At 44.8% G+C, this 131,027-nt stretch overlaps 1 protein-coding gene across 2 annotated transcripts; it reads right to left on the bottom strand.

Moving 5' to 3' along the window:
* Positions 1–10,985: 10,985 nt before the first annotated feature.
* Positions 10,986–103,147, bottom strand: crispld1b (cysteine-rich secretory protein LCCL domain containing 1b). Of its 2 annotated transcripts, XM_084327902.1 has the most exons (15): positions 102,880–103,147; positions 101,968–102,368; positions 75,034–75,152; positions 71,103–71,235; positions 65,380–65,495; positions 64,616–64,716; positions 63,153–63,308; positions 61,505–61,565; positions 54,851–54,917; positions 39,850–39,980; positions 37,979–38,022; positions 37,789–37,861; positions 23,868–23,937; positions 23,218–23,351; positions 10,986–13,801 (listed from the first exon to the last, which is right to left on the bottom strand). In XM_084327902.1, exons 2-15 carry the CDS (start codon positions 102,220–102,222, stop codon positions 13,750–13,752), a joined length of 1,512 nt encoding a protein of 503 aa, XP_084184028.1. In that variant the 5' UTR covers positions 102,223–102,368; positions 102,880–103,147; the 3' UTR covers positions 10,986–13,749. The 2 variants fall into 2 exon arrangements, with proteins under 2 accessions (XP_084184028.1, XP_084184027.1); XM_084327901.1 differs by having other exon boundaries at positions 37,789–38,022.
* Positions 103,148–131,027: the final 27,880 nt, after the last annotated feature.

The raw sequence follows: 131,027 nt of genomic DNA, 5'->3' as shown, positions 1-131,027 counted from the left end.
TAGGACTATTTATTCATGCCCTCTGGAAGGACTCCAGGCCTGTAACTATGGTGAGATAATAGGAGGGTCTTCAGAGGACAGTTTATACATATAGATGCTACGAGGGAGACAAGGTAGGAGACAAGAAGGAGACGAGAAGGAGACAAGGGGGGACACTAATTTCTTTTTATAAAATCAAATCAAATGTATTTGTACAGCCCAAAATCACAACAAATTGCCCCCATGGGCTTCACAGATCAAGAAGAAACATCACAATAGATCCACAATTTTGCAACACCATAAAATCCACAATTTTGCAACACCCCCAGACTTTCCCCAATGAAGATGAGGAACGACTCCTTAAAACGCTCAGATCCAGTTTGAGGTAGAACAGCTGCTGCAATCGACACTGTGGGCCACATTGAGGACGGTGCAGGGAAGATAACACCACCATGACAGGCCCAACGGGGGCAGGACCAGGGCTGGCTGTGTACCTGTAGTATATCAACACACCCGAGACATCCACTCACAGAGAGACAGTGACAGGGGTTAGAGAAGCTGCCATGTCCACAATAGGCAGAAAAGGGAGCAATAAACACATGTAATATAAACACATATAAATGCATACATAGTAGCAATAGTATTTAAAGTATATAAGTGAAATGAAAGTAATAATCAAATCGAATCAAATGTACAGCCCGAGATCACATGGAATGGCCCCCATGGGCTTTTACAAGTCAAGAAGAAACATCACATTAGATCCAGAACAAAAACCACCATAAAAAGCAACCACAGGCGGCGTGGAGGAGAGAAACCTCAGAGGGGCTGTTCAAAGGGGGATCCCCCAACAGGATGTCGGTGATAATATAGTGTTGCTGTGGATGATAGATGGATGGAGAATAGAACAGGCGAATAATTGGTATGTATGTATACTTGTAATGAAACACAAATACATACATACATACATGGTAGCGATAGTATCTAAAGTACATAAGAACATTAAGAGCTAAGAACAAAAACAAAAACAAAAAAAGCATAGGAATACGAGCGCTGGTGTGAAAATATAAGATAAAGGCTAAAAGTCAAGACTCGGAGCTCAAGGTCTCAGAGTCATATTCCCCAGAGGGGCAGGAGAACCGCTTGGATCCGGTTGAAGTAGGAGCGGTCGTGGTTAGATGCCGGTCAACTGAGGGCGACGTAGAGAGGTGGAATAGCCGCTGCAGTCGACACTGTTTGCCACATCAAGGATGGCACAAGGGAAGATCACACCACCTTGACCATCACACCACCTTGACAAGCAACGGGGGCAGGACCAGGGCTGGCTGTGTACCTGTGTATAGCAACACACTATCACTCGAGACATCCACTCACAGAGAGACAGGGACAGGGGTTAGAGAGCTCCTGTGTTCGCAATAGGCAGACATGGGAGCAATAATTACATGTAATATACGCATACATAGTAGCAATAGTATCAAAGAAAATAATAGAACTAAGAACAAAAAAACATAGGAATACAAGCGCTGGTATGAAAAATAAGATGATGGCTCAAGGTCACTCCCCCCAGGGGGCAGGAGAACCACTCAGATCCAGTTGAAGTAGAGCGGGCACGGTTAGAAGCTGTAGGTCAAACTGAGGACGGCGTTGAGCAGAGCCACTGCGCCTGTGGTGCTCAGGTCCAGTTTGAGTTAGAACAGCCACTGCTATCGACACTGTAGGCCACATCGAGGATGGAGCAGGGAAGATCACACCACCATGACAGGCTCAACGGGGGCAGGACCAGGGCTGTATATAGAATGTGTACCTGTATATCATCACACTATCACTCACACAAGAAGGAGACAATGGATGGAGACAAGGGATGGAGACAAGGGATGGAGACAAGGGATGGAAACAAGGGATGGAGACAAGGGATGGAGACAAGGGATGAAGACAAGGGAGGAGACAGGGGAGGAGACAAGGAGGAGACAATGGATGGAGACAGGAGAGGAGACAAGGAGGAGACAATGGATGGAGACAAGGGATGAAGACACGGATGGAGAAGAGGCGGCGACAAGGGAGGGAGACAAGGAGGAGACAAGGAGGAGACAATGGAGGAAACAAGGGGTGGAGACAAGGGATGGAGACAAGGGCTGAAGACAAGGAGGAGACAAGGGATGGAGACAAGGGATGTAGACAATGGAGGAAACAAGGGATGAAGACAAGGGACAAAGACAATGGAGGAAACAAGGGGTGGAGACAAGGGAGGGAGACAAGGGATGGAGACAAGGGATGAAGACAATGGAGGAAACAAGGGGTGAAGACAAGGGATGGAGACAATGGATGAAGACAATGGAGGAAACAAGGGGTGGAGACAAGGGATGGAGACAATGGAGGAAACAAGGGGTGGAGACAAGGGATGAAGACAAGGAGGAGACAATGAGGAGACAAGGGATGGAGACAAGGGATGGAGACAAGGAGGAGACAAGGGATGGAGACAATGAGGAGACAAGGGATGGAGACAAGGAGGAGACATGGGATGGAGACAAGGAGGAGACAAGGGATGGAGACACGGATGGAGAAGAGGAGGAGACAAGGGATGGAGACACAGATGGAGAAGAGGAGGAGACAATGGAGGGAGACAAGGGAGGGAGACAAGGAGGAGACAAGGAATGGAGACAAGAGACGAAGACAATGAGGAGACAATGAGGAGACAAGGGATGGAGACAAGGAGGAGACAAGGGATGGAGACAATGAGGAGACAAGGGATGAAGACAAGGAGGAGACAAGGGATGGAGACAAGGAGGAGACAAGGGATGGAGACAAGGAGGAGACAAGGAGGAGACAAGGGATGGAGACAAGGAGGAGACAAGGGATGGAGACAAGGAGGAGACAAGGGATGGACACAATGGATGAAGACAAGGGATGGAGAAGAGGAGGAGACACTGGAGGGAGACAAGGAGGAGACAAGGGAGGAGACAATGGAGGAAACAAGAGGGGGAGATTTGACATACAGCCAGGGCTGGATTGAGCCAGTGAGGACAAGGAAGTGTCCCTCTGGGGACAGACAGAACTGTACCAGACACTGTACTATATATACCTACTATACACCTGCATACAACTCTGCATGATAGCATGTACAATATTGCAGTATATTATATATTCACATCTGTCTGTACATACCTGCATATAATCCTTGTTACATATCTGTAGATACTATATCTATATCTGTACATATCCCTGACCTACTCTTACTAGTTACACTGCTGGCCAGTATGACTTACTACCATAGTGTCTTTATACCTGTATCACTGTACATATGAATACTACAACATCTGATTAGCACTACACTCAGTAGTACTAATTTATGTCTGGCTAGCTAACAGATATCTTACATGCTGTCTAGCTACCTAACAGATATCTTACATACTGCCTGGCTGACTGGCTAGCTAACAGATATCTTACATACTCCCTGGCTGACTGCCTTGCTAAGAAATACCGTACATAGACTACTGCCTGGCTAGCTAATAGATATCTTACATGCTGTCTGGCTACCTAACAGATATCTTACATACTGCCTGGCTGACTGGCTAGCTAACAGATATCTTACATACTCCCTGGCTGACTGCCTTGCTAAGAAATACCGTACATAGACTACTGCCTGGCTAGCTAACAGATATCTTGAATGAATGAATGAATGGATGAATGAATGGATGAATGAATGAATGAATGAATGAATGAATGAATGAATGAATGAATGAATGAATGAATGAATGAATGAATGAATGAATGAATGAATGAATGAAAACTTTATTTAACAGATTGCAGAATGGGTACAATACAGTACGGCTCAATACACACAATTGTTAAGGGGATGCAGACCTGAGAAAGACGTTTGTCTTGTTTCCATCAGGGTCCCCCATTTTCAATTCATATAGACATTTATGACATACACAACATACATGACATATAGGTATTTAGTACTGATACATTTGTGACATAAACGGTATTCAAATATACAGTACTGTTACCCCTAGATCCTGACAGAGTATATACATATGATGGGGATGGGACTGTACATTAGGAGGGGGTGGGTGGGTGGGAGAGAAATATACATACGGCGGGGAGGGAATATATACATGCGGTGGGGAGGAGACTGTCTATAAGGAGGTGGTGGGGGTTTTGGGCATTTACGGTGGCCAGTTTCGAATTGCAGCCTCCCGTAGGTGCGTAAGAGCGGTTTTGAATGTGGGTAGGGATTCACATTCCTTTACAGCTTTGGGTAGGGCATTCCACATTGATGTGGCATAATTGCGAAACGTGTTTAGTCCCTTGTTTGAGCCGAATCTGGGTTTAACATGATTTGTTGAGCTTCCTCTGGTGTAGTGGTTGTGGTATTCACTGACCTTTGGGAAGTATTTTGACATGTACATGGGTACCTTAGTCGTATAGTGTATCTTGTAGACCAGGCCCATTGCAAGTTGCTGTACTCTGTCGTCTACTCTAAGCCATCCTAGGTTGTCAAAGTGGGCAGGGGTGAGGTGGGTTCTGGGGGTAAAGTCATGTAGTAGTCTGACCAGTTTGTTTTGTGATGTTTGTAATCTTGTTTTAAGCGCCTTTGAGGTGCTTTGGTACCATGAGGTGCACGCATAGTTGTAGTACCCTTGAATGAGTGCTCCTGCCAGAGTCTTCAGGGTATTCTTGTTTACCAGAGAGGAGATCCGGTACAAGAATCTAGTTAGTTGGTTGACTTTTTTTTATTACATTGGATGCCATTTTGTCACAGGAAAGATTTGCCTCTAGGATGGAACCCAGGTAGGTAATTTCATCTTTCCTTGTGACAATATTGTCACCCACTGTAACTGAGAAGCCGTCGGTCTTGCTGAGTTTGTTATTTGAACCGAAGAGAATGGACTCTGTTTTGCCCATGTGTAATGATAGTTTGTTATCAGCGAGCCATATGCAGATTTTGCCTAGTTCCGAGCTGAGGTTTTTTTCAACCTGCAACTTGTTCTTGTCAGAGACCAGCAGGGCTGAGTCGTCCGCAAACAGGAACAAGTTGCAGTCACAGGCTGACGACATGTCATTTGCATAAATTAGGAAGAGTAGCGGTCCTAGTATGCTTCCTTGTGGAACACCACAGCTCACTGTGAGGGGGGGGGATAGAGTACCGTTTACCTCTACCATCTGTTCTCTCCCCTCCAGGTAGGATTGCATCCAGCTCACTGATAAACTATCAAAACCATCTTACATGCTGTCTGGCTACCTAACAGATATCTTACATACTGCCTGGCTGACTGGCTAGCTAACAGATATCTTACAATCTTACATACTCCCTGGCTGACTGCCTTGCTAAGAAATATCGTACATAGGCTACTGCCTGGCTAGCTAACAGATATCTTACATATTGTCTGGCTAGCTAACAGGACACTAGACCTCTATGCCAGTGCACTCCTCTGCAGCATGTGAGTGTGAATTTTGACAGAGCAGCGTTATATGCCTCTCTTCTCTTAGGAACTCGGGCCAAACTGAGCTGTGTTACCCAGGGTGGGTCATATACCCTCTGGTCGCCTGCCGTATGCTGGTCTGTCACACAGCCCTCAGGTCAATACTTTGACCCCTACCTTCACATAATGGAGCATGTCTGTTCCCCGGGTCCTATGTTCCCCGGGTCCTATGTTCCCCGGGTCCTATGTTCCCCGATTGATTGATTGATTGATTGATTGATTGAAAATTTTAGACCACCAGCCCTGATTCCAAACTCTAACCTTAACCAACTTCGAAAGAGGGCCTAAGCTTAACCAGTTCGAAACAAGGTGGACATTAATAATTAATAAAATAATAATAAAAAAAAAAGTTCAATCAATTAATCAATCAATTGGGGAACATAGGGCCCGGGGAACATAGGGATGATCCCAATGGATCAAGTGAGATTGTTTTGAAACGGCCTCTGAAATACTCTTTGACAGTGGATTGCATTTTCAGTTCAAACTGTGTGTGTCTGTGTGTGCGTGTGTGTGTGTGTGTGTGCGTGCGTGTGTGTGTGTGTGTGTGTGTGTGTGTGTGTGTGTGTGTGTGTGTGTGTGTGTGTGTGTGTGTGCGTGCGTGTGTGTGTGTGTGTGTTGAGTGTGAGTGCATGTATGCGTGCGAGCGAGCGTTTGTGCATGTGTGTGTGTGTGTGTGTGTGTGTGTGTGTGTGTGTGTGTGTGTGTGTGCGTGCGTGCGTGCGTGTGTGTGTGTGTGTGTGTGTGTGTGTGTGTGTGTGTGTTGAGTGTGAGTGCATGTATGCGTGCGAGCGAGCGTTTGTGCATGTGTGTGTGTGTGTGTGTGTGTGTATATGTGCATGCATGCATGTGAGTGAGCGTGCGTGTGAGTGAGCGTGCGTGTGCGTGCGTGTGACAGGCTTAGTGACAGGGACCTTTCAGCTGGAGTCTGACCACATCTGTGCCCTCCGGAGGAAGGAGGGGAAATGCATCCTGGGAAGAAGTGAGATTGAGATCAAACCAAACACAAAGTTAGTCTTTGTCTGCAGGGCGGCTGGCAGCAGCCAGCGAGCTCTGAGTACTTTAACATCACTGCCTCCCCTCAGCAGAGCCTCAGCCTTCTGCACTGTAGAAAACTACAGCTATCTCGGTGTCTTCACTGTTGACCTGGAGGTTCAGTATTTTAACTGTTGTCCTGGAGGTTCAGTATTTTAACTGTTGTCCTGGAGGTTCAGTATTTTAACTGTTGTCCTGGAGGTTCAGTATCTTAACTGTTGTCCTGGAGGTTCAGTATTTTAACTGTTGTCCTGGAGGTTCAGTATTTTAACTGTTGTCCTGGAGGTTCAGTATTTTAACTGTTGTCCTGGAGGTTCAGTATTTTAACTGTTGTCCTGGAGGTTCAGTGTCTTAACTGTTGTCCTGGAGGTTCAGTATTTTAACTGTTGTCCTGGAGGTTCAGTATTTTAACTGTTGTCCTGGAGGTTCAGTATTTTAACTGTTGTCCTGGAGGTTCAGTATCTTAACTGTTGACCTGGAGGTTCAGTATCTTAACTGTTGTCCTGGAGGTTCAGTATCTTAACTGTTGTCCTGGAGGTTCAGTATCTTAACTGTTGTCCTGGAGGTTCAGTATTTTAACTGTTGTCCTGGAGGTTCAGTATTTTAACTGTTGTCCTGGAGGTTCAGTATTTTAACTGTTGTCCTGGAGGTTCAGTATTTTAACTGTTGTCCTGGAGGTTCAGTGTCTTAACTGTTGTCCTGGAGGTTCAGTATTTTAACTGTTGTCCTGGAGGTTCAGTATTTTAACTGTTGTCCTGGAGGTTCAGTATTTTAACTGTTGTCCTGGAGGTTCAGTGTCTTAACTGTTGTCCTGGAGGTTCAGTATCTTAACTGTTGTCCTGGAGGTTCAGTATCTTAACTGTTGTCCTGGAGGTTCAGTATTTTAACTGTTGTCCTGGAGGTTCAGTATTTTAACTGTTGTCCTGGAGGTTCAGTATTTTAACTGTTGTCCTGGAGGTTCAGTATCTTAACTGTTGTCCAAGAGGTTCAGTATTTTAACTGTTGTCCTGGAGGTTCAGTATTTTAACTGTTGTCCTGGAGGTTCAGTATTTTAACTGTTGTCCTGGAGGGTCAGTATTTTAACTTAATAAGTATCTACATATATGTAAAAAAGGATTATATGCAGGTATTGTGGCAGATATCATCCCTCGTCATGTGGTTACGTGGAGGAAGGGGGATACTATTGTCACAAGCAGAGGAGAGCTAATTGAGGAGTTGATTAGGACTGTGCAGTGGTTTGTAGACTTCTTTTTTTTGTACTGTACTTGTGCTGCATGATGACAATCCATTTTAATCTAATATAATAGAATAATTTCTGAATACAATCCATGCTGTTCCTGACACTAGCAGTATATAGTCGGCCACAAACTACTGCAAAGTCAACGGGCTCCTTCCTGTACAGGCTGACTGAGTAGATTTCATAGTGATATTTGGTCAGCCTGTCTCACAGATTATACTGAAGAGGTTGTCAGGAGGGCGAGTGAGACTGACCCTGAATCTGCTGTCGGAGGCCTGAGCTTTCCTCACCCACTACAATAACAGCTTACAGTCAAAGTATAAATACTGTACATGTAGAAAAATACTGGGTTCTTCCAGGAGAGTTCTTTGTGTTTCCACTAAAAACACACTTCTTCAATCACTATCTGAAATGAAGAAAAATCCATGCACTTTGCTACTAAGTAATCTACCTTGCTTATACTACTACCTATGCTAATTCATCTATACTACTATGCTACTATACCTATACTACCACCTACTATGCTAATATATCTATACTACTATCTACTGTACCATGCTACTATACCTATACTCAGTGGCGGCTCTGCCACTAGGGGCGCAAGGACGCCGCCCCCCCTTCAGGCCCTGCCTGGTTATATGAGAGTAGAACAAGAAAAAGTATCTTTTTGTTTTTTGTTTTATAGCCCTATAAATAATATAAACATGTTTAAAATGAATAATATTTACTCATTTTAAGTATGTTTGTATTTCCAATACACAATATAACGTTATTATCTAAAATAAAAAAACACTCGTTTTCCTGAGCAGGAAGTGACGTTTTTTTTATTTTTTTTATTTTTTCGTATTTCTCGGCCCGGACTAGACGCGATAGCGCTCTGAGTGCGCGTCACAGTTTGATCGCTGTATCCGTCACAGCCAATCAGTGCATAACGCGTTGTGCGTTGAAATATGACTATTATGTTGGAATCCGGGCACGATTTGAAGCGGTCTAGCCAGTAGCGTCAAGAATTTCTGTAGCCGCATTTCGCGGAGACGCTCTCTGATTGGCCGACGCCAGTATTTTTTTCCGTAGCAGAATTTCACAGAGACGATCTCTGATTGGCCGAATCCAATTTCTAATGTTCCAATTCTAGCTTATTCCAATTCTAGCTTATTCCTAGGTTGGTGATGCAGGCAGCTGTTTGTCTTAGAGCGTGCCGTGACTGCAAGTTCTTTAGACTGTTAAGCTTAGGCACTCTTTCAAAGTTGGTTAAGGTTAGAGTTTGTCTTAGAGCATGGCGATAGAACGCCAGGTAGTTTGCAGTCTGTTCGAGCGGAAATGGACAAAGGAATGAAGTACTTGTGTTGTGTGGTGCTTCTGCTAACAAGCTAACACTTGGCTAACAAGCTATATGGCGGATGCAGTCTGGACACAGTGGACAGTGGTCTGGAATACATCAACAGTGGATTATACACTTTATCAAGGCAAGCCCTGAGTCCTGCCCTGGACGTGTCAACTAAACAGTGAGTCTCTCTCTCTCTCTCGCTCTCTCTCTCTCTCTCTTCTTTTGGATTGAAAATACGTGGATTATGGCTTGTTCAATATCGTCTATGTTTGAATGAATGAATGAATGAGAACTTTATTAACAGATTGCAGAATGGGTACAATACAGTACGGCTCAATACACACAATTGTTAAGGGGATGCAGACCAGAGAAAGACGTTTGTCTTGTTTACATCAGGGTCCCAGATTTTCGATTCATATCGATAGTTTAATAGCTAGCCTTGGCTCGTTTAACAATATGCAAAATATGTGTACAGCCCTGTACTCATACTGAAGTTATTCTTGGTATATAATAGGTCTGATTGTGTAACGAATCGATTCCACGTCGCGCTGTGTGTGAGAGAGAGAAGGAGAGAGGGAGAGATCTGCGTGTTTGGAGACAGAGCGAGTTTTGTTTCTAACTTTTCTATTTATATATTGTGTTTCAAGTTGTGATTGTGAATTAGACTATACTTTATTTGACTGGTTGTGTGTTGTTGTAGTAACAGCTGAGCGACTTGTTCATAAGAGCCGATTCATTGCCGTGAGCGTGAGTCGAATCGCTCACGTCTTGCCATGAGTCGGTTGCGTGGTACTGTACATGTTTGCAAAATGTTTGGTATAGCGCCCCTAGTGGCGAAGCATCGACGGGCCGCCACTGCCTATACTACTACCTACTATGCTAATTGTGTCTATACTACTATCTACTGTACCTATACTACTACTAATACTACTAAATATATTTGTATCGCCCGAAATCACATGGAATAGCCCCCATGGGCTGTACAAGTCTTCTTGTATAAGTAAAAAAGAAACATCACAAAAGATTAAAAAAATTCTAATAAATAGACTACTATTACCTACTATGTCTATACTACTATATATATTGCTACTATGCTTATATTACTACCTACTATGCTAATATGTCTATATTACTTTGCACTCAAGTTCAACACTGTTTGATGAACACTGTTACTGACCCTTAGCTGCCAGAGTTGTGCCCTTCCTGCCGACTTGTTGTACACAACTTGTAAGTTGCTTTGGATAAAAGCGTCAGTTAATTGACTACATGTAAAATGTATATAAAAAATTATATATAAAGGAATGCAATTTTAGTGAATGTGAATGTTAAGGCGTTGGTGTGTTTTGGTACGAAGCAACACGGGACGCTCAGGACAGAAAGACTAGGACAAAGTACATTTTCACTTAACAGTGTTTTAATTTGTGGGCAGGAGGACTTTAGGAATAAGTGAGGTAGTGTTTTCTGAACTACTAACAACACTAGACGAAAACACATCACATTAAATGAAACATGAGTGTGAATATATATATAATATAATTCCCCCCATGCATGTGCCCGGCCAGCCAGGCTTGACCTGTAGAAACCTACTGGTACAAACTGAACCCTGTAGAGTGAAACACAACATCATTGTTACAGACATGATATTTACAGATGAATATACTAACAGATTTCCTCATTTAAAGGTGCTATAGATAACATTCAGCCACTAGATGGTGCTATATATAACATTCAAACACTAGATGTCGCACTAGAGCACCAGCATGTCATTTATCCAATCAGGTGCATTCCATGTGGGGAAATGGGAAGTAGGGAGGGGATACATGCATGCAACATGTAAACAACAACATTCATTTTGGACCCGCAAACATTTCTTACATGATAAATGTAAGAATATAATAGATAATTTTTTTTGGGGGGGGGGGGGGGGGGCAATACTTTTATTCTGCACCTTTCTAAAAGCTCTGTGGATGTATATCTATAGCACTTTTAAAGCCCCAATCTGTGATTTCTAGTGCTCAAATTTAACAACAACGCACACTCCAGAATGTCAACAAGTGCTGTGACACCCGTATGGCAGGAGAGGGCTCTGTAGAGCTGTTTATTGTCAATACTCTGTAGTCGCGTAGAGTCAGCTCTACTGGCCGCGTTCACCTCGCTAGCATGTTGTCTCACCGCCAGGAACAGATCTCAGACCAGCTCCTCCAGCCCTGAACCTGTACAATAACAAATAAGTGTTTCCCCACTGATCAGAGATCGGGCTTCAAGAAGAAGAGTTTTTTTTGTATATTATATATATATTTCTCCCATCCCCCAATTTAGTTGTTATGCCAATTCCCTTCCTGGCCGTTGCACTCATTGCCCTACTGTCGGTCTGGTGAGGGTGTGACTATCACATGCTGCCCTACTGTCAGTCTGGGGAGGGTGTAGACTATCACATGCCTCCTCCGATAGATGTCGCCAGCCGCTTCTTTTCACCTGACAGTGAGGAGTTTCACTGGGAGAACGTAACTATCGGAGGTTCACACTATCTCCCCCAGATCCCCTCCCTGCTGAACAGGTTCCCCGACCGACCAGTAGGAGTCGCTGTTTGCAACGACCAGGACTCGCAGCGACTTCGCAGGGACGACTGACCAAGCCGGAGGTACCGCTGACAGCTGGATTTGAACCCAGTCTCTGCGGTGGTAGGCGAGTGCTTAGACCTCTACGCTACCCAGCCGCACCTTCAAGAAAAAGTTTGAGTGAAAAAGATTTACCACGCACGCAAAAGTACTTCTGCCGCCACCCACTCAGTACTATATTAGACATCAAAGCATGAAGCCAATGAGGAAATAACAGCAATATAGCATTCAACAGCGATTATTCAATATTATTTACATCAACATTATATACAAAATATACAACCTACTGTATGTTGAGACAATGTGCGCTATCTATATTTATATATATAATATATATATATATTACTATTGTGTAATAAGTACATTTGTGTGGCCCTTGTGTTCTGGAATCACAGTACGAGGACGGGTCACGGGTCAGGGTTGCCATAGAAACATATAATGGCTTCCCTGTTACCACAGAGACCGGACGGATGGAATCGCTGTTGGTTTGTTTTATGAATTAGAACCCGACGTAACCGTGTGCTTGCAGACGCAAAAGCTTTGAGTTCCAAAAGCAAACCCTTCTCTCGAGACCTTTCCCCCTCGTCAAGACAGACACAAATCTACCGGAGACGGACTGGACCTGGGCCCTGTCCAACAAGCGTACGCTCCCGTCCAACGACTGGACGCTCCCCTGTCCAACAAGCGTACGTAGGGCACAGGTTCTCAAACTTTTCCCCATCAAGGACTCACATTGATACACATTAGGACCCCCACATTGATACACATTAGGACCCCCACATTGATACACATTAGGACCCCCACATTGATACACATTATGACTCCCCACATTGATACACATTATGACCCCCATATTGATACACATTATGACTCCCCACATTGATACACATTATGACTCCCCACATTGATACACATTATGACCCCCACATTGATACACATTAGGACCCCCACATTGATACACATTATGACTCCCCACATTGATACACATTATGACCCCCACATTGATACACATTAGGACCCCCATATTGATACACATTATGACCCCCACATTGATACGCATTATGACCCCCACATTGATACACATTAGGACCCCCACATTGATACACATTATGACTCCCCACATTGATACACATTAGGACCCCCACATTGATACACATTAGGACCCCCACATTGATACACATTAGGACCCCCACATTGATACACATTAGGACCCCCACATTGATACACATTAGGACTCCCCACATTGATACACATTATGACCCCCACATTGATACACATTAGGACTCCCCACATTGATACCCATTAGGCCGTGGACCCCCTTGGATGAGATTTAGTCTCGGGGGTGTTTGTTGTTAGATATGAATTATTTCAGAATTCCATAATTGTCTATAGACGGGTTTCTTGTTTGTAAACACAACAACTGACTAAAAGTATAATGGAGCTCTATGGAGAAACCATGACACTCCCCTGACTAAAAGTATAATGGAGCTCGATGGAGAAACTAAAAGTTGTATTTTTTCAAACAAAAACAGCTGGATGTAATTTTGCCAAACCAGCATGGCTGTGAGTGTGAGTCTCTCACCTTTTACATATCTATCTGTAGCATGGACTGATTGTTTAGATCGCTAGCATGGCTAACAAATGTAAATCTATTATAGTCTGCCCCGTTGTTCTGACCAGGATTACGTTCTTTTTTGCCTCCTTGATGCGCAGCTCACTGAGTCTGACGTAGACCAGAAACCCGTCTATATACTGTAGGTGGGGAGATATCATTGGAGAAAGTGAAACCCATGATTAGAGTACTAGTACACTCGTTAGAGTACCAGTACACTCATTAGAATACTAGTACACTCTCTCTTTGTCTGGGGACCCCCTGGGACCTCCTCGTCGACTCCTGGGGGTCCCTGGGCCCCTCGTTGAGAAGTGCTGCCATGAGCGGAAATGGGCAGTCGGTCTTGAATGAGTCCAGGCTGCAGCGCTGTGCTGTAATTACTGCTTGTTGAGATGATGAGTGGGTTCTGCTGCACGTCAAGTGGCCTCGTCTGATAGGCAGCCTGTCCTTGCAGTGCGGTTTCAGATGACTGCAAACACTCGGAAGGCCTTGCCACCTGTTGGGTTCACTAAGCTGGAGAGAGAGAGAGGGGGGGGGGGGGAGGGAGAGGGAGAGAGAGGGGGGGGGAGAGAGAGACGTAGGAAGATAGAGGGAGATAGAGAGAGGAATAGAGGGATATAGAGAGAGATTTAAGAGAGACAGAGGGGGGGAGAGAGGAAGAGAGAGATAGACAGAGACAGGTTGGTATTATTCTAGAAGGAGGGACATACTGTATCTATTAGCATAAAAATAGCATTAGTGAGAGTCAGTTCTGTCTCAGGCTTGTTTGTTGTGAAACCTTTGTGAAGCAGGAATAAAAGTTTTAGCCACAGATTCTGTTTGACTCAAGAGTCTTCTTCAAAATAACTATTATGTACCCTACTACTATGCTACTATTCTTGTACTACTACCTACTGTATCTTGCTAATATGACTACTGCTATGCACTCAAGCTCAATACTATTTGACAAACAATACCACTGACCCTTAGCTGCCAGAGATGTACCCCTCCTGGTGAGTCTCCTTAGTTTATAGTTTCCTTGGTTCTGACGTGATGACCCTTCCTTTGTTTATAGTTATCCACTTTTTTCTCCTTATTTTTTCTATTTTTCTCCCATCCCGATTTCAAATTGCCAATTCTCCCCTCCCCTGTCTTGAACGTTGCTAGACTATGCCTCCCACTGGTCGACTGTAGTGAGGATAGAAGCCTTGCATCACGTGTTCCCTCCGGTACACGAAGAGGCAGCCTGTCGCATCTGTTCACCAGACAGCGCAGACTCTCAGTGGCGTGGAGTAACGCGTGGGAAGCTCATGCTGCCCCCGATACTTCCTGTCTCTGTTGTACAGGCGTCACCCAACCGACCTGTAGGAGTCGCTGTCCACAACGTCCAATCCCCACCCATCGACTTTCCACCCGCTGACTCTGCCAATTGAGATAGTATGACGACTGGCTCAAGCCAGAGGCAATGCTGACTCGGGGACTCGAGACCGGAGTCTCTTACATTAGTGACGAGCGCAATCTCCGCTTCGCCACCCAGCCGCAAGTGATGCTGTTCTGATAGCACGGGTACCTCTCTGAAGAGATGCTGTTCTGATAGCACGGGTACCTCTCTGAAGAGATGCTGTTCTGATAGCACGGGTACCTCTCTGAAGTGATGCTGTTCTGATAGCAGGTACCTCTCTGAAGAGATGCTGTTCTGATAGCACGGGTACCTCTCTGAAGAGATGCTGTTCTGATAGCACGGGTACCTCTCTGAAGAGATGCTGTTCTGATAGCATGGGTACCTCTCTGAAGAGATGCTGTTCTGATAGCATGGGTACCTCTCTGAAGTGATGCTGTTCTGATAGCAGGTACCTCTCTGAAGAGATGCTGTTCTGATAGCACGGGTACCTCTCTGAAGAGATGCTGTTCTGATAGCACGGGTACCTCTCTGAAGTGATGCTGTTCTGATAGCACGGGTACCTCTCTGAAGAGATGCTGTTCTGATAGGTACCTCTCTGAAGAGATGCTGTTCTGATAGCACGGGTACCTCTCTGAAGAGATGCTGTTCTGATAGCACAGGTACCTCTCTGAAGAGATGCTGTTCTGATAGCATGGGTACCTCTCTGAATTGATGCTGTTCTGATAGCAGGTACCTCTCTGAAGTGATGCTGTTCTGATAGGTACCTCTCTGAAGAGATGCTGTTCTGATAGGTACATCTCTGAAGAGATGCTGTTCTGATAGCATGGGTACCTCTCTGAAGTGATGCTGTTCTGATAGCACGGGTACCTCTCTGAAGAGATGCTGTTCTGATAGCATGGGTACCTCTCTGAAGTGATGCTGTTCTGATAGGTACCTCTCTGAAGAGATGCTGTTCTGATAGCATGGGTACCTCTCTGAAGAGATGCTGTTCTGATAGGTACCTCTCTGAAGTGATGCTGTTCTGATAGCACGGGTACCTCTCTGAAGAGATGCTGTTCTGATAGGTACCTCTCTGAAGTGATGCTGTTCTGATAGCACGGGTACCTCTCTGAAGAGATGCTGTTCTGATAGCATGGGTACCTCTCTGAAGAGATGCTGTTCTGATAGCACGGGTACCTCTCTGAAGAGATGCTGTTCTGATAGCATGGGTACCTCTCTGAAGAGATGCTGTTCTGATAGCATGGGTACCTCTCTGAAGTGATGCTGTTCTGATAGCAGGTACCTCTCTGAAGAGATGCTGTTCTGATAGCACGGGTACCTCTCTGAAGAGATGCTGTTCTGATAGCACGGGTACCTCTCTGAAGTGATGCTGTTCTGATAGCACGGGTACCTCTCTGAAGAGATGCTGTTCTGATAGGTACCTCTCTGAAGAGATGCTGTTCTGATAGCACGGGTACCTCTCTGAAGAGATGCTGTTCTGATAGCACAGGTACCTCTCTGAAGAGATGCTGTTCTGATAGCATGGGTACCTCTCTGAATTGATGCTGTTCTGATAGCAGGTACCTCTCTGAAGTGATGCTGTTCTGATAGGTACCTCTCTGAAGAGATGCTGTTCTGATAGGTACCTCTCTGAAGAGATGCTGTTCTGATAGGTACCTCTCTGAAGAGATGCTGTTCTGATAGCATGGGTACCTCTCTGAAGTGATGCTGTTCTGATAGCACGGGTACCTCTCTGAAGAGATGCTGTTCTGATAGCATGGGTACCTCTCTGAAGTGATGCTGTTCTGGTAGGTACCTCTCTGAAGAGATGCTGTTCTGATAGCATGGGTACCTCTCTGAAGAGATGCTGTTCTGATAGGTACCTCTCTGAAGTGATGCTGTTCTGATAGGTACCTCTCTGAAGAGATGCTGTTCTGATAGCACGGGTACCTCTCTGAAGAGATGCTGTTCTGATAGCACAGGTACCTCTCTGAAGAGATGCTGTTCTGATAGCATGGGTACCTCTCTGAATTGATGCTGTTCTGATAGCAGGTACCTCTCTGAAGTGATGCTGTTCTGATAGGTACCTCTCTGAAGAGATGCTGTTCTGATAGGTACCTCTCTGAAGAGATGCTGTTCTGATAGCATGGGTACCTCTCTGAAGTGATGCTGTTCTGATAGCACGGGTACCTCTCTGAAGAGATGCTGTTCTGATAGCATGGGTACCTCTCTGAAGTGATGCTGTTCTGATAGGTACCTCTCTGAAGAGATGCTGTTCTGATAGCATGGGTACCTCTCTGAAGAGATGCTGTTCTGATAGGTACCTCTCTGAAGTGATGCTGTTCTGATAGCACGGGTACCTCTCTGAAGAGATGCTGTTCTGATAGGTACCTCTCTGAAGTGATGCTGTTCTGATAGCACGGGTACCTCTCTGAAGAGATGCTGTTCTGATAGCATGGGTACCTCTCTGAAGAGATGCTGTTCTGATAGCACGGGTACCTCTCTGAAGAGATGCTGTTCTGATAGCATGGGTACCTCTCTGAAGAGATGCTGTTCTGATAGCATGGGTACCTCTCTGAAGTGATGCTGTTCTGATAGCAGGTACCTCTCTGAAGAGATGCTGTTCTGATAGCACGGGTACCTCTCTGAAGAGATGCTGTTCTGATAGCACGGGTACCTCTCTGAAGTGATGCTGTTCTGATAGCACGGGTACCTCTCTGAAGAGATGCTGTTCTGATAGGTACCTCTCTGAAGAGATGCTGTTCTGATAGCACGGGTACCTCTCTGAAGAGATGCTGTTCTGATAGCACAGGTACCTCTCTGAAGAGATGCTGTTCTGATAGCATGGGTACCTCTCTGAATTGATGCTGTTCTGATAGCAGGTACCTCTCTGAAGTGATGCTGTTCTGATAGGTACCTCTCTGAAGAGATGCTGTTCTGATAGGTACCTCTCTGAAGAGATGCTGTTCTGATAGCATGGGTACCTCTCTGAAGTGATGCTGTTCTGATAGCACGGGTACCTCTCTGAAGAGATGCTGTTCTGATAGCATGGGTACCTCTCTGAAGTGATGCTGTTCTGATAGGTACCTCTCTGAAGAGATGCTGTTCTGATAGCATGGGTACCTCTCTGAAGAGATGCTGTTCTGATAGGTACCTCTCTGAAGTGATGCTGTTCTGATAGCACGGGTACCTCTCTGAAGAGATGCTGTTCTGATAGGTACCTCTCTGAAGTGATGCTGTTCTGATAGCACGGGTACCTCTCTGAAGAGATGCTGTTCTGATAGCATGGGTACCTCTCTGAAGAGATGCTGTTCTGATAGGTACCTCTCTGAAGTGATGCTGTTCTGATAGCACAGGTACCTCTCTGAGGAGATGCTGTTCTGATAGCAGGTACCTCTCTGAAGATATGCTGTTCTGATAGCATGGGTACCTCTCTGAAGAGATGCTGTTCTGATAGCACAGGTACCTCTCTGAAGAGATGCTGTTCTGATAGGTACCTCTCTGAAGTGATGCTGTTCTGATAGCACAGGTACCTCTCTGAAGTGATGCTGTTCTGATAGCACGGGTACCTCTCTGAAGAGATGCTGTTCTGATAGCATAGGTACCTCTCTGAATTGATGCTGTTCTGATAGCAGGTACCTCTCTGAAGTGATGCTGTTCTGATAGGTACCTCTCTGAAGAGATGCTGTTCTGATAGGTACCTCTCTGAAGAGATGCTGTTCTGATAGCATGGGTACCTCTCTGAAGTGATGCTGTTCTGATAGCACGGGTACCTCTCTGAAGAGATGCTGTTCTGATAGCATGGGTACCTCTCTGAAGTGATGCTGTTCTGATAGGTACCTCTCTGAAGAGATGCTGTTCTGATAGCATGGGTACCTCTCTGAAGAGATGCTGTTCTGATAGGTACCTCTCTGAAGTGATGCTGTTCTGATAGCACAGGTACCTCTCTGAAGTGATGCTGTTCTGATAGCACGGGTACCTCTCTGAAGAGATGCTGTTCTGATAGCACAGGTACCTCTCTGAAGAGATGCTGTTCTGATAGCATGGGTACCTCTCTGAAGAGATGCTGTTCTGATAGCACGGGTACCTCTCTGAAGAGATGCTGTTCTGATAGCACGGGTACCTCTCTGAAGAGATTCTGTTCTGATAGCACGGGTACCTCTCTGAAGAGATGCTGTTCTGATAGCACGGGTACCTCTCTGAAGTGATGCTGTTCTGATAGCATGGGTACCTCTCTGAAGAGATGCTGTTCTGATAGCATGGGTACCTCTCTGAAGAGATGCTGTTCTGATAGCACAGGTACCTCTCTGAAGTGATGCTGTTCTGATAGGTACCTCTCTGAAGTGATGCTGTTCTGATAGTATGGGTACCTCTCTGAAGAGATGCTGTTCTGATAGCATGGGTACCTCTCTGAAGAGATGCTGTTCTGATAGGTACCTCTCTGAAGTGATGCTGTTCTGATAGCATGGGTACCTCTCTGAAGTGATGCTGTTCTGATAGGTACCTCTCTGAAGTGATGCTGTTCTGATAGCATGGGTACCTCTCTGAAGTGATGCTGTTCTGATAGCAGGTACCTCTCTGAAGTGATGCTGTTCTGATAGGTACCTCTCTGAAGAGATGCTGTTCTGATAGGTACCTCTCTGAATAGATGCTGTTCTGATAGCATGGGTACCTCTCTGAAGTGATGCTGTTCTGATAGCACGGGTACCTCTCTGAAGAGATGCTGTTCTGATAGCATGGGTACCTCTCTGAAGTGATGCTGTTCTGATAGGTACCTCTCTGAAGAGATGCTGTTCTGATAGCATGGGTACCTCTCTGAAGAGATGCTGTTCTGATAGGTACCTCTCTGAAGTGATGCTGTTCTGATAGCACGGGTACCTCTCTGAAGAGATGCTGTTCTGATAGGTACCTCTCTGAAGTGATGCTGTTCTGATAGCACGGGTACCTCTCTGAAGAGATGCTGTTCTGATAGCATGGGTACCTCTCTGAAGAGATGCTGTTCTGATAGCACGGGTACCTCTCTGAAGAGATGCTGTTCTGATAGCATGGGTACCTCTCTGAAGAGATGCTGTTCTGATAGCATGGGTACCTCTCTGAAGTGATGCTGTTCTGATAGCAGGTACCTCTCTGAAGAGATGCTGTTCTGATAGCACGGGTACCTCTCTGAAGAGATGCTGTTCTGATAGCACGGGTACCTCTCTGAAGTGATGCTGTTCTGATAGCACGGGTACCTCTCTGAAGAGATGCTGTTCTGATAGGTACCTCTCTGAAGAGATGCTGTTCTGATAGCACGGGTACCTCTCTGAAGAGATGCTGTTCTGATAGCACAGGTACCTCTCTGAAGAGATGCTGTTCTGATAGCATGGGTACCTCTCTGAATTGATGCTGTTCTGATAGCAGGTACCTCTCTGAAGTGATGCTGTTCTGATAGGTACCTCTCTGAAGAGATGCTGTTCTGATAGCACGGGTACCTCTCTGAAGAGATGCTGTTCTGATAGCATGGGTACCTCTCTGAAGTGATGCTGTTCTGATAGGTACCTCTCTGAAGAGATGCTGTTCTGATAGCATGGGTACCTCTCTGAAGAGATGCTGTTCTGATAGGTACCTCTCTGAAGTGATGCTGTTCTGATAGCACGGGTACCTCTCTGAAGAGATGCTGTTCTGATAGGTACCTCTCTGAAGTGATGCTGTTCTGATAGCACGGGTACCTCTCTGAAGAGATGCTGTTCTGATAGCATGGGTACCTCTCTGAAGAGATGCTGTTCTGATAGGTACCTCTCTGAAGTGATGCTGTTCTGATAGCACAGGTACCTCTCTGAGGAGATGCTGTTCTGATAGCAGGTACCTCTCTGAAGATATGCTGTTCTGATAGCATGGGTACCTCTCTGAAGAGATGCTGTTCTGATAGCACAGGTACCTCTCTGAAGAGATGCTGTTCTGATAGGTACCTCTCTGAAGTGATGCTGTTCTGATAGCACAGGTACCTCTCTGAAGTGATGCTGTTCTGATAGCACGGGTACCTCTCTGAAGAGATGCTGTTCTGATAGCATAGGTACCTCTCTGAATTGATGCTGTTCTGATAGCAGGTACCTCTCTGAAGTGATGCTGTTCTGATAGGTACCTCTCTGAAGAGATGCTGTTCTGATAGGTACCTCTCTGAAGAGATGCTGTTCTGATAGCATGGGTACCTCTCTGAAGTGATGCTGTTCTGATAGCACGGGTACCTCTCTGAAGAGATGCTGTTCTGATAGCATGGGTACCTCTCTGAAGTGATACTGTTCTGATAGGTACCTCTCTGAAGAGATGCTGTTCTGATAGCATGGGTACCTCTCTGAAGAGATGCTGTTCTGATAGGTACCTCTCTGAAGTGATGCTGTTCTGATAGCACGGGTACCTCTCTGAAGAGATGCTGTTCTGATAGGTACCTCTCTGAAGTGATGCTGTTCTGATAGCACGGGTACCTCTCTGAAGAGATGCTGTTCTGATAGCATGGGTACCTCTCTGAAGAGATGCTGTTCTGATAGCACGGGTACCTCTCTGAAGAGATGCTGTTCTGATAGCATGGGTACCTCTCTGAAGAGATGCTGTTCTGATAGCATGGGTACCTCTCTGAAGTGATGCTGTTCTGATAGCAGGTACCTCTCTGAAGAGATGCTGTTCTGATAGCACGGGTACCTCTCTGAAGAGATGCTGTTCTGATAGCACGGGTACCTCTCTGAAGTGATGCTGTTCTGATAGCACGGGTACCTCTCTGAAGAGATGCTGTTCTGATAGGTACCTCTCTGAAGAGATGCTGTTCTGATAGCACGGGTACCTCTCTGAAGAGATGCTGTTCTGATAGCACAGGTACCTCTCTGAAGAGATGCTGTTCTGATAGCATGGGTACCTCTCTGAATTGATGCTGTTCTGATAGCAGGTACCTCTCTGAAGTGATGCTGTTCTGATAGGTACCTCTCTGAAGAGATGCTGTTCTGATAGGTACCTCTCTGAAGAGATGCTGTTCTGATAGCATGGGTACCTCTCTGAAGTGATGCTGTTCTGATAGCACGGGTACCTCTCTGAAGAGATGCTGTTCTGATAGCATGGGTACCTCTCTGAAGTGATGCTGTTCTGATAGGTACCTCTCTGAAGAGATGCTGTTCTGATAGCATGGGTACCTCTCTGAAGAGATGCTGTTCTGATAGGTACCTCTCTGAAGTGATGCTGTTCTGATAGCACGGGTACCTCTCTGAAGAGATGCTGTTCTGATAGGTACCTCTCTGAAGTGATGCTGTTCTGATAGCACGGGTACCTCTCTGAAGAGATGCTGTTCTGATAGCATGGGTACCTCTCTGAAGAGATGCTGTTCTGATAGGTACCTCTCTGAAGTGATGCTGTTCTGATAGCACAGGTACCTCTCTGAGGAGATGCTGTTCTGATAGCAGGTACCTCTCTGAAGATATGCTGTTCTGATAGCATGGGTACCTCTCTGAAGAGATGCTGTTCTGATAGCACAGGTACCTCTCTGAAGAGATGCTGTTCTGATAGGTACCTCTCTGAAGTGATGCTGTTCTGATAGCACAGGTACCTCTCTGAAGTGATGCTGTTCTGATAGCACGGGTACCTCTCTGAAGAGATGCTGTTCTGATAGCATAGGTACCTCTCTGAATTGATGCTGTTCTGATAGCAGGTACCTCTCTGAAGTGATGCTGTTCTGATAGGTACCTCTCTGAAGAGATGCTGTTCTGATAGGTACCTCTCTGAAGAGATGCTGTTCTGATAGCATGGGTACCTCTCTGAAGAGATGCTGTTCTGATAGCACGGGTACCTCTCTGAAGAGATGCTGTTCTGATAGCATGGGTACCTCTCTGAAGTGATACTGTTCTGATAGGTACCTCTCTGAAGAGATGCTGTTCTGATAGCATGGGTACCTCTCTGAAGAGATGCTGTTCTGATAGGTACCTCTCTGAAGTGATGCTGTTCTGATAGCACAGGTACCTCTCTGAAGTGATGCTGTTCTGATAGCACGGGTACCTCTCTGAAGAGATGCTGTTCTGATAGCACAGGTACCTCTCTGAAGAGATGCTGTTCTGATAGCATGGGTACCTCTCTGAAGAGATGCTGTTCTGATAGCACGGGTACCTCTCTGAAGAGATGCTGTTCTGATAGCACGGGTACCTCTCTGAAGTGATGCTGTTCTGATAGCATGGGTACCTCTCTGAAGAGATGCTGTTCTGATAGCATGGGTACCTCTCTGAAGAGATGCTGTTCTGATAGCACAGGTACCTCTCTGAAGTGATGCTGTTCTGATAGGTACCTCTCTGAAGTGATGCTGTTCTGATAGTATGGGTACCTCTCTGAAGAGATGCTGTTCTGATAGCATGGGTACCTCTCTGAAGAGATGCTGTTCTGATAGGTACCTCTCTGAAGTGATGCTGTTCTGATAGCATGGGTACCTCTCTGAAGTGATGCTGTTCTGATAGGTACCTCTCTGAAGTGATGCTGTTCTGATAGCATGGGTACCTCTCTGAAGTGATGCTGTTCTGATAGGTACCTCTCTGAAGTGATGCTGTTCTGATAGCATGGGTACCTCTCTGAAGTGATGCTGTTCTGATAGCTGCCATTGTACTGCTTCCTCTTGTCCGCCGGCATCACGTCCAGGTAGCCTCCCGACTCGTTCTGGATCACGCCGGCGTGGATGGCTGCTCCACAGATACCCGACTTCTGAGGGCCGACGGGCAAACAGCGATCAAACGATCAGAGTTTATTTCACAATATTAGATTAGATTAGATTAGATTTAAATGTATTGTCATATAGCCGTATGAAACAGATACTGATACAGATATGGGTAGCCTCATGAAACAGATACTGGTAGCCTCATGAAACAGATACTGGTAGCCTCATGAAACAGATACTGGTAGCCTTATGAAACAGATACTGATACAGATACTGGTAGCCTTATGAAACAGATACTGATACAGATACTGGTAGCCTCATGAAACAGATACTGGTAGCCTTATGAAACAGATACTGGTAGCCTGATGAAACAGATACTGGTAGCCTTATGAAACCGATACTGATACAGATACTAGTAGCCTCATGAAACAGATACTGATACAGATACTGGTAGCCTTATGAAACAGATACTGATACAGATACTGGTAGATTTATGAAACAGATACTGATAGAGATACTGGTAGCCTTATGAAACAACATAAAACAACTTTCCTTCAACTTACATCCGAGTAATAATTTGTTCCAATGACTCTGGCTCGACTGTCGTGCAGGCAGTTCCTGGGACAATATATCCTAAAGAAAGTAGTGCATACAGAGCATACAGCTGCTGTCAGATCAGATTGAAACCATGTACAGTATCTCCACTAAGTGAGCTTTGAAGGAATTAAGAAAACAACTCTCAGTTTGCACTTGACGCCCATGTACCTTTGGAATGACAGACTGGGGTTTAAATGTTTTCTTTGGGCCAAAGGCTTGGGAAACGGACCCAAGATGAACATAAATACGGTTAGCTCAATTACCCTTTCAGCTGTATGATCCCACCTGATAACAACATGAATACGGTTAGCTCAATTACCCTTTCAGCTGTATGCTCTCACTTACAACATTTTAAATGGACTCGCACCGCTCTATCTTTCCGATCTCACCTCATGATAGTCGCTCGCTCGTGCGCTCACAAAATGTGGGGCTTCTATCGATTCCTAGGGTTAAAAAGTAATCCGCCTTTGCCTACCATGCTCCCTGCCTGTGGAACAAATTACCTGCCGGCGTCAGGGGCGCTTATAGCTTATCCGCAACAGTAAGTTACTTCCGGGGTAGGCCTGATTGGCCCCGACAGGCACGTGACGCGCAACTTTCTCTGCCGCGCGGCACGCTCCGCGGAGCCGAGCGGCAGAGCTTGCGGAATTACGTAACCGTCCAAATACGCTATGACTTTCATTCGGCGCTTCAGCTCACCTGGCAGAGCAGCGGTCCTGCGATCCTGCGGTCCGTTGTTGGTGAGTTCGAATCCCATCAAATTTAACATGATTTTTTTTTAACGTGTATTCTTTCGCCGGTTAAGGTTAGGCATGGTTAAGGTTAAGGTTAAGGTTAGGCATTGTTTCGGAGTTGGTTAAGGTTAGAACGGTTAAGTTTAGGCGCTGTTAAGGAGCTGGTTAAGGTTAGAGTTTGTCTTAGAGAATGGCAATATTCTTTCTATGGTTAAGGTTAGGCATGGTTAAGGTTAAGGTTAAGGTTAGGCATTGTTTCGGAGTTGGTTAAGGTTAGAACGGTTAAGTTTAGGCGCTGTTAAGGAGCTGGTTAAGGTTAGAGTTTGTGTTAGTGAATGGCAATAGACAGCCTATTTCCGCGCGACAGCTCTCAGCAGCCTCGTTGCGCGTCCTGAGTTTGCCGCGTCACGTGCCTGTCGGGGCCAATCAGGCCTACCCCGGAAGTCACTTACTGTTGCGGAACAGTTACATGCGTCAGGGGCGCCTGCTCTGTCGAAGCTTTTAAATCCTCGCTTAAGACCCATCTTTTCTCTCTCTCCTTCAACCTACCCTGATCTCACCTGGTCGGGGACTGACCCTTAGTTTAATCTGTCTAGTTTAGTTAGGATGTCTGTTATCTGCTCCCATGTCTGCTTTTTTCCAGACATGGGAGATTTTTTAACCCCTGTCCCTGTCTCTCTGAGTGTATATATCGATATAGACATTCCAGTGACCTTCTACCTCATACTGGACATGAGCACAAACGGTCCCATGGATCAGCTTCATATCGCCTTCTGTCTGACCTGCAGCGTCGAACCATACCTGCTCTGCCTCTACCTATTCTGAGTGGTTCTCCTGCCCCCCCGGGGCAAATGGCCCTGAGTCATCGTCTTGTATATCATCCTGTATACCAGGGGTGGCCAACCAGTCAGAGACTAAGAGCCACAAAAATTACTGTGGTACCACAAAGAGCCACACCATATACCAGCGTTTCTCAACCTTTTTTTTTCAGTCACGGCACCCTTCATGTGTTTATAGGTCTCACCCTCTGGCCTCTGAAGTTGCTAATGTCTTTTTTATTTGGGCCTCACAGGGTTAAAAGTACCCTGTGAGACCCACGGTTGCAAAATTACAAAATCACTTTTAGCCATTTAAAAAAATTATGTTTATTTAAAAAATGTTAAGCACATGTATAGTCAATTGGTCCTGTTGTTCAGCCTCACAATGCTATTTGATAGTAAATGTGTTTATATGTCCCACCCTCTGGCCTCTGAAGTCGCTAATGTCTTTTTAATTTGGGCCTCACAGGGTTAACCTCTTAAGCCCGAGATATACAGTAAAAGTGTATATTTTCAGCATTACGTTTGTTTACCAATTATTTTAACTGTTATTAGTGAAATATAAGATTATAGAAATCTCAGGGCATTGAGTCAGAAACCGGCGCATATTGACAGGAGGAAGTGGCACATCCAAAAGTGAGTGTAGTCTTTTGAAGGAAGAGACTCATGGCTTTCAAATTTCGAAAAACTACCCTACCCAGCTCACACCAGCCCCTGTCAATCATCTGACTTCTGGATTTACTTTTTTATTTCTCTTATTTTTTGGGATTATCTCCCACAAACCTGAACGTTATTGCCATAAAACAGAACGCAGTTAGTTTCTCTACCTTTCTGTGAATGTCTTGCAAAAAATGGTGTTGCAATATGATGAAAAATGGTGGAGAAATTTACATTATAAAAAAGATGGCAGAATTCAGTACTGTATCTATAAAACCTTCTGTTTAATCATCTTCCCTTTATTCATTTGCTTAGATTTTTCAGGTCTGGTCAATTTTAGCATGGTGTTATTCACAGTCAAAGATACAATTTTTTTTAAATAGAATTGATATTCTCCTTTGGTTCATTACAATTTACTCAAGCCTAGTAACAGACTATTTCGGACACTGATCCATATATGCCCCTAGATTCAGATACCAAGAACATGCAAATGGACCATTAAAAAAAAAATTTAAATATTTATTCTACGTCCTTATGGAATGAGTGAAGTGACATAAAATAAAATAAAAGTAAAAAAAAAAAAAAAAAATCTTTTTTTTGGAAGAGCCGCACATTGACGGGCAAAGAGCCGCATGCAGCTCGCGAGCCGTGGGTTGGCCACCCCTGCTGTATACCAACGCTTGCAGTAGTTCTTAGTTCCATTTACTACTTAAATTCACAATTTTCTTATATGATTTGATTCTACTGTCACCATGTATGCATATATATATGCTTATTACATGTATTTATTGCTCCTATGTCCGCCCACTACAAACACAGGAACTCTCTAACCCCTGTCCCCATCTCCCTATCTCGCTGAGTGGTTGTCTCGTAGTGTTGGCCAAGGTAGTGGATGTGTCTGGGTGATGGCCAAGGTTGCAGTGACTGTTCTACCCCCACAATAGTTATGAGCACCATTGAGGTCATGGATCAGCTTCATACCGTCTCGCGTCCTACCTACAAGAGCAGGCATGGTCTAAAGTAAACCATGCCTGCTCTATTTTATTGTTGGGTTAAGTACTTCTATTATATTCACATATACAGTATGCTTACTACATGTATCTATTCTATTCACATATACAGTATGCTTACTACATGTATCTATTCTATTCACATATATGCTTACTACATGTATCTATTCTATTCACATATATGCTTACTACATGTATCTATTCTATTGCTATATCCGACCATCACAAACACGCAAACTGTCTAACGCCTGTCCCCGTCTCCCTGTCTCTCTGTGAGTGGATGTCTTGTGGTGACGACCAAGGTGGTGGATGTCCCGTGGTGATGGCCAAGATTATGCGATCCTCTCTACGTCTCCCCCAAACTTCAAATGGATCCGAACGGATTACATATTCATCTGCAAACGGAATATGACTCTGATATTTTGAGCTCCGAGCCTTGACATCTAGCCTTTATCCTATTTTCAGACTAGGGCTCGTTTCCCTATGCTTTCTCTTTTGTTGTTGTTTTTCTTAGCTCTATTCAATTTTAAATCTTTCATCTTCAATCTTTCTTATGTACCCCAGTTGCTATTGCATGTACATATTTGTGTTTCATTACACGTATATATGTACATACATACCAACTCCACCCATCGATCATCCATAGCAACACTACTATCACCGACATCCAAGAAGGGGGATCCCCCCTTGAACGGCCCTTCTAAGGTTTCTCTCCTCCATGTTGCATGTGGTGATTTTTTCCTTACCTTCGCTGGGGTATGTCTGGGAGTGTTGCATTTATTTATTTTACATTTATTTTTGATTTCATGGTGGGTCTTTTGTTCTTGATTTATTGTGATGTTTCTTCTTGACTTGTTTAATAGCCCTAGCCCTTTTTTCTGAAAATTCGCCTAAAAATACATACCTAATTAAATGGAAGATTGCTCTACTTCTACAATCCATTAGCATGTTCTTGGTATCTAGGGACATCTGTGGATCTCAGGGAATGTATTATAGCTATATAGCCTTTCAGCTATATGATCTTACCTGATAACAACATCAGTCTTCCGCCATTTAGACATTTAGCAGAGTGGTTGCCAAGCAACATACAGACGCAGTGGGAAGCATAGTTACCGGCGTTACTGGCGCTAGCGTTGCATACGATTTGCAAACACGCACAGACTTTAGGGTCTTGTTGAGCAATTTTCAAACAAGACATAAAAGTACAGGTTCATACCTTCAATCTATGTCTTATAAACCATGATGATATTTTATGAGCTTTTTTGAGCCAGAGACCTTCAAAAGCTTGGAGCTGTTTCTGTTAATGATACATACTGCACTACATTAACCAAGGGCCATTGCAATATACATAACCCCTCCCTCATATAACACCTTCCAGGTGAAGAGAGCAGCCATGGGGCTTTGTTATTATGATGTGATGATGTGAGAGACAGTCTTACAGTTGAACTTTGAGTTAAATCCCCACTAGGGTTGCAAATTGTAAGCATGTTCCTTACTCGATCATTGATCATGTTTTGAAATATGAATATAGAATATCAGGCCAATAAATTACTTCATTATGGCCAAGTCATACATCTATGGATCGGGCCAAAGCTGCTGGCGGTTGTGGCTGCCTTGGAGGAGTGGCGTCATTGGCTAGAGGGGGCCGAGGAGCCATTTACCATTTGGACGGACCACAAGAACCTGACATACATCCGTGCTTCCAAGCGCCTCAATGGCCGGCAGGCAAGATGGGCCAGCTTCCTCAGCTCTGGTTCCCCCGCCGGTGGGCGGTCGGCCGACAGGTTGACGGCTCCTCTGGTAGCGGAGGATCTGAGACACAAGCTCTCCGCTTCTGCTCGTTCCCGTCGTAAGATGGTGAGCTGCAGGGGCAAACGGCCTGGCTTTGGAGAGCTGCTGGAGCCAGACGAGGGTGCTTCTGCTCGGTCTCCTTGTCCGATGGATACAGAGGATTTTATGGAGGGAGTGGAGGCGCTCTTGTTTGACGCCCCGGTGGAGATGTATCACTCTTCTCCTCGGGGTGTGGCAGGGGGTGGTATGTCTCCTTGGGGTCCCTCGTCCTCCGGTGTTGGGTTAGAACCTCCGACTCGGAGACGGGATGCCCTGCTATCAACCGCATTGGATGGTGAGGGACGCGGGCTGCGTGGAGGAAGGTGCACATGGGGAATTGCGTGCCTTGTTCCCGGAGCTCATGGGGGCTGCCGCAGCCGCTAATGGCGTGCCGTTGCCGCAGCCACTGCCTGCACCTGTCCCTGATGACTTGATAGGTCATCTCTGGCAACGTCGTCCTGTGAGGGAGACGGGCGTTGTCTGCCCATTCTTCCCCTCAATCGAGGCCTATGTGCGTCAGGGACAGGTAATTTCCCGCATCACCGGCCTTACCCCCACCTACGTGCAAGTCACGCGGGTGGTGGGTTTGATCGAGGGATTGAAGGAAGGGGTGCCTCGGCTTGATAGCCCGATGGCATCTCTTCTTTGTCCTGAGGTGGTGTGGGAGCCGTTGCGGAAGCCGGTTCCCCAAGGGAAATTGGCTAGGCAGTTGGCCAACTGGAGTGACAAGTCATTCATCGCCACGACACAGAGCCTGGCTGCAACATCCAACATCGCGCAGCTGGTGTGCTTCATGTCGGGGATGATGGCGGGTGGGGCGGTGTTGGACGATCACCATCAGTTCCTACACGCCCAGGCGGCTGGAGCCATCCTGCACCTGGTACAGCTGCAGGCAATCACCGCCGGGAAAGTACGCACCCTGGCCACTCTAACCCAGCGAGCAAGCGCAGGTGCCGGAGCGGAAGAGGCTTCCCCTGCTCACGGCCCCCCTCTCCGATGCTGGGCTCTTCGGGTCTGCTATGCAGCTGATGACGACTGCATGCAGGGACATGGAGGAGCGTGCAGTGCTCCAGCCCCATTTTCCCCCACCCGATGCTGCCGGTGAGGTTCGACGGAGGTCACGTCGTCGGGGATCCGCGACCGTCGCCACCGCCACCGCTGCTGGGCCCTCGGCCAAGAAGGCCAGGAGCAGAGAGGGTGCCTCGACCGCCACAGCCAGCCAACCCACGCCTGGAGGTGACGGTAGGGATCGTCGTGTCCAGGCACCCCAGTACCGTCCCTCCGGGCCTGCTCCCCGTGGGGGCAAACACCGAGCTGTTCGCGGCAGGCGCCGCTAGTGACTTTCTCCCCCTGTTACCCCTGTTCCCTTCCCCGCCCCAAACATAATTTTTGTTGCATTAATAAAGTGTTCCTCCTAGTAGAGGGACTATTTTTTGTTACAAACTGTGTGTTTATTCACTGAATATGTTGGGGATACGATGTGTAGAACCCTCGCCTAAGTTGTGGGGTTGAGCAGGAATTTTTTGTCACTAGCTGGTCGCTACATATATATGTGCTTAGCAAGGCCTGTAGCTAACACTCGGTCGAAAGGCTTTTTCTTTCCTCATCCTGAAGAAATATGTTTCTTCCTATAGTGGTAAATGTTTACCGTTGTCTGAGGGGGTTGTGTGTTCTGTTACATTGGAAACAGTGGCATTGAGTCCACAACTTTGGAGTGTTGGCCTGCAGAAGTGCTCGTGTGTGTAGCTTGTACCACGGTCTTATAGACCCTCTCTCGATCTTCTGTGTTTTTTTCTTGAAACATGAAACACGGGTGTCGTGTTCACACATAAGCCTCGGCCTTGTTTATAAACCCTGTTCGCAGACGTGTTGTCGTCTGTGGCTAGGTTAGCTTATCCTGATAGAATTTACGCTGCTCCATTAGCATGCTGGCTACATAGGTATCATCGCTAAAATGGCTTGTTTAAGACGTATCCGGGGTATGGGATCATGAGGGGGTGAACGGTTAAACCCCTCCTTCCCTCTTTTCTGATTGGTCGGGGGGTTGGGCCTTCTATCATTCAGCCCTGCCGCGCTGATTGGTCGGCGCGGCATAGGGTAGGGGGGGGGGGGGGGGGGGTAGGGAGTTCCCTGACTCCTCGCCTGTAATGGTCGGTTGAGTCATGGGATTCCCCCGCCATAGAGTACGTCACATTTCTATTGGTTGCCGACTTCCGTGAGTTCTTTACAGGCTCCATGTGTGGATCTCTGTTGTTGTCAAGTTGGTGTTGCGGTGCATAGGAACTCAAGAGTTCTGCTACGCTCGGTATATATGTATCTTGAGCCTTTGGTCACGTGGCTCAATGTTACATAAACTTTACAATTTATTGCTCACGTGGGAAGTCTCTCTGGGGGTTCCCCGTCCCCTCTTTTATGGAGCAGGTTGATGGGGTGTTGTTTTCCCTCAGCCGCGTCGTATGGGACCCATGTCCGTATTTCTTTCTGTGAAAAAAACGGCTTCTTGTCGTTCTCCCAGGCGGCTTGGAGGAACGGTATCTGGGTTCTTGTTAGAATGTCCATTGATATGTTTTGGGTCTCGACGTGTGTATAGTGCTGGCCCTGGGTGCTTCTGATAGGAACCATGCATGGGCTTGCGCACCTTGGTTGCTCATCATTGAAACAGCGTTTTTATGGGGCAACTGGGATGGAGTTTGTCTCTTCCGAGCGCCAGTGTACTAGGCTTGTCTCGACAAATTCTTGTTCATCTCTGGGGGATGTTAACAGAATAGATCAAAGCATTGGTAGAGGGGTCTCACACCCCTCTTGTGTTCTGACCGTCTGGGTGGCGCCCTCTATAATGTTTTGGATCGTCACTACCCCCCTCCTGGGACTGGGGATGGCGGCGTGATTAGGGCACGGGACTGGTTCTGGTCGCGCCGGACCAGGTCAGTTAACCCGTTGTCAGCCGGGGCGCAGATCTGCTGTTATGGAGATGTTTGTGGTTATGTTACTACGTGTTATCCCTCACTGTTGCTTGGTCCATGTTGTGTTGTACCTTGCGCTGTGCTGAAGGAGCCTGGTCCTTCTCCATTCTTTTTCACCCCTCTCTTCTCCTGCTTGGCGGGGCTGGGAGGGGGCTGTTGAGGTGGTTCTTGTAAAACTCCTCTGGCATCCCTGTGTACGTCCCGGTCCGACTTTGTTTTCGTCTACCTGTTGGCCTGGGTTAACCCCTTCTTGAAAACTGAAACACTTGTACTGCTGTATAGCCAGTGTATACCCGCAGTTGTGTTTTGGAGTTTTTTCTTGGGGGGTTATAGGAACAACCGCCTCATGTTAGAACCAAGGGGGTGGTTGGTTCCCTGGTGTGTTGGTAGCGGAGTCAACTCTCGGGGTAGGCCGGGCTTGGCCCCGTCTGCCTGTGAGTGTGCCCCCGCACCTTTCATGACGTCTGCCAATCATGTCAGCCTTCTCTGCCTCTGCCCCTCTAGAGGGTCGGTTTTTTTTTGTGTGGAGGCTGTGACATGGTGCACGGCATACCAGCGTACGCCCCTTCCGCCGGGGTGCTGTTTCAGCAGACCCCTTTGGCGCCTGTCTAGTCCGCAGTGCTCCAGGCTCAGGTCGAGTGGCCTGTTGCCTGGATTGAGGGATCAACTTATTTGAGGGTTGTCTCCCCGGTGCGCTGCCTGGTCCCGCTGTGGGTGTAGCCTTTTGAGTGCTTCGGGGCGGCGTGCTGTTGGGGGGAAGGGCCTGCTCTTGGATGGGCCCTGTCCGAATACGCTGGCGATGTGGGGGGTGGTGTCACTAGTGACCGCCTGGTGGGGTCTCGATGCTGCGGCGTCGTTGGCCTCTCCAGGCCCCCTTTTCCGGGGGGGTCCAGTCCCTTCCTGGGTCTGGGTCCTCCTTCGTGCTCCGCTGCTACGGCCTTGCCACAGGGTTGGGTTTTTGCTCTTGACCCTGTGATGTTAGGGGTTGTAACGGGGGTTTTGTTCCTTCCCGTTCGTTCCCTAGTGGCATGTGGGTTGCACGTTTGTGTAGTCGTGGTTCTTCTGTGGAAGGTAAGTCCCACAGTCTGCTCACCCTGTGCGTTTGAGTTGCTAAACTCCTCTTCGCACAGTCGGATCAGATACCCTCCCGTCCTCCACTAGGGGGGTTCGGGGGCTCGGGTCCTCCCTCAATGCTAGATTATCACTATTATGTCTCCTCGTCCATACATGAAATGACCGTCGTAGCGGGGCGCTCCCCCCCCCCTCCTCCTACCCAACGGTAAACAGTCATACACGGTCCACACAGATAGCTGTGATCGGGGTAGAAATAAATGTCAGATCAACGATCAAATATATATATGATGTTCTTACCTTGTATCTGATGTAATGCAAAAGAGATAATCCAAATATCTGATCGCAATTCCAAATAATGCTTGTGGAGGTCCACACCACAGTACCAACCGTTTCACAATGACGGGCGGGCGGAGTTACTGTTCGATGCCATCGTTGTATAGAAGTGGCGCGCCTGAATATTTAAACCCTGCCCGCCCGGCTCAGATCGCCTCCTAAAACACACCATCCCATCTTGAATGAGATGCAATAGCTCCGCCTGGCAGTAGAGGGCGGTGTTGACCGTCTGCCAGCTCAGACAGGCTCTGAAGGGGATACCATAGGCTGCAGCTATGAATTATGAATAGATAGAGAGAATAAACGAAATAACGATCCCAAAAACGAGTTAACGCGTTTCTGGCACAGAATGTGTTAAGCAAGAGTGCAATAAATGATTTTATTGAAAAAATCAGAATCATGCGAGAGAATCGTGATCTCAATTCTTAGAGAGAAAAATCGTGATTCACATTTGAGCAAGAATCGCCCAGCCCTAACTGTGAGTACAGTTACTTTTTTATAATGTAAATAGCTCCGGCATTCTTCATCAGATTGAGACAAGTTTTCTTTCTAGACGTTCACAGAAAGGTAAAGAAACAAACTACGTTCTATTTTATGGCAATAACGTTCAGGTTTGTTCGACCCATGAGATATAATCACAAAAATAACGTCCGAGTTTTTCGCTAATAATATTTTCAACAGCTTTGACAAAGGCTGGTGTGAGCTGGGTAGTGTAGTTTTATGAAATGTCGATGTCCATCGAAAGCCCTGGGTCTCATCTCTCTTGGGACTACAACGTTTTCATGACGCGTTACTTCCTCGCATCTAATTCATCCGGTTTCCGCCGGGATGCGCCAAGATGGAAATTAGCTTCTGCTAAATCTGGTGCAAACATATTTTCATGTAACAATGATTAATGTAAATGCACATTGTCTATAAAAAAAGAAATTTAAAATAAAAAAATATATTTATAAACTCATATTTCGCTAATAACACTTCAAATCAACAACAAACGTAGTGCTGAAAATATACACTTTGACTGCTGTTTTGACAGGGTTAGGGTCTTTACTCTTGGCTACATTTTAAAAACGCAACATTAATTAATACAGACTGTATTGATCTATTTATGAACCGATACCAATACTGTGGATTAGTCAACAAGGTCTGTGGATTAGTCAACGAGGTCTGTGGATTAGTCAACGAGGTCTGTGGATTCGTCAAATGGATTTTCTTTGGAGCGCTTTGAGCATCACAAACCCAATGCTATTCAGCTCCATTGCATTAGAGTGACAGCAGACATCTCTACAGGAGATATCTCAAGAACTCTCACACAGCAGAACTGTCTGGATGGATACATTAGGCAGCACAAGGTACATTAGGCAGCACAAGGTACATTAGGTAGCAATGGGTATATTAGGCAGCACTAGGTACATTAGGCAGCACTGGGTATATTAGGCAGCACTAGGTACATTAGGTAGCACTGGGTATATTAGGCAGCACTGTGTACATTTGGTAGCACTAGGTATATTAGGCAGCATTAGGTACATTAGGTAGCACTAGGTACATTAGGTAGCACTAGGTACATTAGGCAGCACTGGGTACATTAGGCAGCACTGGGTACATTAGGTAGCACTAGGTACATTATGTAGCACTGGGTACATTGGGTAGCACAAGGTACATTAGGCAGCACTGTGTACATTAGGTAGCACCAGGTACATTAGGCAGCACTGTGTACATTAGGTAGCACAAGGTACATTAGGTAGCACTGTGTACATTAGGTAGCACCAGGTACATTAGGCAGCACTGTGTACATTAGGTAGCACCAGGTACATTAGGTAGCACTAGGTACATTAGGCAGCACTGTGTACATTAGGTAGCACTAGGTACATTAGGCAGCACTAGGTACATTAGGTAGCACTAGGTACGTTAGGCAGCACTAGGTACATTAGGTAGCACTAGGTACATTAGGTAGCACAAGGTACATTAGGCAGCACTGTGTACATTAGGTAGCACTAAGTACATTAGGTAGCACTAGGTACTGTACATTAGGTAGCACTGGGTACATTAGGTAGCACTAGGTACATTGGGTAGCACTAGGTACATTTGGTAGCACCAGGGTTAGAAATTAAAAAAAAAATTCAAGGGCTTTTTTTGCCCCCCTTAATTGATTTTCGGGGGCTTTTTTTTTTATTTCGGGGGCACTGAATTTTTATGATAAACGGTAGGGGTGAGACGGTTCACAAAATGGATGGTTTGGTTCGTATCACGATTTTGGGGTCACGGTTTTCAGTTCGATATACGTTTATTTTTATAAAAAAAAAATGTAACACTCAAATCTAAACATGCTTCTCATTTATTAACACTTTGATCGCCATGGGTTAAATTCATAATTTACCATCCCTCGCCATCTATATTTGTCTATGGAGAAGTTCCCCTTCTTTGCAGGGCTATAACTTTTTAAATTCTATTGCTAAATTTCCATTATTATGGCCCATTCAATGTCCTATATGTATTGTTCAGGGTGTAGCAACGTTAAACTTTTTCATTCACATATTCATACTAAAATATGGTCTAAAGTATAAGTATGTTTTTATCGTTTTCTGCAGCTTTCTTCAGAACGTGATTTATAGCCCTAAATGCATTATATTGATGATCAAATACAGTTTGGTAGAAATCTGTGCGAGATAAAACATTTCAACTGGATGTGCTTCTAGGAGGTACTACGTATCATCTGATGATGACCGGATGGGCGGGGGATCGTTTATAATTCCGTGCGTTAGATGATTCATCATGAGTGGGTCATATGTTCAGTTTATATGGAACACGTTAGAATATAACGCTGAATCTTACCGTGGCTTCCTCGCGCCGCTGGCAGATGAGCGTGGAACAGCATTTTTTCTATTATGGGATGGAGAAATGCCTGATCCATTTCCAGGTTGTATAATAGTATATACGTCCAAATCATGTTGTTTTTTCGAGTTATTTGCACCGATCGATGTTCACTGTATCAAGACGGAGTCTCTCTAACGATAGCGAGTGCCCGGACCACATATGGATGAGCACTACCGGTTCAAAGGGTCATTTCCTTTTGGCGATCTGCCGATCGGCCACCAGATGGCGCTCTTGAACCGCTAGAGAGTTGAGTGGAGCTTTGCAGTGTGTCTCAGGGCTCCGGAGGGGAAATATGATTTCGATCACAGTTTTTTGAAATATTGATATCAAAGACGAGTTACGGCGTCCTCGGCAGAATGAGCATGGCTAGGAATGACGTCTTAACTCGTCATCGGCGATCATAGTGTTAAAAATAAAATAAAAGGTTTACAGTGTTTACAGCCTTAAATAATGTTTGGCACACAAAGACCGAACTGACTGAAAAATATAGGCTACATTTGTTAAAGTATTAACTTAGTGCAAACAAACAATATGCTCAGCCAGCACTAGACTTTCCTTTATTTAATTAATATAAACACACAAAAACAATGTCAACCATGTTTAAATTCCCTGATTGTCAGTTCTTAATGGAAAGATTCGTTTTCTGCTTGAAATTATTATGTTTCTGTCTACATTTATTTAGACTAACATTATTTAAATATTGAGTGCAACTGTGGTGGATTACGTAATTCGGTGAGTTGGAACTATCTATGGGTTGGCGCGGGGTCCCCACGGACATGCGTGTGGCACCTTCAGCTCCGGTCACGTTAGGAGGAGTTCATAACATCAACAAGCAGCGCGAAATCGGCAATAGTCCCGGTTGGAGTTAGTAAAACACAGTTGTATGTACAACTGTCTTTAAACACCCCGCCTCTCAGACTCCCATTTCCTCCTCTGCTACAGTAGCTAGTAGCTACGGTGACATTTCATTGACTGTACAGTATTAGCTTGCGGGCTGCGTCGGGCTACCATAGTTAAAACGTGCGTTGTGTTTACAAACTGCTAACGCTATGGCAAGATGTGTGTAGGCCTATGTAATGTTAATGGCTATGTTTTTAAAGTCGTAATGAAGATTGATTTATATTGTGCGTGCTATTTTTACACAAACTGACTAGCACCTGGCTGCAGTGCTGCTGCTGCTGCTGCCTGCAGCCAGTGCAGAACACCGGCTCCGCCAAATGAATTTTTTTATTTGCGCGTCATCCGAACCGTACGATACACAGACGCTCCATTACCGGATAAATATATATATATAATTAGTAAACTGTCGGGGGCATTAAGTGCCCCCCTTAACTGATTTTCGAGGGCATTTTGTCCATTTTCAAGGGCATTATGCCCCAAGCCCCCGTTAATTTCGAACCCTGGGTAGCACTAGGTACATTAGGCAGCACTACAGTATGTAGATTAGGTAGCACTAGGTACATTAGGCAGCACTACAGTATGTAGATTAGGTAGCACTAGGTACATTAGGTAGCACAAGGTACATTAGGTAGCACAAGGTACATTAGGTAGCACAAGGTACATTAGGCAGCACTGGGTACATTAGGTGAGATCTTACCTGGGACAGTGCCGTACAGGCTTCTTAAAGGGGCAGAAAACTGCCACGGTAGTCTCACATGTTATTGCTTTGACTGGGAAGAGAAGAGACATGTTTATTAATAGACATTTGACTAATGACATGATGGTGTCTTTCTTGTCAAAACTACTTTTGTTTGATTGAGTGTTTTTTTTTTTTTTTTTTTTTTTACCAGGGACTGTTGATACTTTGAAGGAATTTGCACTTCTGTTTTTCCTGTAAATGTAAACAAAACAAAATCAGACACATTTTCTGTCTAAACATACTGGGTTGTTTAAGCTTGATAGATAAGATAAGATAAGATACGATATGATAAGGGTGGCGACAGTGGCTCAGGAAGTAGAGCTGTTTGGTAATTTGAAGATATAATCCATCTATATACCTACTTGGTCTGCATATAACCCATTATAACTCTGTATGACAGCATGTTCCATCCTAGAGGCAAATCTTTCCTGTGACAATATGGCATCCAATGTAATAAAAAAAAGTCAACCAACGAACTCGATTCTTGTACCGGATCTCCTCACTGGTAAACAAGAATACCCTGAAGACTCTGGCAGGAGCACCCATTCAAGGGTACTACGACTATGCTTGCACCTCATGGTACCAAAGCACCTCAAAGGCGCTAAAAACAAAATTACAAACATCTCAAAACAAACTGGTCAGACTACTGCTTGACCTTACTCCTAGAACCCACCTCACCCCTGCCCACTTTGACAACCTAGGATGGCTTAGAGTAGACGACAGAGTACAGCAACTTGCAATGGGCCTGGTCTACAAGATACACTACACGACCAAGGTACCCATGTACATGTCAAAATACTTCCCAAAGGTCAGTGAATACCACGATCACAACACCAGAGGGAGCTCCACAAATCATGTTAAACCCAGATTCGGCTCAAACAAGGGACTAAACACGTTTCGCAATTATGCCACATCAATGTGGAACGCCCTACCCAAAGCTGTAAAGGAATGTGAATCACTATCCACTTTCAAAAACACTCTCAAAAAACACCTACGGGAGACTGCAATTCGAAACTGGCCCCTGTAAATGTCCTAACACAACCCCCTCCAATGTACAGTAAATGACCATGTATGGTCTTGTCAATATTCCAATGTACAGTTTTGCTTGTACAGTGTCCCCCACCCACCCCTCCTACCCAACACCCCCCCCCCCCCCACCCACCCAACCACCTCCAATGTACAGTCCCCCCCCCCCCCCCCCCCCCCCCCACCCCCACCTACCCGACCTCCTCCAATGTACAGTTTCTACGTCAAATGTATATACTCTCTTTTCTGGACTCTTTTCGTATCACAAACAGTACTGTATTTGCAAATCTGGTATGTCATAATTGTATAGATGTAGCAGTATTGTCTATCTGTATGTCATGTATGTCATATATGTTATGATGAATTGAAAATGGGGGACCATGATGTAAACAAGACGAAAGTCTTTCTCTGGTCTGCATCCCCTTAACAATTGTATGTATTGAGCTGTACTGTACTGTACCCATTCTGCAATCTGTTAATAAAGTTTTCAATCAATCAATGTACAATAATGCTGTATATACCGCATAGATATATAACCCTTTTACATATCTGTAGATACTATATCTATATCTGTACATATCCCTTACCTACTCGTACTAGTTCTGCTGCTGGCCAGTATGATTTACTACCATAGTGTCTTTATACCTGTAATACTGTACATATTAATACTACAACTCTGTACATACATCTGATTAGCACTATTACATTATTTTATACCCAGTTTAATCACCTGTAGATTGTATATTACTACTGCACTTTACTGTTATATTTGCACTTTGGTTGGATGCCAAACTTATTTTGGTTGTACTATATCATACTGCTGCATGATGACAATACATTTGAATGTAATGTAATCGAATGTAATGTAATCGAATGTAATGTAATCGAATGTAATCTAATTTAATGTAATCTAATGTAATGTAATCTAATCAAATGTAATCTAATCTAATGTAATGTTAAAAGACCCCCCAGAGAGAGAGGTTGATGAATCACCCAATGGACTGGATGTCGTTCTTGTACGACTTGTTGAACTTCTGCCTCCTGCCCACTCTGGTGACGTCCAGCCAGCCTCCGTCGTTGTCTATGATGCCGACGTGAAGCCCGGCACCACAGACACTGGATTGCTGGAACAAAGCAGACAGACAGACAGGTGTGAAGTTTTTATTTAGTTTTTATTGTTTAGTTTTAGTTTTAATTCTATTTATTTATTTTGCCCATCGCACTAACCACTAAACCCAGGACCTTCTAGCTGTGAGGTAACAGTACTAACCACTGAACCCAGAATCTTCTAGCTGTGAGGTAACACACGGTTATCCTATAACCATAGTTATATGAGTATAGCGAGTGCTCTGCGCTCTAGTGGAACTATCCCTTTATCCAATCTAGCACTGAATAATTTTTCTCCACATGTACACACCCATCCGCCTGGCCACACCCACATCCGCTCCTCTACATAAGCGGGGTCGTGGCCATACTAACAACTCCTTCCCAAGTCTTTCACCACCGAAGGCGAAGACCACAGGGTCCTCAGTGAGTCAGCGCAGATCGCTCGCTATACTCATATAACTATGGTCATAGGATAACCGTATGTTATATATCGTATAGCTTAAGTTCTGCGCTCTAGTGGAACACAGGAGCTGAGCAGAGCGGAAGCTCGACAAATGTACCCGCTGAGGCCCCCCACAACCATCAGAACCGGGGAGGACCCGAGCCCCCGGACCCCCCTAGAGGGGGACGGGAGGGAATCGGATCCGACTGTGCGAAGAGGGTTTAGCAACTCAACGCACAGGGTGAGCAGATCGTGGGACTTACCTTCACACAGAAGGACCCGTGACTACTCAGGCGCGCATCCCACATGCCACTAGGGAACGAACGGGAAGAAAAAAAAACGTTACAGCCCCTAACATCACAGGGTCAAAGGTCAAGAACCCAACCCCGTGGCAAGGCCGTAGCAGCGGAGCGCGAAGGAGGACCCAGCCCCAGGAACAGCCTGAGGGCCAGGACCCCCCGGAAAAGGGGGCCTGGTGAGGCCAACGATGCCGCAGCATCGAGACCCCACCAGACGGTCACTAGTGACACCACCCCCCACATCGCCAGCGTATCGGACAGGGCCCAATCCAAGAGCAGGCCCTTCCCCCCTACAGCACGCCGCCCTGAAGCACTCCACAGAGGCTACACCCCCACAACACCGTGGGGCCAGTCGGCGCACCGGGGAGACAACCCCCAAAGAGGTTGATCCCTCAATCCTGGCAACAGGTCAAAAGCGTAACTCGACCTGTGTCCGGAGCACTGCGGACTAGACAGGCGCCTAAGGGGTCTACTGAGAACAGCACCCCGGCGGAAGGGGCGTTCGGTATGCTGTGCACCATGTCGCAGCCTCCACAAAAACTCGACCCCCTAGAGAGGCCGAGGCAGACATGATTGGCAGACGTCATGAAAAGTGCGGGGGCACACTCGCAGGCAGACGGGGTCAAGCCCGGCCTAACCCGAGAGTCGACTCTGCTATCAACAGACCAACCACCCCCCTATGTTTAGTTTAACAGGAGGCGGTTGTTCCCTTAACCCACCAAGAAAAACCTAGAAACAGAGTGTTTCAGTTTTCAAAGGGTTAACCCAGGCCAACAGGTCGATGGGAATGAGTCCGGACCTGGGCCTGGCGGACCGGGACCTACACAGGGATGCCTAGAGGGGTTGACAGCAACCACCTCGACAGCCCCCTCCCATACCTGCCCAGCAGGGGGAGGGAGGAGTGACACAATGGAGAAGGACCAGGCCCCCTAACACAGCGCAAGGTACAACACAGTAATGGGCAAGCCGTAGTGGCATACACATGACACACATATCCATGACATCAAGCCCCGCGAAACCCAGACCGACCCGGCATTTCCCCCCCGGAAAAGCACAAAGTCCTTCGGGGTACCAGAACAGCAGATCTGCGCCCCGGCGGACAACGGGTTAACTGACTTGGTCCGGCGTGACCAGAACCAGTTCCGCGTCCTAGTCACGCCGCCATCCCCAGTCCTAAGAGGGGGGTAGGTACGCGTGTCGATCTAAAACATCACAGAGGGCGCCACCAAGATGGACAGAACGTGAATGCGCTGCACCTGGCGGCCGACCTCATGTGTGTGAGACCCCTCCGCCAATGTAATGATCTACGCCGTCATCTCCCCCCGGAGATGCACGCGAGTCATCGAGTCTTGCACTGGCGCTCGGTAGTGACAAAAAATCTCCTTCCTAGTCGCCCGCATAAAAACGCTGTTTCTATGAATTGGGCAACCAAGGCGCGCCGGCCCAAAACAGTGGTTCCACATAGGAAGCACTCAGGGCCAGCGCTATATGCACGTCAAGAACCCGAAACACATCAATGGTGAATTCTAACAAGAAAACACCAGACAGGCGGTCAGGTGGCGTAACGGAGATTGCGTTCGTCACCAACCCCGGAGACGCTGGATTCGCCTGTTCAAATCCAGCTCACAGCTCCGGGGTTGTCACCAGCTTGGCTGGCCGTTCACACTAATACAATTGGCAGTATTAGAGGGTGGGAGAAGCTGGCGGGGTGGGTCCGGGTCGTTGTAAACAGCGACTCCTACAGTTCGGTCGGGGCGCCTGCTAAGCACGGATAGGATCTAAGGGCGGTAGTGTGATCCTTCCACACGTTACACGCTCTCAGTGAGAGTCCGCGCTGCCAGGTGAAAAGAAGCGGTTGATTGGCTAGACGTGTGTCGGAGGAAGCACGTGATAGCCTCCACTCTCCCAGACCGACTGTGGGGGGTAAGTGCGCAGCGACCAGGAAGGGGATTGGGAATTGGCATAACGACTAACATTGGGATGGGAGAAAATCGGAGGAAAAAGGAGGGGGAAAAAGATTAAAAAAAACAAAAACAAAAAAGAGAAAAAAAAAAACAGATGACGTCCCCTCCATGCTGTCTGGGACGAGCAGCAGGAAGCCGGTCAATAAGACACAGACACGGGCCTTATATGACGCGACTGAGGGCAACCCCGTCAATTCCGCTCCTCACATAAGAGGGGAAGACAGAAGTTCCCCCAGAGAGACCTCCACGTGAGTACAATTGAAAAAGATACATGCAATAATAATTGGGCCAAGTGACCAACAGCCAATACACACTGTAATAGAGAGCAGAGCAGAAAACGAACAGTTTTCGAATGCAACGCATCATCCAACTTTGACAAAGACAGCGGTCTGCAGCACAGAGCCTGTAACCTCACGGACGTCTCCTGGCCAATAGGAAACGCACCCAGTGACGTATCCCATGGCTGGGGGGAAAATCCTGTGACCCACCCATCCTAACAGGGAGTGGAACCAGGGAACCCCCCCCCCTTCCCCCTCCCTGTGACGCGCTGCCCCTCAAAAAGTACACTCTCACTACTGTAAGAGGAACGCCGTTTTTTATGATGAGAGAAGACAAGTCTTCGATTAAGTGCTGGTCACAGGCCTTGCTAAGTCAAGTCAAGTCAAGTCAAGTCAAGAGTTTTAATTGTCACGGCATACAGGTATACAATGAAATGCGGGTGGTCTTGCCCGCAACAATGTGCAATACAGTGGTACATATAATAGAATCAAAAGAAGGAAACAACATTGTGCAGTAACAGGTAGCAGGTAACATGGAGTGACATCTCGGTATCTGTACATAGTTATTTACAGAGCATATGGGACATGCTAGTTAGCTTTGGTAGTGCAATACACTGTTCCTGTTATTCAAATTTAAAGTGTCCTTTCCTTTGGCCATAAGTGTGCGTGTGTGCGACATGAGTGTGTGCCCGCTCATGTTAAAGTGTTAAGTGGCTGCTCGTGTGTGAGCGTGCACAGTGTGCGTGTCGTGTGTGTGTTCATGTGTGCTTGTGTGTGGACAGTTCAATGTTCTGAGCACTCAATGTTCATTGTTCATGGCTCTGATGGCCTGGGGGAAGAAGCTGAGCCTAAGCCGCTCTGTCCTAGTAGCTGGGGTTCGCAGGCGTCTGCCTGACCTCAGCAGCTGAAACAGGCTGTTATTGGGGTGGTGAGGGTCTTTCATTATCCTGCAGGCTCTGGATTTGCACCTCTTGTTGTATAGAACCTGCAGGGGGGGTAGTGCAATACCCGTGGTACGCTCGGCTGAGCGCACCACTCTCTGTAGGGCCTTCTTGTCCTGTGCCGTGCTGTTTCCATACCAGGCAGTGATGTTTCCGGTCAGGATGCTCTCTACAGCTCCTGAGTAGAAGGACTGGAGTATCTTTCCCGATACTCTGAACTTCCTTAACTGTCTCAGGTGGTAGAGACGCTGTTTCGCCTTCTTTACTACTGTGTCTATGTGTGTTGACCATGTCAGGTCCTCTGAGATGTGGACCCCCAGGTACTTGAAGCTGCTCACCCTGTCCACGGTAGCCCCGTTAATCATCAGTGGTGTGTGCGTCTCCTGCTGTCCTCTCCTATAATCCACGATCAGCTCCTTGGTTTTACCAATGTTCAGGAGCAGGCTGTTGTCCTGGCACCAGCGTTCCAGTACCTCAACCTCCTCCCGGTAGGCCTTCTCGTCGTTGTCCGAGATCAGCCCCACCACCACCGTGTCATCTGCGAACTTCACTATGGAGTTGGAGCTGAACTTGGCCACACAGTCGTGTGTGTAGAGTGAGTACAGCAGGGGGCTCAGAACACAGCCCTGGGGGGACCCGATGCTCAGGGTGATGGTGTTGGAGGTCTGACCCCCCACCCTGACCGCCTGGGGTCTTTCGCTCAGAAAGTCCAGTACCCAGGCGCTCAGGGCGGAGCTCAGACCTAGCTCGATCAGCTTGTCCACCAGTCTGGTGGGGACTATGGTGTTGAACGCTGAGCTGTAGTCAATGAACAACAGTCTCACGTAGCCCCCCTTCTGACGGTCAAGGTGCGAGAGGGTGCTGTGCAGTACCTGGGAGACCGCGTCGTCGGTGGACCTGTTTGTCCTGTATGCAAATTGCATAGGGTCCATATCACTGGGGAGGGAGGCACAAATGTGGTCCTTGACCAGCCTCTCGAAACATTTCATGACCACAGAGGTGAGTGCCACCGGTCTGTAGTCATTTGGACATGCTGGGGAGGGTTTCTTCGGCACAGGGATGATGGTAGACATCTTGAAGCAGGCAGGGACCACTGACTCCGCCAGTGATTGATTAAATATGGCGGTGAACACAGGGGCCAGCTGGTTGGCACAGGTCTTGAGTATACGTCCTGTTATGCCATCTGGGCCAGCAGCCTTCCTGGTGTTCACCTGCATAAATGCTCTTCTCACACTGTGTTCCGACAACGAGAGAGCGTCCCCCCCCCCTCGCGGTTGCCCCCCCCCCTCCACAACAGCCGGCGCGCTAGTGACGTCACTAGCCGCAGAGCCAGCAGCGCCACTGTCTACACCAAACCGAGCGTAGAAGATGTTGAGCTTGTCCGCGAGGGAGACGTCGTCGCTCCCCATTGAGGGGGCGCTGACTTTATAGTCAGTTATTGTCTTCAGTCCCTGCCATAATCCTCTTGTGTCGTTTTGTGCCATTTGTGTCTCCAGTTTATCAGCATATGTCCTCTTAGCAAGTTTGACAGCCTTGCGTAGAGTATAGACTGAAGCCTTATACTCCTCCATGTTTCCTGACTCTCTACCCAGGTTGTAGGCGGTGGTACGAGAGTTCAGAGCTGCTCTAATAGTGCTATCCACCCACGGTTTCTGGTTTGGGAAAATCCGCACCGTTTTCCTGGGGACAATACCATCGGCTATTGTTGTGATATAACACACCACTGTGTCTGCTAGCTCGCTGACGTCACTGGCGCTTCCTTTGAACATATCCCAGTCCGTGTCTGCAAGCACGTCCTGGAGCGTGGCCTCTGATTCGTCGGTCCACTTCTTTGTCTCACGTGACACGATGGCGTCACGTGATCTCTGTTGATATGCCGGAAATAGCAAGTCTACATGACAGCGGAAGCTGAGGGATTTACACCATATCCCCAAAAATATAGTGAATCAACACACATTTTGTAAACAAAATCATATTTGAGGGGAGGGGGGGGGGGGGGGGGGCAGGGCAAACCGGGGAATAATTTCACCCACCCCTCACCACCTTACCCCTGATATGACGCCAATTGTGTAGAGTAAGCTTTACATCATGCACGCTAGCACAGCCGAATACCTTGTTTGAACAGTTTTCCAACAGCTCTGCTTATGTGTGAAAAAAACTTGCCAGTTAATTTCTACTCACGTAAAAAACAACGCTGTTCCTAGGTAGAGAGAAAGGCACAAGCCTTGGCCAACGCTACCCAAGCTATACAAAGCGACCAAGACAATTCACACACAGCACACGTCGTATCTCCAAATGTAGTGAAGTAACATATGTTTTGTAGACAAAGACATCGTTATTAACAAAAACATTCGGGGGGGGGAAGGAAGAGTGGGGTAATGTCCAATGGACATCTTACCTGCACCAAGGAACGCAGGGCGAAAGGCCGCAACACAGGTTGGTCTCCACGTCGACGAAGGCCTCTCGCTGGCCAGGCCAAAAGAAGCTATGGCCGGAGTCTAGCACCGGCGCGACGCCCCCCTCCTGCAGCCGGTCATGGTGCAGGCCCGACTACATCTTCAGCCAAAGATGATGTCGTAGTCAGAGTGCCAGGGCCTGCTATTCTCACGGCTACGCCAATGGTTGTAGCACAAGCTAAACATCTAACTCTAGGCTAACTGATAGCATCAAGCTAACGTTCCCAGCCGAGCGCAGCCGCCAGCTAACGTTGTAGCTAACAGCTAACTAACAGTTAGCTCAACCCGGCTATCGCTAGCCACTAGCTCACGCAGAAGCAAGCTAAGCGGCTACCACTGAAAACTGTACAACGTGAGAAAAGCAATACAGGCCAACACTTCAGACTTCAGTCTTTTCCTCTTCTTATCCGAAGAAAAAAAGAACGGTGTTTACCAAACACAGCGGTGTCTGCAACAAGTCCCTCCCGGACTATAGCCGACCTGAGCATGGAGATATTCTCATAACGAACACCAAGCTCACCTCCCTCGCACCGGGTGCTTTTCATCTTGAAAATCGGGGCCAGCACGGCGACAATGGGTATCCGTTTGTCCAGAGACCCGGGGAATTGAACCGCAGATTCGGAATCACAGTCCCAGGAAAACAAAGCTCTTACTTGAGGAGGAGCTAATGTTAACGTGGGGCATCAAGCTAGAACCCCCCCCACGGCGCTAAGGGGCAGCGAAAAGGATCCCAGCCTGGAGCCGACCTTCGTAAGCTGTGTAGTTGTTCCCCCCACAACCAACACACCTGGCGCCTGCGTCGCAAAAAAACATCACCCGCCCAGAGAGGCCTTCAGCCCCCACCCGGCCGATCGCCTCCCAAGCAAAGTGTCCAGCTGCAGAGCCGGAGGCAATGCCGGCAAGGATTGCTCAGCGACGCGAGCCCCTAATACGAAGCGCCGGTGGAGGTCAGAATGATCATCATCTTCTAGACATCATCTGGCGAAGACATTATCGCTGTATTTCCTCGAAAAATAGTGAGAGAGAAAACAAAGATATAATGTCAACGCAGCTCCTTTCCTCCAAACGTAACTCCTTTCCAATAACTATTTCGGCACTAAACTCAAGTGGTGTATACAGACACTTGTCATGGTGAAAATAGGGAAGGAGCTGTTAGTATGGCCACGACCCCGCTTATGTAGAGGAGCGGATGTGGGTGTGGCCAGGCGGATGGGTGTGTACATGTGGAGAAAAATTATTCAGTGCTAGATTGGATAAAGGGATAGTTCCACTAGAGCTATACGATATATAACAGTACTAACCACTGAACCCAGGACCTTCTAGCTGTGAGGTAACAGTACTAACCACTGAACAAATGCCCCTATATTGCAACACTATTCGTTCTCTAAACTAGAGGTTTGAGACGTGTGCTCGAGGCCGGAAAGGTTGCCAACTCAAGTCCCTCGACCGTGGCAGGGGAAGTGAAAACAACCACTGTTGGAGTGCCCTTGAGCAATACACTTAACCCCCAACTGCTCAGAGGCTGAGCGAAGGCAGAGGGCTGTGGTCACAGCAGGGCAGCTCCCCAGGTGTGAGTGAGTGTGAGGCAGGGCTGAATGAAAGCACGCAGGCGCTGCACACCTCCCCAGGGAAGAAGCAACCAGGGTCCCAGAGTGAGAGATTGAATTTCTCATTTAGGTCCTGAAGCTGAAAAGTTATGAACCGCTGATATACACTGTAAAAATAAAAATAAAAGAGTCAGGCCAGTGCAAAAATACGGAAGCATATTGCTGCCACACCAGAAAATATATCAGTATCACGTTATAACATGATAACTTCTTGTTTTAACATAAAACGTTTCATGTTATAACTAGGGCTGGAACTTTATCGCATTAATTTAGATTAATTAACTACAGAAAGAATTAAAAGTAAAAGAAATTGATGCATTTAATCGCGTGATGATTTTTATTTATTGTGTAAGAATGTTACCTTTCAAAGGAGACCAGATTCATGCATGTGCTATAAGTATAAAGTATAATAAATCGCAAATAACTTCTTTTCTTAGTCTGGTTTGTTCATAAAAATAAGAGAAATTGAGATCAATCAAGAGTTTTTTTTCTTCCAATGGTCAACTGTTCGGAATGTACTTGAAAGTACTGCGTTTTACTTTTACCTCGAAAGTGCTTGAGTTTACAAAAGGTCCTTTGCGCTATATATATATATATATATATATATATATATATATATATATATATATATATATATATATATATATATATATATATATATATATATATATTATTCCTAAAATTGCTGCACTTTGTTAAAAATGGCATTGATCTGGTCTGTATAGTAGCTAAAACAGGTTTTGCTGCTTAAACGTATGTATAATGTATATTCATTGATTCACTCGTATACCAAAATTCATTTGAATTGAATTTTTTTGCTTTTCGCATCAAATATTGATGATTGATTAGAATGTGATAAATTTTGATTAATTAACTATAAAGTCTCGAATTAATTCGATTACAATTTTTTATCGAGTCCCACCACTAGTTATAACGTGATAACTTCTTGTTTTGACATAAAACGTGTCACGTTATAACGTGATAACTTCTTGTTTTAACATAAAGTCCTATATTCGTCTGCTTGCAATATATCTTGAGCGCACATGAGACCTCAGGGCTACCAGTCAACTGTTTGTTTGTCACGGTGGCCCTAATAAAGGTAAAGCGCTGTCAAAACAACGCCTGTCGCATCGTCCTTTGTTACACCTTGGCTGGACAGGTTCCCCCTGCGGGTATCAGAGCGCATTCCACTCGTGGTGTGGCACGTAGTGAAGGTCAATTATTTTGCGACAATGACCGAGTATAGCTATACATTATCCCGCTTATTACATGGCTAACTTACTAACAATATACCTAATTCATTTTACACCATCGACAAGACGAGATCAAATGCAGACGCAGTTCTGTTCTGTCGCTCCGCTGTCATCGCCGGCAGCTTCGCCAGCAGCGGGCACTGCAGGTGTGTCTGATTGGCTGCAGTGATGCAGTGTGTCAGTGGGCTTGATTGCTACAGCTGCGCACAGCGGTCATTATTGCTCGGCAGAGGTCCGTTATCGAGTAATAACGAACCTCTGACGAGCGCTATTGACCAATCACAATCAAGCATTTCGGCGAATGTTAAAACGCCATGTAATAACACGTTATAATGTGAAAGTTTTATGTTAAAACAAGAAGTTATCACGTTATAATGTGAAATGTTTTATGTTAAAAGAAGAAGTTATCACGTTATAACATGATACTGATATTAATTTTCTGTTTCTGGTGTGGCAGCAATACGCAAAAAGGTAAAAAAAAAATGTACATTGTCCACTGTAAAGAAAAGTTTATAATTCATAATTTCAAGTAACCTTGCATTTGATTGTCATTGTTGTTGTTGATGGAGTGAATATAACTAAATATTAGGTTTACATCACCTCTGTGTAGTTGTTTGTTTCAACAAGACAGAGTTGAGTCAATAATTGTCGCCAGATGATTTCCAAAAAAAATTCAAAAATCTATTTTTTCTTTTTTGAAGTCAGGCCACTGAACTTAGAAGCAGGCCAGGGCCCCGTTCCCCGTACCTGGCTAACTGAGTTAGCCGGATAATTTCCAGTCTAGCCTGACTTAAAGGATAACTCCACTATTTTGGGAAATTAGCTTATTTAACATCTTCCCTGGAGTTAGACAAGAAGATGCATACCTTTTTTGTCTCTGTGCGTGCATTTTAGCTTTGGGAATAGATGCTCCGTTAGCATAGCTTAGCTTCATCACTGGAAGTGAGGCAGGACAGTAGCCTTACAGTGCCTTACAGTGTATTGCAAGGTCTGACATTGACCAAACTTGATATGCATGACCTTGGTGGGCTCTAGGTCAACTCCTGAAAAGGGGGTCAATGTCAGACCTTGCAATCAAAAGTTAGGGGCGCACTGAAATTATGGCAAGGGTTATTAGCCCCCTAACTTTTGATTGCAAAGTCTGACATTGACCCCCTTTTCAGGAGTTGACCTAGAGCCCACCAAGGTCATGCATATCAAGTTTGGTCAATGTCAGACCTTGCAATACACTGTAAGGCACTGTAAGGCTACTGTCCTGCCTCACTTCCAGTGATGAAGCTAAGCTATGCTAACGGAGCATCTATTCCCAAAGCTAAAATGCACGCACAGAGACAAAAAAGGTATGCATCTTCTTGTCTAACTCCAGGGAAGATGTTAAATAAGCTAATTTCCCAAAATAGTGGAGTTATCCTTTAAGCCGGACCTTTCTGTTCCCCGACGCTCGATTGTCCAAATCACCATGACAACAGATCAAAAAGTTTGAGCCTGGTCGAGAGCAGGGTTAACTTCAGTTAGCCGGATGAACCATGGCCACGCCCCCGCAAATAAATGACAGCTCGCTTCCTGAAATGATTCTCACAGTCTAGAGATCCCATTTATACCATTCTGAATTATGTTTCTGTGCTTCGTTTTCCTAGAGGGGGCTTTTGAAATGTATAATAATAGAACGAAATGCTGATAATAAATCATATTGAGCCTACTTTGTCCTAAATAAAATAATGCACGTCATATACGGCGCTCGGAGTCGCGATACACGCTGCATGTGGTTATTCTAATAACGGCGCATTGCAAATGTGAATCCCGCGGGGATATTTTTAATGAATGAAACCTATCGGCCGGTTGGCTCTGATTAGTTTCATATATTCTCCGCTGTAGATTTGCTTAACGGAGCACCCGGATTGTGTTTCATTCAAGCATAGAATTGAAGTGTCTATGCGTGGATTGTGGTTTTTGTGTGATATTGTAACTGGGATTAAAATGTCTGATGAGATGCGCTGTTTGACGGATTTGAGAAATTGAATGAGCCGTTGACGTCACATTAATGCATTTGAGAATAAAGAGATAAAACTTCATTCAAAAGAAAAATATTCTAAACACGGGTCTCTTGTCCATTGATGGTCTTGGATACACAATGGATATATCCCGTCTGGCACAGTGGCGCAGCGGCTTGTGCTCAATCTTGGCAACCGGGCGACCGGAGTTTGAAACCCCGCGTTTCCAATATAATTTTTTTGGAATATAATATTAATGATTATACGCAAAAGTAGCCTAGTTTTAAGTTAAAATATTATAAATCTACATGCATTGAGGATGTCATTCTTTATATAGCTCTCAACGTGCACCAAATTGAATTATTCCTACATTGCAAAAAGAAGAAAAAGACTAGGAGAAGTGGGATTCGAACCCGGGCCGTCTGCGTGAAAGTCAAAACCACAAACCGTCACACCACAGTGCAGATAAGTAAAACGGTGAACGGGGAAGTCATATTTAGCTTACTGCACGCTACACAATAGTAAATCAAGCCGTGATTTGCTTTTTAATGATGCTACTATATGAACTGTTTTAACCGCAATAAAGTAACCAAACGCAGTATCCTGGAGCAGTGATTTCATGACAAGCAGCGCGTCTGGCAGGTATAATTATTTCCCCGGTTTAGTCTCTCGGTGACTACGCAAATGTTTGGACAGTCGCCATACAACGGTGATCCCATTTCCTTTTTTTATCCACTTTTTCTCTTTTCTTTTTCTGGTTTTTCTCCCATCCCAATTTAGTCGTGCCAATTCCCCCCTGTCTTGATCGTTGCTCGCATGTGCCCCCCACTGGTCGGTCGTAGGGAGGGTTGAAGAATCTATCGCATGTCCCCTCTGATACATGCAGAGTCAGCCAGCCACTACTTTTCACCTGCCAGCGCGGACTCTCATTGGCGAGGTGTAACGTGTGGGAGGCTCACACTACCCTCGACATCTCCTGTCCTTGCTGTGCAGGCGCCCTGACCGACCTGTAGGAGTCGCTGTTTACAACGACCAGATTACCACCTATCGACTCCCCTCCCGCTGACTCTGCCAATTGAGTCAGTATGACGGCCGGCCCAAGCCGGAGGCAACGCTGACGGCCGGATTCGATACAGGTGTCTCATGCGTTGGTGACGAGCGCTTAGACCGCTGTGCCACCCAGCCGCCCTCTGTGATCCCATTTCCTATAATGTTGGTGTGTTCCTTTAAGATGGACTGTTATGGAAGAAACAAGAACAACAAAAAAGACAGAAAAAAGTTATTATCATGTAATAATAATAATAATAATAATAATAATAATAATAATAATAATAATGTACCATGTCATAGTGCTCTGTCCCAATAACAAGTTATTATCATGTAATAATAATGTACCATGTCATAGTGCTCTGTCCCAATAACAAGTTGTTATCATGTAATGATACTAATAACGGACATGTATAACAGCCGGTGCATCAGCAAGGCCTGGAAGATCATTAACTCATTCGGGGGCACTCGCCAGCGGTTGGGCGCCAGACCCGAGATATCTCGGGTTTTGGTCGTTATTTCTTTTATTCGATATTTCCATTCATTATCCATCCAGGGAGCCTGGTGTTATCATTGGGAATGGGTCTGATATCGCAAAAGTCCAATACCGCCGCCTGGTAGGTTGCGGCCGGTATTGCACATCCTTTGAAACTCTGTGTATTTGGGTGTGCGTCGATTATATAGGTCCGGGCGGACTTTTCCTTGTCGGGCATGACGAGCGGTTATAACGCATGGATTTATAAGAATCAAACACTCCCGATTCATGTTCTTTGGTGGATTATTTTGGCGACACGATCGACATCAATACTTGGAATGGCGATCAGATAATCGGAATATTCTTTTTGGGGTACATCCTAGTCAAGGTAAGGGCTATATGGTATCAATCTTGATCCTAGAATTCCTTCATTGCGAACGGAGCATATGTGTGTAATAGGGATGTCCCGATCCGATCACGTGATCGGGATCGGGGCCGATCACGTGATTTTCCGAAGATCGGGATCGGCAAAAAAAATAAATAAAAAATCTGCCATTTTTTTATTCAACAAACATGACCATGTTCACGTCTTAAACTCATACTGAGGCCTTAGTTTTGGTTTTAAATTGCATATCATCATTCATTTATTTATTGTCACACAGAGCAGAAGAATTTTGCCAAAACAAACCAATAGTATCCAGCTGCAGAACGGCAGACCAGCCACCATACTCAAAATCACATGATCGGGATCGGATCGGGAGCAAAAAATTGTGATCGGGACATCCCTAGTGTGTAATATACTGTGTAACGTATTCCGTTGGTGACGATCAAAGCATAAAAAAACGACCCCCCCCCCTTTCATGCATTCATGATGAAACGTAATACCTATAATCTAGATTTGATTTGAGAATAGTAGCTAGTCCAGGCAAGAAAGGACAACGCTTTTAGTAGAATACACGCATATGGCTATTACGCAGCCTTTTGGGAATTACCCTAGACCACTCTAAAACTATACTTATATTCACCACGGTATAAAACGAGAATGTATGGATGAAGAAATTATTTCTTTTTCACAAATTGAATAGTATTATATCCATAGCTATAATATATAATATAGTTTTAGCCCTGCAAACACCGCCACGTATTCCTATACGTTGGCCTTTCAACCACACAGTAAACAGCGTCCTCTGGCGCTGAATGAGTTAAAGACCCCAGTCATCCCAACAACAGCCTGTTCCAACTGCTGCCTGCCGGGAGGCGTTACCGCAGACTCAGAGCCAGGTCCAGCAGGCTCAAGGACTCATACTGCCATCAAGCCATCAGACTCATGAACACTAAGTTATTCTGATGTTATTGTGTGTATTTATGTATTTAGTATTTTAAGTATTTTAAAAGTATTTTACGTTGATTTTATTCTACTGTTGCACTTTTTATATCAACCACACTCAGCACTGTCACTTTCTCATCACTTTCTCATCACTATTATGCTGGTTTTTATTGTGTTTTTGTGTATTGCATTGTTCAATTGTGTATTTTATTGCCATGCTGTAGGTCAAGGGGACAAGACCCAAGAATTTTGCTATTTTTTGTATGGGAAATATGACGAAGATGCAACAATAAAGCTGAATCTGAATAATAATAATGTACCATGTCATAGTGCTCTGTCCTAATAACAAGTTATTATCATGTAGTAGTAATAATAATAATAATAATAATAATGTAACCTGTCATAGTGCTCTGTCCTAATAACAAGTTATTATCATGTAATAATAATAATAATAATAATAATAATAATGTACCATGTCATAGTGCTCTGTCCCAATAACAAGTTATTATCATGTAATAATAATGTACCATGTCATAGTGCTCTATCCCAATAACAAGTTATTATCATGTAATAATAATGTACCATGTCATAGTGCTCTGTCCCAATAACAAGTTATTATCATGTAATAATAATAATAATAATAATAATAATGTACCATGTCATAGTGCTCTGTCCCAATAACAAGTTAGTATCATGTGATAATAATAACAAATAATAATAATAATAATAATAATAATAATAATAATAATAATAATAATAATAATAATAATAATAATAATAATAATAATAATAATAATAATAATATACCATGTCATAATGCGTCGTCCCAATAACTTTTCCTGGGTTGTCAAGGCATCCAGGTGGACACTCATACCTATGAAAACAAACAATACATTTGAATGTACTTGTAATTCGCTACTTGTAATACGCTACTTGTAATATGCTACTTGTAATACGGTACTTGTATAACGCTACTTGTAATATAGCAACCCCAACCATACCATGCCATGCTAGACTGGGCATAGCTAATGGAGACAAGGCATTGTATTACGGTACTAATATGGTATTTGTAAGGTACTTGTAATATGGTACTTGTATTACAGTACTTGTAATATGGTACTTGTATTTTTTTTTATCACGTTTTCTTTTTACTTTTTTTTTAATACATTTTTTACAACAAACACAACATTGACAACAACAATAACCACAATAATGACAAGACAACAACAACAACAACAAACAGACCCAAACCCCCCAAAAAAATTAAATACAAAATATACCCAGACCCCCCCTCACTATTCTATCACCTACCCCCCCCCCCCCCCCCCTTTAACTCTATCAACCATGCCCCCCCCCTTCTAATCCATATCCTTAGCCTCATACAACAACCGCCCAAGTCACCCTCCGAGATTGTTGGAAAAGAGCCTCGGAAATCACAAGTCATACGAGTGAGTTAGGCAGATGGGGATTTTGTAACGCAACAAGTGTTCTGACTGGCCGAGGACATAGGCCAGGGGTGGCCAACCAGTCAGAGACTAAGATCCACAAAAATTACTGTGGTACCACAAAGAGCCACACCATATACCAGCGTTTCTCAACTTTTTTTTCAGTCACGGCACCCTTCATGTGTTTGTAAATAGGTCTCACCCTCTGGCCTCTGGAGTTGCTAATGTCTTTTTTATTTGGGCCTCACAGGGTTAAAAGTACCCTGTGAGACCCACGGTTGTAAAATTACAAAATCACTTTTAGCCATTTAAAAAAAGAATGTTTATTTAAAAAAATTTAAGCACATGTATAGTCAATTGGTCCTGTTGTTCAGCCTCACAATGCTATTTGATAGTAAATGTGTTTATATGTCCCACCCTCTGGCCTCTGAAGTTGCTAATGTCTTTTTAATTTGGGCCTCCCCCGAGATATACAGTAAAAGTGTATATTTTCAGCATTACGGTTGTTTACCAATTCTTTTAACTGTTATTAGTGAAATATTAAGATTATCGAAATCTCCCCGGCATTGAGTCGGAAACCGGTGCATATTTACAGGAGGAAGTGGCACAGCCAAAAGTGAGTGTAGTCTTTTGAAGGAAGAGACTCAGGGCTTTCGAATTTAGAAAAACTACCCTACCCAGCTCACACCAGCCCCTGTCAATCATCTGACTTCTGGATTTACTTTTTTATTTCTCTTATTTTTGGGATTATCTCCCACAAACCTGAACGTTATTGCCATAAAACAGAACACAGTTAGTTTCTCTACCTTTCTGTGAACGTCTTGCAAAAAACGGTGTTGCAATACGATGAAAAATGGTGGAGAAATTTACATTATAAAAAAGATGGCAGAATTCAGTACTGTATCTACAAAACCTTCTGTTCAAGTTTCAAGTTTCAAGTTTCTTTAATAGTTGTCATACAGAAGTACAGAATACTTTTGTACAAAATGCTTCTTACTGTTGCGCTCCAGAGACTGTGCAAGACAAGATAAGTATGAAATAAAAACATAGTAAAATTAGAAGTAAAAAAAAGAGGTCACAGTGTTCAGTTTAGACATATGTACAATGTTCGATGCAGAATAGACGTAGTTATCATACAATATACAATACTGTGCAGTGTACTAATATACAATACTATATAGTGCAAGGCAGAAATGGAGAAATGGGACGAGGTGCAATTTAGGTACAATTCACAGTAGGTGTACGAGTTGTAGTGCAAATCCTTTATCAATAAATATAAAGTGTAAGTGTGTTTGTGTGATCTAAAGTGTGGAGAGTGGGTGCTGCAGTGTGTTGTTTGTTTGAGTGAGTGTGTGCGTGTGGGTGTGTGTGCTGTGTGCATTTGATGGTTGTTGCATAGTGATTATTGTTCGTTTAGCGATTATTGTTCGTTTAGCAGCCTGATGGCCTGGGGATAGAAGCTTCTTCTGAGTCTTTCTGTGCTCGCCTTAAGACTCCGGTATCGCTTGCCTGACCGCAGCAGTTCAAAGAGGCAGTTGTTCGGGTGGCTCGAGTCCTTAATAATTCTCTTAGCCTTCCCCTTGCACCGCTTGTTGTAAATGTTCTGGAGGGTGGGAAGCCCCCCTCCAATTGTGCGTTCGGCTGAACGTGTCACTCTTTGTAGTCTGCTACGGTCTTGTGCAGTGCTATTCCCAAACCAGGAGGTGATGTTGCCGGTCAGGATGCTCTCTATTGTACATGAGTAGAAGTTCCTAAGGATCTTCTGACTGACTTGGAACTTCCTTAGGCGCCTGAGGAAGTAGAGGCGTTGTCGTGCCTTCTTCACAACACTGTCAATGTGTGTGGTCCATGTCAAGTCCTCGGATATGTGGGCTCCGAGGTACTTGAAACTGTTCACTCTCTCAACCGGTGCCCCGTCGATGCTGAGGGGGCTGTAGTCCTTGACCCCCGACCTCCTGAAGTCCACAATCATCTCTTTTGTTTTGCTGACGTTCAGGGAGAGGCAGTTCTCCTGACACCACTGTGACAGGTTCTCTACCTCTTCCAGGTAGGCCCTTTCGTCGTTGGCAGAGATCAGGCCCACCACTACTGTGTCATCAGCAAATTTGATGATGGTGTTGTTGTTCTGCTGTGCTACGCAGTCATGTGTGTACAGGGAGTAGAGGAGGGGGCTCAGAACACAGCCCTGGGGGGCCCCTATGTTGAGCGTGATGGATGAGGAGGTGCAGTTGCCGGCTCTTACCACCTGGGGTCTGCCCGTCAGGAAGTCCAAGACCCACTGGCACAGGTCATAGTTCAAGCCCAGGTCCCTGAGCTTGGCTATGAGTTTGGAGGGGACTATGGTATTGAATGCTGAGCTGTAGTCGATGAACAGCATTCTCACATAATTCCCCTGCCTCTTGTCCAGGTGTGATGCTGCTGTGTGCAGCACATGGGCTATGGCGTCCTCCGTGGACCTGTTGGGGCGATATGCAAATTGCAGAGGGTCCAGGTTGATGGGGAGGGAGGAACAGATGTAGCCCTTCACTAGCTTCTCAAAGCACTTCATGGCTATGGAGGTGAGGGCTACAGGGCGGTAGTCGTTGAGGCAAGCGGGCGTAGATTTTTTGGGTACAGGGATGATGGTGGACTTCTTCAGACAGGTGGGGATGACAGCCTGTTCCAAAGACAGGTTGAAGATGTCAGTGAATACCGGGGCCAGTTGGTCGGCACAGACTTTTAGGACGCGGCCGGGGATGCCGTCCGGTCCTGCTGCCTTCCTGATATTCACTTTTTTAAAGATCCGTCTCACCTCATGCTCTGTTACCCTGAACACTGAGTCTCCATCAGCAGACCCCCCCCCCCCATTGCCGTGGTTTGTAGGCTGGTGTTGTTATTCACAGCCTCAAACCTCGCATAGAAGGAATTGAGATCATTTGCTAAGGAGATGTCACTGTTCAGTTTGAGGGGGGTGCCTTTGTAGTCTGTCATTGTTCTGAGGCCCTGCCACATGCCTCTAGAGTCAGCCTGTTCAAACTGAAGTTCAACTTTATCCCTGTAACGCCGTTTTGCCTCTATTACTGCTCTCCTGACGTTGTATCTTGCCATCTTGTGTTCTTCCATGTTGCCTGTCACTAGCCCGGTGTTGTATGCTGATGTGCGCACTTTCAGAGCCTCACGGACGGATTTGTCTACCCAGGGCTTTTGATTTGGGTAGATTTTAATTTTTGTGGAGGGGATTGTTTCTTCTACCTGAGTACAGACATAGTCAATCACCGTTTCGGTGTATTCGTTAATATTGGCTGTGTTATCACGGAATACACTCCAGTCTGTGCATTCCAGTACAGCTTGGAGTGACTCCTCTGACGTCACGGCCCAACGCTTAACCTCTCGCGAGACCACCGGCGTTCGCTTGAGACTTTGTTTGTACTTTGGCAAAAGAAAGATGGCGGCGTGATCGCTTTTACCGAATGGACTAAGAGCCTGTGACTTGTACCCATTCTTAAATTGCGAGTATACATGGTCTAATATGTTCTCGCCTCTGGTGGGACAGGTCACATGCTGATAGAAATTCGGCAGCACCTTTTTAAGACGCGCGCTGTTGAAATCGCCCAGAACCAAAATGGCAGCGTCAACATTAGCTGCCTGGAGTTTGTTTACCTCGTCGTGAAGTTTTGAAAGTGCGACCCCAGTGTTCGCGTGTGGTGGAATGTACACTCCGATGAGGATGATGGACGTTAACTCTCTTGGGAGGAAGAAGGGTCGACATTTTATCGTGATAAACTCCAGGTCTGGGGAGCAGTGGTTAGACAGTTCCTTTGTGTTGCCTAAATCGCACCACTCCTTGTTTATCATGAAGGCAATGCCGCCTCCCTTCGTCCTTAGTGACTCTTCTGCCGTCCGGTCCTTGCGGAGAACGAAGAAGTGGTCTGCCGGTTCTATTGCGTGATTCGAATGGGTTTCTGAAACAGAGGACGTTACAATCCCGAATGTCCCTCTGGAATTGGATCCGTGCTCTGATGTCATCCAGTTTATTTCCTATCGATTGCACATTGGCCAACAATATGCTGGGCAATGTGGTTCTGTGTCGTTTGGACCTCAGTCTGTTTCGGACCCCGGCTCTCTTTCCACGTCTTCGCGGCGGCTTCTCCTGGTCTTGGCCATGGCCAGCATAACAAAGGATCTCGGCGGGCCATTTCTGCTGTTCAGCGATCCGATCCAGAGAGCAATCCAAACGGTAAGTTTTCCTTAATCCAATGTCAATGATTGACTGACGGTCATACACATATAATGCACCAACAGTTGGTGCAAATAAAACTCCTAATACTATAAAAATTAACAAAAGAAAGCACAGTCTCGACGGAGCGATCAGAAAGGCAGCCATCAGTGCAGCGCCAGTTCTAGAGTTCTAGTTTAATCATCTTCCCTTTATTCATTTCCTTAGATTTTTCAGGTCTGGTCAATTTTAGCATGGTGTTATTCACAGTCAAAGATAATTAATTTTTTTTTAAATAGAATTGATATTCTCCTTTGGTTCATTACAATTTACTCAAGCCTAGTAACAGACACACTATTTCTGACACTGATCCATATATGTCCCTAGATTCAGATACCAAGAACATGCAAATGGACCATTTAAAAAAAAAAAAAAATTATTCTACGTCCTTATGGAATGAGTGACATACAATTAGTTTTGTAAATGTTAAAAAAAAGTAGAATTTATTTTAATTTTAATTTTAATTTTTTTTATGGATGGCACATTAACGGGCAAAGAGCCGCATGCGGCTCGCGAGCCGCGGGTTGGCCACCCCTGACATAGGCACTAAGCCAGGGCGATGCAGCAGTGTGAGGAGAGTACAGTTAGGCAGAAATCTTGATTTGGCAAAAAAAAAACACCTAGGCAATTATCGTATAAGGCCAACAACATTTTGATCCGCCAACCAGGGCCGTGAATGAATGAATGAATTCATTCATTCAATAAATTCATTCATTCATTCAACCAGGGCCGTGCACAGGACTTTAGAGGGGCAGGTGCTCAAAGGCTGAAAAGGGCACTATACCTGTGTGTTTTAACCGAGCGCGTGCAGCGTGAGCCCGATTTTTAAGGGCCCTTTTCGGGCAGGGGGGCCCCCTTTTTATGCTTTTTGGGGGTTTTTGGTGATCAAATATTGAATATTGAACTATAATAATCAGTGCAGGAGCTCACTTATCCTTGAAAGACACTTTTATCACTGACTTAAAAGGCCCATACATCTCCATAAATGTTCAGGGGGGAGGGAATAAGTGCTTACCCTACAGACCCCAAGAAGTGCTGTATATTCTGTATTGTTTAATATAAATGCATTTTTTATTCCAATCCCGATTTGTACTTGAGATTCCCAAATCCCATCGGACTTGACTTCTTCGTGTCCCTCAATGTGTAATACCAGCATTCAACTGTATGCGCCACAGCGGTTTCTATCATGATCATCATCACCACCCACGCTATGCATAAAATATATAGGTCCACGGAGAGGCACGCTGAGGAGGCCGTGCAAACTGCAATGGAATATGGGGCATCTCTCTCTCTTTACCTAACATTTTGATTCTATCCTGAAATTTTTCAGTTGGAAGGGCAGTCTATATGCGTAACGGGAAAAAAGAACGGGAAAAAAAACACGGTACTTGTATCACGGTACTTGTATTACAGTACTTGTATCACGTACTTGTATTACATTACTTATATCACGGTACTTGTATCACGGTACTTGTATCACGGTACTTGTACCACGGTACTTGTATCACGGTACTTGTATCACGGTACTAGTATCACAGTACTTGTATCACGGTACTTACAAGTACTTGTATAACGGTACTTGTATCACGGTACTTGTATCACGGTACTTGTATTACGGTACTTGTATCACGGTACTTGTATCACGATACTAGTATTACAGTACTTGTATCACGGTACTTGTATTACGGTACTTGTATTACAGTACTTGTATTACGGTACTTGTATTACAGTACTTGTATCACAGTACTTGGCAGTACACACCTGTTACAGGTAGTCCCCTTGCACCTGTCTCTCAGCTTGGTGTCACACTCCATTTGTTGACCTACAAAAGCAAATATTAGATTCACAACGTGGCTCCAGGTCAAAACAGTGGGTTAAAGTGTATAAAGTAAAACATATTTAACAACATTTTTAAATGAGAAAATTGAAAATCATACTCATCCAAACCTGAAAAAAGATACAGACTATGTTGACTTTTATTCACAAACATTCACTTAACGGTTATGGTCAAGACATAAAGTTAGGGTTAAGGTTAGGGTTCCATCCCCAGCAGGGGAACTTAAAATGTTAAAACATTTTGAATATGTAATAAAATGTATTTATTTGTAATACGTACACATGTTAAATTTTCGTTACAATATGTAAATGTATTACTTTTGGCTATAAAATAACATACCGGTACATTATGTACCTTTTTTCCTGTGGTCAATTAGTATTTTATTTACATATTTTAAGCAAGATGGGGCTGTCTAATGACCTGTCACAAATGTTCTAACAGTATGGAGCTCAGTTTGTTTGTGGCCATGGTTTGTTTGTATTTTAATCACTATTTCTAACCTGCTGTCACATTCGAAAACTCACCTTAGAAGAAGTGGTAACACTGTTCTGATGTTCCTAGGCAACAATGACTGATGTTTCTAGGCAACAAGGACTGATGTTTCTAGGCAACAAGGACTGATGTTTCTAGGCAACAAGAACGGATGTTTCTAGGCAACAATGACTGATGTTTCTAGGCAACAAGGACTGATGTTTCTAGGCAACAAGGACTGATGTTTCTAGGCAACAAGAACGGATGTTTCTAGGCAACAAGGACTGATGTTTCTAGGCAACAAGGACTGATGTTTCTAGGCAACAAGAACGGATGTTTCTAGGCAACAAGGACTGATGTTTCTAGGCAACAAGGAGTGATGTTTCTAGGCAACAAGAACGGATGTTTCTAGGCAACAAGGACTGATGTTTCTAGGCAACAAGAACGGATGTTTCTAGACAACAAGGACTGATGTTTCTAGGCAACAAGGACTGATGTTTCTAGGCAACAAGGACTGATGTTTCTAGGCAACAAGAACGGATGTTTCTAGGCAACAAGGACTGATGTTTCTAGGCAACAAGGACTGATGTTTCTAAGCAACAAGAACGGATGTTTCTAGGCAACAAGGACTGATGTTTCTAGGCAACAAGGACTGATGTTTCTAGGCAACAAGGACGCTGCCTGCTTGTCGGTTTTGTCTTTCGATGTCCTTTCGACGTGTCTAGAAAGGGAGATATTATCCCTTCTAGTCTGTACATTTTGAATGAAAATGCCCAATGTTCTATTAATTCACAAATAGCTGTTGTAAAGATAATGAGCTGAGCTGTTTTTATGCCTAGATACATTATTTATTAAGTTTGGGAATATCCATGCTAGCTACCATCTTTATTCAGCTATCAGAAATAAGCAGATAAGATAAGATATTCCTGTGGGAAAATTCAGGAAATTCAGATATCGGCATAAGTGGGCGGGGCATAAAGGTGTAAGTGGGCGGGACATACATGTGTGTGTGTGTGTGTGGGGGGGGGGCATAGTGGGCAGGGTGTAAATGGGTTGGGAATAAGTAGGCGGGTGTAAGTGGTCTGAACAAGCAGCCCTTACACATCTGTTCGGTGCTGACGACCTGGTTCTTCTCCAGGTAGTTGTTGGGGGACTGGGCTCTGGGCTGAGACTCCCGGTCCCTCCCTGGGTCTGCGTCCGGTTCAATGTAATTGGTTTCCTCCGTCTCAGGGGCCGGACGCTTCTCAACACCTCCCTCTGGAACCAAGAACCAGTTGAGATCAATATTAGAGAGAGAGAGAGAGAGAGAGAGAGAGAGAGAGAGAGAGAGAGAGAGAGAGAGAGAGAGAGAGAGAGAGAGAGAGAGAGAGAGAGAGAATACTATGCTGTATGATGACAATACTATGCTGTATGATGATAATACTGTGCTGTATGATGATAATACTGTGCTGTTTGATGATAATACTGGGGTCCTACTAATCACCATAAAGTACCAGAAAATACCCCAAAGTACCCCAAAGTACCACAAAATACCCCAAAGTATACCCCAAAGTACCCCAAAGTATCCTAAAATACCACAAAGTATCACAAAATACCCCAAAGAACCTCAAAGTATACTAATACCTCAATGTACCACAAAATACTGGCTCAGAGGTAGGCAGGTCAACTAATGATCATATGGTCAATGGTTTGGTCAGTGGTTTGAATCCCAGCTCCTTCTGTTCACATGCCGAAGTGTCCTTGGGCAAGACACTGAACCCCAAATTGCTCCCAATGAGCAGGCTAGCACCTTGCATGGCATCTGGCTGCATTGCATTATAAAAGTTTATACTGTTTGTTCAGTGTTCAATACAGATGTTATTACATTTGGAGATTATAATATATTAAAATAAACATTTGTTTTGAAAATATGTGGTATATGGAATATGGACTGCACATACATAGCGCTTTCCTACCTGCACAAAGAGCTTTATAGTTGCCTCTCCTTCACCAATTCACACATGCACTCACAGAGCAATGGCAGCCAGATGCCATGCAAGATGCTAGCCTGCTCATTGGGAGCAATTTGGGGTTCAGTGTCTTGCCCAAGGACACTTCGGCATGTGAACAGAAGGAGCTGGGATTCAAACCACTGACCAAACCATTGACCATATGATCATTAGTTGACCTGCTCTACCTCTGAGCCAGTATTGTGTGGTACATTGAGGTATACTTTGGGGAACTTTGAGGTTCTTTGGGGAACTTTGAGGTTCTTTGGGGTATTTTGTGATACTTTGTGGTATTTTAGGGTATACTTTGGGGTACTTCGGGTATTTTGGGGTATACTTTGGGGTATACTTTGGGGTACGTTGGGGTACATTGGGGTATACTTTGGGGTATTTTGTGGTACTTTGGGGTATTTTCTGGTACTTTGTGGTGATTAGTAGGACCCTAATACTGTGCTGTATGATGACAATACTATGCTGTATGATGATAATACTGTGCTGTATGATGACAATACTGTGCTGTATGATGACAATACATTTTAATCTAATCTATAACTTAACTCTTTACGTTCCTCCTACCTTTGTAGCACAGGTTGTCCCGGCAGCCTCCAGCGTAGCTCGGAGGACATTCAGAACAGGGATGGCCATGTTTGTATGGAGCATGTCCCCACCAGTTCCCCCTGAGCCCAACGTTAAATATCAAATACTGTGTTAGGCTTCACTAGGGGTACATAGTACATACTGTCAAACGACGTTGTTACTCTAAGTTAAAGGAGAATTGCACCTATTCAATTTATTTGTTTTGCCTATGTTCTGCCTGTGTGCCCCGGACAGTTCAGTCAGTATTTGAGAACACGCACCACTCTCCCCTAAAGCTAGAAATCAGAGGGAGAACCCTCCACCCGGTGATGTCACTAGGTTGTCAAATCTGGGGTTGCTCCATAGACAATGAATAGGGCTCTGACTTAATGAGGCCATACCATTTTTGTGTGAGCTCTTACACCCAAATGAGGATTATATTCTAGCATTTTCTAGAAGGTCTGAACCAGAATTTAGACCTCATTTGGGTTCCTAGTACAATAATGATAATGGGTTCTGCTAGACGTCTCTCCTGGGCCGGCACAGTGCTAACATAATGTGGAGACTAGAGCTGTATGGGTGGATGTACCCTCAGCTGAGGTTTATTTAGATTATTATTACACTTTAGGGTTTGTGTTATGAATATATGTTCAGTGCCTGATTTGTGTGTGTGTGTGTGTGTGTGTGTGTGTGTGTGTGTGTTGTATACACAAAATAAGCATGTGGATTCACTCTCATCAAAAACATGTGGAACAGAGTCTTACGGTGGAGAGTAGTTGCAGACCAGATACACAGCTTTGGTCCAAATCATCCCCCAGACGTTCATGTTATAACAAACGTTGATCGCACAGCCAATACGACTGCTGGTTGCCCACACCATCTGTAGAGGCAGACACACACACGCACGCACGCACGCACACACACACACACACACACACACACGTTTGTTTATGTGAAATATGGGGACATTACATAGACTTACATGCACTCTGTAACTAACCCTAACCTTATCCCTAACCATAACCTAACCCTAACCATAACCTAATCATAACCAGCACCCACATTTGTCCCGATAATGTTTTTGGTACCCATTGCGTGAGTGTGTAAACAGGTCAGTGTCCCCTGTAGTATAGCAATACAAGTACACACATACACACACACACACACATATCGACGAGTGTGTATACATTTAAGGGTGTTTAGGGCTGACAGTGGCTCAGGAGGTAAGAGTAGTTGTCTGGTAATCGGAAGGTTCCCGGCTCAATGTCCAAATACCTCATCTTCAACTGAAACTAGCTGGTCCATATCCATAGCTTACGGATCAGCTGGTCCATATCCGCTTCCACTCATTTGTGCTAAGCTGGCTACCTTGCAGCCTTTCTACTGAACGCAAAACAAGTATGTCAAGATATATAGTATAATACACGTGCCAAGCACCTAGAGTTTGTACTGAACTTGGGAAATCTGTTTTTGGCTTCTGTGCTCCTGACACGTGGAACATCATACAAGAAACAACAAATGATTGCACTCATTGTAAATTGTATTGTTTATTGTATTCATCATGTATCAATAATTCTACAGACATCCATTATAACAATAATAATATATAAATATTTGTATCATTAGCACGTTTTACATTTAGTCATGATTCAACGAGGCATTGTGATGTCCTAAAATAAATAAAAGCACTATACAAACACTGAACATGGCAGTGAATGAACGAATGAATGAATGTATGTATGAATGAATGAATGAATGAATGAATGAATGAATGAATGAATGAATGAATGAATGAATAAATAAATAAATAAATAAATAAATAAATAAATAAACAAACAAACAAATAAATAAATAAATAAATAAGCACTAAACTCAATTGTGCGGATATAGCTATAGTGGAATAGAATGGACACATCTACATTCTGCTTTCAGCACATCCCATTCCTTTCATGTAGGCTATATGGAATTTTGTATTAATAGTCCATATATCGTCTTATATATTGTTCTTTTTTATTGTTGGTTTTATAAAAAAAAATCTAGCTTAGTGTGCACATTGTAAGAGCCAGTGGAGAAAAAAATCCACTGCTCATCTTACTCCTATGATGTTGCATGTGACAAATAAAATCTTTACCTTGCACATGGACTTGAACATCAATCATGTAAATTGAACCAATCACGCTATTTAAAAGGCCAAGTCTGCAACAGCTGTCCACCTTGGGCTTTTTAGTCCCAGAGGGAGCTAGGAGACAAGGTGGACATATCGCAGCCATCCATCAGCTGCAACCTCCAGCGTGTCGTGGATGGAATCATATAACTGGCCACACAATACATCCAATTCCCATATACTGAACAACAACATAGTCAAGAGAGGATTCCATGCCATTGCTTGTCTGACCAACACCATCGGTGCAACTGACTGCATGCAGGTGTGCATCAAGGCACCCTCCCAGATGCGTTTCCATATCTCGACAGAAAGCAATACCACTCCATCAACGTTAGAACCATCATGCTCAACGTGGTCTCCCGCTTCCCAGGAGGTGCGCATGACTCTTACATTTTACATAACAGCTCTGTGGGTGTTGCACCTCGAGCAAGAAGATGGAGATGCATGGCTAATTGAATTGGTAAGTATCTGTGTGTAATTAATCATCCCAGCAACAGTAGGCTTCTAATGACTTGTTTTATTAGGAGATCACGGATATGTGCTGCCCCCTGGTTGATGCCCCCCACTCACCAACCCCCAGACGGAGCAGGAGGTGGCCTACAATGAGAGCCACGCACGCACTCGTTCCACCGTCGAGTGCAGCATCGAACTGCTGAAAAGTCGCTGGATGTGTTTGAATGCAGCAGCTGACACACCTCAGACAACCCTGAGCCCGCTGTTCCTCCTCCAGTGGCCAGCATCTCTCTCCTGTGTTTTGCGATTCTTTTTTTGGACTCTGATTTCACATGAGCCCTTTTTTTTTCTTCACTTCAGCCGCTGTGTACTCCTCTCCTGACACCACATTAACCTCACCTGTTAACTCGTCCCAATGCCGCTTTGGGTGGCCTTGTACCCACATTGACACTACTAAATAAGATGTCATGCTTAATCCTTATCTTACTCTATATCCACATCTGTCTGTGCATACCTGCATATAACCCTGTGTTACACATCTGTAGATACTATATCTATATCTGTACATATCCCTTACCTACTCTTACTAGTTACGCTGCTGGCCAGTATGACTTGTTACTACCATAGTGTCTTTATACCTGTATCACTGTACATATTAATACTACAACTCTGTACATACAGCACTATTACTCAGTAGTGCTCATTTATATATTATATACCCAGTTTACTCACCTGTACATTGTATATTACTATTGCACTTTACTGCTATATTTGCACTCTGGTTCGATGTCACATATTTGCGTTGTACTGTACTTGTGCTGCACGATGACAATACATTTTAATCTAATTCAGTCAATCGCAAATTGCTTTCACGTTGCCTGTGGATTCTGTGTGCACACGGTCCTGTGGTTGCATGCCCTAATAAGGAGCTGGAGGGGCGTATATACTGTATATGCAAATTCACACATTCCATATAATAATAATAATAATAATAAACTTTATTTGTATAGCACCTTTCATACAGAAACTGCAGCTCAAAGTGCTTCACAACAGAAAAAAGACAGGCATAAAATGACCACATAAAGTGCAGACATATAAAATCATAGTTTTTCACATTAGGATCTAACATCCCAACAGGCCACATTGTTTATGGTTTGATTCAGTTTTAAATAGACAATAATAAAAAGAGTAAGATAAAATAGTGCAATAGTGCAGTGCAATAAAATAGTAGAATAGAATAGATTAAATCTTTTTTTTACAGTGCAATAAAATAGTTCTGGATTACTGTTCAACAGTTCAAAGTCGTCTTTACCTTCTCTGTTTGGTATCCACAGTTTAAAACTTGACAGTCTTCCCTCCTGTTTGATACCCACTTTGACCATTCGAACCTCCCACCCAGGGCAAACCTCCCTCTCAGGGCGCAGTTCCCTCTCTCAGGGTGCAGTTCTAGGCCTGGGTCCTACACAGTTTTAAAATGATTTAAGAATCATTCATCCGGGGAGCGCAGCTGAGAACACTTTCAAATGTTCACACGTTGATGAATCTGAGGGAGATCTTTCTTAAGTTTGTTCTTACAAAGTTCTTAAGAAGATATTTATGAAGACACTTATGAAAATGTTAGAGAATGAGGTCCATTGTTTTTTCCCTTTTTCTTACTCTCTGCACTACATTTATTTTATGCTCATTTTCGATTGTCTATTTTTACTGCTGTGAAGCACTTTGGGCTGCAATTCTCGTATGAAAGGTGCTAGACAAATACAGTTTATTCTTATTATCATTATTATCATTATTATCATCATTATCATTATTATCCTTATCATTATTATCATTATCATTATTACCATCATTATTATTATTATCATTATTAGTATTATTATTATTATATCATGATTATGATTATGATTATTGTCATTATTGTTAGTAGGAGTAGTAGTAATATACTTAACCGTTTCTGCGGCAATGACGAGTATACTCGTTATAGCCCGCCAATCGAATAACAGCAACAACGAGTAAACTCGTTGTTACGATCGCTATTTCTTTTATTTGCTATTTCCATTCATAATTCATCCAGTAAGGCTCTGGGAAAATCTGGCACTCTGTCTGAGATCGCAACGGCCCGATACCACCACCTGGTGGTATTCGGCCGATGTTGCACTTACTTTCTGCAGGAAGCTTGGCTCTGTGCGTCAGTGATTGTTGTCCGGGCGCAGTTATTTTGTAAAGTGGATCCAGATACACAGTCGAGTGTATTGAATCGCCTTCGAGACGCAAGAATCAATATGCTTTTGGAGTTTATGGCGTCGGCCAGACAGAAATACGATCTAGCAGATGGCAATCAAATAATTGGAATATTCTTTCTGCAGTATCATCGGCCAGAGGTGAGAGCAATCTAACGTTAATTCCAGCTTGATTGTCCATTTCTTTCATTGCAAACGATCTGATCATTGTATGCCGCTGTACTAACGAATGCCGTTATTGACAATCAATGAATCATAAACGCCATCCCCCCCCCCATTTCCTGCATGCATGATGGAACATAATATATACCGATCATATGCATTTGAATTTTTTATTGTAGCGTGTATAGGGACGAAATGCCAATGGATTAAGTATAATATGCATCACAGCCTATTACTAGCGTTATAGGAATTATCCTAGACCACTCTAAAACTATACTTATATTCACCACGGTATAAAACGACAATGTATGAATGGAAAAAATATTACTTTCCCACATCTTGAACGATAGACACCCGATGTCGAATGGGCCATAGTATTGCAGATATAGCTATAATATTTAAATAGTTATAGCCCTGCAAAAAAGGTGAGCGACTCCCACCGTTTACAGCGCTGGTGGTAGCTACTATAAGATGCTTTTATTGCGTGGCAGCTATTGTGTTAAAACAATCCCGCCCAACAACGGATATATCCGTGTTTCAAATCCATGCTTAAAGGACAGAGGACGGATATATCCGTGGCAAGGTTGTTTTGGCTTTTATTCCATTTTAATAACCTATTCAAGGTCGCCGAGCGGCACTGCAGATTTACCCTACTGTTTGAATTCGAGAAAGTGCATTACCGGCCAGATCCTCTTAGGGGCGCTGTATCGATAATGCAGTGTTCCCTGTGGCAGAATGGATGAAGTTTTTTTTTAATCCTGCATTGAATTTTCCTGATAGCTTGAAGCTATGCCTGTAGCATGTAGCCTGGAATACTTTTTGGGACGCTGAATTCAGTATGCAGTAAAGAAATATAGCATCAGCCAATGGACATATCGATCTACCAGATGGCGATCGATAACTGGGAAATCCTTTTTGGTATCCAACCGGCCCACGGTAAGAGCTTTTTCATGCTGATCAGGCCTTGCTTTGATAGCCAACCAGCCGATCAGCAAATGAGGCTAATGAGGCTAATGCCGTTATTGGTAATCAATAATCAGAAACGACGTCCCCCCCCTTTCATGCATTCATGGTGGACCATGATACCGATAATATGCATTTTGAGTTTTAGCTCTAGCTTGTGTATAGCCGAAACGCCATTCGATTTAACGTTATTAGCTTAGCGCCCTGTATCTCGCCTTCCAGGAAATACCCCAGAACATTGCGGTATAACGTTCATATTCACGGCGCTATAAAATGAGAACATATTGATGATTTTTTAATTTATTTAAGGCATATTGAAGGGACGGTTTATAGTGTCAATTGACAATGACAATGGACAGATAGCAATAATATAAAGTATAGATTTAGCTCTACAAACAGCCTCACGCACAATGAAAGGTTGTTATGATAAGCTGGCCTTATAGAGTGAGATTAGACGGATCCCAGTGGCCGCGAAAGTGTTAAAGGATGAATGCATGTGGTCTCTTACCTGCGTGTAGTGGGTGCAGACGGGTCCAGAGCAGCGGAAGGGGCAGTGGGGGTCACACTCCTGGGGGTAGGGGTAGCTGTAGTAACTCACCTCATCGTACCAGGCCTGTACATGGAAGGTAGGAGGCCGGTCCCTGACGAAAGTACAACATTACTGATCTGGGATCACTGTTCGGGTCACATGACCATAATAAATCTCACTATGATTGGTCTCAGATCAGTATTCCTGCAGTAGTTTCAGATGGCTTCAGGCCGAGGGAGATATCAGGCTTACAAGGCTTCAGGCCGAGAGAGATATTAGGATTACTATGCTTCAGGCCAAGAGAGATATTAGTCTTACTAGGCTTCAGGTCAAGGGAGATATTAGGCTTACTAGGCTTCAGGCCAAGGGAGATATTAGGCTTCAGGTCAAGGGAGATATCAGGCTTACTAGGCTTCAGGCCAAGGGAGATATTAGGCTTACTAGGCTTCGGGTCTTGTGCTGCTACCTTGCCGTGGTGGAGAGGCTTGCGTGCCTCCGTGACTCAGAAGGCTATACCGGAGGGGGTTCATACCCTCAGCAGGTGCAACCATGCCGAGTAGAAGCCGGACGAAAAGTAGCACCTGGCCCTCCAGGTTGGGGGTTGGGCGAGGGGCTAACATCCCCACCCCATAAAACACTATATTGTTACAGAAACGCCAACAAGAGATAAACAAGACATCAACACCTTGGCCCAGGGAAGAGAAGGGTCTTCGATAAGAAGGTCTATGACACCATGTGGTGAAAGCCAGAAGTCTCTGGAAGCCACACGGCCGATCACCCTTCTTTCGTCCAGGGCTGCCCACATCGGTACGTGGAACGTGAGAACCATGAGACGGGTAAGACATTTCAAGTAGCAGCAGCGATGAGGAACTACAATCTCACGCTGCTCGGAATAAGCGAGACAAGATGGACACAGTCCGGACAGAAACGACTGGCCTCAGGAGAGTTACTGCTGTACTCCGGACACGAAGAGGACAACGCCTCCCACACCCAAGGAGTAGCACTGATGCTATCTAAAATAGCACAGACAGCGCTCATAGACCTGTGCGCTATGAACAACTTGGTCATTGGCGGCAGTGTTTTTCCCCATAAGAACATCCACAAGGCCACTTGGGTATCACCAGACCACATAACCGAGAACCAGATTGACCACGTCTGTATCAGCAAGAAATTCAGGAGGTCCATGCAGGATATAAGAGTAAAGAGAGGAGCAGATGTGGCTTCAGACCACCACCTCGTCGTAGCCAGCCTGAAGCTGAAGCTGAGAAAGAACTGGATGTCGGCACATACAACACGACACAGGTACAACACAGCTTTCGTGAGAGACGCCAGTAAACTGGAAGAGTTCAGAGTAACACTCAGCAACAAGTTCCAAGTTTTACAGGAGCTGTTGGAAGAGGACGAGTGCACCCTGGAGAACAGTTGGAAGGGGATAAAAGAGGCAGTAACGTCTACCTGCCAGGAAGTGCTTGGCCCCAAGAAGCACCAGCACAAGGAGTGGATCTCAGGGGACAGTCTGCGAAATATCCAAAAGAGGAGGGAGAAGAAGGCGGCAGTGAACAACAGCCGGACAAGAGCAGAGAAGGCCAAGGCACAAGAAAGGTATGCAGAAGGAAACAAGCTAGTAAAGAAGAGCATCAGAGCACACAAGCGAAGGTATATGGACGACCTGGCAACAGAGGCAGAGCAAGCAGCAAGAGAGGGGAATCTGAGAGAATTGTACAACATCACCAAGAAGCTGGCAGGAAAGTACAGCAAACCAGAACGACCTGTGAAGGACAAAGAGGGAAGACCGATAACAACGGGAGAGGAGCAGCAGAAGAACAGATGGATGGAGTATTTTGAAGAACTTCTAAACCGACCAGCACCACAGAACCCACCAGACATCGCACAGGCTGACACAGACCTACCCATAGCCTGCAACGCACCAACCAGGGAAGAAATTAGGAAGGCTATCAAGCAGCTGAGGAACGGAAAGGCTGCAGGACCAGACAACATCCCCGCGGAGGCACTGAAGTCAGATATAGAAACCACAGTGAAGATGCTCCACCCACTCTTCATGAAGATATGGGAGGAAGAAGACGTGCCAGGAGATTGGAAAGAGGGCTACCTCATCAAGATCCCAAAGAAAGGCGACCTTAGCAATTCCGCAAATTACAGAGGGATCACACTTCTATCAGTGCCAGGGAAAGTTTTTAACAGAGTCATCTTGAACAGGATGAAGGACCTCATCGATGCACAACTCCGCGATGAGCAAGCTGGTTTCCGCAAGGACTGATCCTGCACAGACCAGATTGCAGTGCTGCGCATCATCATGGAGCAGTCGATAGAGTGGAACTCACCCCTGTACATAAACTTTGTGGACTATGAGAAAGCCTTTGACAGCTTAGACAGAGAGACCCTCTGGAAGCTTCTCCGACATTACGGGGTGCCGACCAAGATTGTTTCCATCATCAGGAACTCCTATGAGGGACTGACATGCAAGGTGGTCCACGGAGGGCAGCTCACAGAGGCATTCCAAATGATGACCGGGGTCAGACAAGGTTGTCTGCTCTCGCCCTTCCTCTTCCTGCTGGCCATTGACTGGATAATGAAGACCTCCACAGCACAGAGAAGGTACAGGATTCAGTGGACACCTTGGACGACTGGACGACTTGGACTATGCTGACGATTTGGCACTACTGTCGCACACCCAACAACAGATGCAGGAGAAGACCAACAATGTGGCATCCACTTCCGCGGAAGTGGGACTCAACATCCACAAAGGCAAGACTAAGATCCTCAAGACCAATGCAGCAAACAACACCAACGCAATCATGCTTGATGGCGAGGCTTTGGAAGAAGTTGAAGCCTTTACCTACCTTGGCAGTGTTATTGACAAGCAGGGCAGCACAGATGCTGATGTCAGAGCACGAATTAGGAAAGCACGTACAGCATTCGTGCAATTACGGAACATCTGCTCAAAAGAACTGACTTCCAACACCAAAGTCAGATTCTTTAACACCAACGTCAAGGTAGTCTTACTATACGGAGCAGAGACGTGGAGAACTACAGCTGCAACCATCAGGAAAGTGCAGGTCTTCATTAACAGCTGCCTGCGGAAGATCATCCACATCCGATGGCCAGACACCATCAGCAACTGCGAACTCTGGCAGAGAACAAACCAGCTGCCTGCAGAAGAAGAAATTAAGAAAAGTAGATGGCGCTGGATAGGCCACACCCTGCGAAAGCCCGCAAGTAACATCACCAGACACGCCCTAACATGGAACCCGCAGGGCAAGCGGAAAAGGGGCAGCCCAAGAAACACCTGGCGCAGAGACAGACCTGGAGGCAGACACCAAGACCATTAAGATGACCTGGAACCAACTGGAGAGAACAGCTCAGGACAGAGATGCTTGGAGATCACTTGTTGACGGCCTATTCCCCAGAAGGGGTAGCATGCTTAAGTAAGTAAGTAAAGTAAGGCTTCGGGTCAAGGGAGATATCAGGCTTACTAGGCTTCAGGTCAAGGGAGATAGCAGGCTCACTAGGCTTCACGTCAAGGGAGATATTAGGCTTCAGGTCAAGGGAGATATTAGTCTTATAGGCTTCAGGCCAAGAGAGATATTAGGCTTATTAGGCTTCTGGCCGAGGGAGATATCATTCTTACTAGGCTTCAGGCCAAGAGAGATATTAGTCTTACTAGGCTTCCGGCCAAGGGAGATATCATTCTTACTAGGCTTCAGGCCGAGGGAGATATCAGTCTTACTAGGCTTCAGACTGAGGGAGATATTATTCTTACTAGGCTTCAGGCCGAGGGAGATATCAGTCTTACTAGGCTTCAGGCTGAGGGAGATATCAGTCTTACTAGGCTTCAGGCCGAGGGAGATATCAGTCTTACTGATATCAGGCAGGGCTAGTATATACAGACCTCCCCCAGTGAGCTCCCAGGTTCTGCCCAATCTGCGTCAGCATGTGATGAGGTCCATGTTGCCAGAGGCAGCTGAGAGCCCAGTCCTCTGCACTCCTCTCCAGGTCATAGTCCCACACCTACACACACACACACACGCACGCACGCACGCACGCACGCACGCACGCACACACACACACACACACACACACACACACACACACACACACACACACACATGCACGCACACAGACCATACCACACAAGAAAACAGTAGAATAAATTTTTAAATTGAATTTGACAAGGATATTTGAACAGATGTAGAAACGAATGAAAGATATGAAGGTTATCGTTCAGTAATATGTTTTATGATCGCAGTGAGAAAGTTGCGAGAAGTTGTTTATTTATTACAGAGACGACACTATTCATAACTTTGAGAAGAAAGAATATACACATTACATTTTACATTACAAAGATGTGTGCAGGCTGTGTAGCTTTATTTAAACTAAAGGTAACTGAGGTTTCTCTTTACAGTCACATCAAGTGTACATCAGAAAGGCGGCTAGGTGGTGTAGTGGGCAAGGCACTCGCCAGTGTCGCCACCAACGCAGGAGACGCTGGGTTCGAGCCCAGCTCTCGGCGTTGCTACCAGCTTGGCTGGTCGCTCATACTAACACAATTGGCAGTGTTAGGGGTGGGAAAGCTGGTGGGTGGGTCCAGGTCGTTGTAAACAGCGACTCCTACAGTTCGGTCGGGGCGCCTGCACAGCGAGGGAAGGATCTGGAGGGAGGTAGTGTGACCTTCCACACGTTAGACTCTCCCAGTGAGAGTCTGCGCTGCCAGGCTGACTGCCGGCTGGCTGCACATGTGTCGGACCAACAGTAGGGGGGGGTGCGCAACAACCAGGAAGGGGGTTGGGAATTGGCATAACGACTAACAGTGGGATGGGAGAAAAAATCGGAAAAAGTGAGCGCGGAGTGGGCTTTAAAATGGGTCAGAGTGACTCCGGAGCGAGAGCTCTCCTCCGCTCCGAGCCGCTCAGTGCACACGATCACACAGTGGTTTAAACTGACGTAATATACATGTAGTACAATGCCAAAGCAATAGGTGGTGATGTAGTTCAAACATGAAGGCCATTTTCAACCAATCAGAAGGGTGAACGTGCTCACTACACATCCTGAACAGAAATGAAATCCGCCATCTTTAAATCACCTCGGGACTCGGGTGAACTAGTATTTAGCAACATTTATTTTCAGCAAGAAACAAACAAAGTGCAATAAAAAAAAAAAGGATACATTCACTGTGTTCTGCCTCATTTATTGATGAAACGAAACCAACATCAACACAATGTACCACCAAGAGCGGAGAGTTTAGTCTCACAAAAAGAGCGCTGATGTTGTTAGCTTACATGCTAACGTGAATGGGATCTGCCAGTATAAAAGCTTAGCATTGTGGCTAGGCAAGCTACATTAGCATAGTGAAGCTAGTAGAATGGTTGCAAACGTTATTTAACAGATTTCAGAATGGGTACAATACAATACGGCTCAATACAAACAATTGTTAAGGGGATGCAGACTGTTGTAGTTTGGTCAAATCAAGCTAGAGCGGAGAGTTTAGTCTCACAAAAAGAGCGCTGACGTTGTTAGCTTACATGCTAACGTGAATGGGATCTGCCAGTATAAAAGCTTAGTATTGTGGCTAGGCTAGCTACATTAGCATAGTGAAGCTAGTAGAATGGTTGCAAACGTTATTTAACAGATTTCAGAATGGGTACAATACAATACGGCTCAATACAAAACAAATTAAGGGGCCCAGGGGGTGCAGACTGTTGTAGTTTGGTCAAATCAGGCTAATTTACATCATGCTCCAAAAAAATTTTTTTTTTTCTGCTGAGCGGGCCAGATCGCTGAGCGCTTGATGCGCAAATGAAGATGAGCGGTGAGCGAGTGTGAAGCGGCTTGGGGGGGGGGGACAACATGAGCGAATGAGAGCGGAACTAAGCCGTCCATAGCGAAGATACTAAATACTAAACTTTTAAACCAAATTTAGACCGATTTTAGGCTAGACGTCTAATAGTGTCTGGTCTGATCAAAATTATGCAGACATCTCATGTTTTGAAATTGAGATGGTTGTGCATCTTACACATTTACAGTTATTTGTGTGATATTATAAATATGTAATAATTCATTAAACTGCTTGGGCTAAAAGTGGTCTATATTTAGCCAGACATATTATGGGCTGTATGAGGGCTACGGCAGCCTCAAGGATGACATCAGGTCTAGTGCTTACTGGGATCAAACTACCATGGGACCACTTGGTACACACACTCACTTAACCGTCAGGCCATCACTCACTCGAGGCACTTTGCGCTTGTCTACCAGGTCGGGGCTGCATTTGTCGCCGATAATCCAATACACCGTTCGAAAGTTCTATTTGAAGCCTTTTGATCGCCACCACACTCAACCAATTGCGTGCTTTGGGTCTCGAGTTACAAAAACGATATATCCAGTGAGCGTCATTTGACAGGTCAAATGACCACGTCCGTTTCTGAACGGTGTAGAACTGACCAATCACCGCTGATGGCCAACATTATTGATCACCATTGTAGCCAAGGAGCGTCCGCTCCGATAGAGAATGCAGACAGGCGGGTGAGAGTGGGGGAAGGTGGGGAAAGTTGATGAAGAAGTCCGTTGTTGTGACTCAAGCGTCAGAATGAATGGAAGTCGGCGGCCATTTTGGATAATCACGCTGTATTTTTTTTACCGGTACACACATTACAAAAACCTTTCTCAAACACCCATTTTCTTATGGATTTCTTATAAGATTTGGACCTGTACTTTGAAACATTGTGTCTTGGGCTGTGCGTCGATTATATGGGTCTGGGCGGACTTTTCTTTGTCGGGCCAGTGGGGCGGTTGTCCCGATCGGATTGAGAAGAATCAAGTACTCCCGATCCGTGTTTTGTGATGGATTATGTTGGCGACACGATGGACATAATTACTTGGAATGGCGATCAGATAATTGGAATATTCTTTTTGGGGCACATCCTAGTCAAGGTAAGGGCTATATGATATCAATCTTGCGTTGATCCGAGCATGCCTTCATTGTGATCCGAAAGTGTTACTGTAACGTTACTCCACAACGTATGCCGTTGGTGGCGATCAGAGCATCAAAAGACGACCCCCCCGCCCCACCCTTTCATGTATTCATGATGGAACATAATACCTATCATATGCATTTGATTTTTTTATTGTAACGTGTGTAGGGACGAAATGCCAATGCATTTAGTATAATACACGTTGCATGCTATTACCAGCCTCCCAGGAATTACCCTAGACCGCTCTAAAACCATACTTATATTCACCACGGTATAAAACGGGAACGTATGGATGGAATTTTTTTTCTAATAATGACCATAGTATTGTATCCATAGCTATAATATAGAATATAGTTATAGCTCTACAAACAAGGTGACAGACTCCATTAGTTTAATGCTGGCACTGAATAGATTGGCCCCGGAAACAACGCGGCACCCAAAGTGTTAAGAGGTTAAACAAACACTTCAACATTGAACAAATCACCTTTAACACTAGTTTTAGCATTTAGCATTTTTTTAAGTTAGTATTTTTGTACAGGTACCTCATTGTTTACATTTTGTACTTAATTTTGTACTTTAGGTTGTACTTTAGTTTATATATTGTATATTGTATATTTTTTTTATCCACTTTTTCTCCTTATTTTCTATTTTTCTCCCATCCCAATTTTGTGTTTCCAATTCTCCCCTCCCCTGTCTTGAACGTTGCTCGCATATGCCTTCCACTGGTCGGTTGTAGGGAGGATAGAAGCCTTGCATCACGTGTCCCCTCCGGTACACAAGGAGGCAGCCTGTCACATCTTTTCACCTGCCAGCGTGGACTCTCATTGGCGAGGTGTAACGTGTGGGAGGCTCACACTACCCTTGCCATTTCCTGTCTCTGCTGTGCAGGCGTCCCCCAACCGACCTGTAGGAGTCGCTGTCCACAACGTCCAGATTCAGATTCAGATTCCTTTATTTTTTTTTTTGAATATTTTATTTTGATTTTCCATTATTCAAAACATACACAAATGACAATACTGAGACAATTACAGGACAGTAATAACAGCAACAATAACAACAACTACATGTGGGTGCCTATATACGCCATGGTAAATGTGTAAGATAAAGTGATAAAGGTCCCTACATATGTAAACAAACACATCAGGAAAACAGAAACAAACAACAACAAAAAAAGAACAAAAAATAACAATATTTTCAGAGACATTGAGAGATACAGGATGTCCTCAACACATCTTTAACACATCTTTACCAGAATGGAGCTACTAGAAAGATCAATGAGGTCATTCAGTCAAGTTGGGTGGGAGACCTCCAAGATAGTCCAGAAAAGGCTGCCAAATTTTATTGAACTGATCAACCCTGTTCCTTAGTGAATAAGTCACCTTTTCTAGAGGGATACAGCTCTTCACCTCTGAAAGCCACATCCCAAATGGCAAAGGGAGATCTGACTTCCATTTTGTTGCAATACATTTTTTGGCAATAACCAGGAGGAGTTCTGTAAGCTTGATGGAATGACTGCGTGTAAGGTTTGAGTTTGTAAAGTTACCAAGGAGGCATAATTCGGGATCAGTCAGAAATGTTATATTATGAATTTGTGATATGGCCTCACAGACCCGCTCCCAGAAACTTTGCAGTTTGATGCAATGCCAAGTGGAGTGAAGGAACGTGCCCTCCTCCTGGCCACACCTAAAACAGAGTGACAAGATACTAGAGTTGAACCCATGTAATTTGGAGGGGGTAAAATAGACCTGAGAAATTGAATTGAATCAGTCTATATCTTGAATTTAGTGTGCATGTGACCCCATCTTTACATAGGTCCTCCCAGAGGCCTGGATCAATTTCTGTGTCTAAATCTCTCTCCCATCTAGTCCTGGACCTATCAGGTTCAGTGGTCGGCAGAGAGGGTAGTAAGGTGTTATAGACTTGAGAGATGGTTCTCACCATCCTTTGGTCATTATGAAAAAGACTTTCAATGGGAGATTTTTCTGGTAGTTTCCATTGACCTTGAGTGTTAACCCTCACAAAATCTCTCAGTTGCAGGTATTTAAAGAAATCTCTTCCAGTAATTTGATATTTCTCTTTCATTTGCTGGAAGGACATAAAAACATCATTCTCATAACAATGTTCCAGTCGAGTGATACCTTGTAAAGGCCAGGACTCAAAGTCTCTATTCTGGTATAAGATAGGTATAAGCCTATTTCCCCATAGGGGGGTTTTAGGTGATAGAGGGCTATTGTGTCCGAACATTTTTTGTAATTTTAACCAGGTTTGGACTGAATGGATCGTGAAGGGGTTCTGGGTGATGGTCTTAATTGATTTCACGTCCCATTTGTACAAGGTATCAGACGGGGCGGTCTCGTTGATGTCTAGACATTCAATGTTCAACCATGAGGCTGAGAGGTCCCCCTCAAACATTTGAGCCAAAAATCTGGCTTGTGCCGCCAAATAATACAATCTAAAATTAGGAAGTTTCAGTCCTCCCTTTGTATAGTCTAAAGTAAGTTTAATTAAGGCGATCCTTGGGGATTTACCTCGCCATATAAACCGTCTGATCAATCCGTCCAAGGAGGAGAAAAATTTAGAAGGGACTTGGATTGGGAGGGACTGAAATATATAAAGAAACTTTGGCAGGACATTCATTTTTATAGCATTAATTCGGCCTAGTAAGGTGAGAGGGAGGTTCATCCATTTTTCCAAGTCCTCCCCTAGGATTTGTAACTGTCTTAACAGATTGAGTTTATATAGATTCCCCATCTCCTTATCTATTAGTATACCCAAGTATATTATACCATTTGGTGACCATTTAAAAGGGAAGTTATGTTGAATTGTGTCTTTAATAGAATCTGATAAGGGCAATATTTCACTTTTGTCAAGGTTAATCTTATATCCGGAAAAGGAGCTATACAAGTCCAACAGTTCGACTAAACGTGAGAGGGAGCTTTCCGCGTTTGTTAAAAAGAGAAGAATATCGTCGGCAAAGAGCGAGATTTTATGTGTGTTCGGTCCAATTTCGAAGCCCGTTATTTTAGTGTCTATTCTGATTGCTTCTGCTAGGGGTTCTAGGGCAAGTGTAAATAAGGCGGGGCTAAGAGCACAGCCCTGTCGGTTACCTCTATGTATGGAGAAATAATCTGAGGTAGTCCCATTGACCGCAATCCTAGCTTTGGGGGAGCCATAGAGTGATTTGATCAAGTCGACAAATTGAGCGTCAAAACCAAATTTTTCAAGGACTTTGAAGAGATAGGGCCATTCCAACCGATCAAAGGCCTTTTCGGCGTCGAGGGAGAGAGCAATGCTGGGAATCTTGTTTTTATGTGCGAAATGGATAATATTAAAAAAGCGTCTAAGATTGTTAGAGGAATGTCTGTTAATTATAAAGCCAGTCTGATCGGAATTAACAAGGCGGGGAAGGAATGTTTCTAATCTTTTGGATGTCATCTTAGTTACAAGTTTATAGTCTGTATTTAGGAGCGAGATTGGCCTGTAGGAGGCGCACTTTAAAGGGTCCTTCCCCGTCTTGTGAATAACCGATATAATGGCCCGAGAGAACGTCTCAGGAAATTGTTTTTCTTCTCTAGCTAATTGAAGGACTTCCATTAAGGGAGGGATTAAGAGGTCTTGAAATTCCTTGTAGAACTCTGGGGGGAAACCATCCTCCCCAGGAGACTTATTTGACGGTAGAAGTTTAATGGTCGCTGTTACTTCGCAAATTGAAAAAGGCTTGCTCATAAACTCACTATCCTCGACAGACAAGCTTGGGAGATCAAGTTTGGAAAGAAAGGAGTCTATTGCCGTGCTGTCCCCGCTAGGTTGTGCAGTGTATAAGTCACTGTAATAGTTTCTAAAAGCATCGCTAATTTCTGTGGGTTTATTGGAGATTTTGCCCGGGGCTACTTCAATTCCGTTGACTGCCCTCTTGCTTTCTTCCATTTTTAGTTGCCATGCCAGTACTTTGCTAGGTTTCTCTCCCAATTCATAGTATTTTTGTCTAGAACGCATAATGGATTTCTCAGTTTTGTATGTATTTAAGTTATTATATTGTATTTTTTTGTTCACCAGGGTCCTATATGTATCTTTATTTGATGTTCTCTGATAGTCTTTCTCAAGTGTTTGAATTTCAGCCTCAATAGAATCAAGTTCAGCACAGTATTTCTTTTTCATTCCCTTTGTATAGGAGATAATGTGGCCCCTTAGGTAAGCCTTGAGTGTATCCCAAAAGATGAAGCTATTAGGGGCAGATTGTTTATTTGTTAGTGTAAAGAATGCAATTTGTTCTCTAATAAAGGAGCAAAATTCTGGTTCTTTGAGAAGCATTGGATTAAATCACCATCTATATATCGTTTTTATCTTATCTGGCATAAATATGGATATAATCAAGGGGGAATGATCGCTCAGCAGTCGAGTAAGGTATTGAGCGTTCAATACTCTATGGCATTGGTGAGTGGATAGCAGGAAGTTATCTATACGCGTGTGGGTGCCGTGGGGGTGAGAATAGAAGGAGTAATCTCTAACCCCTGGGTGCATTCCCCTCCAGGCATCTGTCAAGTTATAGTCCTTCATAAAAGAAATGGTTGTTTTTGCTGCCTTGGTAGGGGAAGCCGGGTTGGTTCAGGACCTATCTAGTACTGTATCCAGGCAGAAGTTGAAGTCCCCTCCCACTAAAATTATGCCCGTTGCCTGAGCTATAAGAAGGAAAATATTCTGGATGAAGGCGGGGTCGTCAAAGTTAGGTGCATAAATGTTCAATAGTGTCCAACGTTCCGAGTACATTTGTCCCTCAACAAGTACAAATCTGCCTCTAGGGTCAGAGGTGGTTTTGGTGGCAACGAAAGGGATGTTTTTGTTAATAAGGATTGCGGTTCCTCTTGATTTGGTATTAAAGGAGGAAGCAAACACCTGTCCAACCCATTCTCTCTTGAGTTTCTTATGCTCCTCATCAGAAAGATGCGTTTCCTGTAGGTATACCATGTCTGCTTTGAGTTTCTTTAGGTATGAATAGACCTTTTTCCTTTTGATTGGGTTGTTTAGGCCTTTGACATTGAATGTTATGAATTTAACTGGCTCCATCATTTGATCTGTGTGGTTGTGTTGTAAAGTGGTCTCCATCTCCCCACCACTCCATGTCTGGATTATTCTCTATTAGAGTATAAGGGTACCGATATCTCTCTATATGAAAAAATATACATGTAGTACAGACGGAAACATACATAGAATACAAATAGAACATAAACACATTTACCCATATGCCTGTCTCCCCAATTGAGACAGGCTGATAAATCCCCTGTTGACAGAGTGTCTTCCAATTGTGCAGCTTCACTCCTAGCCTATGTAGAGAGGCTCCTGTCTCTCATTATGTTATACACATCTTATTTGTGCTTTAATCGAAACTATTACTGAGGAGCAAATGAACATTGTTATTTACATGAACAACCAATAACTTGGAGAACTGGAGATAGGTATGTGTAGAATTGTACCCAACCCTTGTTTCATGTTCAAAAGTGACATCAATTTAAAGGGAGAAAAAATAATAGATGGATATTTAAAAGATATATGTATGTATATAGTAGGTCAAACTGTCCTTACTTATATAAAACCATTGTCATTCGTGAAGTGACAGTGATATGAAAAGTTCCACCTTACGTTCTAGGAAACAGAAAAAGCGATCCCATATCCAAATTAACTCTGGCAGGTCGATTTTGCAATATGTCAATTATTATGTAAAACTTGTCCTTCAAGAAGTGGTAGTGGTAGGAGAAAAAAAATCTAAATAAAAGTTCCACCTTTGATTCTAAGAAGACCCAACCTTTGTTTCATGTTCGAAAGCGACATCCATTTTAAGGGAGAAAAAATAATAGATGGATATTCAAAAGATATATATATATAGTTGGTCAACATGTCCTTATTTATATAAAACTGTTGTCCTTCGCAAAGTGACAGTAATATGAAAAGTTCCACCTTAAGTTCTAGGAAACAGAAAAAGCGATCCCATATCCAAATTAACTATGGCAGAAAAATAGAAATAAAATAAAAAGTCCACCTTAGAAACAAAGAGCAAACAGAGAAGAAAAAAAATTAAGATTGCAAACTATGGTAGTTTGACTTTGTAAGATGTCCATATTTATATAAAGTCATTTTCATTCAAGAAGTGACAGTGAAATGGGAAATTCCACCTTAATCTCTAGAACCAGAAAAAGTGTATACAGATATACCCGTAAATTCTTTCACGGTCGATGTGGAACGTCTATTGTAGTCTGGTGACCCGGTCATTGAACGGGTTAATCAGACAAACTATGGCAGGTCTACTTTGCAGTATGTCAGTAATTATATAAAACCATTATCATTCAAAAAGTGACGGTGAAATGAAAAGTTCCACCTTAAATTATAACCCTGGGGAAGCGATCACGTGACGTACCCAAACCAACTATGACCGGTCGACTCTGCTTGTTTTCTTTCACGGTCGATGTGGAACGTCTTATAGCCTGGGGTCCCAGTCATAATCATTCATTTAACGGGGTTTTCAGCTTGGCCAAATCTTTCCTTGCAAAATGTCTTGGCTTCCTCCGGTGTGGTGAAAGTGTAGACTTCTCCCTCCGCCAGTGTCACCCGGAGGCGGGCGGGGTGAAGGAGCCCGAAGCGTATGCCTTTACGGTACAGGATAGTTCTGACCTCATTAAACGCTGCACGTTTTTTTAGAAAGGGCTGCGCTGTAATCCGGGTAGAATCTCAGAGTTTTATTCTGATAGTGGGGTTCGTTTTCTCTGGCCCAGCGTAATGCTCGTTCCTTCTCCTGGAACCGGTGGAAGCATACTATGATGGATCGTGGCGGGGTACCTGTTTTGGGTTTGGGGAGTAGAGATCGGTGTGCTCTCTCCAGCTCCGGTGGCTTGTTGAATACGTCGGGACCCATGACTTCCATCAGTAGATTTGCGACAAATTTAATAGGGTCTTGTCCCTTTTCGCTGTATTCGGGTACGTTTACAATACGGAGGTTGACTCTCCTTGAACGATTTTCCAGCTCGTCTACCCGGTCTAGGAGGGTGCTGTTGTCTGTTTCCAATTTAAGTATGGTTTTCCCCAGCTCTGACGAGACCCTCAAAGTTATCTCCCGCGGTGGTTTCAACTCTGGCGAGGCGTGCTTGAAAGGAATTAACCGTTTCGTGAAGTGCATCCACCGATGTTTGTAGGGGCGAGAGAGAGTTCTGTAACAAAGTTGAAAAGTCTTCTCTGAGGCTGGATCTTTGTTTTGCCAGAACTTCGAGTAGAATAGTCATGGATAGGGCGTCTTGACCGTCTTCCATGTGCTCCGTATTGACTGCGACGTCCCGTGCGGCCATTGTCTTGCTAGTAGCGTTAGCCCTATTGATTGGAGTTGTCCGTGTCGGTTGTTATGTCGCTTGTTTAAGATGTCTGGTCCTGTCGTTGTTCATTTTTACCTCGGTAGGGTGTTTGTTAAGTAGGAGTTTTGATTTTCTGTGGTTGGAACGTTTTTTAGATGTTAGAAATGTAAATTATTAGCGTGAGGCAGGAGAGCCTTCTCGACCACGTCTTTCTCCTACGCCGACATAACCGGAAGCCTCAGATTCCTTTATTAAGCCATTTGTGTAAAAACACATTGGTAATTGTTGCAGCAGTACAGTGTATGCATTTTTTCCTTTCTTTTTTCACAGTAAACGGCAAACATCAACACAGACACAGGACAAGAAACAGTGCAGTGGAGGATTAATCAATAAAATACATATATATATATATATTAGAGGTGGGCATAGATTATTTTTTTTAATCTAGATTAATCTATCTGCAATCCTGGATTTAATCTAGATTAATCTAGATTAAAATGGCTAAAAAAAAAAAAAAACTGCCGAAGGCATTCAAAATATGTGTGTTCTACCCAAATAATGACCAGAAGTAAGTCCTTACTTTTTCTTTCCTCCTTATGTTTCTCAGGCCAGGTGGCCCATTACACCATGAGCCCATATCCCGTTTCCAAAATGCATTACAGACTGTTTGAAAAAGCTGTTTTGCTATGATAATTGGTAATGAAATATCAAAATAATGTTCAATAAGATGTACTTGTGTTTAATAAGTTGTTTTATTCAGAAGTTTACACAAATAAATAATATTACCAGTACAGTACAGTATCTAGCACACTCTCAGGAGCAAAACAGAAAGAATCATTTCAAACTTGAACTATGTGACATGGCTTGAATCAACTGCTCCAGTGGAGTTGCTCAGTGGCCAATGGTGTCAATTGTGGTTGTACTGGGCAGCTCCCAGGTGTGAATGGAACTGTGTGAATGTGAAGCAGGGCGTTCCTGAAAAAGAGCATCTGTGCTCAGCGAACCTACCCTGGGTAAATAAAGGTAAAAAAAAAAAATTAATGTTTTTTTTCTTCTTTTTTTTAGATTAATGCGTTAATTATATTATCGCGCGATACTAGTATAGCGTTAACGCAGCACGTTAACGCTGTTAACGGCCCAGCTCTAATATATATATATATATATAAAGTGAAGAGTGCAGAGTTCCAGTAAGGACTAGTGCAGTGCAGTCAGTGTCATTGTGCCAGTGTCACTTGGGGGCAGAGGAGGGGGGGGGGCCTGAGGCATTGATCAGCCTGGCGGCTGAGGGGAAGAAGCTTAGTCTGTGACGAGCTTTCACAGCCTTTGGGATCCTCAGCCTTCTCCCAGAGGGGAGCAGGGTGAAGAGGCTGTGACCGGGGTGGGATGGGTCGGCCATGATCTTCCTCGCCCTCTTCAGCGCCCTGGAGTCGTGCAGGGACCTGAGGGAGGGCAGGGGACAGCCGATCACCCTCTCCGCGGAGCGAATCACCCGCTGCAGCTTGGCGAGATCTTTTGCCGCTGCAGCGGGGAACCAGGAGATGATGGAGTGGGTGAGGATGGACTCAATGATGGCCGTGTAGAATTGGGCCATCATGGTCCTCTGCAGTTTATATTTGTTCAACTGCCGGAGGAAGAACATCCTCCCCTGGGCCTTCTTGAGCAGGCCCGTGATGTTAAGCTCCCATTTCAAGTCCCGGGAGATGGTCATGCCAAGGAATCGGCATGACTCCACGGAGGCCACCTGGGTGCCTCCCAGTATGATGGGAGTGGGCAGGGCTGCTTTCCTCCTGAAGTCCACTACCATCTCCACTGTCTTTTGAGCATTGAGCTCCAGGTTGTTGCAGCTGCACCAGCTCTGCAGCCTCTCGATCTCCCTCCTATAGGCCGACTCGTCCCCCCTGGAGATGAGACCCACCAGATTACCACCCATCGACTTCCACCCGCTACCTCTGCCAATTGAGATAGTATGACGACTGGCCCAAGCCGGAAGCAATGCTGACACTCGGATTCGAGACCGGTATAATATTTTGTATAGTGTTTAGACTTTATTCTTTTAACATCTAGTCTCCTCCTACATGTATCAAACACACACACACACTCACACACATACACAAAAACACATGTGCGTAAACACACACAAACACTTGTTCCTGTTTGCGGACGACTCAGCCCTGCTGGTCTCTGACAAGAACAAGTTACAGGTTGAAAAAACCCTCAGCTCAGAACTAGGCAAAATCTGCATATGGCTCGCTGATAACAAACTATCATTACACATGGGCAAAACAGAGTCCATTCTCTTCGGTTCAAATAACAAACTCAGCAAGACCGACGGCTTCTCAGTTACAGTGGGTGACAATAGTGATGCACGATATATCGGCCGCCGATATAATATCGGCCGATATGGCCGTTTTTTTACACATCGGTATCGGTCCGATATCAAGATGGGGCCGATATCCGATATTAAAAAAAAAAAAAAAAAAAATCTTTTTACATGTTTTGGCCTTAAATAGTTTCAAAAATCAGTCATTTCTGAAAATAAGTTACAAAAGTAAAAAAATTATGCGTTTTGGAAAATAGCTCTTTATTTGATTATCATAAAAAAGTGTTTTCTATACAGAGATATCGACATCGGTAAATATCGGTATCGGCCAGAACAGCAATATTAATATCAGTTATCGGTATCGGCCACAATTTTCACATCGGTGCATCACTAGGTGACAATATTGTCACAAGGAAAGAAGAAATTACCTACCTGGGTTCCATCCTAGAGGCAAATCTTTCCTGTGACAAAATGGCATCCAATGTAATAAAAAAAAGTCAACCAACGAACTCGATTCTTGTACCGGATCTCCTCACTGGTAAACAAGAATACCCTGAAGACTCTGGCAAGAGCACTCATTCAAGGGTACTACGACTATGCTTGCACCTCATGGTACCAAAGCACCTCAAAGGCGCTAAAAACAAAATTACAAACATCTCAAAACAAACTGGTCAGACTACTGCTTGACCTTACTCCTAGAACCCACCTCACCCCTGCCCACTTTGACAACCTAGGATGGCTTAGAGTAGACGACAGAGTACAGCAACTTGCAATGGGCCTGGTCTACAAGATACACTACACGACCAAGGTACCCATGTACATGTCAAAATACTTCCCAAAGGTCAGTGAATACCACGATCACAACACCAGAGGGAGCTCCACAAATCATGTTAAAGTCAAGTCAAGTCAAGTAATTTATTTATAGAGCACATTTAAAAGCTCGAGAGCCAACCAAAGTGCTGTACAGTACAGTCAAAGCATAAAATCAATGTCCTATAAAATACACAAATACAAAAAGGCACAACAGGACAGGACAGTACATTCAAAAAATAGGACAAGCGGAAAGGGGAGCACAAAGTACAGTATAGCACACCAGGGACAGAGGAGCACAAGAAGAGATACAAGAGGGAGGGGGCAGGATAAAATTGCATGGGAGTGTGTGGGTTAGGGTGTGGGAGAATCAGGATTAATCGAAGGCTAGGGAATAAAAGTGGGTTTTTAAACAGGCCTTAAATGTCTCCAGCGTAGGGGCAGATCGAATCTCCAGGGGAAGCTGGTTCCATAGTTTGGGAGCTATGGCCTTGAAGGAGCGATCGCCTCTCTTTTTTAGTCTGGTGCGGGGGGGGACCAGCCGGATTCGGCTCAAACAAGGGACTAAACACGTTTCGCAATTATGCCACATAAATGTGGAACGCCCTACCCAATGCTGTAAAGGAATGTGAATCACTACCCACTTTCAAAAACACTCTCAAAGAACACCTACAGGAGACTGCAATTCGAAACTGGCCCCTGTAAATGTCCTAACACAACCCCCTCCAATGTACAGTAAATGACCAAGTATGGTTTTGTCAATATTCCAATGTACAGTTTTGCTTGTACAGTTGTACAGTGTCCCCCACCCACCCACCCCCCCCCCCCCCCCCAACCACCTCCAATGTACAGTCCCCCCCACCCCCCCAACCCCACCCCACCTACCCAACCTCCTCCAATGTACAGTTTCTACGTCAAACTCTCTTTTCTGGACTCTTTTCGTATCACAAACAGTACTGTATTTGCAAATCTGGTATGTCATAAATGTATAGATGTAGCAGTACTGTCTATCTGTATGTCATGTATGTCATATATGTTATGATGAATTGAAAATGGGGGACCCTGATGTAAACAAGACGAAAGTCTTTCTCTGGTCTGCATCCCCTTAACAATTGTATGTTTTGAGCTGTACTGTACTGTACCCATTCTGCAATCTGTTAATAAAGTTTTCAATCAATCAATCAATCAAACTCACACACACAGGAGAGAGAGAGAGAGAGAGAGAGAGAGAGAGAGAGAGAGAAATAAGAAACATTATAGCTGACTTCTTTGTGCTACTATTCAACTACGTGGTTTCAGGAGTCTGTTTCCAGTACGTTTTTATTTTTTTTTAAAGTACAAAGTACTTAAAAAAAAGTACAAAAGTACAAAAGAAAAGTACAAAAAAAAACAAATAATATTCCAACAGCAACCAAACAGAGGCTCATTGTTGCAGGGACCTTGATGCCATCGTTGGCAGTCAAACGACTAATTCTCTCTATGTCAACGTTCAACTCCACACTAAATTAAACTCAACTGAAGTTGGAAGAGCAGAAAACCGAACAGATTTTTTTTTTTTTACTATTTACACACTTCAGGTTCGAAGAGGAACTACAATGTAGAGAACAAGGCTGGAGGAGAACAATGCTTCTAATGTGGAGGCCCAGTTCCCCGTGGAGGTCTCTGGGGTCGCTGGGATAATAGAGGCAGTATGCTGCAGGCGCTGGGCTGCCCCACATCACAGCCGGCAGGAGAGCGCTGGAGTGTGGCGTCTGAGCGGCTCGGCCACTATAATGACTTCCATATGTCTGGTGAGGACCAGGCGGGGCTACACACTGCTGCCCATTCACTGCTACAGTACCTGCTGATTCCCAGCCCTACCTGCTTCGCCCAGGGGGCTGATCCCCAGCCCTACCTGCTTCGCCCAGGGGGCTGGTCCCCAACCCTACCTGCTTCACCCAGGGGGCTGGTCCCCAGCCCTACCTGCTTCGCCCAGGGGGCTGATTCCCAGCCCTACCTGCTTCACCCAGGGGGCTGATCCCCAGCCCTACCTGCTTCACCCAGGGGGCTGATCCCCAGCCATACCTGCTTCACCCAGGGGGCTGATCCCCAGTCATACCTGCTTCGCCCAGGGGGCTGATTCCCAGGCCTACCTGCTTTGCCCAGGGGGCTGATTCCCAGCCCTACCTGCTTCGCCCAGGGGGCTGATTCCCACCCCTACCTGTGTGGCCAGGGGGCTGATTCGCACACCTACAGGAGGGTAGCTAGGGTAGGGAGCTACGCTCCACTGAGGGTTAAAGGAACACGCCGGCATTATGGGAAACATGATTAGCATCTTCTCCAGAGTCGGACGAGAAGATAGATACCAATTTCCTCTCTGTGTGTTCGGCTGCAAGCTATCCGGCTGCAAGCTAGCCTAGCTTAGCACAAATGATTGGAAGTGGATAAGGACTGGCTAGCCTACATAGCTGTTGACCAAAAACACCAACAGATTTAAGCTAGGCTAGTGGTCCGTATTCGCTTCCATTCCTTTGTGCTAAGCTAAACTAGCTTGCAGCCGGATTGCTTCCGACTGAACGCACAGAGAGGAAATTGGTTTATATCTTCTTGTCTGACTCTGGAGAGCGCACCGCTGTGAAGGAAGGGTGCACTGAATTTACAACACAAGACAAAATGAGAGCAACACGGCATGCTGCATAATAATCATTTTATCTCAATTATCTTGTTTTCAAGATAGTGGGAAGCCAAAATCGTAATTGAAATTTAAACTTGATTACTCGCCCAGCCCTACCCTACCCATGTAGCCATGCTGCTGGACAATTATACACTTTTAGAGAGTGTTGAATCCCTTGTCTCTGTCTAAAACCAGCTCTCTGAAAGCCAGACAAATCTCCCCCAATGATGGACTTCAAGTTCAAGCTTTCCCCATTTGCAAGTGCTGATAGTAATGATGTAGCTATTCTTCATGGTCAATTATCCAGTGAAGAGACTAATTGTAACAACTAAAAATCACGTCTACATTCCTTAGAGCATTAGCTCCCAAAACGTCAACTTGATTCCAGTAATCTCTGATCCTCTTGGGTCCATTATCCTAGTTTAACACCAACTTCACCAGGTTCAATCTAGGGTTAGGCTTTCCTTCCTGTGATCTTATACGGTTCAATCAAGCGTTAGGCTTTCCTTCCTGTGATTATAAGTTAGGTTCATGTTTAGTCCCTCTAAGTAGAAGCTAGGTTCATGTTTAGTCCCTCTGGTTAGAGGTTAGGGTCCACAGAAAGCCTAAACTAAACCCTTGTGCTGCTTGTCTCTTTTTTTCCTACCCTTTTCTCCAATCCCCCAATTTGTATTTATTATGCCAATTCCCTCCTGGTTTTCGCTCCCCTACTGTCGGTCTGGGGAGGGTGTAGACTACCACATGACTCCTGGGTTGGTCTGGGGAGGGTGTAGACTACCACATGCCTCCTCTGTTGGTCTGGGGAGGGTGTAGACTACCACATGCCTCCTCTGTTGGTCTGGGGAGGGTGTACTGTAGACTACCACATGTCTCCTCTGTTGGTCTGGGGGCCAATGTCTTGCGATAAAAGTGGAGTCACCAGCCACTTCTTTTCACCTGACAGCTAGGAGTTTCACTGGGAGAGTGTAACACACTCTGGGGTTAACCTGTTAGTAGTTGGTTCTTGGCCTCTGACCTGCATCACCTTGGTCTCTTCACAGCATATTCAGACCTACTTTCACAGCATTCTTCTTCAGGGTGGTTGTCACGTCTTGGAGAGTGGGTCTAGAATCTGCTAGCAAAGCTATATCATCAGCAAAGATCTAGATCTGTGAGGTGCATTTTTGCTGTCAGTCTATCCATCTGACCGCTTGGCTCAGATACCGCTTGGCTCAGCCAGGAGGACCGTTTGGCTCAGATACTGTTTGGCTCAGCCAGGAGGACCGTTTGGCTCAGATACCGCTTGGCTCAGCCAGGAGGACCGTTTGCTCAACCAGGAGGACTGTTTGGCTCAGATACAGCTTGGCTCAGATACCGTTTGTCTCAGATACCGCTTGGCTCAGATACCGTTTGGCTCAGATACCGCTTGGCTCAGATACCGTTTGTCTCAGATACCGCTTGGCTCAGATACCGTTTGGCTCAGATACTGCTTGGCTCAGATACCGTTTGGCTCAGATACCGTTTACTTTTCTTCTCTACCATCTTTCTCTACAAAATACTAAAGACGTCTCCAAATAACTGGAGAGAGGCGCCGTGGCTCCTCCTCCATCTCAACACCAGCTTAAAATAATGTTTTGGGGCGTGGGAGGGGGGAGGGGTGCACCACTGTGAAGGAAGGGTGCTCTGCATTTACTGAACTGACAGAGAGGAAATTGGTATCTATCTTCTTGTTTTCTCGTCTGTGAGCGCATTTCCCATAATGTTAGTGTGCCCCTTCAAATCAATAAATACAATAAAAAAATAAGAGATAAAATAAAGTCTTCCTCTGTCTGTGGCGTGTTCTGTGTGTGTTGTATTGCCTGCCCCAATCTGCTACGGCACGACATATAGCCAGGACGTTTGTGGGAAACACTGAACTACTTCAGTAGTTGTCATGTCTTCTGAAAAGCCTGTCCTACCTCTGGGGCCAGCCCCCAGTTTACCACCACATTATCATGGGGAACAGTGTCCCTCACTGGGGAAACAGTGGATTAGTTACAGCCTAGCATAACATTTAGACATGCGCTCCTAACGTACATTTACACCACTGTGCCCCGCACTTCAAACACTGGCACTGGACTCACAGCAGAAATAGATTCACCACCTCAGCAGCCTAATGAGATGCATGTAGGATCAAATAAAAGACAACATTCTCCTCCTCCTCTGAGAGAGAGAGAGAGAGAGAGAGAGAGGGGGTGGGGAGAGAGACAGAGAGAGAGAGAGGGAGAGAGATAGAGAGAGAGAGAGAGAGAGAGAGAGAGAGAGAGAGAGAGAGAGAGAGAGAGAGAGAGAGAGAGAGAGAGAGAGAGAGAGAGAGAGAGAGAGAGAGAGAGAGAGAGAGAGAGAGAGAGGGGGGGGAGGGAGAGTGGCTTTCGCCTCCTCAGACAGGATCTGATTGGGAGCATAAAGGAGCTGGTATGGAATAGAACACGTTCAATTAAATTAGGAACGTCTGACTCTTAACCCCCAAAACCTGCACGGACTACAACATATGACGTATATCATATCATGCCAGTGAGATCAAATTGTATTTCCTATATTTATGCCTTTCTTCTACTACCCCTCCCCCCTCCCCCATGCTGCGACACCCGAATTTCCCCAAGGGATCAATAAAGGAATATCTTATCTTATCTCAATTCAATTCTATTTCAATTCAATTCAAACACCTGGAAATGGATCTCCTTCTGTTCTGAAATGATCACCATGTGGTATAAAAAATGTCCAGTCATTTCCAGTCAAAGTGAATTAATAGTTTCAATTTAGCCCCTGGATTAGTTTTAATTGGAAGTGATGTGACCTCAAACGCGGCCGCAGGGGCTGGTATTTATCTAACTTCATCCACACGCCCAAAGCTTCTAAATACTTCACTTTCCATCCCTGCTGGACGCCCAGGGAACTGACTACTTAAAGGGCAACGCCACCCAAATAAAGAATGTTATTTCCATGGCCTGCATGTTTGTGAACATGAGCTATTCTCTCTCCCAAATATAGTATAACACTGTACATATATATATACATTTGTATAACACTGTACATATATATATATAAATTAAAGCCTATATTTGTTGTCATCTATGGTCCTCTTGTTGTTCCTCGTCTATATTTCTCCATCTATTAGCTGCAAACTAATCCAAAGTCAATGGGGTCAAGCTCCCGTCTGAAAACACAGACTGAAACTAAATGAAATCAGTAGCACTGACTAGTGTGTAGCTTTGAGGAGCTCGACCCCATTGACTTTGTGTTAGTTGGTTGCTAAGTGCTAACTATCCGGAGCTAGCAGGAAGAACAGCATGGGTTGTGCTGAGAAATAACTTAACCAATCAACAAAATCATTCAGGTTTGTTTTCCATTGTTGCAAAAAATGACAGAGCCAAGCCAGGCGCACCAGACCGTGTAAGAGACTAGAGCAGAAGTCTGACTGAGCCGGTCGCACCAGACCGTGTAAGAGACTAGAGCAGAAGTCTGACTGAGCCGGTCGCACCAGACCGATTGAGACTAGAGCAGAAGGCTGACTGAGCCAGTCGCACCAGACCGCTTGAGACTAGAGCAGAAGGCTGACTGAGCCGGTCGCACCAGACCGCTTGAGACTAGAGCAGAAGGCTGACTGAGCCGGTCGCACCAGACCGTGTAAGAGACTAGAGCAGAAGGCTGACTGAGCCGGTCGCACCAGACCGCTTGAGACTAGAGCAGAAGGCTGACTGAGCCAGTCGCACCAGACCGCTTGAGACTAGAGCAGAAGGCTGACTGAGCCGGTCGCACCAGACAGCTTGAGACTAGAGCAGAAGGCTGACTGAGCCGGTCGCACCAGACCGCTTGAGACTAGAGCAGAAGGCTGACTGAGCCGGTCGCACCAGACCGCTTGAGACTAGAGCAGAAGTCTGACTGAGCCGGTCGCACCAGACCGCTTGAGACTAGAGCAGAAGTCTGACTGAGCCGGTCGCACCAGACCGCTTGAGACTAGAGCAGAAGTCTGACTGAGCCGGTCGCACCAGACCGCTTGAGACTAGGGTGCTTGTTACACACAGTGTTTTTGTGCTCGTTTTTATACGTTTGCTGTCCCTTTTACATAGAAATGCCGTTTTTGGCGGATACGTTGTGGCCCTACTGAAAACGCTAAATTGTGTTTTCCGTTTTGGAGTAGCGCCAAAACTCGCCGACAACATGTTGTGTAATCTGCACGGAGCCGTTGTTGCTAAAACGCCCATGCGCAGTAGATACCATCTGCGTGCCCTTCCGGTGACAACAGAGCCGTCCCAAATAGCTGCAGCTACCATGTGTTGTCAAGTTATTGTTATAAGGACCCCAGTCCAAGCTACAACAGTCTGCATTCCCTTAACAATTGTTTGTATTGAGCCGTATTGTATTGTACCCATTATGCAATATGTTAAATAAAGTTTACATCCATTCATTCTGCTAGCATTACCGATTGCATGAGCAGCTGGCTAACGTTAGCTATCAGACCCTGTTAGCTCAGAGCTCCTCTTTCAATCTTAACAAGCATTAAACAAAATGGCCCAGTCATCTATTCACCTTTGTTTAATACACACGGCGTTGTCTCTAATGTTATCTAGCTACTGATAGCTCCCGATATCATCAGTTTGGTGCTGGGTGGTTAACGTGAGCTAGCGTTAGCTTCTAGCCACAATGCTATACTGTTATACTGGCATATTCCAGTCACGTTAGCATGTAGCTAACAATGTAGCTAACAATCCTTGCCGATCCTTTTTGAGACTAAACTATCCGCTCTTGGTGGTCACTTGTGTTGATGTTAGTTTTGTTTCATCAACAAATGAGAGGCAGAACACACAGTGAATGTATCCGTTTTGTTTATTGCACTTTTATTACACTTTGCTGAAAAAGAAGTGCTGCATTGGGTAAATAGGCAAAGATGGCGGCGCCCGCCATGTTGACATTTTCTTTGCAGGAAGTGTATTGGCACATTCAAGTTCTGATTGGTTGAAAATTGCCTTCATGTTCGCCACCTACTGCCACCTACTGCTTTGGCAGTGTACTACATCACTGTGCTCAGGTGACAAAACGAAAGTGTGACTCGCCTCCCGCTACGTTGCGGCGAAACTCATCTGAAAACGAAACGAAAGTCTAACCGCAGCCTAGAGCAGAAGGCTGACTGAGCCAGTCGCACCAGACCGCTTGAGACTAGAGCAGAAGTCTGACTGAGCCGGTCGCACCAGACCGCTTGAGACTAGAGCAGAAGTCTGACTGAGCCGGTCGCACCAGACCGCTTGAGACTAGAGCAGAAGTCTGACTGAGCCGGTCGCACCAGACCGCTTGAGACTAGAGCAGAAGGCTGACTGAGCCGGTCGCACCAGACCGCTTGAGACTAGAGCAGAAGTCTGACTGAGCCGGTCGCACCAGACCGCTTGAGACTAGAGCAGAAGGCTGACTGAGCCGGTCGCACCAGACCACTTGGACCGCTTTAAAGGTGCTATGGATATCATTCAGCCACTAGATGTCACACTAGAGCAGCAGCATGGTATTCTAGTCTAGTGTATATATATTTTTTCCACACCTTTCTAAAAGCTCTGTGTATGTATTATATTATTTTGAATTATTACTCTACATAAAAAATAAATCTTTAGCACCTTTAATTAAACCCTCCTACTACTGCAGGCCCATTTAGAAAATTCCTGAACTTGAACTTACATCGGTTTGTGATAGATTATTAGTTTGTGGGTATGTCAAAGTACCTCGTATATAGTACCATTTTGAAGATAACAACTAGGGCTTTCAAATGATGTAAAATATTTGGATAATAATCATGATTATTATTGTCATTATTCTTCATATGTCACAGCAAATCTTTTTGCAAATCTTTTTGTTGAACTTGAAATTCAACAAACAAAATCATTTTCAACCACCAGTAAAATGTATAAACTTGGTGCCAATGCTTCGGGGGAGGAGCCTACCTGCCCTCTCTCCAAATGTAACACACACTGTGATTGGCCCACTCTCTCTGTGGAGGAGAGAGGTGGAGCTATAAACACTCTTGTAACCACCGCTGATAATGGCTTACTACCATAGTGTCTTTATACCTGTATATGTATATGTACACTGTACATATTAATACTAACTCTGTACATACATCTGATACAGCACTATTACTCAGTAGTACTCATTTGTATATTTTATACCCAGTTTAATCACCTGTACATAAACATTGTATATTACTATTGCACTTTACTGTTACATTTGCTATCTGGTTGGATGCCAAACTTATTTTCGTTGTACTGTACTTGTGCCGCATGATGACAATACATTTGAATGTAAAAGAACAGTCAAAGTCACATGGAAGTCTAGTTTTCGTGGAAGTTGTTCCCTTTCGATCCAAAACAACAAGGTTTTGTGCACATTTTCTCCTCCTCATAATATGGATTACGGATTTATACCTAAATTCATCAATGAAGCAACATCTAACAGAAGTGGAGAGAAGGGAAAACGGATTTAACGAGACCCACAGTGACTTCTACCTTCTCAATGGCTCTGAAAATAAACATCTACACGTCGGAACGGCGGCTATACACACGCTACTAACAGCGAGCCCGGCACGTAAGAACTTACCCCCGAATGGCAGATTGGACCGTAGGACCATGATCATCCTGGTTCTACTACTTTCGGGAGACATTCATTTAAACCCAGGCCCGGTCTTGACCAGAACTCAGGCGAGAAGACTTGGTCTGGCAGCGCAAGAAGCGAAGGTGGTTTCCATCGCGACCAACAGCAACATCAACAACTCGACCCGTGGCAACATCCACTGCGCGGACGGCAACTGTTCCCCAATGACGCCGCAGCAGACGAGCACACGTGAGGCAGAGACGAGAGGAGGTGAACCGAGGGTCGAAACCATGACGACCAACTCGACGCGGGATTTAAACATCTCGACGCCCGATAGCCGGCTAGCTAGCAGAGCTAACAACGGAAACATCCAGGAACGAGTCCTTTGTTGTTCCAGCACGGCGCGGGACCCGACCACCCCCTCCCCCCTTCTTTGTTGTTCCAGCACGGAGCGGGACCCGACCACCCCCTCCCCCCTTCCCACCCTCAACAACAAAGCCCCCCAGCCCCACACAGAGGAACAGATCACAAACGAACAATACTTCGAACCTGCCAACATCAATGAAATAACCAACGCCAATGGACTGAACATTTTTCACATTAACATTAACAGCTTAAAAAACAAATTGGATGAAATCAAACAATTATTCATAAATGGTAAGGCAAACATACTGTGCTTCTCAGAAACTAAGCTTGACGATTCTGTAAAAGATCCAGAGATAGAGATTGAGAACTACTCAATAATTAGGAATGATAGGAACAAACATGGAGGTGGTGTCTGTATGTACATACACAAGGACACCAAATTCATCAACAGAAATGACCTGAATCATAAATCAATTGAAACTGTATGGGTGGAAATCCTATTCGAAAGGGCAAAATCCCTACTGGTTGGCACAGTCTACAGGCCGCCAGATCATAGTGACTTTTATGATACACTGGATGGGTGTTTAGCTGGAGTTGAGGATGTAGACAAAATTCTTATTGGAGACTGGAACACGGATATGCAACGAAAAGATGCACCCGTCTTCAAGTCATTCAGTAGGTTTTGTGATCTGCACGGCCTCAGCCAGCTAATCACCCAACCCACACGTGTATGTGAATCAACTCAGACTACCATTGACCTCATTCTGACCTCCGACAAGTCCAAGATCTCCAAGAAAGGGGTTATAGCATGCGGGTTAAGTGATCATTATATGATATTCTGTACCCGCAAAAAACTAAAACAAAAGGCTGGCTGCCACAAAACAGTCACATCTAGAGACCTCAAAACCTACTCTAGCGAGGCCTTTAACCTTGAACTGGAGAGCCTGGACTGGTCAGATGAACTCAATGGTACACTGGTTGAAGAAACATGGCTTGGTTTCAAAACCAAATTCTCAACAATACTAAACGACATGGCCCCCCTAAGAACCACCAGGGTAAAAAATCGCGCTGAGCCGTGGATGCACTCTGAAATACTGGCCGCTATGAAAACCAGAGACAAAAAATGCTCTGAGTTTCGTAAAAGTCAGTCAAAGCTTACTAAAAGCACGAGCAGTGAACTCCAAGCCCACGTGACTGAACTCAAACTAGAAAGAAACAGACTAAGAAACGACGTAAACTCCATGATCAAAACTGCAAAAAAGAATTTCATCAATGACAAAACTGAGGAAAACAAAAACAAACCACGTGAACTTTGGAAATTACTCAATAATCAACTAGGATGCAGTAAAAAACTTAAAACCAGATTCTCAAACATAAACATAAAAACGGACAACACGCTCATCACAGACAAGCTGGATGTAGCCAATTACTTAAACATTTTCTTCACAAACATAGCCACAACACTGGTAAACAAACTACCCTCCCACTCAGGGCTTTATGGGGTAGAACACATAGTAGCTTACTACAAAAACCTAGGGGTCCGCAAGGACGACTTCAAACTGGAAATGGTAACAACAGATGAGGTACTCAATAAACTGAGCGCCCTCCAACCTAACAAGGCCACTGGCCATGACAACATCCCCTCCAAATTCCTCAGAGACTCAGCAGCCGCCATCACCCCAATCATCACACACATAATAAACCTCTCCATAAAACAGGGACACGTCCCCAAGGACTTCAAAATTGCGAGGGTGACCCCTCTGCACAAAAAGGGCAGCAAATTAGACCCAGGCAACTACCGCCCTGTTTCTATTCTCACCTCCATCTCGAAAGTCATGGAAAAAATAGTCTACGAACAGGTCGAAAAGTACCTAGCGGAAAAAAATCTAATCTACGAATTCCAATCTGGCTTCAGAACATCCCACTCCACTGACACATGCCTTCTCTATTTGAATGACCACATCAAACAAGAGGTGGACGCAGGCAAATACTGCGGCATGGTCATGCTGGACCTACAAAAGGCCTTTGACACGGTCAATCACTCCATTCTGATTGACAAGCTAAAAGCAATTGGTTTTGATAGCCTATCAGTGAGCTGGATGCAATCCTACCTTGAGGGGAGGGAACAGATGGTGGAGGTAAACGGTACCCTATCCCCCCCCCTCACAGTGAGCTGTGGTGTTCCACAAGGAAGCATACTAGGACCGCTACTGTTCCTAATTTATGCAAATGACATGTCGTCAGCTTGTGACTGCAACTTGTTCCTGTTTGCGGACGACTCAGCCCTGCTGGTCTCTGACAAGAACAAGTTACAGGTTGAAAAAACCCTCAGCTCGGAACTAGGCAGAATCTGCATATGGCTCGCTGATAACAAACTATCATTACACATGGGCAAAACAGAGTCCATTCTCTTCGGTTCAAATAACAAACTCAGCAAGACCGACGGCTTCTCAGTTACAGTGGGTGACAATATTGTCACAAGGAAAGATGAAATTACCTACCTGGGTTCCATCCTAGAGGCTAATCTCTCCTGTGACAAAATGGCATCCAATGTAATAAAAAAAGTCAACCAACGAACTCGATTCTTGTACCGGATCTCCTCTCTGGTAAACAAGAATACCCTGAAGACTCTGGCAGGAGCACTCATTCAGGGGTACTACGACTATGCTTGCACCTCATGGTACCAAAGCACCTCAAAGGCGCTAAAAACAAAATTACAAACATCTCAAAACAAACTGGTCAGACTACTGCTTGACCTTACTCCTAGAACCCACCTCACCCCTGCCCACTTTGACAACCTAGGATGGCTTAGAGTAGATGACAGAGTACAGCAACTTGCAATGGGCCTGGTCTACAAGATACACTACACGACCAAGGTACCCATGTACATGGCAAAATACTTCCCAAAGGTCAGTGAATACCACGATCACAACACCAGAGGGAGCTCCACAAATCATGTTAAACCCAGATTCGGCTCAAATAAGGGACTAAACACGTTTCGCAATTATGCCACATCAATGTGGAACGCCCTACCCAAAGCTGTAAAGGAATGTGGATCACTACCCACTTTCAAAACCTCTCTCAAGAGACACCTACGGGAGACTGCAATTCAACACTGGCCCCTGTAAATATCCTAACCCAACCCCCTCCAATGTACAATCATTTACCTAGTATGGTTTTGTCAATAGTCCAATGTACAATTTTGTTTGTTTGTACAGAGTCTCCCCCCCCTCAATGTACAGTTTTGCTTGCTTATACAGTGTGCCCCCCCCCCCCCCCAACCACCTCCAATGTAAATTACCCAGTATGGTTGTCAATATCCCAGTGTACCCAACCCCCCCCACCCAACCTCCTCCAATGTACAGTTTCTACGTCAAATGTATATACTCCCTTTTCTTGACTCCTTCTGTATCACAAACAGTACTGTATTTGCAAATCTGGTATGTCATAAATGTATAGATGTAGCAGTACTGACTATCTGTATGTCATGTATGTCATATATGTCTTGATGAATTGAAAATGGGGGACCCTGGTGGAAACAAGACGAAAGTCTTTCTCTGGTCTGCATCCCCTTAACAATTGTGTGTATTGAGCTGTACTGTATTGTACCCATTCTGCAATCTGTTAATAAAGTTTTCAATCAATCAATCAATCAATGTCTTCAGGGGGGTGGGTGTTTCAATCAAACCCATTCGGATAATAGAATTGTGATAAAATGGACAATGTAAAACAAACCCGACTTGACTTGAAATAGAACTGGACTGGGAACCGCGTTGTCACTCACCATGTACTCCATGTTGGAGGCGGGGGGGTACACCTGGCCCCGTAGCGTGTTGTGCAGATCCAGGATCAGGTGCATGTCTCCCTCGGTGATGGCTCTCTTCCCTCGGGGCCTGACCGTCCACCGCGCCTCGTCCCCCTCCGTGAACCCGTCCAGGAGGGACTCCGTCGGCCGGGTGGAGTTGGGGAGGACGACGGAGAGCACGGCGCGGGACAGACACAGCGGCAGCAGCAGGAGGACGGTGAAGACGAGGGACATCTGGGCACCCGTGGAGACTCCCTGGCATTCCGGGGTGACGGAGGATGGGTGTTTTGTTTGTTTTTGTTTGTTTGTTCTGGTTAACTAAGAGCTCGTTCAAGAGTGCGGATTGTGTGTCAGCTCACTGTAATGGAACAGGAAGTCCACTGTGATGGAAGAGGAGGAGGAGAGAGAAAAAGAGAGGTTATTACTCCTAAATCAAAGAGGTCCTTCAAAACAGCCCGCTTCACAAAGGTACACCTAATGGCTCGGTGGCTGTCTGTTTTTAATAAGCCTGTAATAACAGGGGCCTTGAGCTCCCGAGGTCTCTCTGAGGACATGGACATGACATAATGCAGCTCTATAAGAACCTCCGGGGTGCACCCGCAGTTCACCAAATCTACACACAGTAGGACCTCTGTAAATACAACGTTTTCACACATTATGTCACTGGAAAAATATTTTTTGTTGAGCACATGTTAATATTCGGTGCGCATGCGTGGGGCTAGTCAAACCGTGTGTGTGCGTGTATAGGCTCTGTGGAATTCCCATACATTTCGCAGCAGGTACAGAAGCTAAACGTGCTATTTTATATCAAAGGGTTGAAATCATGCAGATGTATATTTTTGCTGAATTCGTTTTTAATTTATTGAAAGTAATCTATGAATTTGAATTTACCTTTCACAAGCTATAACGGTCAAAGTGATCTCCAGCCCAGGAGGCAATATTCCAACTCCATACACGTTTTTTTTATTGCAGCGGATGGTTTTAATTGACTCCTTCACAAAGTCTGGTGACAGAAAGTCAGTTTGCTTTCGTATGATACATCCAGGAGAGAGCGGCTCGGTGGAGAGAGGGAGCTGTAGAGAGAGAGAGAGAGAGCTGTAGGTAGAGAGAGCTGTTGGTAGAGAGAGAGAGAGAGCTGTTGTAGGTAGAGGGAGAGCTGGTAGAGAGAGATGTAGGTAGAGAGAGCTGTTGGTAGAGAGAGAGAGAGCTGTTGTAGGTAGAGAGAGAGCTGGTAGAGAGAGATGTAGGTAGAGAGAGCTGTTGGTAGAGAGAGAGAGCTGTAGGTAGAGAGAGCTGTTGGTAGAGAGAGAGAGAGAGAGAGCTGGTAGAGAGAGAGATGTAGGTAGAGAGAGAGAGCTGTATAGAGAGCTGTTGGTAGAGAGAGAGAGAGATGTAGGTAGAGAGAGAGAGCTGTATAGAGAGCTGTTGGTAGAGAGAGAGAGCTGTAGGTAGAGAGAGAGCTGTATAGAGAGCTGTTGGTAGAGACTAGAGAGAGAGAGCTGTAGGTACCTGCAGTGCTGAGTCCCTCAGGTCACACTGCGGACTCATGACTTTCTGCAGCTTGTCGTTTATATGCCAAATTTGCGCTGTGCCTCCTGCGTAACGCCTCCTCCCCCCCACCTCCTCCCCCTCTTCCCAAACTTCAGAAACGCTCCCAGGTTGAAGTATTTGAGGAGAGAACTTGATCCACGGAGACCTGACGTGAAGGTAAACTCTGAGGTTATGAGACTCACTCACGTTATGTAAACGCTGCGGAGGCACATTTCTGTCTTGTTTGTTGTCAGGTTTTCGGCTGTTTTAATATCATTTTTATTTGCTCCGTTCACGGCAATACACCAAGTACAATGTTCCCTAATATTTAAATTACAAGTACCTCACATTTACATTTGTGCTTTATAAACTGTATTTGTATAGCACCTTTCATACATTTCATTAATGTACAGTTTCTACGCCTAATGTATATACTCTTTTCTTTCTGGACTCTTTTTGTATCACAAACAGTACTGTAATTGCAAATCTGGTATGTCATAAATGTATAGATGTAGCAGTACTGTCTATCTGTATGTCATGTATGTCATATATGTTACGATGAATTGAAAATGGGGGACCCTGATGTAAACAAGACGAAAGTCTTTCTCTGGTCTGCATCCCCTTAACAATTGTATGTATTGAGCTGTACTGTACTGTACCCATTCTGCAATCTGTTAATAAAGTTTTCATTCATTCATTCATTCATTCATACAAAAATTGCAGCTCAAAGTGTTTCACAACAGAAAAAAGACAGGCATAAAATGAGCACATAAAGTGCACATAAAGTGCAGACATGACAAAACTGAGGAAAACAAAAATAAACCACGTGAACTTTGGAAATTACTCAACAATCAACTAGGCTGCAGTAAAAAACTTAAAACCAGGTTCTCAAACATAAACATAAAGACGGACAACACGCTCATCACAGACAAGCTGGATGTAGCCAATTACTTAAACACTTTCTTCACAAACATAGCCACAACACTGGTAAACAAACTACCCTCCCACTCAGGGCAGTATGGGGTAGAACACATAGTAGCATACTACAAGAACCTAGGCGTCCACAAAGACGACTTCAAACTGGAAATGGTAACTACAGATGAGGTACTCAAAAAACTGAGCGCCCTCCAACCGAACAAGGCCACTGGCCATGACAACATCCCCTCCAAATTCCTCAGAGACTCAGCAGCCGCCATCACCCCAGTCATCACACACATAATAAACCTCTCCATAAAACAGGGACACGTCCCCAAGGACTTCAAAATTGTGAGAGTAACACCCCTGCACAAAAAGGGCAGCAAACTAGACCCAGGCAACTACCGCCCTGTTTCTATCCTTACATCCATCTCGAAAGTCATGGAAAAAATAGTATACGAACAGATCGAAAAGTACCTTGCGGAAAAAAATCTAATCTACGAATTCCAATCTGGCTTCAGAACATCCCACTCCACTGACACATGCCTTCTCTATTTGAACGACCACATCAAACAAGAGGTGGACGCGGGCAAATACTGCGGCATGGTCATGCTGGCCCTACAAAAGGCCTTCGACACTGTCAATCACACCATTCTGATTGACAAGCTAAAAGCAATAGGTTTTGATAGTTTATCAGTGAGCTGGATACAATCCTACCTGGAGGGGAGAGAACAGATGGTGGAGGTAAACGGTACCCTACCCCCCCCCCCTCACAGTGAGCTGTGGTGTTCCACAAGGAAGCATACTAGGACCGCTACTATTCCTAATTTATGCAAATGACATGTCGTCAGCTTGTGACTGCAACTTGTTCCTGTTTGCGGACGACTCAGCCCTGCTGGTCTCTGACAAGAACAAGTTACAGGTTGAAAAAGCCCTCATCTCGGAACTAGGCAAAATCTGCATATGGCTCGCCGACAACAAACTATCATTACACATGGGCAAAACAGAGTCCATACTCTTCGGTTCAAATAACAAACTCAGCAAGACCGACGGCTTCTCGGTTACAGTGGGTGACAATATTGTCACAAGGAAAGATGAAATTACCTACCTAGGTTCCATCCTAGAGGCTAATCTTTCCTGTGACAAAATGGCATCCAATGTAATAAAAAAAAGTCAACCAAGATACACTATACGACCGGGGTGCCCATGTACATGTCAAAATACTTCCCAAAGGTCAGTGAATACCACAACCACTACACCAGAGGAAGCTCAACAAATCATGTTTAACCCAGATTCGGCTCAAACAAGGGACTAAACACGTTTCGCAATTATGCCACAACAATGTGGAACGCCCTACCCAAAGCTGTAAAGGAATGTGAATCCCTGCCCACATTCAAAACCGCTCTTAAAGAGCACCTACGGGAGGCTGCAATTCGAAACTGGCCACCGTAAATGCCCAAAACCCCCACCACCTCCTAATAGACAGTCTCCTCCCCACCGCATGTATATATTCCCTCCCCGCCGTATGTATATTTCTCTCCCACCCACCCACCCCCCCCTAATGTACAGTCCCCTCCCCATCATATGTATATACTCTGTCAGGATCTAGGGGTAACAGTACTGTATATTGGAATACCGTTTATGTCACAAATGTATCAGTACTAAATACCTATATGTCCCTATGCCATAAATGTCATGTATGTTGTGTATGTCATAAATGTCTATATGAATTGAAAATGGGGGACCCTGATGGAAACAAGACAAACGTCTTTCTCAGGTCTGCATCCCCTTAACAATTGTATGTATTGAGCCGTACTGTATTGTACCCATTCTGCAATCTGTTAAATAAAGTTTTCATTCATTCATTAGAGTAGAAGACAGAGTACAGCAACTTGCAATGGGCCTGGTCTACAAGATACACTACGCAACCAAGGTACCCATGTACATGTCAAAATACTTCCCAAAGGTCAGTGAATACCACGATCACAACACCAGAGGGAGCTCCACAAATCATGTTAAACCCAGATTCGGCTCAAACAAAGGACATCAATGTGGAACGCCCTACCCACAGCTGTAAAGGAATGTAAATCACTACCCACTTTCAAAACCTCTCTCAAAGAGCACCTACGGGAGACTGCAATTCGAAACTGGCCCCTGTAAATGTCCTAACCCAACCCCCTCCAATGTACAGTAAATGTCTTAACCCAATAATAGACTAGACCCTCTTCTTGGGACCAAGTAAGGTTTCGTCGATAATCCAATGTACAGTTACCCCCCCACCCCGCAGCAGAGTGTATGAAAAGACTAAGGTGAAGAGGTACGTTTTTAGCTTATTTTTGAAAATATTTAGAGATCTAGCCTCCCTAATGTTCATAGGGAGGGTGTTCCATAGCTTTGGTGCATAATTCGCAATGTAGCTTAGTCCTGTTCCATTTAGTGCTTTGTATATAAGGAGGAGGACCTTGAGGAGGACATCTATTCTAAATGTTACTGGAAGCCAGTGCAGAGTAGCTAATACTGGACTGATGTGGTCTCTCCTCTTGGTTCTAGTTAATAGCCTAGCTGCAGAGTAGCTAACACTGGACTGATGTGGTCTCTCCTATTGGTTCTAGTTAATAGCCTATCTGCAGAGTAGCTAACACTGGACTGGTGTGGTCTCTCCTCTTGGTTCTAGTTAATAGCCTATCTGCAGAGTAGCTAACACTGGACTGATGTGGTCTCTCCTCTTGGTTCTAGTTAATAGCCTAGCTGCAGAGTAGCTAACACTGGACTGATGTGGTCTCTCCTATTGGTTCTGTTAATAGCCTAGATGCAGAGTAGCTAACACTGGACTGATGTGGTCTCTACTCTTGGTTCTAGTTAATAGCCTAGCTGTAGAGTAGCTAACACTGATGTGGTCTCTCCTCTTGGTGCTAGTTAATAGCCTAGCTGCAGAGTAGCTAACAGTGGACTGATGTGGTCTCTCCTCTTGGTTCTAGTTAATAGCCTAGCTGCAGAGTAGCTAACACTGGACTGATGTGGTCTCTCCTCTTGGTTCTAGTTAATAGCCTCACTGCAGAGTAGCTAACACTGGACTGGTGTGGTCTCTCCTCTTGGTTCTAGTTAATAGCCTAGCTGCAGAGTAGCTAACACTGGACTGGTGTGGTCTCTCCTCTTGGTTCTAGTTAATAGCCTATAGCTGCAGAGTTTTGAGTGAGTCGTAGTAATAGTAGTAGTAGTAGTAGCAGTTTGGAGTCGCTTTTTTGTTTTTTCCCCCCGGGAGGCCAGTAAGGAGTGCATTACACTCCATAATACTTAATTACTTTCACACCAGCGCTGGTAGCCTGGTCCTGGAGAGGTGAAGTTGACTGGGATCACCTCTGGGCTCTTCAGGAATTTGTGTGAGAATGGTTTTGCAGCGAGCCATTGTGGTCAGAGCCACCAGGGTGGACACGACCACAGAGGAGTAATTCATCCCCCGTCAAGCACACTGCCGATTTAGATACACTAGACCATTTGTGAACGTTTATGGGGTAGGATCGGAGTGAAGCGTAGGCTATGTGAGTGTGATATAAAAATACTTTTCTTTTCTCGATGTGGAAAATAGAAGGAGACGGAACGAGAGAAACTCAAACAGTTGTAATAAGGAACGAGGGCACTGAGAATGTTTCAGGTATATCATGACTACCCACCTCATACTATAGTCTACCATATAACTCTGTATGATAGCATGTACAATAGTGCTGTATATACTGTATATATACATTTATATCTATAAATCTACAAATATATCCATATCTGTCTCAATATACCTGCATATAATCCTGCTATATACCTACTTAAAGTACATGTACAATAATGTTGTATATACCATATATATATATATATATATATATATATATATATATATATATATATATATATTTATTCTTACCGTATATATATATATATATATATATATATATATATATATATATATATATATATATATATATGGTATATACAGCATTATTATTATTATTATTATTATTATTATTATTATTATTATTATTATTATTATTATTATTATTATTATTATTATTATTATTATTATTATTATATATTATTATATATTTATTCTTACCGTATATATATATATATATATATATATATATATATATATATATATATATATATCCTCATCTGTCTGTACATACCTGCACATAATCATTTTACATATATGTACACTACACCTACTCTTACTAGTTACGCTGCTGGCCAGTATGACTTACTACCATAGTGTCTTTATACCTGTATCATTGTACATATTATACTACAACTCTGTACTGTACATACATCTGATTAGCACTATTACTCAGTAGTACTAATTTATATATTTTATACCCAGTTTAATCACCTGTACATTGTATATTGCACTTTACTGTAACATTTCTTTAAGGAATGAAAAAAAACCAAGGCACTCAACCGTTGGTGAAACAATGATAATGTGCCTTTATTTGGCTATTCTACATACATGTCATGATTAAAGGTGCTATAGGTAACATTTTAATGTAATTTATTTAATCAAGGGATCCTTTATTAATCCCCTTGTGGAAATTCAAGTGTCAGCATATATATATATATATATATATATATATATATATATATATATATATATATATATATATATATATATATATATATATATATATATATATATATATATATATATATATATATATATATGCAGTAAATATAAATATATAAATGTATTTATGTATGGTATATACAGCACTATTTTATACAATTGTGTACAGGTTCACCATGTGTGTTCAAGGAACGTGGTTAACTTGGTCTTAATGGTCTAAACCTTTTTTTTTATTTTGTTTCTAGCAAGAGACCAGAACTTAAATACTTTCATGAAAACAGACCATTCCTCTTGTGTGGGGGGATCCTCCAGAGACAGGTCCACGGCCCGTTTCAGACCCCCGGACCTCACTTTAAGAAACACTGGCGTAGCAAGCATCACCTCACATGACCCAAAACAGTCACCACCTCCTAGTCCAAGCGAACACACGCACACACACACACACACACACACACACACACACACACACACACACACACACACACACACACACACACACACACACACACACACACACACACACACACACACACACACACACACACACACACACACACACACACACACACACACACACACACACACACACACACACACACACACACACACACACACACACACACACACACACACACACACACACACACACACACACACACAGGGGCCCCAATACGTCGTGGTCTGCTTAACAGCCCCATTCACTGTCTCTTTGGGCTGACGGGTCTAAAGTAGTGACTTGTACAAACAAGCAGAATGCAGGCTGCCTGGTGCCTAAATACACCACTGGCACGTTACGGTACAGGGGGAGTTTGCCAGCTGGCCAGATATGAGGCACATAATATGGAACACGTTGATGAGGGGGTCTCAGGAGAACAGGGGTCTATGTGCACTGACTCAGGAGAACAGGGGTCTATGTGCAGTGCACTGACTCAGGAGAACAGGGGTCTATGTGCACTGACTCAGGAGAACAGGGGTGTGTATATGCACTGGCTCAGGAGAACAGGGGTCTATGTGCACTGACTCAGGAGAATATGGGTCTATGTGCACTGACTCAGGAGAACAGGGGTCTATGTGCACTGACTCAGGAGAACAGGGGTCTATGTGCACTGACTCAGGAGAACAGGGGTCTATGTGCACTGGCTCAGGAGAATATGGGTCTATGTGCACTGACTCAGGAGAACAGGGGTCTATGTGCACTGACTCAGGAGAATATGGGTCTATGTGCACTGACTCAGGAGAACAGGGGTCTATGTGCACTGGCTCAGGAGAACAGGGGTCTATGTGCACTGGCTCAGGAGAACAGGGGTCTATGTGCACTGACTCAGGAGAACAGGGGTCTATGTGCACTGACTCAGGAGAACAGGGGTCTATGTGCACTGACTCAGGAGAACAGGGGTCTATGTGCACTGGCTCAGGAGAACAGGGGTCTATGTGCACTGACTCAGGAGAACAGGGGTCTATGTGCACTGACTCAGGAGAACAGGGGTGTATGTGCACTGACTCAGGAGAACAGGGGTCTATGTGCACTGGCTCAGGAGAACAGGGGTCTATGTGCACTGACTCAGGAGAACAGGGGTCTATGTGCACTGACTCAGGAGAACAGGGGTGTATGTGTGCACTGACTGCAGACTCAACCTGTCTAATGTTGCAAAATGTAAAAAGTGTTGACTGCTGTGGTTGAGAAAAAGCCAAAGCTTCATCGTCGTGGCAACGACTGTGTTGCAAATGAACCGCGTTCAACTGCAGTGCTGAGTTTTCAGTCTCCAGGCGGTCGTCCGAGCGTAAAATCAAAAACAAAAGAAAGTTCAGCACGGAAACAGATTGTAAAGGTGATGTATTGTAAATGTGGTGTATTGTAAACATGGTGTATTGTAAAAGTGGTGTATTGTAAATGTGGTGTATTGTAAATGTGGTGTATTTTAAACGTGGTGTATTGTAAATGTGTATTTTAAACTTGGTGTATTGTAAATGTGTATTTTTAAACATGGTGTATTGTAAAAGTGGTGTACTGTAAATGTGGTGTATTTTAAATGTGGTGTATTTTAAACGTGGTGTATTGTAAATGTTGTGTATTGTAAATGTGGTGTATTGTAAACATGGTGTATTGTAAAAGTAGTGTATTGTAAATGTGGTGTATTTTAAACATGGTGTATTATAAATGTGGTGTATTTTAAACATGGTGTATTGTAAATGTGGTGTATTTTAAACGTGTATTGTAAATGTGGTGTATTTTAAACATGGTGTATTGTAAATGTGGTGTATTTTAAACATGGTGTATTGTAAAAGTGGTGTACTGTAAAAGTGGTGTATTGTAAATGTGGTGTATTTTAAACGTGGTGTATTGTAAATGTGGTGTATTTTAAACATGGTGTATTGTAAAAGTGGTGAATTGTAAACAGGGTGTACTTTAACACTTTCAGCGCTGGACTCGAGTATAGTCGGGTTAACCCTGCCGAACGTTCGGCGCCAGGCCCGAGTATAGTCGGGTTTTGGACGTTATTTCTTTTATTCACTATTTCCATTGATTATCCATCCAGGGAGCCTGATGTTATCATTGGGAATGGGTCTGAGATTGCAAACGTCCAATACCGCCACCTGCCGCCTTGCGGCCGGTATTGCACAGCCTTTGAAACTCTCTGGCTTGGGCTGTACGTCGGTTTAAAAAGTCCGGTCCGGGTTTTCCTTGTCGGGCAGGACAAGCGTTTATAACGCATGGATTGAGGAGAATCAAGCCCTCCCGGTTCATGTTCTTTGGTGGATTATGTTGGCAACATGATCAACATCAATACTTGGAATGGCGATCAGATAATTGGAATATTCTTTTTGGAGTACATCCTAGTCAAAGTAATGCTATATGGTATCAATCTTGCATTGATCCAAGAATCCATTCACTGCGATCCGACCGTATGTGTGTAATGTGTGTGTGTAACGTATTCCGTTGGTGGCGATCAAAGCATGGAAAAATGAACCCCCCCCCACCCTTTCATGCATTCATGATGAAACATAATACCGAAAATATTGCGTTGATTTCAGATTGATTGTTGATACAGGCAAGAAACGCCACGGTTTTTAGTGAAATGCACTAAACGCTGCATAGCGTCGTTTTCTGGGATTAGACAGGATTACTCTAAAACTATACTCATATTCACCACAGTATAAAACGGGAATGTATGGGATGACAAAATAATTTCTTTTTCACAAATTGAACGATAGATACTCGATGTCAAATGGGCAATAGTATTATATCCATAGCTATGATATATAATATAGTTTGAGCCCTGCAAACACAGCCATGTATTCATATTCTTTAAAGCGCTGGCCTTCTTACCACACGGTACACAGCGACCTCTGGCGTCCAATGAGTTAAATGTGGTGTATTGTAATGTGGTGTATTGTAAACATGGTGTACTGTAAATGTGGTGTATTGTCAACAGGGTGTAATTTAAACATGGTGTACTGTAAATGTGGTGTATTGTAAATGTGGTGTATTGTAAACATGGTGTACTGTAAATGTGGTGTATTGTCAACAGGGTGTAATTTAAACATGGTGTACTGTAAAAGGGGTGTATTTTAAACGTGGTGTGCTGTAAACGTGGTGTGCTGTAAACGTGCCGTAAACGTAGTTGAGTGTTGTCAAATGGTCCTTTTTCAGCATAATCTTCACGCTGGATACCTATAGCTTTGATGTCGAGTCCATGGGGCCACGCACCAGTCTGTACAAGCCCTGAGTGATGAGACCTGCTCCACACTAGTAGGCTACAGACTGCAGCTTAACCCCATTGACTTTGCATTAGCTTTGTGGCTAACTAGCCGGAGTTGCAGTTATCCAGTATGATGAACAGTATGGATTGTGCTGATAAAGAACCGATCGACAACATCATTGGTGAGTAAGACATCACATTTCTAATCTACTAATCACTATATAGTAAAAGTAAGTACGAATCATACTTCTAATCTACTAATCACTACATAGTAAAAGTAAGTAGGCCTACTAGTAATCATACTTCTAATCCACTAATCACCATACAGTACAAGTAAATACTAGTAAACCAGTGGAGGTTATTGCATGACTACTAGTGAGGCAGTGCTTCACTAGTATACAGACGGGAAAAAAGATAAAAAATATTATTGCATATATATATATATTTTTTTAATATTTATGTTGAAAAAAACAATGCCAGTGATCCCATAACACATTGATTCTGTTCAGGCTGTCAGCTGTCAATCAGTCACTGCAAATTGCAAAAAAACTGGGCAGGGCTTAATAATCGAATAATCCAATCAAAATAGGGTATTTGAGTTTAAAAAAGGCGGTTAGTGAGGCTTAGCGCACTTGATTGATTGGCGTTCACGCCGTGTTACATTGTGTTGACAACCTTGAGATCCAATCAGAGAATGGCCCCAGCTAATGAGACGGCACTGCAGCTGGACCCTATTGACTGTGTGTGCACAACTTATTTGAAAGAGACTGACATAACGTTAGAGAAAAGAAGAGATTAATTTGCCTAATACAATAATTCATATTTTAAGATCTTTATTCAATTGTTCATCAACTTATTGTGCATCGTTTGATGATATATATATATTTTTCTATCTCAGTTGAAGTAGTGTAGTTGACGTGAATGTGCCGCCTTGGACTGTCTGTAAGCTAACTTGTTGTAGCTAACGTTAGCTAATAGCTAAGTCATTGAAACGTTCACCCAGAGGAAGAAGAAGAAGAGGAAGATGGGATAGGTGAGCCCACAGCTTTGGTGAGTGCACTGCTTTGGCAATCGCTTGGGTGACTGTCTGAGTGACCACCTGTCGGAGTCCCGAAAATGGAACGTGTGTCACGCATCAACAGAACAATGTTTAGGGGATTTCGACAGCATCCTCACGCAAATGAAGGATCGATTAGATCACAAAAGACTGCTGTTTGTTGCATTGCCTGATTTGCAACTGTTTGCAAGCAGAGGAGGTCATTGAACGTTTCATCAGAAAATATCGAAGGATGGATTTAATTTACAAGTGATCAGATGGGAGGGACACTATTTCCTCGTAAGAAGTAATGTCGTCAATGGCGGGCCTGTGTTGATTATGAATTAATTGGCTGTATTTTACTGCGTGCGTTGGTATCTGTGGGTCCGCTGTGGCCTTGCGTGTGTAATGCAGGACCTCTTTAGGGGGTCTTTATTCGGCATGCAACGAACTGGACATGCAATTGGAGCTGCACACACACACAGGGATACACACACACACACATGCATTGTCTTTTTCTCAGTCACAGATGCGATTGAGTCTCTGCGCCTAACCCATCCCGTCCTTGTGTGTGTGTGTGCACACGCGCGTGTGTGTGTCGTTCATTTCCTATAGTGCTGAGTGATGTGAATGTAATGTCCTAAGTAACCAACCCCCTCCAATGTACAGTAAATTACTTAACCCAAGAATACACGAGACCCTCTTCTACCAAGTATGGTTTCGTCGATATTCTAATGTACAGTTTTGCTTGTACAGTTGTACAGTTTCCCCCACCCCGCCTACCCATATAATTTCCTATAATTTCCTTTGTTGTGAGGGACAAGATTGGGAGACAGTAAGATATTGGTGAAAGAAAAATGACATGTAGATATGTGTTTGAAACAGTGAGGGTGAGAAATGGTCTGATCTGGCTGTAAACAAATAGTTTTTGATTTGCCTTCTTGACTAAGCTATTGATGTGATGTTTGTAAGTGAGGCGTGTGTCAAGAGTTACTCCAAGGTATTTATTACTAGTGCCTGTTGTCTTTAACTGTAGTGTCTGTCTGCTGTCTTCATAACCACTGTGTGTCTGTACTTCTTTATTAAATGTTTTGTTATCTCTCCCGTCCTCCCCAATATTTTTAACTCACAGCCACCACTGACACACACATTGGGGGATGTTTTAAAAATATAATTTAACATTTGGTCAGCAGCTGCCACTGTAGTAAATACACTTCTAATCTACTAATCACTATATACTAGTAAAAGTAAGTACTAGTAATCATACTTCTAATCTACTAATCACCATACAGTATAGTACAAGTAAATACTAGTAATCACACTTCTAATCTACTAATATTGCAGTGTTGAGGGACACTTGATGGAAACGTCACAGTTAGAACCTACAAACTAGTTTACTGTGAAGGAGAAACTGCTCCCATACTTCCAGGAGAAGCAACATACCACCTTTATCATATCTCCCTCTCTCACGTCTATTTCTGTTTCTCTAAATAACATGAGAATCGGTGGAAGTGCCATGTAAAAGAATCCTCAACTAAACTGAAAGAAAGAAAGAAAGCTGTGATATCAGGAGTAATTCTTATGGGACTGTTCCACTATAAATGGCAGTTGACTTCACCAAGCCTGCCTCCTTGTGGTAGTTTTACGCCATTGCAGCTTGTATGGTAAATTGGCTTTTACAGCAGTGGCTCTCAAACCTTTTCAACTATTGATTGATTGATTGAAAAGTTTATTAACAGATTGCAGAATGGGTACAGTACAGTACAGCTCAATACATACAATTGTTAAGGGGATGCAGACCAGAGAAAGACTTTCGTCTTGTTTACATCAGGGTCCCCCATTTTCATCATATGACACACACGACATACAGATAGACAGTACTGCTACATCTATACATTTATGAAATACCAGATTTGCAAATACAGTACTGTTTGTGATACTAAAAAAATCCAGAAAAAGAGTGTATATACATTTGACATAGAAACTGTACATTGGAGGAGGTTGGGTAGGTGGGGTGGGGTTGGGTGGGGTTGTACATTGGAGGTGGGGGGGGGGTTGGGTAGGGGGGGGGGGACACTGTACACTGTACATTGGAATACTGACATACATTTGACATAGAAACTGTACATTGGAGGAGGTTGGGTAGGTGGAGTGGGGTTGGGTGGGGCTGTGCATTGGAGGTGGGGGGGGGTTGGGTAGGGGGGGGGGGCACTGTACATTGGAATACTGACAAGGCCATACTTGGTCTTTACTGTACAACTGGGTTAGGACATTTGTAGGGTTTCGAATTGCAGTCTCCCGTAGGTGTTCTTTGAGAGTGTTTTTGAAAGTGGGTAGTGATTCACATTCCTTTACAGCTTTGGGTAGGGCGTTCCACATTGATGTGGCATAATTGTGAAACGTGTTTAGTCCCTTGTTTGAGCCGAATCTGGGTTTTACATGATTTGTGGAGCTCCCTCTGGTGTTGTGATCGTGGTATTCACTGACCTTTGGGAAGTATTTTGACATGTACATGGGTACCTTGGTCGTGTAGTGTATCTTGTAGACCAGGCCCATTGCAAGTTGCTGTACTCTGTCGTCTACTCTAAGCCATCCTAGGTTGTCAAAGTGGGCAGGGGTGAGGTGGGTTCTAGGAGTCAGGTCAAGCAGTAGTCTGACTAGTTTGTTTTGAGATGTTTGTAATTTGGTTTTTAGTGCCTTTGAGGTGCTTTGGTACCTACCATGAGGTGCAAGCATAGTCGTAGTACCCTTGAATGAGTGCTCCTGCCAGTCTTCAGGGTATTCTTGTTTACCAGAGAGGAGATCCGGTACAAGAATCGAGTTCGTTGGTTGACCTTTTTTATTACATTGGATGCCATTTTGTCACAGGAAAGATTAGCCTCTAGGATGGAACCCAGGTAGGTAATTTCATCTTTCCTTGTGACAATATTGTCACCCACTGTAACCGAGAAGCCGTCGGTCTTGCTGAGTTTGTTATTTGAACCGAAAAGAATGGACTCTGTTTTGCCCATGTGTAATGATAGTTTGTTGTCAGCGAGCCATATGCAGATTTTGCCTAGTTCCGAGCTGAGGGTTTTTTCAACCTGTAACTTGTTCTTGTCAGAGACCAGCAGGGCTGAGTCGTCCGCAAACAGGAACAAGTTGCAGTCACAAGCTGACGACATGTCATTTGCATAAATTAGGAACAGTAGCGGTCCTAGTATGCTTCCTTGTGGAACAGTTCACTGTGAGGGGGGGGGGGGGGGGGGTAGGGTACCGTTTACCGTTTACCACCATCTGTTCTCTCCCTTCCAGGTAGGATTGTATCCAGCTCACTGATAAACTATCAAAACCAATTGCTTTTAGCTTGTCAATCAGAATGGTATGATTGACAGTGTCGAAGGCCTTTTGTAGGTCTAGCATGACCATTATGTCAAACACATTAGGACCCCTACATTGATATACACATTAGGACCCCCACACTGATAAACATTAGGACTCCCCACATTGATACACATGAGGACTCCCCACATTGATACACATTAGGACTCCCCACATTGATACACATTAGGACCCCCACACGGATAAACATTAGGACTCCCCACATTGATACACATTAGGACTCCCCACATTGATACACATTAGGACTCCCCACATTGATACACATTAGGACCCCCACACTGATACACATTAGGACCCCCACACTGATAAACATTAGGACTCCCCACATTGATACACATGAGGACTCCCCACATTGATACACATTAGGACTCCCCACATTGATACACATTAGGACTCCCCACATTGATACACATTAGGACCCCCACATTGATACACATTAGGACCCCCACAATGATACGCGTTATGACCCCCACACTGATACACATTAGGACCCCAACATTGATACACATTATGACCCCCACACTGATACACATTAGGACCCCAACATTGATACACATTATGACCCCCACACTGATACACATTAGGACCCCAACATTGATACACATTAGGACTCCCCACACTGATACACATTAGGACCCCAACATTGATACACATTAGGACCCCCACATTGATACACATTAGGACCCCCACACTGATACACATTAGGACCCCACATTGATACACATTAGGACTCCCCACATTGATACACATTAGGACTCCCCACATTGATACACATTAGGACCCCAACATTGATACACATTAGGACCCCAACATTGACAAATGTATTGTTTGATATGACTTCCGTAACTGTCCATACTGAATGAACACAACACTAATATTAATAAAGTACTCAACCTCTACTGTCTTTAACTATGAATGAACACAACACTCTAACTTTAGATCAAATCAAGTCAAGTCAAGCAATGTATTTATATAGCACATTTAAAAGCTCAAAGAGCTGACCAAAGTGCTCTACAGTAACTACAAAATTAAAAACTAGATAGTCACACAGTGGAACAGAGGACAATACAACATGACAAAAGACAGGATAGTCAGTCAATACAGTAGGACAACAAGACACTAGGAGTATACAACAGACAATACAGTATGACATAGGACAGTAGACAATATGTTATGACACAAAGACTATACAGCCGACAATATAGTAAGACATAGGAGACTAGACGATATGTTATGGCAGTAGGACTATGCAACAGACAGTAGGATAAGACACAAGACACAGGGAATGACAATAGAGTAACTGGACACTGGCTTTGCGCTCTGCTCTATTGGAACTGTCCCTTTAATCATATGCTATCATGAAAACTTTCAACCACATGCACGCACCTCCACACCTGCCTGGCCACATCCGCTCACACATAAGCGGGGCCATGGCCATACTACCAGCTCCTTCCCTACTTTCACCACCTGGAAGTATGTGCAGGGCACCTCTTCAGATCAAGTGCTGAAGTAGTTAGTTAGTTATAGGAGCTGTGTTGGCATTGTCTTTTGTTTTTCCCTCTCTCACTAATTTACGGGAGAAAGAAAGAATAATGTCGTCACCACCGGATTATTCTGACCTCCACCGGCGCTTCACATTCGGGCTTCCTCGGGCGTAGTGGGGCTTTCCTGCTGTGCAGCTGGATACTATTGCCGCGAGAGGCAGTCGGCTGGTGTCTTGCGGCGCGGGCTCTCTGTCTCTGCTTGCTCACGTCAATTGGCGGTGAGCAGTGGGGGCGGACGGTAGGGCTGGGCGATATGACCAAAAACGTTATCGCGATAAAATTATAAAATTATTTTCATATAATTCGATATCGATAATTATCGTCGATATAATGTCTGTCAAGTTTAATTAACTTCTTATGCTGCTGCGAATGTCTCAAGTCGAGTTGATGTCGTCATCAGTCCGCGCACGTTAGCAGTTAGCCGACAAGCGGAGTATCTCATGACAATAAATATGACACTAAAATACTCTCTTCCGCCACAATATATTGAAACAAACTGTATACCCCACACTACTATAAACGTGGCCTCAGAATTCAAAACACACACATACTCGGCACGTAAATATATAAAACAGTGCCGTGCAAGCTAGTTATCCTAGCCAGCCTGTTGTATCTAAGCGGTGTATTCCATGACAATGTGCTAAATATGACACTAAAATACTCTCTTCCGCCACAATATATTGAAACGACGTCCACTGTATACCCCCACTACTATAAACGTGGCCTCAGAATTCACGCCACACACATAGTCGGCACGTAAATATATAAAACATCGCCGTGCAAGCTAATTAGCCTAGCAAGCCTTGTTGTTGAGTGATTCCTACCTCTGGGTCTCCTTCCGGGTCTACTTCGCTCTCGGCCATCTCCTTCACTGATTGGTTGTTAGCTGTTGTGCGTAAGCACGTCATCACGTAACGTTGGTTGTTGTTAGTGAGTGTGCTGAGCCGAGGCTGAACGGAGCCAAGCTTGGAAAATCGATATATCGAAACTTTGCGACCACGTTTCATGTTTATTTCGAGGAAATAATTTATCGCGATAGTTATCGTTATCGTTTTATCGCCCAGCCCTAGCGGACGGTCTAAACAGATGTGTCAGTTGTGCAGGGTCGGCTGCTCAGGCATACGGCCCCGCAGAACAGTCGGCTCCAGGCGAGGATTCCTCCGTTACCTCTCCATCGCGTCCGATACAGATACAGTAACTGGCCGTTAGCCTGTAGCTAACCATTAGCCGGTAGCTAACCGTTGGCCTATGGCTGGCCGTTAGCCTGTAGCTGGCCGTTAGCTTGTAGCTAGCCATTAGCCTGTAACGTCCGATGTACAATTGGGATTGCATGGAGGGGGCGGGGAGTTCTTGTTTGACAGAGCTCTCTCCCCTCTGGCAGAGTGTGCTTTGTTTTCCTGGGAGCCCCGTACTCCGAGTCTGGGTTCAAGTCCCACCTCCGAGGCGGGATGCCCTACTGCCATCTGCACTGGACGTTGGCCCCCGCCTATCAAAAAGAGAAAGTGGTTTGAGCCTCCCGCCGCGAGGGATGCGAGCTTGCGTGTTTTTTGTCCCCGAGCTTAGGGCGGCCCGCATAAACGGGGCTCTGCTGCCGACGCCACTGTATCTCTGGTAACGCCGTCCTGTGAGGGAGGCGAGCGTTGTCTGCCTTTCTTTGGGCTAGGCAGTTGGCTATCTGGAGTGACCAGGCCTGCATCGCTATTCTCCACCTTACGCAGCTTCAGTAGCTAGCCGTTAGCCTGTAGCTAACCGCTGGCCGGTAGCTAGCCATTAGCCGGTAGCTGGCTGTTAGCCGGTAGTTAACGGTTGGCCTGTAAGAGCTAGCCATTAGCTTGTTGCTAACCATTAGCGATAGCCGCGGGAGATAGCGGGCCCTGGACACTCTGATTCGGCGTCATCTCTGGCAGAAGATGTCGTGAGCCTGCACCACGGCCGGCCACAGGATATGGGCGAAACGCCAGAGCAGGACTCCAGCCGTCTCCACTACTGGCCCCGCCAGCAAGAGGCCTCGTCAACGGGGGGACCACCATTGTTGCTGTCGGGGGGACCCCCCCCCCCCCCCCCCCCCAAAAAATTATTTTGGTTGATAACACAAAGGGTCCCTCCTAAAGGGGGACTGTTTTTGTTTAACAAAACGTGTGTTTACTTCACTGTATTTTGGGGGATACGACATGTGCAGGGACGTGCACAGGACTTTAGAAAGGCAGGTGCCCGATATGATAAAAGGGCATGCATTATTAAAAGCAATGCGAGCGCGCGTAGCGCGCGAGCCCGATTTTTGGGGTTAATACAAGTCTATGGTACATTCAGTTTCACCGATAGATGTCACCAAAACTACATAGTGTCCCTTTAATAACACAATATGCGCTCCAGACCAACAGCTGCGAGAGAGAGAGAGAGAGAGAGAGAGAGAGAGAGAGAGAGAGAGAGAGAGACCGCATTAACTACCTTGTTTAGTTGAAACGTGGTCCAGGTCAGGAGGGCTTGATGAAGTATTATGTCCACTGTCTCACAGACTGTTGTCTTGATGTATATCCACTGTCCTCCAGACTGCATCCAGCCAAATAGCTTATTGTTAGCACTGTAGCTTTGTTGTTGTCAAACTTGTCACCACACAGTCCTGACATTCACGAAGTCAAAAACGAATAGTGCTTGTGCTTGCCGATTGGTGCTAAGAACAGCAGGGCGGGTGCAAGCCGTGTGACGTAATCGAGAGAGAGAGAGAGAGAGAGAGAGAGAGAGAGAGAGAGAGAGAGAGAGAGAGAGAGAGAGAGAGAGAGAGAGAGTATGCTGCGTGTTTTCCAGGCAGCAGCAGACAGGGAGGGGCTGGGGAGGGGTGATCTGCGACGTGTTTTTGGAAGGACCTATTATTTACAAGAGGGGTGGCATTTCTCTTTCTTTACCTAATATTTAGATTCTATCGTGACATCTTTCATTTGGAAGGGCAGGGCAGTATATCTATATGTGCAACAGTAAAAAAAATAAAATAAAAAAAAAAGAGGGTGGCATAAAAAGGGCACTTTCTAATGAAAAATGAAAAAGGCAGGTGCCCGGGCACCCCTTCACCCCTATGTATGCACGTGCCTGGACATGTGCAATATAAACCCGCAGCAAAAAAATTTAGGGTCGTGTTCTTTCTTGGGAGTTTGTTGTGTATAACTTGCAAGGCCTGTGTCCTAACCCTAACCCTAACACTTAGCCAAGGGCTTATGTCCTTTCTCTCTACCTAAGCCAGTGTTCTTTCTTACGTGGTAGAAGTGAACTTGACGGCTTCATTGTATGATGAGGGTTTGTTTCATGTTTCACTTGTTTAAAGAAGACCTGTACGGCCCATGGGGACATTAACGTGTGTTGTCGGGCCCTATAAATAAATTTGATTTGATTTGATTTATGTAAATACGTTTTAGGTAAAACGTAGCATTTGAGTCCGCAACTGGTGTGCTATTGTTAGCTTACAGAGTTGTACATATGTAGCATGTAAACCAAGGACTTTTTGAGTCCCTCTCTTCAGTCTGGTATTTTTTCTTTGCGAGGGTAAAGGTAAAAATAGCGGGTGGCAAGTTTTTCGCACATAAGCCAGAGCCGTGGATAAAACCAGTTTTTTACACAAATCGACTGTGGTTGGCGTGCAGGATAAAGCTATTACTCTACAGGTGTATGTGCTTTTTTTTTTTTTTTACTTAGATTTTTATTATCAGTTTCTTGATTTACAAACAAACATCCACGTACAACATTACAATTGGCGGTACAAATTATAAGAGACAGTACAATACAATTCGACAGATAAGAACTAAAAGATATCTGCTCATAGTATAAAATAATATCAAAATCAAATGAAGAGTTGACCTAAAATGAATTAACAAAAAAAAATATATATATATAAAAGAATAAAGTGACATGGGTTCTTTAGTACCTTCATAGTTCATTTTCATTTCGATTTCTATTTCTCTTCTTGTCTCCTTTTCACTCTCCTGTGATGTTGTTTCTTTTCTTCCTATACTCTTCCCACTTCTCCCATTTTGACTCAAACTTCTCGTCTTGTAGCCTCAGCCTATGTGTGATTCTCTCCATTTCCTGTATCCCCCCTACTATCTCTGTCCATTGTTCTTTCGTCGGTGCTTCTACTCTATACCACATTTTCGTCAATGCTTTCTTGGCTGCTACTAATAATATCTTAATCAATATTTGTCTTCCCCCTGAATTCCTTCCTGTGTTAAGTTCCCTAAATACAATACTTGGCCTGTCTGGGGTATTTCATATCCTACTATTTCATTTATTATCTCTCCTATCTCTTCCCAATAGTTCTTTATTATCTGACATCCCCAGAATATGTGTGTGTGGTTTGCTATTTCCTGTCCACATTTTCTCCAGCATGGTTTCTGTGTTGGTGTATAGTTGCCCTGTATTTCTGGTGTTATAAAGAATCTAATTATGTTTTTCCACCCAAACTCCCTCCATATATATAGTATGTGCTTTCATGTAGCGCGCTATGCAACTGGTGTCATGGCTCTGCTTTTTTATTGCATCGTATCAGGGGGGAGGTGGTTGAGGGGGGTGGACAAATAAATCTCCCCCCTGGATATAGTTATATCCTTTACGAAACTGATTGGCCGAGAGGTTGTGCCTTTTTACCTATCAGTCTCCCTGACGAGGGTGTTCTCTCTCTCATCACAGGGAGGGGGGGGATTTCCCTGTCTCCCACACCAGATTAGGATAGTGGGACACAGGATTTCCCCGGCCATTGAAGACGTCACAGACGCGTTTTCTTATTGGCCAAGAGACATGTCCGTGAGTTACAGACCTGTGCTACCTGTGCTACAGACCGCTGTCATTGTAAAGGATAGATGATGCGATGCAGTCGAGACTGTTGATCCTTCTGTTCTGCTCTCTAACAGTAGTGTATATTGGGCCGTTTTGTCTACTTAGTCCAATTTGTTACATGAACCTTTTTCAATTGTTTTACTCACGTTGAGGTCTCTCTGGGAAAACCGCTGTCTTCCCCTCTTACATAAAGAGCAGAATTGACGTGGTTTTTATTCCCAGGCTCGTTGTACAAGAGCCTGTGTCTGTGTCTCTAGTAGACCGGCTTCCTGCTGCTCGTCCCAGACAGCAAGGAGAAACATTGTGGGGCTCTTTCTTGTTAGAAATTCGCCGTCACTGTTCTCAGGTTCTTTACGAGCTTACACGCTGTTTCATAAATCAGCGTTTGGTCTTACGAGACCAATCAGTGCTGGCCCAGGGTGTTTTTTAATGATTGAAACTGCTTTTTGGGACCGGCACGCCTTGGTTGCCCAAGGCGTTTTTTATGCGGTCGGCTGGGCGCCAGTGCACTAGGTTAGACTCGAGGACTCGCGTACATCTCCGGGGGGAGATGACGGAGTAGCTCAAACATTGGCAGGGGGGTTTCACGCCCGTTAGGTGGGCCACCGGGAGCAGTGCGTTCGCGTACTGACCGTCTTGGTGGCGCCTCCTGTGATGTTTTGGATCGACACACGTACCTACCCCCCTCTTAGGACTGGGGGCGGCGGAGTGACAAGGGTACGGGACTTGTCCTGGTCGCGCCGGACCGGATCAGTTTAACCCGTTGTCCGCCGGGGCGCAGACAATTTCTGGTACCCCGAAGGACCCTGAGCTTTTCCGGGGGGAAAATGCCAGGGCGGGCCGGACGTCACAGGGGTTGATGTCATGAATGTGTGTGTCATATAGATGCCACTACGAGTTGCCCTTAACAGTGGTGTGCATTGGTCCATACTGTGTTGTACCTTTTTGCACAATGTTAGGTGGGTTGGTCCTTCTCCATTCGTTTCACCCCTCCCTCCGTGCTAAACCGGGGATGGGAGGGGGCTGTCGGGGGGAGGCTGCTTCTGTCAACTCCTCTATGCATCCCTGTGTAGGTCCCAGTCCTCCAGGCCCAGGTCGGGCCTTGCCCTCGTTGGCCTGGGTTAACCCTTTTTAAACCTGAAACGGCTTGAATTGCATTGTATAGCCTGTGTATACGCGCAGTTATGTTTCCGGGGTTTCTTAATGGGTTAAGGGAGCAACCATTTTCTGTTAATAAAATTAGGGGGGTGGTTGTCTCCCCGGTGTGTTGGTAGCAGAGTCGACTCTCCGGTTGAGCCCGGGTCTGACCCCAGCTGCCCGAGAGTATGCCCTGCATGTTTCATGATGTCTGCCAATTGTGTCAAACTCTTTCTCTGAACCTCGACCCTGCAGGATTAATAAATTGGCAGGGTCAGGGTTCGTGGTGGAACCTGTTCGCTGGCGGAGTTGGCTAACTCCGACTCCGTGAGGTTCGTGACCCCATGAGATTGTGACATGGTGCACGGCATACCGAACACCCTTTCCGCCGGGATACTGTTCTTACAGTTAGCCCCTTAGGCGCCTGTCTAGTCCGCAGTGCTCTGGGCGCAGGTCGAGTTCTGCTCTTGTTAAGACCTGACCGCCTGGATTGAGGGATCAACCTCCTTGGAGGGTTGTCTCCCCGGTGCGCCAGCTGGCCCCACGACATTGTGGGGGGGAAGCCTCCTTGGAGCGCTTCGGAGCGGCGTACCAGGTGGAGAAGGGCCTTCACCTATTGTAGGCCCTGTCCGATACGCTGGCGATGTGGGGGGTTGTGTCACCAGTGACCGTCTGGTGGGGTCTCGATGCCGCGGCCTCGTTGACCTCGCCAGGCTCCTTTTTCAGGGGGTCCTGGCCCCCGGGATGTGGCCTGGGGCTGGGGCCTCCCCCGCGCCCCGCTGCTACGGCCTTGCCACGGGGTCGGGTTTTTTTCCCTCCCTCCCTCCCTCCCTCCCTCCCTCCCTCCCTCCCTCCCTCCCTCCCTCCCCTCTCTCAGTCTAATGTCGTAAAACTTCCGCTCCCGTATTCAGCTATGTTACCACACTGACGTACTGCAGGTTACCGTAATGACTCTAATACTCTGACACCATCTATAGATAATACAGTACTCAACCTCTACATTTACATTTAGTCATTTAGCTGACGCTTTTATCCAAAGCGACTTACAAGTTCTGTACGACAAGTCATCAGGAAGGGTACAACTCTATCAGCTGAGTAACAATGTTCATCAAAGTCTTGCATGCTACAGTGTAGGTTAGTTTATTAGGACAAGTGCATGACAGTAAGGTTAGTTAGGGTTATATTTTTATTTTTTATGTTTTTATTTCAGATAATGGTTGAAGAAGTGCGTCTTTAGTCAACGGCGAAAGATTGGATGGGTTTCAGCTGTCCTAACTGGGGTGGGTAGTTCATTCCACCATTGTGGGGCAAGGACTGAGAATAGGCGACTTCTCTTTGATGACCCCCCGGAGCTTGGATAGGAGTAGGTCTGAGGCGGCCAGAAGATGCAGAGCGTAGGGGTCTTGAGGGTGTGTAGTTAGAGACCATTGACCGGAGGTAGGCGGGAGCGGTTCCCTTTGCGGCATGGTATGCCAGGTCGAGGGACTTGAAGCGGATTCGTGCAGCAATGGGGAGCCAGCGCAGGTCCCTAAGAAGTGGGGTGACATGGGCCGACTTCGGTAGGTTTGAGATCAGGCGGGCCACTGCGTTCTGAATGAGTTGAAGAGGTTTGGTGGCAGTGGCCGGGAGGTCAGCAAGCAGTGCATTGCAGTAGTCGAGGCGGGAGATGACTGTTGATTGGACGAGGAGTTGGGTGGCTTCTTTTGTCAGGAAGGGGCGGATCCTTCTGACGTTGCTCAGGAGGAATCTGCAGGTTCTGGTTGTCGCTGCGATGTGAGCAGAGAAGTTCAACTGGTCGTCGAGGACAACACCAAGGTTATTGGCGGTCGGGGACGCGGTCACAGCTGCATTCTCGACTGTGATGGAAAGGTCAGTCAGGGGGGAGGATTTGGCCGGCAGGTGGAGCAATTCTGTTTTGCTTAGGTTCAGTTTGAGGTGGTTGGTCGTCATCCACGTGGAGATGTCAGACAGACAGGCCGAGATCCGCTCAGAGACGTGGATATCTGAGGGAGGGAAGGAGAGGAAGAGTTGAGTATCATCGGCATAACAATGATACGAGAAGCCATGAGACGTGATAATGTTACCCAGTGATTTAGTGTAGAGGGAGAAGAGAAGGGGTCCTAGGACCGAGCCCTGGGGGACACCCATCCGCAGGGGGCGGGTGGCCGACAGGGTCCCTCTCCATGACACTTGGTAGGAGCGGTCATTGAGGTATGATGTCAGCCATGTCAGCGCAGAGCCAGCCACTACCATTCCTGCGAGGGCCGCAAGGAGGATCTGATGGTTGACTGTGTCGAAGGCTGCAGATAGATCTAGGAGAATCAGGACAGAGGAGAGGCCTTTCGCTTTTGCTAAGTGAAGTGCCTCTGTGACCGCAATGAGGGCCGTTTCTGTGGAGTGGCCAGTCCGGAAGCCAGACTGATTAGGGTCTAGGAGGTCATTCTGTAAGAGATAAGCAGTAAGTTGGTTGGATACAGCACGTTCAAGTGTTTTAGAAAGGAAGGAGAGAAGAGAGACAGGACGATAGTTGCCTATGACGGTGGGGTTCAGGTTTTTTTTTATGAGCGGCGTGACCCCAGAGTTGAGTGAGGAGTTGATGGTTGCAGTTAGGAATGGGAGGATGTCTGGATTGTCTGGTGCTATGGTCTGGTGGAGTGGGGAGGGTAGCTGGTCCAGCTGGCATGTAGTCGGATGGTTCTATGTTACCAGTGTCATGGTCTCGGCTTCTGTAATGGGAGAGAAAGATGACAGAGTGAAGGATGAGGTTCTCGATTCAGTATTTGGAATGGGTGGGGGTTGGGAGAAGGAGCTGCGGATGTTCTCCACTTTTTCCTCAAAGAAGATCGCAAAGTCTTCGGCAGAGAAAGATGAGGGAGGGGGTGGGGGGGGAGTGAAGAGGGAGGACATGGTAGCATGCAGTTTGCGAAGGTTCTTGGTAGGGATGTCCGATATTATCGGCCGATATTGGCATAAAAATTTGATATCGGAAAATATCGCTTAAAAAATAATAATATTATTTTTATTTTTTATACATTTATTTAACCTTTATTTACCCAGGCAAGCAAGTAAGAACAAATGATTATTTTATTTATTTTCAAAGTATGCATAATGTTGTGTTAATTACACGACAAGAGATATGTAATGTTAGTGAAAGGCCCCAGGCAGTCAGGGTGGGGGGTCAGACCTCCAACACCATCACCCTGAGCATCGGGTCCCCCCAGGGCTGTGTTCTGAGCCCCCTGCTGTACTCACTATACACACATGACTGTGTGGCCAAGTTCAGCTCCAACTCCATAGTGAAGTTTGCGGACGACACAGTGGTGGTGGGGCTGATCTCGGACAACGACGAGAAGGCCTACCGGGAGGAGGTTGAGGTACTGGAACGCTGGTGCCAGGACAACAGCCTGCTCCTGAACATTGGTAAAACCAAGGAGCTGATCGTGGATTATAGGAGAGGACAGCAGGAGACACACACACCACTGAGGATTAACGGGGCTACCGTGGACAGGGTGAGCAGCTTTAAGTACCTGGGGGTCCACATCGCAGAGGATCTGACATGGACAACACACATAGACTCAGTCGTAAAAAAGGCGAAGCAACGCCTCTACCACCTGAGACAGTTAAGGAAGTTCAGAGTATCTGGGAAGATACTCCAGTCCTTCTACTCCGGAGCTGTAGAGAGCATCTTGACTGGAAACATCACTGCCTGGTATGGAAACAGCATGGCACAGGACAAGAAGGCCCTACAGAGAGTGGTGCGCTCAGCCGAGCGTACCACGGGTATTGCACTACCACCCCTGCAGGTTCTATACAACAAGAGGTGCAAATCCAGAGCCTGCAGAATAATGAAAGACCCACACCACCCCAACAACAGCCTGTTCATGCTGCTCAGGTCAGGCAGACGCCTGCGAACACCAGCTGCTAGGACAGAGAGACTTCGGCTCAGCTTCTTCCCCCAGGCCATCAGAGCCCTGAACACTGAACTCTCCACACACAAGCACACATGAGCACACGCACAACACACTCACTGTACACGCTCACACACTAGCAGCCACTTTAACATGAGCAGGCACACACTCATGCTGCACACGCCCACACTTATGGCCACCAAGAAGGGTCACTTTAAAAATAGTATAGTAGAACCGGAGATTGTATAAATTAGCATGTACAGAAAGACACTACCAAAGGACCCAGTATGTCCTCCATGCTCTGTAAATAACTTATGTACATATACCGATATGCCCTAACATGTTACTTGTTTATTGCACAATGTTACTTGTTTATTGCACAATGTTGATTCTATTATATGTTATTTGCACATCGTTGCGGGCAAGACCACCCGCATTTCATTGTATACTTGTATGCCGTGACAAATAAATCTCTTGACTTGACTTGAATTACCTGAAATTATTCCGTTTTTGGGGGGGGGGGGAAACCCTGCATATATCGGTATCGGTTGATATCGGTTGATATCAGTATCGGAAATTAAGAGTTGGACAATATCGGTATCTGTAAAAAAGCCAAAATCGAGCATCCCTAGTTCTTGGCAGAGGCCTCGATCCTATGGTGAAAGAAAGAAGCTTTGGCATTAGTAATGGTTTTGGAGAATGTTAACAAGAGGTTGTGATATGTGTTGATGTCAGCAGTGAGGCGTGACTTTCTATACTTCCTCTCAGCCGCTCTCAGGACCTGTCTTTGTTCTCTCACTGCAGCTGTCAGTGCATGAACACAACACTCTAACTTACCATCTTTATATAATAAAGTACTCAACCTCTACTGTCTTTAACTATGAATGAACACAACACTCCAACTTACCATCTTTAGATAATAAAGTGGGGGGCGACAGTGGCTCAGGAGGTAGAGTTCAGTTCAGTTCAGAGTTTTTATTTGCCACATGGAATCATACAATCAGAGTTTCTTCATTACACAATCATAAATAACATTCCATGGACAAAAGGAGCAGGAAGAAGAATACATCTTATAGTTACGTGCCCCTTATTCCTAAACTAAAGAAGTATTTACTTAATGGTCGGCGTACAACCTAATTTACACAAATAATAATTTATACCATTATACAAGAAACTCACAATCCACAGTTAAACAAGAAAAAAATTAAATAATAATAATAATAAAGAATAAAGAATAAAAGAAAGAGAAAAAAGAAAAGAAAATATCTCACTATTCAGATCACATTTGATTTTCATACTGACTAAATATTTTTTTTTATAATTTTTTTTGAATTGATAAACACTATTACATCCCTTAAGCTCGCTATGGAGAGAATTCCACAACTTTACACCAATAACCGAAGGACACATCTGTTTAAGTGTGGTACGTGCAAACTGATGTTTAAAATTGTATTTTCTCCTACTAAACTGAGGGATGGGTACCGAATTCGGTACTTTTGAGGTACCGAACCGAAACACGTCGGTACTACCGAGCAGGCCATGTGAGCGGATCGGAGCGTGAGCGGCGCGGGGCGCGGAGCGGGCGGTTTTGACGTGAGCGAGGAGTGGGTTTTAAAATGGGTCGGCGCGACGTCCGGAGCGAGAGTTCTCCTCCGCTCCAATCCACTCCAGGTCGCTCACAGTGGTTTAACACTGTTGATGTAATATACATGCAGTACAATGCCAAAGCAACAGATGGCGATGTACAAACATGAAGGCCATTTTCAACCAATGAGAAGGGTGAACCTGTGATATCCTGTTCAGGCTTTGTCACTGTAGAGACGCCCACACTCACTCCTGTTAGAAAAAGTATCGCCGCCATTGTTGTTGACGTTAGCTTACATGCTAACGTTAATGGCAGCGACCATAGCATTGTGGCTCGGCTAGCCTATCATCGCTTAATAGAGCTAGTGAATGGATAAACAACGTTATTTAACATTGCAGAATGGGTACAATTACAATGCGGCTCAATACAAACAATTGTTAAGGGGCCCAGGGGGTGTAGACTGTTGTAGTTTGAGCTAATTTACACCATGCTCCAAAAAAAAAAAAAAAAATCTGCCGAGCGATCTGGCGCGGGGAGCGGGGAGCGCTCGATTCAAGGTGAGCGGGGAGCGAGCGGAGAGCGACTTGGGGGCGGGGTCAACATGATCGATTAGCGGAGCGGACCAAGCTTTAAAGAGCGAAGAGCGGATTTCTCGGCCGCGCCGATCCGCTCACGTGGCCTGCTACCGAGTATCGAATCAAGTGAGAAACTTTTTTTTTTTTTTTTTTTTTTTTACTTTTTCTTTTTTTTTTTACTTTTTTCTTTTCATGTCAACGTTCACACGCACAATATATGCTTACCTAGGATTTGACTTGATTCAACAACAAAGCAGTCGGAGCAATGACAAGCCGAAAACTGTCGAAATTGTAGTTATT

Source organism: Notolepis coatsorum (genome assembly GCF_963971535.1).
Source record: "Notolepis coatsorum genome assembly, chromosome: 13".
Taxonomy (NCBI): Eukaryota; Metazoa; Chordata; class Actinopteri; order Aulopiformes; family Paralepididae; genus Notolepis; species Notolepis coatsorum.
The sequence above is the reverse complement of the archived record's forward strand: the minus strand, read 5'-3'. Positions and strand labels throughout refer to the sequence as shown.

Coding starts and splice junctions, on each gene's coding strand:
- crispld1b (XM_084327901.1), bottom strand. CDS start 102,222: ATGTCCCTCGTCTTCACCGTCCTCCTGCTGCTGCCGCTGTGTCTGTCC. Junction 39,981..54,850: donor GGACGACGCATTATGACATG/GTATATTATTAT, acceptor GCTTTGTTCCAG/CAATCCAGTGTCTGTGGTGC. Junction 23,938..37,788: donor CCTGTACGGCACTGTCCCAG/GTAAGATCTCAC, acceptor TACTTTCTTTAG/GATATATTGTCCCAGGAACT.